Source organism: Raphanus sativus, chromosome 8 (assembly GCF_000801105.2).
Source record: "Raphanus sativus cultivar WK10039 chromosome 8, ASM80110v3, whole genome shotgun sequence".
In the NCBI taxonomy this organism is placed as follows: Eukaryota; Viridiplantae; Streptophyta; class Magnoliopsida; order Brassicales; family Brassicaceae; genus Raphanus; species Raphanus sativus.
This window is the reverse complement of record NC_079518.1, coordinates 21,451,517-21,586,777: the sequence shown is the minus strand read 5'-3', so window position 1 is coordinate 21,586,777 and position 135,261 is coordinate 21,451,517. Positions and strand designations below refer to the sequence as shown.

Genomic DNA, 135,261 nt, shown 5'->3' with positions numbered 1-135,261 from the left:
AAATATATCGAGCATGATATCAAGCGGATCGAGACGAAAATACCAGAGAGGCATGAAGAAAACTCAATCCTTGTACTCCACACTCCTTGAGTGAAAAATCCATCCACTTCATTATGAAAAGAGCCGTTGAACGACTGACTTCAAACGATCTCGAACTACTTCAAGGGCTAGTATATCCCTTTCCCTAGAAGAAGCAAATATATATTATCTATACCGAATCATGGAAAATCACAAACAAAATCCAAATCATCACTAAAAGGTCCCAACCACGAAATCATGCATGTTAAACCAAGTCAATGCAGAAATACTCTAAGACCGCATGTTTTCTAAACATATATTCAAACAAAAGCAAAGCCACAAGAGGCAGTAAACGCGATATAGTCCGCAATGGCGTACTACGAGTTGCACACAAACAAAGTCAATGATTCGCAGCCTGAATACCTCGACCTATCATCGGATACACAAAGTACACATGATCGAACATCCAACACCGTTGTTGGGCCCGAATATGGCTCGTTAGCTGACGTTAGAACCAAAACAAGTATTGAGTCGCGACAAAGTCCAATACATATCGTCGACCTGAGCTAAGGTTTACTACGGAGCCGGAGGCTGGAAGCTAAAGGCAATCTTCGACGATAAAGAGGAAGCTCATATCACAACAGAAGGAGCACATGACCCGGTCAAAGGGGAAGCTGTTGCGGATTCCTCAATAAACGGAGAGGATCTCGGAAATCAGTTGAAGACAATCAAAGGAAGTCCAAGACTATTTAAAGAGAAGGTCGAGGACTAAGGAAGGGATTCGACCCTTATTCATTTTCACGATTATTCATATCATCTCTAGAGCAGTTTATTATATTTGTAATCATCAAGAGAAACATCTTTTGTAACCATTCTTTTATCACATTATCAATACAAATCATCATTCATTCTACAAGTTCTTACGGGATTCAGCTCACGATTATATTTTCCTAATCCTTTCCTAAACTATAACCTGACCTAAAATCAGGAGGTGAGTTTAGTCTCTCACAATTGGCGCCGACTGTGGGGAAGAAACAATCGAATCCCTTACCCTAACTTGAGGATGAATCCTACCGATCAGACAACAAATCCGTCTGACCTTAACCTCCCGATTCAGAGCGATGGCTCACCGAACGATGGAGGCTCTACCCTTGTAACCTCAGAACCTCGACGTGGCGACCACCGATCTGGACAACAGCTTTCGATTAACGCTCGAACGAGCCAGACTGTAACCGGAGCTACTAACCCGAGATCGACAAGTGGAACCGTCCCCGGGCTTCCAATCACCGAGAATCCTCAGCAGCAAGCCGTTCCGAATCAAACGGAGGCTCAGCTTTCTGAGATTCGTCAGATGATGATGCAACTAGTAAACAAAGCTCAGGAAAGTGAGCGTACGATGCATCAGCTAGCTGTTCGACAGCAACGATTCGAAGAGATAACAAGATCTCTAGACACAACAACCTAACCACCGCAACGTCAAGCTCCGAGGGTCATTTTCCGAGATCGATTGACAGATCCTCATTCCCCCGAGGACGTTTAGACTTTTCCCCTGATAACACTGCTCCGGAAGGACGGGGATCTGCCTTCCAGACACCTCATACTGGGGCAGCTCCCGTGTTTAACCCACCTATTACCAGTGCTATGGGAAGTAACGTAGCGACAACCAGCTCCACACCCAGCCAGATTGCTGACCGGAGCACTCGCTTACCTCCTCCGCCGCCTGATTTTGGGGCCGGAGCAGGAGTATCCTTCCCATCCGGGGGCAGAACATCAGCCTCGGTTTATCAAACCAGAAGCTCAACCCCCGAACGGGGACGGGAATCGAAGGGTAGCCTCCGATAACCCAAGAGCTGGTGAGCGACTTAGCCCACCAACTGCATGGGAAGACGAGCCAACAAGATTCCGTCAGGAACCTGCCCGCCGGGTACCTAATAACGACCTAAATGTCCTTCCCTCAGAAGGACCTGAAGCTATCCGTAGATATATGGAACAAACTCACGCAGCTCTCCAAAAATTGGGAGCTCAAGTCCATAAAGCTACGAGCTCAGCTCCCGAAATCGATAGCTTGATCGAAGAAACCCGTGGAACTCCATTCACTGACAGAATTTCCAGCTCCTACATAAGAGATACCCGAAAAATCAGAATTCCCGAGTATGATGGGACCTCTGACCCAAAGGCCTATTTGAGAGCTTTCCGATTGGCTATCGTGAAAGCCCATTTTACACAGGAAGAATGTGAAGCAGGTTACTGCAGGACATTCGCCGAAAACTTGGTCGGAACAGCCCTTGAGTGGTTCTCTGGTCTCAAACCAGCATCGATAGATAGTTTCGATCAGTTAACTAGTGCCTTCATGAAGCAGTACTCGACTCATATCCTGAAGCAAGCCTCTGAGGCCGACCTTTGGAAGGTCAGACAAGGAATGGGGGACTCACTACGAGTCTACATCGAGAAATTCCGGGCAATAAGAACTATGCTCTCGAATCCGAACGATCTAGTCGCCATCGAGGCTCTTAGGAGAGGTCTATTCTATATCACAACAGAAGCTAAGGTCTTAAAATCCTTCGAACGAAGCCAAGCTTGATAAGCCTAAACCTAAGGTCTCAAAATCCTTAGAAACTACCAAGGTCTTAAAATCCTTTAAACAAAGTCAGGTCTCCATTGACCTCAACCTAAGGTCTTAAAATCCTTAGAAACCATCAAGGTCTTAAAATCCTTCGAACAAAGACAGGTCACCTCGGACCTAAACCTAGAATCTCGAAATCTTCAACAAAATACAAAGGTCTTAAAACCCTTATCAAATTTCGAAAGGTCTTAAAACCCTTATCAAATTCCGAAAGGTCTTAAAATCCTAAGTAAGTTCCAATGGGTCTTAAAATCCCGTAAACAAATTCAGGTTCCCAAAAACCCCCACCTAAGGTACCCGAGTTAAACTCAGGTTCCTAAAAACCTTGAGCTAATCTCGATACTTCAAGAACCCCTCTTAAGCGGCCAAAAATGATCCAAGTCTCCAAGACTTATCACGAAATCAGAAATCTAATTCGGAGGACTCATTAAACCTCTTAATTAGTAACAGAAGCATTCCCTATCAAAATTCTTAACCAAATTTGACTAAGTCAAATCGAAAGACTTGGAACAAAACTGAAAACCAAGTCTTGATAGATAAAAGGTTTAAAGGCCTCCTCAGGCCAACAAAGGTTCAAAAAAGACCTTAACGAAAACAAAGGTTTAAAAGCCTCCTCAGGCCATAAGTTTTAAAAACAAAAGAGACAGAAGCCCATTGGGCAGAAGTTTTGGAACATAAAGAGCATCGGCTCTTAACCTTCCTTGGATCCAGGATCAGCTTCATCATCCTTATCCTTCTCGATAGGATCACCCTCCTTGGCAGAAGCCTCCACTTCAGCATCCTGGTCGACACCTCCCGGGGTCGTCTCAACTGGGACTAGATCAGGAGATACCGAACCCAAGTTAGAACCATATTCTCCAGAAAACGCCGGATTAAACATATTGATCTCAAAAGTACCTGAGCTCTCGGAGAATTGTGGAATGGGGAGCTTGCTGACTGAGAAATCAGAAACTTGAGCCTTCTCATACGCAGCAGCAGCCTCCGGGATCAAAACCATCAAACGGTGATACTCCTCTTCAGCATTCTCAATCTCCTTAGACAATAAATCCTTCAGAAGTTCGGTGTTCGCCTGAAGCTCCTGAACATAGATCAGGGCGTCGGTCTCATCCTTCTTCTTGACAAACTTCTCCTTCACAGAGGTCAGGATCTTGTTGTAGGCATCAGCTACCTCCTTCTTACCTTTCCTAACAGCTAGCTTAACTTCAGCTTCTTTGTTCCTTTGACTAAGGTGAGATGAGGCGATCATCTCTTGAACCTGATGCTTAGCTACCCTGCAAGCAGCCTCTAACTCGTTGATCTTCCTGTTCTTCACCCGAATATCGATAGCCTGACTTTCGAGCTTCCCCTGCTGAGTGTCAGCCTTCAAACCGAGCCTCCCGACCTCAGCTTCAAGCTCAGAAACTCGAGCACGAGCTAGGTCGAGCTCCATCTTGGTAGTCTTGAATAACTCAGTAGCCTGAGCTAAATCCCCAGCACTGGGAGCACCATTCACGGTCTCCTCGAACCTCAGCTGAGCTCTGTTGATGGCTCCAGCTAACTGAAAAAGAAAAAAAAAACTAAAATTCAGAAAATGTCAACTTAGAGGCAAACCAAGAAAAAACAAGACTACGTACCTGACCCATGTGGTGAGCTATCTCAACGTATTCTTCCTTGTTGGTCAGACCATTGATTGAAGGCATAGAGCATCCAACCATCTTCATATGCCTCATGATGGTTGCCAAACCCCAAGGGTCATCCAAGATCGATTCCGGTTTAGAATGGGTAAAGTTCCAGCCGACGGTCCCTCCCCGCGAAGACGAGGAGGAAGACCTGGCGGGCCTATCTCCCAAATCAGTCCGAGACCTCTTGTTTCTCGGAGGTTCGACCTCAGAGGGATCTCTAGCAGCTTGAGGGTTAACATCAACTGGCGGGATCTCAGGACGAGGAACAACATCTTGAGCTCTGGTTTCAACTGGGTTAACATCCCTAACAGGAACAGAGGATCCATCGTCAAGGACCTCCTTCAGCGAGCTAAGGAAGGCTCCTCCTTGGGTCTTGTCGCTGCCTCACGAAGCACTGGCAGCTGCAGCAGGTTTGCTCCTGGAACGGAAAGAAGGCCTCATCTTGGGAGCTTGAGTCTTTTCGGTTTCGGAAGTACTAGCTCCAGTCGAAAGATCTACCACGAAAGGACCTTCAGAAACTAAACAAAGGAAAGCTTTTTAGTTATCTCCAAAAGCAAATCTAGAAATGAAAAATAGATAAGCGAAATCCGAAAAATACCTTCTAAATCTTCAGCTGGAATTGGGTCAGGAACCTGGCGTTGTATTGCTCCGGGAACCTAGCAGATCCGATGCGAGAGATGGTAAAAGATGCCCAAGTATTGGGACTTTGATATAGCTTCCGAAAAAGAGCTCTAGACAGCTTATCAGTAAGCTTAGGAGGATCCTCGATATCTGCACAAGAAACCAAGAGTTCAGCAAACAACAATAATCTGATATAAGCAAAGCACGTTCCTAAAAATCCTAACCAGATATATCGGACCAAATAACCGAGAGAGCACGACCCACAGGAACTGTTGTGGGGTCAATCTTGACGTAGAAATATTTTTTCCTCCAATCATCATCACTACCGGAGGACTTAAAAAGACCGAGCCTAGGACGACAAGGAAGGTAGTAGGTACCGCTGCCACCATCCTTACTAGAGCTCTCCTTGATCGTATAAAGACTCATCAATTCACTAAGTCCAACAGCGACCCCTTCTTCCTTAGCCCTGGTGATGAAACCATTTATCACCCGGATAACAGAGGGACAGAGCTGAGAGAGGGCCAACTGGTAATGGTCAAGAAGATCTAACAAAAGGTCTGGAAGCGGAAACCGGAGGTGGCATTTAGAGATATATTTCTCATGAATGCAAAACCAACCCTCCGGGGCGGTTTCAGGGGTTTCGTCGGAGGAACAAACCCTGGCCAACTCCTTTTGACCGTAAGCTTGAACCATGAGGTTAACGACCTCTTGGATCTTCAATGAAGAAGGCGAGTGAGGTCCCACAGAGGCGCTTCCGCCAGAAGCATCCTTCTTCTTCACCCGCTTGGAGACCCTTCCCGCAATTGAGTCTTTGGCTTCTTTCTTGTCTCTTTTCATTTTCTCACCGATCTCCTGTTTAACCTTCATTAAACGTTTGCCGGAGGCAGAAATCCCGGTCTCGCCGGAACCTTCTTTCGGAGGATCCATTAAAGAGAGAGGTAAGGAGAATCGAAAGGATTGAAAGGGGAAAAGGTGGAACAAGCTAACTAGATCTCTTAGGAACTAAGAACTCTAGGAAATTCGCAGAGGATCAATGGTGAATCGAAGGATGAAAGTAAAAAAAAAAAGCAAACGTAGTAAAATAAAGGAGTGGAGGAGAAGTTACCTTGAAAACCGAGTGGAGGCGTGGAGAATATGGACAGCGGCAGTTAATGCTAGCTACTTTATATCCTGTCAAGTCTCGAGAATCTGAGCAAATATTTCAAAACCTCTTTCATCCGAGCCGTTGATTTCATCAAAACCGTCAATTCAAGCGAATAATATCTTCGTTGAATATAGCTAGTAATCATTATCTCAACAGAAAAGATTGAGGTTCAGCGGCTAGGTTAAGCTCCCGAGTAAGAAGTCTTATCTCGAAAGCTGGGGGCAACTGTTGGGCCCGAATATGGCCCGTTAGCTGACGTTGGAACCAAAACAAGTATTGAGTCGAGACAAAGCCCAATACATATTGGCGACCTGAGCTAAGGTTTACTACGGAGCCGGAGGCTGGAAGCTAAAGGCAATCTTCGAAGAGGTCTCGATGAAGAGGAAGCTCATATCACAACTGAAGGAGCACAGGACCCGGTCAAAGGGGAAGCTGTTGTGGATTCCTCAATAAACGGAGAGGATCTCGGAGATCAATTGAAGACAATCAGAGGAAGTCCAAGACTATTTAAAGAGAAGGTCGAGGACTAAGGAAGGGATTCGACCCTTATTCATTTTCACGATTATTCATATCATCTCTAGAGCAATTTATTATCTTTGTAATCATCAAGAGAAACATCTTTTGTAACCATTCTTTTATCACATTATCAATATAAATCATCATTCATTCTACAAGTTCTTACGGGATTCAGCCCACGATTATCTTTCCCTAATCCTTTCCTAAACTATAACCTGACCTAAAATCAGGAGGTGAGTTTAATCCTCACAACCGCTTCGTCTCCACTAGATCGCAGTCACCAAGACTGGAACACGCCCATGTCGGTAAATAATTCTTTTCAATTTATTCACACTTATCAGTGTCTGAATCAGATAATATAGATTCTTGCATTACTATTACGACTTCTTAAGTTACCAAATTCATATTGATTAGTCATTTTATATCACAACTTCGTACAACTGCAAAATATTTGTACACTCTTCTTGCACTACTAGTCGCTCAAAGTACTATCGAGATTTACTTTTCAAGCGGCGAAAACGCTCATTGAACTATATTTCAACATTAAACTCTTAGCAATTTTTACCGCACGGTCTCAAATGACCCAAGTTCACATCGATAAACCACGTCCTTAGGTCACAACTGGCCCGCATGTTAGATTCCTGATCAGCTTCTAATCGCGCAAAACATCTCGAGGACAAGCAATATAAATTTCTTCCATAACCGAACCAAAGTTAAGTTTCGACTATCGACATATAGCCAGAACATTTTGGCTTGATGATTCGTTGGGATTATATATAGATATTTCCAACACCTTTACACGAACACAAAATATTTATTCGACGAGAAACGAAAAACCAAATTCGCGACAAAATCTCATAAGTAAAATAAATTTAAGATATTCATCAATCCTACCAAGAAAGATCAAAGTAACTCTCCACAAACCAGCAACTCGGTTGACAAGCTCGACCCATATTTACGAAACCCCAAGCTCGATCCAACTCTCATCCTTGGCGCGACATTTACAACAGGCAACCTCGAACTCTCATTTCGACCCACAAACATAAACGCAATCAATCACTTAATGATCAAATAGACCTCGTCTGATTTTATGCAGTGCATCCAACGACTCAGACCAAACTCACGTTCCGATCACGAAGGAGCAATGATCGAAAGTTCAAAGCAACCTCTCTTGCACGACCTCGCTATGTAATGGCAAACGACTTCGCGAAATCTCTAGAAGAAATCGACTTGGAATTATTATTGTTCCGGATGCTTTACCGTTCTTCAACCTTGTTAACTCGCTTAAAGAACTGGGGGACAAATGTTGGACCATAAATCCGTCACCAAGATTTAGCACTAAATCCCTCCCGCCAAAAGAATAAGAAAACCGGTTAACGACTATTTCGGGTTAATCTTAAACGGTCCTGGAAGAACTCGTAGTGCGACGTCGATCCGGAGAGCCCGTTGGGCCTAGATTTGTACCAAATCACTCCCACTATCGATTGATTACGTCAAAAGAGTTTGTTTATATTTCCTAATATCTAGGCTTCATGAGATCACAATAATGGGTCAAAATGAGACTTGTGGAGCACGTGTAACAAACAACCAATCGTCCTCCAATCCTATAAAAAGCCAAGGAGATGATCTTGGTAATTATCTTCTCCTTCTCCGATCTTGCACTGGATAAAAACAAGAGCACTACGCTCCAGACAAAAAGACCCACACATCCACTCTTCCCCCATTCTCATAAAGGAGGAGCTCGTACTCATGAGCTCGAGACCGCGAATAAATAGATCGATGTTCCATTAATCAAATACATACTGGTATCTCGAGGCGTTGAGAGTAATCCTTCCTTTGATACAGCCATCAACATCGACTCAGAGATATGTCCTCTTTATGATCATTACATTAAGTTATAGACACTTTTATGTTTGATCAAGAGCTATGACTGTTCACATGAAACCAGATCTTACAAGATCATGATCAGTCAATCCGAGATCCCTAACTCATCATTCCTCACCCATAAACAATGTCCGTCAGCGAGACCGAAGGACCCGACGTCTTGCTCGAGACCGATGAACCCGACGTCTCTCTCAAGACCGATGAAATCGACATCTCTTTCGAGATAATTATAACCGAACTACGTTTAGACTTGATCCCTTGACGGGTACGTAGGCAGCTCGATCCCGAGTTCAGTCACGATCTTCTTTCTCCCGATATCTCTATGATATTCGACCTTTCGAATATAGTCCATTTTTGTCAACTCATACCTGACTACATCGTTGTGTTCTGAGGATATTGTTGCCCACATCCTTTTTCTTTTCCAGTTTACATCTCAAACACTATCAAATACTTAGTGTAGATTTTAGGATCTACAAGCACCACGACACCCCCAATCTAACGGTCAAGCCGAATCCACTAATAAGACAGTGGTGAACATGCTCAAGAAGCGCCTAGAAAACACCCATGGGCGATGGGCAGAAGAGGGACACGGAGTACTCTGGGCCTATTGGACAACTCCGAAGACGGCTACCCAGGAGACTCCCTTCTCCTTTGTCTATGGTGCTGATGCGGTGATACCCACAGAGGTGCACGTAAGGACCACGGTCTCTGAATTCCTTTCCCAGGAGGAGAATAATGAGTTAATATCCCTGAGTCTAGACCTACTCGATGAAAAGAGGGAGGCGGCCCGCCTTAGAAATGCGTCCTGCCAGTTGAAAGTAACTAAGAGCTAGAACAAAAAGGTCAGATCCAGAACCTTCCAGAAAGGGGATTGGGTCCTAAGGCGAGTCTGTGACCACACAAGGGACAAATCAGCCGGAAAACTCGCTCCTGGATGGGAAGGTCCCTATAAGGTAATAGAGGTGCAAGGGTAGGAGCCTATAAGCTGGAAGACAGCAACGGTAAGATCCAACCCAACTGCTGGAATGTCTTGCACCTCAAATTCTATCACTTCTAAAAGTAAGGTCCCCGGATCAAGCTTTATATACTACTACTATTATTATGATATATTTAAGTACACTGGTTTCCTACTCCTATGTATGCGATAACGTCTCCGGACTAAGCTTATAAAATAGATTATTAGTTACGGTTAAAGGGGTTATAGGAACTCCAATGTACTTAAAAGGACATACTAGCTAGGTCAGGTCCTAAGGGATCTTAGATCTCAGCAAACCCTATATATACTAGTGAGACTACTCACATGGGTGTACGACATATAAGGAATGGGTCTGATCAACCCTATTACATTGTCTGCACCTCGGGCCCTGCGTAAAGGCTATAAGTCCAAAAGTTACGTGGAGACCACCATACTAGTGCTACCCAAACCATGTGTTAGAGACGCTACGAGCTAAATACACGCAGAGGGCATGACGTACACTGCAAAGTACTGTAATCAGATGCTGACGGCTGATATGCAGGGAGAAAATGTGCGAAAATACCGGTTAGCACAAAAACTTAATACTTATCCAGACGTGGAAAGTAGTGTGTCTGGTGTGAAGTCGCTCTGCGGGGCAGGCCCACGCCAGACCACAGTAAGTCTGAGCGTGACCTTTCTGCAGAAAGGTAGAGTGTAGCATTGAGATTCACGAGAGTGGCCTATACCTCCGGGTGGCAGAGTGTGGTTTCTCAATAACAGATCGATAGTGGTTTCCCCATGGGGAGCAGAATACGATCACAAATCTCCCATAACGCATACGGCCTCAGTGTCTATGACGAGCCTCCGGGTTCAGCACCGCCTCCGGGTCTATAAAAGAGCCTCAGGGTTCAATACAGCCTCCGGGCCTGTAAGGAATCTCCGGATTCAAGATCACCCAAGGGTTGATCAAGGACCTTCGGGTCTAACTGATCTTCGGATCCAATAAGAACCTCAGGGTTCAAGGATCTTTGAATCCAAATACCAACCTTCGAGTTTGCCAAGAACCTCAGGGTTCAAAAGCATCAACCTCCGGGTTCGAGGTATCCATAGGGTTTAGTCACGGTCCTCGGATCTAAGGATTAAACCCCCACACTCAGAAACCTCAGGGTTCAATGAGCAAACCTTCGGCTTCAATAAAACGGCCTTCGGGCCTAGGTAAGGAACCTCAGGGTTCAAGACCTTAAGAACTTTCGGGTTCTAGGGCTCAAGAATCTCAGGGTTCAAACCAAGCTAGAACTCTAGAGTTCCAAGCAAGAATCTTTCATTCCAAATCTAAAACTCAGGTTTTTAATAATGGATTACAAGGTCTAACGCTTTTCTAATCATTTCAGGGTTCAGTCAATTCACTAACAGGATCCAGGTCCTAGATATTGATATCCGTCCAAGGGGTCAACCTTTACAAGGGTCCAGCCCTCACGAGGGGTCAATTCCTACAAGGGTCCATCCCTCTCAAGGTTTCAGCCCTTTCAAGGATCCACCCTTTCCAACAAATCTGCAAGTCTATCTAGACATTCTTGCATCCTGAAAATACGAAGCTTGTTCGACAAGGGCTGTACCCCCGAGCTGTTGGTGCCACGAGAGGATCCCAATCCCAGACCCTAAAACTCCGCCTAAGAAATTATGCACAAAACCCCTACGAACCGTTCTGATCGGAAGATAGCGCTGGAGAGTTACGAAGGCGTGAATCCAAGAAGTGAATACAACAGAAAAAGGCGAAAATGATAAGTATTATTATTATGCTATCAGAAGTCCTTATTCGGTTACAAGATCATCAAAAGCCCGGGGGAAAAGATTATAATATAGAATAAAGCATAAACAGAAAAAACACTTCAGGGCTTCGGGTGATGCGGTGCCAGAGGAAAAGCATCAAGTCCACCTCTCTCATTCGCCGAACCTTGGACAGGTCCTCCAACAGGTCCCCAGCGGTTGATATTCCTCTCCAACCACTCCTTCACAAGCTCCCAACGAGCTTGCTCACGGGCCCGCTGTACGGTCAAAGCTTGATGAGTTATCACCTCCCGAAGCTGGTTACGAAGGAAGAGGATCTCCTCGTGCAGAGAAACATGTCGGCGTGGACCAAACAATCTGTTATTTCCTGCGTTCCTTAGGGTCGAGGAAGTCGCAACTGAGAAGACAAAAGAAGGCGATGCGTAAGACCGTCTTCTCTGAAGATTGGCCCTATAATATTCATTATACACCGATGATATTGAAGGTCCAGGAATCCCACCTAAAAATCAGCAGAGCAAAGGGTCAGAACCAATCCAGTGACTGCTTAAGAGAAAGAAGAACTGTCTTACCCCAAATACGACTATGGCGTAAAGACATTCGGCTCATCAAAAATAGAATCCAACGGTATCGCCTGGGAATGCCCCTTGCCAGCTTCACCATAACCTCGCCAGCAGGGAGTACCGGCCGAAAGATCTCTACAAAAACATTACATAAGGTGGGATAGCAACGCAAAGGTTATCTTAAAAATAAAAAAGAGGTATACCAACGGATCGCCAAAAGAGAGGGTATCGCGAAGCACCATTAATCTTCATGAACACATATCTCTTGTTCCAGAAGTCGTTTGAAGGGAAACTTCCCCGGACTCCCCTAGGAGGTTCGTCTACCAAAGGCTCACCATCGCGAGACTAGATCTGATAAAAATCTTTCTTGTTCGATAAGGGAAAAAAAGAGTAGGAGTACAAAATTTCAGGTAGTCCGAAGGGAATACTGTGAAATTCACCCAACACTTGAATCGCCATCAGGGTACGCCACGTTGCTGGCGTGAACTGCGAAGGAGAGACCCCAAAGTAAGACGCTACTTCCGCAACCATGGAAGGGATGTCCCCCCTGAAGCCTGCTTCTAGGTACGCCACGAAGATGGCTATCTCGTCGGAACCTCCACGAGTACGCTCGAATTCACTCGCACATCGTAGTTCCACCGAGTCAGGAAGAGAATACTTCCTGCGGATCCCTATCAGATCTTCCTGCCTGATGTCCGATGTCGGACCATCCTCGCCCTCATCACCAAAAGAACAAAAGCGACGCTGCCGCAAGGGAGACATGGGAGCGTCTTCACTACCCACTCTCAAAGTCGCTCCTGGAGTCAGAATAGGCGAGGCGAAGGGATCGCCAAACAGGTACCGAGGCCTAGCATGACCACCGACATGGGAAGCTGGAATCGCTCCGAAGTGGGTCTGGTCGTTCGACATTCTTCTTAAGCAAGGGTGATGGTTCTGACTCGGATCTATGTCATTGAAAAGTACCAGGACATTCGTATATATACCTGGAAGGATTTTCCATTTAACCACCAAATGAGAAAGAAAAATCGGCAAAAATGTTCATCAAGAGAAAAAGGAAGGGAAAAATCGGAAAATCTCCTATATTCCTTTTCCGGAAAATTTCCAAAAACCGTGTCAAGGAGATCTCGCCGTCAAAGGCTATCGGCATAGCGGCTAGGGTTTCTCTTTGTTTCCTTTTTCACGATAGGGCATCCATTCTACAGCACGGATCGAACCCCGCTAAATTACTTCAATCCTCATCAAGGGTCCCGGCCTGACTCACTACAAGAGGAAGAGGTATCCAAGAGACGCTCCGTTCAAGGAGAAAACTACCAAAGCTCAAGAAGCACATGTTATCCCTTGATTTCCACGAGCAAATCAAGGAATAAGGGGCAAACTATTGGGGAAAAATATCCAGGCATAAGTTTTCTCCAGCTTCCGGATAAGACCTCGACTTCCGGACCTCTGCTCAAGAAGAAACCAGGGACCGACCCCTGCCTTAGGTCCGACCCCCTAGATCGGACCGACCCGTTAGAGCAATATAGAAGTTTTCCACCTAAGGGGAAACTTCCATTTTTCCGATTATGGAAGAGTTCTATTACTTGAAACCGACATCTACAACTATAAAAGGGGAGCCCAACCCTAGAATAAGGGATCCACTAGCACAAGTGGCAAAGCATTCCTTACCATTTGAATCAAACCCGGGTTCAACACCCAAACGAGATTCAAATAACCAATAAAGGTTTAAACACTTAAGATCGACTATTCGAGACTTAGAGATTAGAGTTTAGGCGGCTAGAACTAGGGTTCATACACCACCAAAACGTTGTAGTCCCGATCAATAACTCAATAACATCTCTTTGCTCTCGATATACAACTCTGTTATACAATCTCTTCTAGTGTTCCGTAGTACTAAAACGATCCTACACAAAAATACCCTAACAATACTGTCCAACAAATGAATTACAGGAAACTCTCTTGGCGAACGCAAAGCAGAATTTATAGACTCAGCAGGGTTGTTTGTCCTAATGTCATACCTGAATCCAATAAATTGACATCTAGCCCATTTTTTCACATCCGCTTCCATTAGATAGGTTCCTATTGTTGGACTGATATTGCAGACATGAGCTAACATTCTCTTAAAAACAGCAACTCTATAAGCCTTCGAAGCCTTATAAACCAACCCAGCTAATCCCTTTCCTCTGAAATATGTTACCACATTATTCAACAAATGATGAATATGACAGAACCGTGTTTTATAAACTACGGATTACTGAATATTGTAAAGAAAAAAATGATAAAACTATACCAAAGAGTAAGAAAAGGATGATACAACTGCAGAGGCGAGATATTATCTCTTTCCTTAACTCAAAATATGTTCCGTAGTGCGACGGTTCGATAGCGTAATGAGTCCCAGGATACAATTGCAAACAATTTCTGAATTTGCGTCACTCTATCAGAAGCCTAACGAAACTAATTTTGTGTTGTACTCTCAGACATAAAGAAAAAAATAAATTATAACATAACTATTTCAAGTGGGAGAAACAAAAAAATTCTTTTTTCATATAGTTGTTCGTATGTCTTCTGTATATAGGAGAAGTGCTTCTTCTATGCTTTGTTCCAAAAGCAATAACTTGAAGAAAAAAACGTACACATTAACTCAAATAATTAATTACCAATAGATCATTATGAGAGTCAATGGTAACGTCTTTTACAATCAATGGCAAAGATATTTTTGAATCATAAAATTAATTTGAATTTGACCCAAAATATTATTAGGGTATTAGACTATTTGTCTATTTATCAAATTACAAATTCAATTTTAATTATGAACCCAAAACTCTAAATTAGGTTTGGTTCAACTCGGTTTGATGCACACACATTTCAACCGGTATATCTTTCCAGCAATATACTATAGTATATTCATACTTCTCCATATATAAATAAGAGGATTCTCACCTCATATTTTATGTGGAACATTTACTAGTTTTTAAACATAGTCAATTAGTCAAGTTTACAAACTTTCCAAGTCAATGACATAGGACCACATTTCTTATTCAAATGAACTTTGTTTTTAACATATTAATATACTACTTCACAGTGTTTGTCAAACAATCAGTTATCCGACGAACGTCTTCGCCCGGAAAACTTACCGAAAATGGTCTAAAAGAATCTCGTCAAAAAACGAGTTCCAACAATCCCCCACATGAATAGAAATGACTCTAGACACTAGACGACTCGACGACTTGACTTCCTAGACAAGACTCGACAAGACTCAACAAGACTCAACTAAGGACTTTTGAGAGTACAAACGAGAAATTCACTGCATGATGAGTTGGTAGCAATTTTTCAGCCTTGAACAAGTCATTGTTAATAGCTATCGGATTTACTCGGCCAGGAGGTGGCCATGATGTCTTGAACCTCCCGGGCTTTGGTGTAAACCTAGACAATAGCCAAAACACAGTTTCATTCTCTCACAAAACCAATTTTTCTATTGTGTTCATTTTGGCCGTGAACATTCCTGGTAATCATGAGTGAATTTTAGAGAATATAGCCATTTTATTCTCCTAGAAATGGTCCCATTTCACACTCACAAGGTGATTTGCCATTAGTTTTGTTTAGAGGAGTATCATGTATTACTCCATTAATATCTCAAAACAATTGGCACAAATCATTAAAAGCAAATTCTTATCCTCTATTCCTTACATGTAGCACTGTTAAATCATCCTAGGAACTGGGTATAGACCGAAGTCTTACGGTGCTTTGGGCATATTTAGTTTGACTTAGTTGTCTCCTTGAACCTATTTCTTGGGATCTCCAATCTGATAGGTAGAGTTACCGCCAAACTTCATCTTAGTTCATAGGCTAAACCCATTCCTTTTGATGATATTACAATTTGATCTCATGCCACACCTTTAATAACAGGATCCTCGGTTGTCATCACATTGAACATAATCTATTGAGATTAGTCGAGATCAATTGTCTAATGATTTTTGTCATCTTTTTTTTTTCCTCAAGATACAATTAACCATTATACACAAAACTGAGTGTATGACACTAGTTTTTTTTTAAATCATAGTTTGATAACTATCACTAAGTTCATTTGGCCTCTTGCCAATGACTTTATTTGGTAAGCAAAGCTTCCCCCATATTTCTTGAGATAGCTCAAAAACATGCATATTTACATTTAACATCTCTTAAGAGTTTAGAAAGTTAATCTACAACTTCTTTAGATTTAAATGAATAATAAAAACAATTTCGAAAATTATTACAATTTTCTTTAAAATGTATTTCATTTTCAGAAAATCACATTTTAGATACAACTATTTTATAGTTTTCTCAAGTTGATTTATAAATCTAACTTGTATATATTTTGAATTATTTTTCCAAAACATACTTTTTCTTTTAACAAATATACATATCATTACATGATATTATTTGTACCATCAAGATTACCATTCTCTATGGTCATTTTCAGCCATATTGACTATAGAAACTACAATACACATGTCAGTTTTAGTCATATTGGTCTGAAAATTTTCACTGGTTTTGCATGGTCAACCTTTTAGAAGGTGCATTTAAGTATTGACGAAATACAAATGTTTTGATCAATATCAACAGACAGTTTATTTCTTATGACAAATGATTTATATGTGGGAGACCTCTCCCAACTTTTATTTAGGACGCCGACTCATGAAATCTATTTCCATCCATACAAATTCATCTCAAAAGATCAAAATATTGTTTATCAATATGTTTTCACCATATCTTTTAAATTTGACTCCTTGTTGTTTTCTCACGGTCATCCATGTACTTAATAATTAAATTAAGTTACACAAAAAATCTGTCACAATGAAACAAAAATCGTTAGGCATTCTTAGTAATTAAAGCAAATATTTATCTTAACCAAGTCAAAGCAGTAACACACTTTGAACAAATAAATTATTTGATCATCTTAACGCATGTGTTTGACCACAATTAAGAAATGCTCTCATGACCAAAATCAATGCCAAAAAAAATAGTTTCACTTTACACAAAACGGAGACTCAAACCGGTAAACATGGTTAAAGCCTTAACACATTCTATAAAATATATAGAACCAACTTCCCTTTTCGGTTCAAGTAGAGATTATAACAAATGTTGATCACCTCTTCCTGAAAATCTTCAAAAAAATATTGATTAAAGATAAACCAATAGTACTAAGCAATTCACATGCAAAGTTCACTCAATTTGCAGAACAAATATTTTAAAAAATAATCTTACAGATCCTGCAAAAAAGACGTAAGTGTAAAGATTAATAAACTTCACAAAACACAGAGAATTATAGATACCAAACCGTTTTGAACACCTTTTCTGAAATCAATCAACCTGTTCTTACACAAAAAAAAAACTTTTTATAATAATCAGTCCGGTTAGTACAAAGCAAAAACGGATATTTTGAGTTAAGACTGATAGAACCGTATTTTATAAACTACGGATTACTGAATATTGTAAAGAAAAAAATATAAAAGTATACCAAAGAGTAAGAAAAGGATGATATAACTGCAGATGCGAGATATTATCTGTTTACTTAACTCAAAATACGTCTCATAGTGTGACGGTTCGATAACGTAATGAGTCTCAGGATACAACTGCAAACAATCTTCTGAATTTGCGTCACTCTATCAGAAGCCTGACGAAACTAATTTTGTGTTATACTCTCAGACACAAATAAAAAATAAATTATAACATAAATATTTCAAGTGGGAGAAAAAACTTTTTCTTTTTTTCATATAGTTGTTCGTATGTCTTCCGTATATAGGAGAAGTGCTTCTTATATGTTTTGTTCCAAAAGCAATAACTTAAAAAAAAACGTACACATTAACTCAAATAATTAATTACCAATAGATCATAATGAGAGTCAATGGTAACGTCTTTTACAATCAATGGCAAAGATATTTTTGAATCATAAAATTAATTTGAATTTGACCCAAAACATTATTAGGGTATTACACTATTTGTCTATTTATCAAATTACAAATTCAATTTTAATTATCAACCCAAAACTCTAAATTAGGTTTGGTTCAACTCGGTTTGATACACACACATTTCAACCGGTATATCTTTCCAGCAATATACTATAGTATATTCATACTTCTCCATATATAAATAAAAAGATTCTCACCTCATATTTTATGTAGGACATTTACTAGTTTTTAAACATAGTCAAATAGTCAAGTTTACAAACTTTTCAAGTCAATGACTTAAGACCACATTTCTTATTCAAACGAACTTTGTTTTTGACATATTAATACACTACTTCACAGTGTTTGTCAAACAATCAGTTATCCGACGAACGTCTTCGCCCGGAAAACTTACCGAAAATGGTCTAAAACCATCTCGTCAAAAAATAAGTTCCAACATAATACAATACCATGTGTCGCTAGCAGATACACGTTCTCAACTGCCTTCGCTATAGACCCTTGTCTATCTGAAATAAAAGTCAAGCCATTATCATCAGCAACAACCACTTTTAATTGTCTCATAAACCATTTTCAAGACTGATGATTCTAAGAGTCTACTATCCCAAATGCAATAGGATACAATTTGAATTTCCATCTAAAGTTGTTGCAACCAGTAGCACCCCTTTAAATTTACTCTTCAAGAATGTTCCATCTATAACAATGACACGTCTCATAACTTTGGTGAAGCCTCTAATCGATTGACCAAACGCTATAAATAGATATTTAAATATACCATTAACGTCAGTCTCGTAAGAGGAATGTGTACCTGGATTGGCCTCTTGCAGCATGTGCAAATATTTTGGTATTTTTCCATAACTTTCGTCTGGAATACCTCTGACAGCATTGATTGCATATTCACGGGAATCCCATGCTAAAGAATCAGAGATCTCACATCCATAATCATTACGTATAATCTGAACAATATCTTTTGCTTTAGGCCCTTCTTTGACACCTTCGTACTTATGCATGATGAGACTGCCTATTGTTTTCGCTGAAGCTGTCTTGCCGCCACTGGATTTGTTTGAAAGTGTGCATGAATGTTCACCGACATACTTATTAATAATATAATATGTAGAGCCCTTCAAACACTCTGCTCGGGCACCCCAATAGCACACCTTATCAGCACATCTAATACACCAAACTGATTTATTGGATTTGGTAACTGTGTAGTGAAAGTTATGCTTCATTGCACATAACTCAAACATTGCCTTTAACACTGTTTTGTTGAGGAAAAGATCTCCCTTCTTAACCAATTCGAGCAAAGAACTCTTTGCTAAAGTTTCTCTGTTTTCTTTTTCAGAGATGATATTGTCAGCATCATAATCATCTCCATCAACCTCCTCTTGCTTCATCTTTCCTTTCTTCTTCTTGTTATGCTTGTCAGCATCATAATCATCTCCATCAACCTGACCTTGCTTCATCTTCCCTTTCTTCTTCTCATTATGCTTGGCTTCCTTAACATTACTTGAAGGACTCCCATTGTCAAAAGATTTTCTCCTCTCTTCACCAGCATGTGAATCAGTTTCCATCTTATTAAGATCAGTATCGATCTTATTTGAAATTCCTTGCTTGGCTTTATAGGTAACACACAATTGAGTTGACAGATGCTTCTTACAAAACTCTAGAAAGTTTTGAACTTGGCGTGAGTTTGCAATGATCACTGGTGGACATTCTGATGAATTGATCAATCCAATACGTAGATAACTCAATTCCAAATCTGCATCCGTTACCTTTAAACCAAAATCCTCAATTACAATTTTCTGAAACTCTTCAATAGAGGAGCTTAATTGGAAACCATGTAACCTTCCTCCTCTCTTTGCATCAACAGAAAAACTCCAACCTGAAGGTACAACCAATTCTCAAACACCACATGAACCATAGATATGAATCATGGTAGAATGAATGTGAAATTTTTGTGAAAATTTGGTGATCAATGGAATATAGAAGATGACATGAGATGTTTCTAAATCGTTTTTAATTGGGAAATCACGTTTTTTTATTAAAATAATTTTCTTTTTTTTTAAGATTTTCTTTCTTTTTTTAAGATTTTGTTATTTAAAAAAAATATTTTTCTATTTTTTAAAATCGATTTTAAGTTAATAAATAAGGAAACAAAATATTCCCAAATATTCTCTTCTTATATTATCCTTATTCGTAGAACATGTATTCTAAAATAGGTAGAATAGAGTAAATATGTTAGAAATCGATTTCTACTAGTTTTAGATTTATAGTAATATGTAGATTCTGATTTCTACAGGTTTTAGATTTTTAGTAATGTGTAGATTTTGATTTCTACAGATTTTACAATTATAGGTTAAGCGTAGAATGTGTTTTCTAAATATTTTTAGATTATTATTATTTAAGTAGAACACGTATTCTAAACATAGTAGATTCAATGAAAAAGTAGATTACATTTTCTACCTTTTTTAGAATAAAATATGAATTTATGATTTAAACATTTTTGAACTTAAAATATATATCTATAAGTTGATATACGTATTTCATCAGTATTTACTAGTTTCGAATTTTTTTGTTTGTTAAACTATTTATTTGATTTATTTTAGAAAATACTAAAAGGTATTAGAGAAAAAAATGGTACAAAAGAGAAATTAGACAAATGGGACAAAGTTGTTTTTTGGCCAAAAAAAACAATTTCCCCATTAACTACTATCGAATCATGTATACAATCAGGCCGAATTCAGATTCAACATATGTGTCTATATTCTTCATTAATCTGCTTAAATCTAGGCCCAAAACTTCATTGTTACCAAAAACAGATGAGTAAAACTTAAGCTGCAATCCTTAATTCTGTGTTAAAAACTTGGGGAAATTTCATAACTACACTTTGTGTGGTACCACAATTCAACAATACCACCAATAGAGGGACATTTTCACAAATACACTTTTTATTAATGTGTAAAAGACAAAACTAACCTTATCTTATCTCCAATTCATCTCTCTCTCCACCGGATCCATCGTGTCTCTCTCCGTTGATCGACTCTCCGGCGGCGAAATCCAATCATGTTCTTGTACGGCGGCGGTTTCGATCTATGCTCCTCTCTTGGAATGGCGTCTGTGACGAATTGCTCTATGAATTGTATTGTCTCCTCGTAACGCTATGCTTACTCCGTACTGGTCTCTGTTTAATTTCGTATTGGAGAGAGAGAGAGGGGGAGAGATCACGCAGAGAAAGAAGAAGAAGAAGAGGAGATGGATGCGAAGATTAAAAATGGAGTCTTGAGGATGATTGTCTCGACAACAAGTGTACTCGCTTTCTCCCTCCTAACATAGGTTCTAATCCTTCCTCTCACTCAAAAAGATCACACCTTTTTGGCATTAGGATCCATTAAATGCTTAGTTTGTTTATATATAAATCTGGGAGATACAATATGGATGAAGGACCATCCATTTGTGGTGAAAGGTCGTAAGCGTTTAGACGATAGTACACAACGAAAAGGTGATGGAAGTGTTTGCGTTTCATTCAACTTGCCAGGTGTTTGTGGTGTTGATATACTGGTGATGCCTAATCAGAATGAAGTCAAGTTCTACGCTGAGAACAAGGAGGTGTATGAGCATGATGAGAGCTGCCGTATCTTCAAGGGAGCTGTCAACTGTGCTTACGTTTTTGCTCATGGAGTCCCACTATTGAGCCATGACATCGCTTGGGATGCTGAGTTTGGTGTTCTCACGGTCCTCATCACCTTTGCCAAAATCGTCATCACCCTTGCCAAAAAATATGCTATTTGGTCTGATCCGTCTTTCAATATATCTATGTCTTTCAATATATCTATGTATCTTTGATGGATTATTTGTGCTTGCAAAGAGAAAATTTATAATGGCTGATAACAATACTCGTGTGTGTTTATAAAGGTTTATAAAACCAATCATATGGATACTTAAAACAGTTTTGTATATCAACCATTTATAAGATCTTATAATACTTTTTACGAACCATTTATGAATTTTTATAAAGTCAACTATACAGTTTATAAAATACTTAAAATATTTATAAAACTATTTATAAAACTATTCATCACACTATCCTTGGAGATCTTCTAGGCTTATCTCTCATCGTAGATGACATGGAAAACCTGAGTAGGTTCTCTGAAGAAATCTTGAGATGCATATCTTCTATGTATATCACACTCTCCGGCAGAGCAAGAACCAATTCTTGTCTTCAGGCTTCACCTTCATCCAAAACCAGATTTGATAGCTGGAACCCATGCCTTGGGGATAGCAAAGAAGCAAACGCCCCACGTGGTGTTGTAATAGAGTCTCTGAAACTTCACCTGGATGATAGTTGTTTCGATAATTTATAAGTATTTATAATTTTTATAACTAATTTATAAATCTTTATAAACTAAGTTATAAACTTTTATAAATTGGTTAATGAATCCGGATAAATGACTTATAAGGTTTTATAAATCATTTAGTTGTTTCTTTTAAATTTAAATTACCCAAGAGATCATATGTGCAGTTCTAAGCTACTTTTACTTGAAATCAAACTCGTTTACAGTTAGTTTCACAATACATATGTCAAGTTCTCTGTCTGATGTATAAGAGTTGTATAGGTTTATAAGAGGTACTATAAGTGTTGTATAGGTTTATAAATCAACTAAAATAATCTATAACCATTTAGAAAGTCTTATAAAATAATTTATAATGGTTTGTATAATAATTTATAAGGGTATGTAAATAATGTATACGGATTTATAAAAATAATTTATAAAGTTTATACACCATTATAAAAGATTATAAAATGATTTATAAGGGTATTTAAAATTTCTGAATCGGTGGAGCCTTGCTTGCTGTCCACATGTACCTCAGAATCTGCCACGTATCATCATCTCTTTAAAAAGCCTTATAAAGGCTTTCTAAATATATTATTAAAGTATAGTTCATTTATAAGAGTTTATAAAATCAGCCTATAAGGCTTTATAAGGATTATAAATAATTTATAAATGTTTATAAACCATTTATGAAGATTTAGAATCATTTATAAACCTTTATCAATAGTTTATATATATATATATATATATATATAATATTATATATATATATTATTAATATTTATAAAGGCTTATAAAACCATTTATAAAACATTTATAAATTTTATAAGGGTATGTAAAATATCTGAAGCGGTGGAACCTTGCTTGCTGTCCACATGTGCCTCAAAATCTGCCACGTATCATTATCTCTTTACAAAAACTTATAAGGGTTTGTAAAATTATTTGTAAAAGTATATAAATCATTAATAAAGGCATATAAAAACAAGTTATAAAATCCATAAACCATTTATAAATGTTTATAAAAAATTTATGAAAGTTTATAACTAATTTATAAGGGGTATGTATACTATTAATAAGAGTTTATAAAAACTTTATGAAAGCTTATATTCAATTTATAATGGGTATTTTGGGTATTTAAGAATTTTATAGGTTTATAAATCAACTAAAAGAGTCTATAACCATTTAGAAAGCCTTATAAAACAATTTATAATAGTTTGTATAATAATTTATTAATAATTTATAAAAATAATTTATAAAGTTTATACACCCTTATAAAGGATTATTAAAAAATTTATAAGGGTATGTAAAATTTCTGAAGCGGTGGAGCCTTGCTTGCTGTCCTCATGTGCCTCAGAATCTGCCACGTATCATCATCTCTTTACAAAGCATGCACGTGTTCTTTAGATTTATAAGAATATTTAAAGTTATTTATAAGGATTTATAAATTCATTTATAAAGATTTGTAGAATATCAAAAGGTAATTATTTTATAAGTTTTATAACGTTTTATAGAGGCTTATAAATCATTTTTAAGAAATAATTGTCTGCTCTCCATAGTACTCGAGCTAATTCTGAACTTAAACCTTCATGTTTTGGAAACTTTTCAGGAGCATAAGCTCTTCAACGTCAGTAGCATAAACACTTAGCATCTCTTCATCATCACCAAAAAAGTTATCCCATCCAAAACTATTATTGATGTTGTCACAAACAACCACCTGAAGCTTTTCCTTCTCTGTAAAAACCTTGTCTCTGAAATTATGCCTTTCTTTATTGGGTTTATATTTAATCGCTATGTTTTTTGTAATTTACTCAGGACCTTGTGTTGTTGTTCTCTCATTCCTCTTAAAATCATTTGCTCAAACGGTTGGTGTGCAACAAAGCCAGCAACTTCAAGTGACTTTTGAATCAACTCTTCCACATCTAAAATGAATGTAGGCTCTACTTTTGGAGAAATCCAAACACAAGTTCCTGAGAAATACTTGATTCAGTGAATAGAATCTGTGAGCTACCACTTCTAAGCAACACAAAATCCACTTCGTCAATGCCTTGGCTCCAAAATAAAATTTGGTACCTCTTTTAGAACTACCCTAATCAACTCTTTGTAAGATATATCTTTAGGAATAACACTAATTGAACCTTCTCTTTCTTTATCAACAGTGAAATCCCAATGAATTATATCCCAATATATATATTCAAACATCAAAACTTATAGAAATAGTATGTTTTCTATAATATGAAATTTATAAGGATTTATAAATATCACAGAGTAAAATTTCAATTTCAATATCAACACTTTCGTCAACATCACATAAACAGATCATGTTTGAAAATTTTCAACCTGAAATTAATTAAACAAATCATTTTCTGAAAAATAAAAGTAGAAGAGAGAAATCACGTTCTTCGATGCTTCATTCTCAAATTATCTTGACACCTTCGCTAATCTTCTTCCTCTGTTCGCCGGATCGCGTCTACATCTCGCCAAGTTCGCCAGAGATAGCAAGTTCAGTGGTGATTTCGTTTGGAGCAACTCCCAATTTGATCGCGGGACAAAGATTTGGAGAAAAAAGAAATATAAGTTAGTATGAGTAAAAATATATTCAACACAAAAATACTCAAAGCTTGAAGGATCAACAAGATACATCAAAAGACGATAATACATAACACTAAGTTCCTCATTGATAATATTTATAAGGTTTTATAAATTTGAGATTTTTAAAACCTCATGAGAAAAGCTTCGTCTTCCTTCCCAGAAACTGATCGATTATTAGAAATCAAGCTAAAATTATCCTCTCACCTTTGTTACGCGTTCGTGGTAAGAGATCGTCTTGTTCTGTCCGTTTGAGATTGAAGTCTTCGTCAAATCTCACCGGACGTCGGCGTCATCAAATCTCGCCGTAAAACTCGTCAGCGTCATCGAATCTCGCTGGAGAACTCGTCGGAATCGTTGAATCTCGCCGGATTTGATCACCGAAGATAATTTGATAGATTGTTATTGGTGAATCTGAAATTTGAAGAAATCGTGGGAGAAAGATACTATGTTTATGTTTGATCAATTAGGGGTATAATAGTATTTTATCTATTAAATTTTTAAGGGTAAATTTGGTTAGTGTAAACATGAAAAGTGGTACCTTGAAAATGGTATTAGTGGCAATTTCCCTAAAAACTTCATCAGTTATACGCGAAAGAAAAAGAATATTATCTATGTCAACAATCAACATCAACTAAGTCAAAGTGTATTGTTAACGTAAGATATCAAATATCTTAGGAATATTCCAGAAAAAAATCCATCGAATATAGTTCCTAACAAATCATTCCCTAAATTTTCCTCCCGCTCAAAGACAGAGTATACCTTTAAAACCCAGTTGCTCTTTTTTTTTCCAAGTCAAATCCCCCTAAAAGCTCTCTTTGAGTTTAACCTTTTTGTTTCCCGTGTTGCCTCGTTGAAGGCTAAAGATTGGAATGAGTACTGCGAGTGGAAGCTGAGTTGATGAAAACAGGAGTCTCTCTAGGGGACTGGGACGTGGCGCCACGTAAGCTGGCACTATTTCCCATATCTTTTGTCTTGTGGAGAAGAAACGTTCCTGATAAAATGGTCACAAAGCCACATAGCTGTGTCGCAATCTGCAGTCCGCTCTGAGAAGCCCAGTCCTGAACCATAATATATACAAATGATGATCTTATTAGCGTATGATAAGCTCTCAAAGCTACATTTTTTTACCTTGAACATGATCATGCTAGCTAAGATGGTGAATGTTGTAAACATAACGTAGTACACTGGAGATATGACGGCCGTGTTGAAATTATCCAGAGCCTGCATAGATGAATACAAATTTGTAATTTGACAAGAAAATTGATATCAAACAAGGTCTTTGTAGTTATTATTACTTTGTTCAAGTAGTTGATCTGCAAAAGGCAACATATGGTCACTACTATAATGAAGATCCATGCGTGGAAGTACTTGAACTGATTCATCCCTGAAAAAGTCAGCTTAATGGCGATTGCCACAGCTTTAACACTCATAACCTAGCAAGAGAGACAGATACATTTACTTACAAGGGATGATAGATATAACTAAAAAGATGGCTCAAGAAAAAAGATGAAAACGTACAGTAAGGGAACCCATTAAAGAGCAAATCCCAACATATACTATCATATGCGTCTTCCCATAACGAGGCTCGTAGTAGAAGATTAATACAAGCACCACAACCAACACCACAGCAGAGTAAGCAAGGAAACCTGGTTAAGACATTTTTAAAAATATTAAGAGAATATGTTGTTTGAAACAATATGGGACGACTTTTATAATATCTACCTGGTTCAGTGGCAAGGTGCCATACTTGCTTGACAGATTCAATGTCTTGCTCATGAGGAGCATGTAAAACAATCGTTGTAGACCCAACAACACAGAGGACGCAGCCAAGTATACCGAGCATATGTAACTTCTCTTGCAAAATAAAATGTGCAAGCACTGCGCTGCATAACATGGTTTCTGTTTTCAGGAAACTTTGTGTTGTTTTAAGAAAGAGAGGGAGATTAGGCATAGTGGATAGATAGAGATCTACCTGAAAATAATACTTAGAGCTCCCAAAGGTGTCACTAGAATAGCTGGTGCAAATGCATAAGCTGCAAAGTTTGCTATCTCACCAACAATCACTGCAACAAAGTACCCAAAACAAAAACATTCAAACAGTCAAAAAGTGATTAGCATCTATAACAGCCAAAGTCACAGACATGTGTAAACATATTATATTAACCATTAAAGAGGGGTAAACTTACTTGTTATCATGCCAGCCCACCACCAAGGCTCATATAAGTATCCATAACCTCCTTCACCTGATCAAAGCAGAGAAACAATAAGAGTAAATTTTTTGAAGAGGCTCAGACTAAAAGTAACATCTCAGTGAGTCAAAACCTGCTCGGGGTCCGCTTACACCAGCCTTCTTGAGACCTTTTTTCTTGATGATGAAGCTAGAACCGATGAATATACTGGAAGACACAGCTAAAATGACTCCATGTATATTATCAGGTGACATCTCCTCCATCTTGTATTAGTTTTGCTTATATTAAAAACCAAAGATGATTAATTGTGACAAAAGTTGTGGCTGAAGATAGCTTTATTGGGTCTAAAACAAAAACACAAACAAAGAAAGAATCAGAGTGAATCCAAAGTACCAGTAACCTATTATTTATTATTATAAAACAAAAACAAAAGGCTCATATATTCCGAATGATTGATTAGTGGTTAATGTAGCAATTGTCCTCACCAATCGTGCGATTCTGAAAAGAAAAAAATCTTAGTTTTTTCTTTTTTTGTGGTAGAAAAATGGAAGACCAGACAAATTGTAACAAGTAGGATACAGACAAAAACAGGTAGATAAAGGAAAGAGACAAATCATTAACAAAAAAGAAAAAGAAAAATCAAGGGTGATTTGAGACCGAGAAAGCTCTCCTTTTATACGTTACCTGTGCCCACTAACATTACTCGTCGGAATAATAAGTGATTGTAAATTTATGAACACAAAGGCAAGGGATATAGTCATTTCATCAAATTTTTCGAAAACCACAGGCGATTTCAAGCCATCCCATCAACAATATTGTGGGACATTTTTTCTTACAAAAAGACGACGCGATAGTATATTCGAATCGAATCTAACCTTTTTGATCTCTTCGTTTTTGCTACAATATTCGAAGCGCAAGAATACGAAGTTGTTGTAATTTTCTTTTTTTTTTTCAGAGAACGAGACTGAAACGAGAGAGATACTAATGTAACCAAAATTTGGCATACTTTGACATACGCGTGGGCATATTATCCTAAACCAGGAAACCGATTTGGAACCAAACTGAAAAAAAAAAAACCAGAAATCGATTGGTTGACATTTTGATTTGATTAGGTGTTCGGTTTGGGTTTGATTCAGTTTGTTTATTTGGGTCTAAGACACGTTTAACCAAAATCTAGGCCAGGGCAAATAATCCATACCCGATAACCCGTACGGAACCCGCACCGATAAAACCGGGTCGGATCGGGTTCGGATCTTGTCTAAAAACCGATTGGGGCTGATTATTTGGTATAATGGGGTATGGACCGGTTCGGGTTAAATACCAGGATCCATTCGGGTTTTCAGTATATCCGATGTAATAACCCTAAGACTAACTTTACCATTTCCCCTCTTTCGATTCACGATTAGATTTGTAGAATATCCAGAAAATCTCAACTTTCTCTCTAGATAGATCTAAATCACAACATCCAGAATCATTTCCTAACTCTTATCCTCCCCGAATCTACTTTTTTGCAAGTTCTAAACCCTAGAATATCTTCACTTATATAAGCGTTTGAGATGGAGAGAGTAACCCATCAAAAAGTCTTAATTTCCTTCCTCAAAGACGTCAATAGCACATTCAGAGGTAGTCTTCTTCTTCTTTGTACTTGATTAGTTAGTATTAAGTTGTGTTTTTTCGGGTTCATTTAGCGACCAAAAAAAAAAATTTCTTTGCATTTCAAGACTTTCTTGTATATGCGTTCGTGTCTTGTTTCTTAAGTTCGTGTCTTGTTTCTTAAACTATCCTACTTGTGTTTATGTATTAGTCAATAAAAGAATTTCTTATGTTTGTTCTTTTCGATGATTGTGAACTTTGGTATTGTCAATAACTGATTTGTTTCTTTACGTGTTGTATATTAAATCATTTGTTGCCAACTTGTTTTAGATTAAAGGTTGTCTTATGTTTGTTCTGTTCTGATAATTGTCAACTTGTTTTTGTATGCTTGTTTTGTTTCAGAAGCTTGGTAGTTTACCGTTCGTTACTTTGAAAATGTTTGGCAATTATATTTTTGGTTTTATTAGAATTTAGAATAATAATACAAGTCGCTTGTATTGGCGTATTGTGTCAGTGCTTCATGTCCTGAGTATTGATTTTTCTTTATTGCTTGCAGATGGATTCATCGTCCTCTAAAAACCCACAAAACAATGGTGCTGACAAAGAACATGAAGTTGAAGTTGAACATGTAGACTGTGAAACCATTGATAGCCGTGGGAAGAGGAAGGAAGCTGACACACCGTGTGGAGAGAGTTCTCGGGCAAATAAGATGCCAAAAGTTATTGTGCCGAGGTCAGGTGTGTGGAAACACTACACCAGAACAAAGGAGAGCCGTGACAAGTGCATTTGTCACTACTGCCAAAAGCTTTTCTCATGCCAGACAAAGTCAGGAACTTCCAATCTCCAGAAGCACCTGCAAATCTGCAGAGAGTACCAAGCTCACGTGATCAGCCAAGGGAAGAATCAAGCTAGGATCGATAATGAAGGCAGTGTGAAATCATCAAAGGTGTCTGAGACGGTTTTCAGAGAAGCCTCAAATGAGTTATTGGTGTTAGCTGAGTTGCCTCTTTCTTTCATAGAAAGTACAGGCTGGAAATACTTCTGCAACAAGGTATAGCGTTGTATATTTGCATTGTTAATGTTTTTGTATATTTCTGAAACTAATGATATTTGTTTTGCATTTCCATAAAGGTTAACCTTTACAAGCCCCACTCAAGAAGAACTGCTACTAGAGATATTGTGGAGATGTTTGTGAAGAAGAAGGAGGCGTTGAAGAGGTGGTTGTACACTAACCAGCAAAGAATTTCACTCACCACTGACATTTGGATTTCTCAGGTGACAGGTAAGGGTTTTTTATTTCTGGAAACTGAAAAACGAAAACATTTGTTTGTTATTCTAACTAGATGTTGTTGTTTTGATGGCAGGTGCAAGTTACATGGTTGTAACTGCACATTTTGTTGACCCAACATGGCAGTTGAAGAAAATCATTCTTGGATTCAAATTTGTCATGGATCATAAAGGTCAGACAATTTCTACTGTTCTTCTCGAATGCTTAGCTGACTGGGGAATTCAGAAATTGTTTTCTATTACGGTAGACAATGCTACTGCTAATACCTCAGCTATTAGGAGATTCCATAGGCAGTTCAGTGAAGTGTCGCCTGATGCTCTGGTTTTAGATGGTAATTATCTGCATATGAGGTGCTGTGCCCACATTATCAATTTGATAGCTAAGGAGGGTTTAGGTGATTTAGGAGAAAATGTTTTGGCCATCCGGAATGCAGTTCAGTACGTCCGTTCTTCCCCCCATAGGTTGAACGCATTTGAGCAGAAGGTTACTAGCGGGAAGATGACACGAGGTAGCCTGCCTCTAGATGTTAAGACTAGGTGGAATTCAACATTTCTCATGCTGTCTAGAGCTTTACAGTTTATAGTTGCTTTTGATAAGATGGAAGCAGAGGATAGGTTGTATAATGACTACTTTTTAGAAGTAGAAAATGGGGTTAAGAGGCAAGGACCGCCTGATGTTATTGATTGGAATGCTGTGGACAAGCTTAAGAGGTTTCTAATCATATTCTACAACAGCACCTTGGTTGTCTCTGCTTCCTCAAAAGTCAACTCCTACAAATGCTATGGTGAGATAGTGACAATTGAGAGGAATCTCACAGCACTGGCTAACAACTTGGACCCAGATTTGAAGCTGAAAGCTGAGGATATGTTGCACAAGTTTCTGAAGTATTGGGATGGCATGAAGAATGTGAATAGGATGTTGATCATTGCATCAATAATCGATCCAAGGAAGAAGATGGGTTTCGCCAACTTATGCTTTGAGAAATTGTATGGGAAGGATAGTATCGAGTCCAAAGAGATGAGTGCGTCTGTTCTTGATCTCCTTACAAGCATGTTCCAGGAGTACTCTGGTCGTTTCAGAGTTGCAAGTACTCAATCCTCTCAGACAAAGCAAGCACCATCTGCGAGTGTTCAGGAGGCTCAAGAGCAAATGGAGAGATTGAAGTTGGTCGTTGAAGATTTTGGTTATGAGAGAATGGATTCTGTGTACAAGGAACTTGTGGCTGAAACAGAAAATGAGGCAAGAGATGAGCTGGAAATGTACTTGAAGGAACCTGTTGAGAACCAGAAGCTTATGATGGGATTTGAGTTTGATATTCTCGGTTGGTGGAAGGTGCACAGAATCAAATTCCCAGTCTTGGCAGAGATGGCAAGGGATCTACTTGCGATGCAGGTTTCTTCTGTGGCTTCTGAAAGTGCTTTTAGCACAAGTGGGAGAATTTTAGAACCATATAGAAGCTGTCTCACTCATTACATGATAGAAGTGCTGATGTGTAGTGAGCAATGGATGAAAGCTGATATCAAGTTTGCTGAAAAAGTCCAAACTAATGAACAGATTCTAGCTGAAGTTGAAATGCTAGACAAGCTTGAGAAAGGTATGTTTTCTATTTATCTTAGTTGTTTTGACATTTGGTTCGTTTGTTTATGCACTTATGTATTGTATTTTGTGTCTTCTCAGAGTTTGAGAGCGTAAGAATTGAAGAATGAAGACTGCTGCTGAAGTTTGAAGTCTTTTATTTTTATTTTGGTTTTGGTGTTCGCTTTGAGCTTTAGTTCGTATTTTTATTTTCGTTTTGGTGTTCTCTTTGAGCTTTAGTTCGTTTTCAGTTGAAGTGTGTTCTGCTTGGTTTGTTATGAACAAGTTCATTTTATTTTGAAGTTTAATAAAGGCTCTCACGTTTGGAGTATTTGCTTTTCACTATTGCACAATATTTTTATACTTGTTATTTCTTTGTTCACGTTTTGTATGACATAACCATAGAGTTAGTTTTCTCTGTTTACTTTTGTTTTTCATTTGAAACGTTCCTTCGTCGAACACGAAGTCACAAAACAGTTAGTTCGGGTAAAATAAAGGAATATGGATAACCGATATCCGGTTTAGATCCGAACCCGAAAATTAAATGGGTTCAACCGGGTTTATGATTTGTTACTAAATCCGAACCGAATCCGAGAGGATCCGAACCGAGACCGGTCCGAACTTTTATAATATCCGATTGGGGCTGTTTTTTAAGAATTCGAAAACCCGAAACCCGATTAGTATCTACTCGAACCCGAATGGTCACCCGGTTGCCCACACCTACCAAAATCAATCTAAACCAGTTTTGTTTAGTTTGTGTTCAGTCTGGTTATATCGTGCTCTAAGAGGTCAGATGGTTTTACGGCTTTTTATCATCAATTTTGGAATGTTGTAGCTGTCTACGTGTGTGGTGTGGTTCAATGGCTTTTTGAGCTTAGTGTTATGGAACCATAGATTAACCATATGAATATTTGCTTGTTTCCTAAGTATCGAGACCCCTCTGATATGGGTATTTTCTTCGTATAGGTCTCTCTAAGATTGTTTACAAATTGATCTCTAAAATTATGTTCTTGAGATTCAAGGTTGCTTGAGAGACATTATTTCTGAAACCTAAGCAGTTTCGTACCGAGAAGACAGATTCATGATAACATCCTCGTGCCCCATGAATTCATATCAGCATTGAAAATAAAGAAGGATTGTGCATAGCAATAGCAATATATGGAAGTGAAAACATGTATTAGTAAAACTTATAATAGAACGGATTGGTCCTTTTTGGAAGCTACTATGATTCAGTTGGGTTTTGATTCAAAATGGGTTCTATGGACAATGGAGTGTGTAAAGTCAGTATCATACTCAGTGTTGGTTAATGGTCACCCATATGGAAATATCAAACCTTCTTGTGATTTATGACAAGGAGATGCAAAATCCTTGTATCTGTGTGCGGAAGTGCTCAGTCAAACGTTTGATAAAGCTCAGGACTAAAGTAAATTTCAAGGAATAAGGTTGGCCAGTAAGGTGTCCCAATTTGTTGATGACTCAATTTTCTTCTGTCGGAGTGACTATAGATGATGCAAAATGTATGTCTTTGATTATAGAACAAGACGAGAAGTTATCTGAAAACAAGGTCAACTATGATAAATCGTCAGTTATTTTTGGAATGAAAATCAATCATCATATAAGAACTCAAATTGATCTGATCCTAAAGATTACTAAGGATGATGGAGGAGGTAAATATTTAGATCTTCCGGAACAATTTGGAAGAAGTAAGGTATCCGAGTTTCAGAGCATTGTAGTAGATAAAGTGCAAGATCAAACTATACCTTAGTACACTTAGTTCTTGTTACCAACAAGTAAGAAAATTTTAGTTTATCCTTCAAGCTAAGCCTATATACTCAATGACCTGCTTTTTCTTCCTAAAACCATATTTGATGATACTAATTATATTCTTTCGGATTTATGGTGGAAGTAAAACAATGGTCAGAGAAATAAATCATGAGTTTCATGTAAAACGTTGAGTTTACCAGAAACAAATAAGGAGGAATAGGTTTTTATGACTTGCACGCTTTCAATACTGCCCTTGTTAGCTAAGCAAGTTTGGAAGACTGAGCAGAATCCAAATTTCTTTCTGACCAGATTCTACAAAAGTAAATACTATAACTCATCGAAATTTTTACAGTTGACGTGTTCAACGAATTCATCATATGTATGGAAATTGAGAACACGGGGAAGGATTTTCTTAACAAAGGTATGACAAAACAGATTGCTAACGACCAAAATACAAGAATTTGGGATGATGTACGGCTTCCTGTTCTTTGATATTGGAAGTTTTCAAGGCTCCCAAGTCAAATGATAGTATAGAAAGGTTGTCGAACCACAGAGAACTAGTGATCTATAGCACCAAGAATACACAAACTCTCTTAATCTAAGCAAACGAGAAGATGGATGATGGTAACAAGCTAAGAACCTACTAATATGAACAAGGTGATCTCAAATCTAATCTAGAAACTAGTGCAAGAACTCAATCAAATGCTAAGGTGGACTCATGGGACTAGGGACTTGATTTTGGGTGACTAAGATCCAAGCTAGAGTGGCAAACTATCAAATCAACAATTTCCTTATGCCTAGACACAACACTAAACAAGCTCTTTCTCAAGATGAATGCTCATTTGCTTTAGTAACTCAAGCATCAAATCTCTTCGGTTGAATATTACTAAAGCAATCATTATGGACAAGTCTACTAGCAATCTTAACACCTTTAACAACAAATCTCTTTGGCAAAGTGCATTAAAAGCATTGAAGAGTTGGTTCAGACATTTCGTCATACACCTTTCGGGCAGGAAATGTCTAAGGATCTATTTTAGTATGATCAAGACTAAAATAGCATTAAGAACCCTCAACAAGCAAAGAAATAAGTAGATCTAACTCTAAACACTCTAGATCTTCACTAATCACCCTTAATCACCCTAATCCATGAATCCAAAATGTGTCTACTCCCTAATCTCCATGATAAACCTCAAATCCATATGAGATTCAAGGCTAATCATGTTAATGATTAAGAGAAACAAGATATAAGATGAAGAAATTCCTTAGATAATCAAAAGGTTCAAGCTTTTACAAAGTGAGGCAAAGTCTAGAGAGAAAATGAGATACATTAGGGTTTTTGGGTCTAAATCTATTTATAGAGGTGTACAAATCGAGCTGGTTTAATTGAAGTAAACCGGGTCAAACCGGACTAAACCGGTCAACCATTTGGTTTCGTGTATATTCTTCTCCCAGCGGTTTCTTCTTCCCGCTCCACCAAGCCGCTGTATGTTCCGTTCGATCCCCAGCGGTGACATCTTCCCGCTGCATCATGTCGATATCAGACAGGAGGTGGAGATGCAGAGCGAGCGGCCAAGCAACATTGCTACGTCAAGCCGCTGAGATTGCTCGAGCTCGGACTCTGTCTTCTTCGTCTCAGGCTTCTCCATAGCCACACACTACCTCGTCATCAATCGAAGCTTCTCCTCGGACTCAATACTCAATAGAACCACCGTCTCATCTCTCTTCCGAGCCGAGACCACCGGACCAAGCTTGCAGGGCGTGTTCGTCATCTCCGGATCCTCGCCGTAAATTCTTTGTTCGTCGACACGGGATGACTACGAGCCACGGTTGATCTCATGCTCATCTCCTTAGCCGTGGCCGTGCTCAATTCTGTCTGTGTGGTACTCGCAAAGGCTCGCCGTCGTATCCGCCGGAATCGTCGGGATTGAAGTGAAGAAGAACGGCAATGGTGGATTCTCTCGTTTTTGCATCTCTGGTCCTCATACTTTTGGGCTTTTCACGCTTCGACCCCAAAACTCTTGAAATTGCAGATTTAACCACTGATTTTCGCCCAAACTCTTAATTGTGCACTCCAGCCCCTGTTAAATGCAATTATGTATGCAATGCAATATAAATACCTAAATGCAACCTATAATGAACATAATAATCTAAAATATGAATCTAAAAACCTATAAAAACATGAGATATCAACTCCCCCACACTAGACCTTTACTTGTCCACAAGTAAACATTTAAAATCAATCAAAGAGAAGAGATTGAAATTGAGAGCTTATAACCAAAAGAAACACTTTCTAGCCTTGAACTTGACATCCTAAGGAAAATATAGCAAATAGCATGAGCAAGAACTTTTATTACACTCTAGCTTCTCAAGACCTATCCATCCTCCTATACCTCTACACAAGTTGTAATGCTCATCCATCAACAAGCTCTTTAGACCAACTCTCACATTCATTTATACAATAAGGTGAATTCTCACAAATGGGCACATGATCTCAATCATTTGGCTTGGTGAGTGAAAATTGTCTAATGTAAAACAAGAGGGCTTCAAATGCATCTTTCATGGTGACTTACTCTCAAGAAAAAAAAGCAAGAACATTATGCAAAATTTATCTAAGAAAAGGAGCAATTCATGTATACAATGATTTGTTCTCATCATTCTACTCTTTTCCTAAATGATTTCAAGTTCTACCCTTCTTCTTTTCATCATCCCAAAACCCAAAGATACACCCACTTTCATCACTCACCCAATGAACAATCTTTTTTTTCTTATCTTAACCAACTAGGGATTTTTTTTTTTTTTTTTTACTAAGCTCTTCTTTTCTTTTCTTTCCCCCACTCTTTTCATGTTTCTTTTCTTTTTACTCTTAAGGAGATTTTCTATTTATAGACTCTAGAGCTTTTCTCTCTTTTTTTTTTTTTTAGATCCCTAGTGGTTTTCTTTTCTTTTCTCACTCTTTTGGTTCATTTCTTTCACTTTTCTCACTCACATCCCAATCCCAAGATTAAAAACAAGCTTACAAACCCAACAACCATCCTAAGTGCTAGCTCAAATGAGGTCCTAGTGCTAGCGAAAGATAAGAACAAACCAAAGTCGCTCCTAATACTCTCAAGATTTTGCACATGACAAGCTATCAAAAAGAAGGCCTCACTCAAGCAAATCAATGTTGGTCTCAAAGAATGGCTAAGGGTTTAGAGGTAGGAGAGTTCCATTTGGGTTAACAAAGGATAATGAATGGAATAAGATAACCCAAATGTGTATGAGATCCATGATCAAGTATGCAAGTGCCCATATGCAAGAGAGATTAAGTTCATTACATTCAAGTTCAGTTTGGAGTTGGCTTTCAAGAACAATATCAATATCAAGCAAGCAACATGTTTCAAGAAGAGTGTTCAAGGCTCGAAGCGTGCAAGGCTTTCAAGAGATGCTTAAGCTACTTGATATGTTTAGCTAGGGTGTCAAATTGAGTTCTAGACATGTGCTCTTTACAAGGTTTCTCCCAATGCATGAATGCAATCTAACTAAATGCTTCTTAATTAATTTTTTTTTAATGCAAATAAGTATGCAATGCATGAGACTCATGACAGGTAAACAAAACAAAAAACAATGTGAGATAGTAGACTCTCCCCCAAACTTACTTCACACAGTCCCTTGTGTGAGAGTAAGCTCAAAGAAGAGATCTAAGAGAAATAAAGAAACATGAGAATTAAATATGTACAGGGTTGGAGTGGCACATACTTGGAGTTTATTGGCTGAATTGGGTGGTAGAGGACCCTTGGCCTCTTGTTTGTTGCACCAGTAAACATAGGCTGAAGTGGAAATGAAGACTTCTCTTATCTAGAGATAGACCCAACCTGAAAATCTCAACCATACTTATTAAACAACTTAAAAGAAAGAAAGATAAAGAAATATATACAATGGATAAACATGGGACTTCCTCCCAAGTGAGCTTGTTTTAAGTCTCTAGCTTGACTTTGTGTGCATGCTAATCATAAGTATCAAAAGGCTGAGCCAATGCACCTTTGGTCCTTCTCCTACAAGAACAAGAAACCAAGTGCGCAAAGGAGCACACTACTGTCCATAGAAAATAGACAGATTTTTCATCAAAGAGCTTCACTATAGATGAATCATGAAATATGAGATGCTCTTTGATGTTTAAATAGTCATGAGAATCAAATGCATTTGGTGGAAAGATAAAGTCAACTACTGGTTCAAACGAGGTCTTAACAAAGTAGTCAACTCTATCTCCATCAACTGAATAAAACACAATGTTCACATTCTCATGATTATTTTTGACAAGGGGGTTTTCTATCTCAAGCAAGAGCTTATCCACATCAAGTTCATCCCCTATATCAGCAAGAGAAAGAAGAGGTCTAGGTTCATTAAGAATCAAAAACTCAGATTCGAGATCAAATGAAGCACATAGATAGCTCTTGTCAAAACAAACTTCAATATGATCTCTAGCAAGCTTTTCTATTCTCAACTCATCTAGCTTCCTAGTTTCACATATCATATCAAGACATTCATTGATGAGCACAAGAGAATCATGATCATGGGCAATGTTTTCACCACAAGGCAAGCATATTTTCTCAAATTGAAGTTCTAAAATGGAAATTTCTATACCTTCCAGCTGGAGTGGTGGAGCCCAATCCATTACCTCTTTAAGGTCATAGGCAACATTAAACTCATACTTTGTAACTTCCCTTCCTTCAAGCTCTGCTCGATCCTTAATAAGCTCCAACCGGATCCTTCGTGCTAGGGATGTCTTTGCCGACCCCGGGTACTCCTTCTGAAGCTCATATAACATCACAAGTTGTGCTGGTGTGAGTATACTTGCATCAAAGTCATCTTGAATGTGATATTCAAATGTGTCTTCCTCTTCTTGTGTCTTCTCATGGTAGCTTGAAGCCATCACTGCAAGAACAAAAGCTAGAAGAAAAGGTTAGTAACTATACAAAAGCAAAACAAAGCAAGAAAATAAAGCTTAGTCTCAAGAAAGATTGAAATCCTAATGATAAATCTACTAGTTCCCCGGCAACGGCGCCAATTTGATATTGGAAGTTTTCAAGGCTCCCAAGTCAAATGATAGTATAGAAAGGTTGTCGAACCACAGAGAACTAGTGATCTATAGCACCAAGAATACACAAACTCTCTTAATTTAAGCAAACGAGAAGATGGATGATGGTAACAAGCTAAGAACCTACTAATATGAACAAGGTGATCTCAAATCTAATCTAGAAACTAGTGCAAGAACTCAATCAAATGCTAAGGTGGACTCATGGGACTAGGGACTTGATTTTGGGTGACTAAGATCCAAGCTAGAGTGGCAAACTATCAAATCAACAATTTCCTTATGCCTAGACACAACACTAAACAAGCTCTTTCTCAAGATGAATGCTCATTTGCTTTAGTAACTCAAGCATCAAATCTCTTCGGTTGAATATTACTAAAGCAATCATTATGGACAAGTCTACTAGCAATCTTAACACCTTTAACAACAAATCTCTTTGGCAAAGTGCATTAAAAGCATTGAAGAGTTGGTTCAGACATTTCGTCATACACCTTTCGGGCAGGAAATGTCTAAGGATCTATTTTAGTATGATCAAGACTAAAATAGCATTAAGAACCCTCAACAAGCAAAGAAATAAGTAGATCTAACTCTAAACACTCTAGATCTTCACTAATCACCCTTAATCACCCTAATCCATGAATCCAAAATGTGTCTACTCCCTAATCTCCATGATAAACCTCAAATCCATATGAGATTCAAGGCTAATCATGTTAATGATTAAGAGAAACAAGATATAAGATGAAGAAATTCCTTAGATAATCAAAAGGTTCAAGCTTTTACAAAGTGAGGCAAAGTCTAGAGAGAAAATGAGATACATTAGGGTTTTTGGGTCTAAATCTATTTATAGAGGTGTACAAATCGAGCTGGTTTAATTGAAGTAAACCGGGTCAAACCGGACTAAACCGGTCAACCATTTGGTTTCGTGTATATTCTTCTCCCAGCGGTTTCTTCTTCCCGCTCCACCAAGCCGCTGTATGTTCCGTTCGATCCCCAGCGGTGACATCTTCCCGCTGCATCATGTCGATATCAGACAGGAGGTGGAGATGCAGAGCGAGCGGCCAAGCAACATTGCTACGTCAAGCCGCTGAGATTGCTCGAGCTCGGACTCTGTCTTCTTCGTCTCAGGCTTCTCCATAGCCACACACTACCTCGTCATCAATCGAAGCTTCTCCTCGGACTCAATACTCAATAGAACCACCGTCTCATCTCTCTTCCGAGCCGAGACCACCGGACCAAGCTTGCAGGGCGTGTTCGTCATCTCCGGATCCTCGCCGTAAATTCTTTGTTCGTCGACACGGGATGACTACGAGCCACGGTTGATCTCATGCTCATCTCCTTAGCCGTGGCCGTGCTCAATTCTGTCTGTGTGGTACTCGCAAAGGCTCGCCGTCGTATCCGCCGGAATCGTCGGGATTGAAGTGAAGAAGAACGGCAATGGTGGATTCTCTCGTTTTTGCATCTCTGGTCCTCATACTTTTGGGCTTTTCACGCTTCGACCCCAAAACTCTTGAAATTGAAGATTTAACCACTGATTTTCGCCCAAATTCTTAATTGTGCACTCCAGCCCCTGTTAAATGCAATTATGTATGCAATGCAATATAAATACCTAAATGCAACCTATAGTGAACATAATAATCTAAAATATGAATCTAAAAACCTATAAAAACATGAGATATCATTCTTCCACCTTGTATGATCAATTCTCCAAATTTAAATCCTAATTTGCTAGTATCAAATTTAATCAATCAGTTTTTTTTTGCGACTTGGAATGATGAAAATCTAAGAAATTATTTGATACATGAGGAAGCATAACTAGTGTGGAAGATCAGATTAATTGGATTGGCTCAACAAGATAAGTTTGTTTGGCCATACACTTCAAACTTGGAGTTTTCAGTAAAATTAAGGTATTGGGTTGCTACTCATGATCTCTATGACGGGGATGTTATTAAATGTCACGATGGTTCTGTTATATTACAAAAACATATATAGAAGTTGGAAAATTACCTAAAGTCAACCATTTTATTTGGAAGATAATATATGGTGCACTACCTATCTATGTCTAAATCTAATATGTTAAAAGTATTGTATAGAGTAAGGATCTATAAATCATGCTATATTCCTATGTCTCTATGCTTTTGCTTATGTAATGGTATCCCAACTAATTCAATGCATTGGAGGATAATATCACAGCATTATTTAAGCTTATGGACACTTTACAGGAAAGTGAATATATGCGGATGCTGTTCTTTCGGACAATTTTGCGTATGTGGAATAAATTATTTCTATTTTTTTTTTAAGATGCAAGAAAATCTATGAAGGCAAATGATGAACAGAACATTTTTGTAACAACAAGGGTACCCACATGTAGAGGTCATAAGCAGTCTCATTGGACGCATCCTCCAATTGGTTGGTTAAAATGTAACTTTGATTGTTCTTTTAGAAGTATGGATGTTGATGCGAGAGTTGTCTGGATTGTTCGAGATGATAAGGGGAAATATATATGAGACAGGTTTGGCTAGGATACCCGCAGTTAAACAGTCCCTTTAAAGTGAAGCCATTGGATTTTTTATGCCCTACAAAGGTCTGGATCAGAGGATGGCTACAAGTGTAGTTTAAAGGGGATAATGCAAAACGTACTCGTATAATTGATCAAGTGGTCTTGCAACATAAAGAGTTAGAAAATATTCTTCGTGATCTTCGCTATTGGATGTCTATTCAATCTATCCAAGTAAAATACTCTTAGGATAATGTCAATCGTGAACAAAATTCAGATGTAGATGTGATTTCAAATCATGCTATTGATGGGTTTCAAATTGTACGCTGGTTGACCTCTTTTATTATTCATATACAACTTGATCTAATTAAAGTATGTTGTCAAAAACACGCACACACAAAAAAATATATTCAAAATAGATACCATTAAAGAGATCAAAAACATTTGTCACCCTACAATGTAAATAAATATTAAAATAAATATTTAAAATAAAAAATATTTATTTTGAAAGAAAATATTCAAAACTTTTTCAATTTTTTTGAGATTAAAAAAAACTTTTTCTTATTTTTCAGAATATCTTTTTCCAAAATTTTTTTCCCATAAAATATTTATAAAATTATTATTTAATTTTATAACCTCTTAAATTCTAAAACTTATTTCCTAAAGCCTGAACTCACTTCCCCTAAAATTTAATCCTAAATCTAGCTTAGTTAACCATATGGGTAAAAATGTCATTTAACTTTTTAATGAAAACTTATCTTGGTCATTTTAATCTTGGAAACCTTTTTTGATAAACACTTTTTAGGAATATCTTAGTGTATTTCTCAAAATTGAAATACCCAGTTTTTAGATTTTTCGGGTTTAACTAAGGTTTTTAGTTTTTTGTCGGTTTCTTAGTTTTAAACCAAGCCAAATCAGAACTACATGTAACTCGTTTCTGATTCGGATTTCATTAAAATTTAGAATAACGATCTGAACCCGATAGGATCTGAATTGATCTGAAATGATCCAAAAATACAAGTTCTTAAATGGGTCTAAACCACCCCAACCCAAAATCCGATCCGACCCAAACCTTAAATCCGAATGCTCAGTGATACTTGGAAACAAAAAAATCATAATATTACAACTCAAAAAATTTATAAGTCTATGTTTTAGTGAAAAGATTACCATTTAATATACTTATAACTTTTCTTTTTATAATTTAACATACTGTAAACATGTGGTGCACTTCTATGTTGTAAATTTTCTATACTACCTTCCTATTTGACACTAACGAGATTAAACCCTTTACCCATCTGCAAACACTTCACATTAGAATCCTAATTAGTCGATTATCTAATGAACCTCATAGGCGATGAGTGTTTACACCAGATGTGACACCCAGTCAAAGGCTAACGCTTTAATTCCAGCGATTCAACACTGGAAGCCTACATGATCCTATTTCTCCGACAACTAATTGTTTGCGTCGGTCCGCTGGAAATATACTTTGTTGTTTCATTCTCAGCACTATGGGAGAAAGAATGAAATGCCTCTTTTCTTTTCTTTTTGAAATTTTATCCCTCTTTCGCTATTTCAAACCTTAAATCTCACATTTTACATTGCTCCTACTTTCTGCTTGTCTACTTACCAGCGAGTCTTCTCGGCCATATTTACAACTACCTGAATGGCTCATTGCAACAGACAGGTTTCCAAGGAAATGATTGAACATCTACTCCTGAACCGACATCCTCTGCTTCCTTAGGCATGTTCTACGCGACACTAAAGCTTGAGGTTATTAGACAATCATGTTTTGGTGGTCTCTTCAATCTACCCGCTTGACAATGCCCGCTTCATGCAAGTAAATACATAGCCTTTTGACTCGGAAACTTGTATGTAGCCAGCATTTAACATTGTGGCCAGTCTTCCGTGGTCATCATTTACGCTTCTCGCTTGCAAATTTTCATTCAGTCAATGGCCTCCTCTGTGGTCCTCTCCTTGAAGAATATGTTCCTCCCTCCTTAAATATAAGAAACTCTGCAATGGATCAATATTGGAACCAATTTATCAGTGATGACTTTCTTACAACAGTCAATGATCTTGGATATATGCTAAAAATGACCCAAACATATTGTATTATAGAAGGTGCGACTTGCGCTCATCATGATCGTAGATGGCGTTCTCATCGCTTACAAACAGATGCAATGACCAACTTTGAAATATGTACAAATGTTTGTGGATGTTTAATCTTCCCTTCAGCCTCCATGGGGTCAAGAATCCTTTTAAAGACTATCTACTGTCCGAAACCTCTTATGGATGAGAATGATCCCATAGAAAATCTTATCCAACAGCTTTAGTAGACTACATACAAATTGCAGGAATTCCCGCTCGCACTCCATCTGGTCATCTTCCAAGCAATTCCCCTACTCTTTACAAAGATTCCAGCATCACATAATTCCCTTTTAGTACTGGACCTGCATGATAGTCATTTCCCAACACACACATCCAACAATCTCAATGATTTCCTACTGCTGAAATTGATCCTAAAGTAAATTACTTTTTTTCTTAAAATCATACCTTCCAAGCACTCAAACACATACTTAATATACTTCCAATTTTAAAAAACTGTTAATTAATATTAAAATTATGGACTAGAATTAGATTATATTATTTTGGTTAAGTTTAAATTTTATGGTTTGTAGTTTGTAAATAGAATTGTGGTTAAGTAAAAATTTAGGATAAGTATTTGAAAATAACTTTATAATATTTATAAGGAATAAATTTTAGTCTAATTTTTTTTGTCATCACTTATACAGACTCATATTGACTCTGTAAACCACACTGTTAGCTATCCATCCAAATTTTAGTCTAGTAATTAGATTATTTGCTAAAGTTTATGGGTTAGTGTCTAGCATTTGGAAGGTTTGGGATATGAGATTTTCTTATAATTTGTAAATGAAGTTGTTTTAAAAAATTTAAGATTTAGTGTTTGAGATAGAAGATTACAATTTGCTTTTTACAGAGGAAGGTTTAGTTTTTAGTGTATGAGATTAGGAAATATGGTATAGAGTTTGAGATTAAAGGTTTGATAATAAATTTGAAAATTACAAATTTCTGAATATTTATGTTGTGGTATGTTGTAAAGTTTTTCCATATAGAATATTTTATTTTTCATTTAGAATATATCTTTTGAAGGTTTATGTTTAGGGTTTAAATATGATAAGGGTTTAGGATTACAAATAATCATGAAAAATTCGTAGAAAATTTGTAGCTGAATTGTGTCCGTTTATAGCCATGTTCTAAAATGCGGGCGCCTAGCCATGTATCGTCCGTCGTGATTCAGTTGTTGACCAAGGTGAATATGGTCAATTCGGTTACATTATACGGTTGACCGATTTTGTCCCGAATTAAACATGGAAAATGATTATGCGCCCGCATTATTAAAAATGTTACATTTTTTAACGTTGATTCATTATGATATGAGAAAGATTACATAGACGATTCGACAACCGACAATACTATCTGTTTTATGAGATCTACATCTAACTACATCACCTGAGATGTCCTATGAAGATACATGTCTGACCAGATTAACTTGCACCATGTTGTAGATCTCTTGTAAATATTTCTTCCGTAATCTATATAATTGTTTAATAAACCGCTCTCTCCGGAACTTAAAAACTGGATTTTTCTGCAAGAAATTGCATAACGGATTCGAACCCCAGATCTGAGTGTAGAAGCCTTTAAACTTTAACGACTCGGATACGGTGCTTCCAAAAAAATTACATTATACGGGATATTTTTAGTCCAAATGCATTTTGACCCATTTAGCAAAAAATACTCTTTGTTAACAGTGTTTCTTCCGACAACATAACTAGGAATTGTCGTAAGTGAAACATAACATCATGTTTCTTCTATTTTTTTCTTATGAATTTTTTTTTGAATTTTTGTTTCTTATAAACTTTATTTTAATTGTTTGGTCTTTCTTTATTTCAGTTTTTTATTTCAAGTTCTAACTTCTAGCACTCTAACCAACTAGAACATCAATATATATATTGCTGATCATTGAAGAATAATAGGATTAGAAGATACAATCTTTAATATTTTTGTTTTTTTTTCTCACGGTCAAAACAATAATTTTGTGATTTTTGTGAGTGAACTTTTTGTTTTGATTATATAAATAGGATAAATGGTTTAGTTTGGTATTTGATGAACCTTTGCATATTTAAAACTAAAAATTAGGCATTGTGTATATCCCGAGTTATCCCGAATTTTTGATAATTTGGTAGATCCGAGGTTACCACGGATAGCCCGTAGCGCGATTCTGAACCGGGGTTTATGGTCATGTTTCCGTTAGTGACTATTTTGTGGTTTGTTAGTCACGAATTTGACTCGATTAGTCAGCGTTTTTATTTTGTAATCATTCACGGTTATTTTGTGACTATTTCGAAAGAATCACGAATTTTTCGTGATCATTTCATATGATTATAGAGGAAAGTTCCACTCAGTGTTTTGAAAACCGGATCGGACCGGCCGGTCGAACCGGTCCGACCGTGACTCGCTGAAGAAGCCGAGTCCTGTTCGGTTTAAAACCCGGATTTGATAAAAACCGGTAAAACCGGTGACCCGGTTTAATTCTAAAATCCGGTTCTTAAAAATTAACATATAATTAAGTGTTTTAAATTATTACTAGCTAAAATTTAATATTTTATAATTAGTGTTCAACTATCACTATTTAATTGATTTTTTATTTTTCTAAGAAAAAATGTGAAAAATATATTTTTAACTCTCATATACTATTTTTATTTTACCATATTCTTAAAATTTGAAATGTTAGTTGTAAAAATAAATAAATATAATTGTTTTAGCTGTAAATCATTTGTTTTTTTAAAAAAAAAAATTAGGTTACATAGTAATCAGATTTATGTTTGTTGTTTATTTTGAGTTAATAAAAAAATACAGAAAGTATTATATGTAGAATTAAAGTTTATATAGTATAAATATATAATTATATACATTTTTATATAAATAAAAAACCTAGTTCGACCGGTTTAACCGGTCTAACCAGTCAACTAGTAGCTTCACCGAGTCGTTGTCCAGTCCGGTTTTCAAAACATTGGTTCCACTAGTCTGTTCATTGTTTTTTCTTGGGACAAATCTGTTCATTGTTTATGTAAGTCCACCATCACCTTCTTAGGCCCATTCAAGCATTTCAATTAGCATCATTCAAATCTAAGTTTATTTTTCTAATAATCCCCATAATATTTTGAAAGTTTAAATAGTAATTTAACTCTCTTTCTTGGTTAACGTGGACCGTCCACACCGACCATTCATTGGTCGGCGAAACACAATGTATTTGGACATGTACCATATGTTTTTTAAACCTTTCAAGAAAAAACACAAAACGTTGTTCCGATCAATGTTTATGGTTTAACGGGAAATTAGTGCTAAGTATCATTAAATTAAGTTATAATTAAAAATAAACATAAAACAAGTAGTATAGGGAGTGGTGATGAGCTCAAATCACTATAAATAGTGTGGCTTAGCTGTGTAACTCATCAATCCTCACAACTTGCAAAGCAAAGTATTTCTCGCAATCAGAAGTGTGTGTTTACGTAGTTTTTGGTGTTAGTTACTTGTTTTAAGAGATGTCGGATCATCCTCGTTCAAGTGAGAAACAAGAAGCTGACGATGCAGCTTCCAAGGGTTGTGGAATGTTTGACTTTCTCAAGAAGAAACCTGAAGATGAGCATGTCTATGTGACTGACGCGACCAAGGAAAAGAAGGAAGAGGAGAAACCTTCTCTCGCGGAAAGGCTTCACTCTGGCAGCTCTGTAAGCTTTATGCATATGTATACACATTTGTATTTAGAACTCTTTGAGAAATGTTAATAACACTTGTTGTTTGATGATGTGATATGTATCTAGTCGAGTGATGAAGAAGTAGATGAAAATGGGGAAAAGAAGAAGAAGAGGAATGGATTGAAGGAGAAGGTGTTTGGTCACAAGGATGAAGATGTTGCTGATCATCAATATACAGCTGAGGAGAATAAGGGCGTCACGGAGAAGATCATGTTGAAAGTTCATGTAGGTAAAGGGACTCATGAGCAAGCCAACAAGCATGAGCATGAAGAGGCGGAGAAGAAAGGGTTTATGGAGAAGATGAAGGAGAAGCTTCCTGCAGCTGGAGGTCATCATGACCAAGCCAACAAGCCTGAACATCAGGAGGATGGGAAAGAGAAAGGGTTTATGGAAAAGATCAAGGAGAAGCTTCCTGCATCTGGAGGTCATCATGACCAAGCCAACAAGCATGAGAATCATGAGGATGGGAAGGAGAAAGGGTTTATGGAAAAGATCAAGGAGAAGCTTCCTGGAGGTCACAATGGAAAGCCCGAAGTTGAGCCTCATCATGAAAATGGTAAAGAGAAAGGGTTTATGGAGAAGATCAAGGAGAAGCTCCCTGGTCATATCAAGCATGATGAAAGTGATGAGAAGAAAAAGGATCCTTAGTCGTTAGAAAACCCTTTTCACTTTCTTGAATCAGCTTTTCGTTTTCAGCACTTTGCTTCATCATCTACTTCTATTGTGATCACCTCGTTATGTCAATGAAATGTCAACTTTCCCTTTGAAAACTCATGAATGCATGCCATTTTGTTGTATTCTCTTTAAAAGCTTTGTTTCAACTTCGCTTTGAGATACTTTTGACGACATAAGATGAAAAATCTATATTCCTATCTACCCTTAATCAGTTTAAGGTTGGACCCAAGAAAGGTTACGCGCACTTCATCTCTATACGTTGCATGATTGACTTTGGAGCACGAGATAAGTCAGAGGCAGAACAAAGTGTGAGAGAAGTGAGAACACAATCACGGAGACTGTGTATGATCAGGTCGAAAGAGAAATGAGAAAGACGTCTCTCTCACAGGAAGAAGAAGAAAACAGTCTGTGACTTTTGTGTTTCTAGTTGTCACTTACTCACGCGTACATGCAATTGGTATATATATTGAAAACTGAAAACGAAGCTTATAAAAGAATAACTTAACGATGAAAGTGAAAGGAGGACACAAACTTGAATAACCAAAACCTTAACAATGATGGATGAGCTGTTTATGAGGTTGACCTTTGAATATTTATGTTAATATAAATAAAAAGAGTGTAATCTAAGTAAATTCAACATTTTAAAGCTTATTCTATATATCACAACTCGAAATGTTACAATTCACTCCTTTTAACGAACGCAATATCCTCGTTGAGTCCCACAACAGATTTCAAAATGTCTTTCGGGTCAGAACCGAGATGGCTAACCAGTTCTGATACCATTTGTAATGCCCCGATCCGCCAACGGCTAATGGGCCATCCATACCCGCTCTCTCGGTCCGTGGTCCCATCCCATCTAATGTCGGTTCGTTAATTTTTTCAAAGGCTCGAAATTATTGTTTACTGACCCTGCAATCACCACCCGACATTCCTCGTACTTTGGTCTCACTTGCCACCCGTGCTTTGGCCTCATTCGCATGGTATCGTGACGGAAAAAATAAGTCAACTTTGATGAGATAAATAGCCAAATCAATTCTCTTAAGGTTTTTCTAAATATCACAACTCTCAGTGTTACACTTCTGCTTTGCTATCTTCTACTAAATTTCTCACATTCGGAAACGTTTCTTAGTCTTCTCTAGGTCTGATCAAAGAAGTAGTAATGGATGGAACCATTTAATTTTCATATCTCCTGATTGATTAAGTTTGGTTGGTTTAGTCTCTTCTATTATGAGGTCTCTAGGGAACTCGATAGATGCTTCCTCAAACTCAGTAGAATCTCCAAGTCCTTCTTTAGATCAATTCTCTATTGCAGCTCTTGAAGCGGTTTTTATTTGCCATATACGTATGTGAAAGTGCTTCACGAAGCTGTGATTTTGCTTCATATAATCCTACAATCGATTGGGGATATGCTCCTACACAAGACATGTTTCGTTTGCATCTCTTTTTATTTATTGTATACATTATATAATATGTTTTTTTCTGACATCGAACGACTATTACTCAAACTTGTATATATTATACAATATGTTTGTATGAAGACATGTGTGTTATACATGTTTGAACATGAACAAAAAACAATATATAAAATTTAGAGCAATGTATCAACCGATGATTAGGATTTAGGAGACACAAATATATAAGAAATTGGAAAAAAAATCGACAATACAAATCTAATCAAAATAATATGATTCAATCAAATATTTACTCTTTTGTATTTTACTTTTAAAAATACTTACAATCCAATCAAATCTAATTTCAAGTCAAATACTCAAACAAAATTTTAATAATTAAATAATACATGATTCTAATTTTAAAATTATAAAACCACTAACTACAGATTTGAATTTAATTTTTAAAATGATAGAATTAATAACATTAGATTTGATTTGATTTGGATTTTAAAATCCATTATGCACAAACTACATCTCTATTCTCTATCGTCAGTCTACAAAGTATACAATACTTCCTTTGGAACTAGGTTTGGCCCGCCCTACGGGCGGGATAATAAATTTAACATAGTTCGTATGATCGGGTAGCTCAAACATGAGTAAAGAATCAATGTGAGATAAATTCATGAAGGCATATGCCACAATAAACTTGTAAATTATGTAATAAAATTCATTACTATTATTTTATTTTATTTTTCCTAATAAATTAATTATTTGGGTATTTAATTTTAATTTTCTTTTTGCTTTTGAATTTTACCAAAACCTACAAAAATAATAAAAAGTAAATAATCATAAATATGTAGATTTTATATATACTCCAATTTTATCTTTTTATTCATATTTTATATATAAATAAAAAGGAAATATTTTTTTGTTAACAAAAAAAAGGAAATACAATTTTAAAATATATAGATTTTATACACGAAACACAGTTACATAAAAAAGTTTTAAGGTATTTGTCTTTAAAAGGAACACATATATTTTAAAATCTAAAATTCAAAATAAGAACAACTTCAACCAAAAAAAAATCAGTTCATAACTAATTAATTAATAGGTGGGGTTCATTCGGATGAATAAATACAACTTAATAAGTAAATCAGTCATGATTCTTATACTCAAAATCAGAATCCTAATTAAGTCAACGCTATATTATTGTATTTAGATCAGTATTCTATTTATTTTTATGTATATAAATTATAAATGACTCAAAGACTAAATAATAAGTGAAAACAATATGTTAACAAATTATTACGATTTAGTTTGGTCAAAAAAGTTTATACAAATACATAAGCTGTAAAAATATCGGTTATGTTCCTGCAACTCCGAACATGTAACATTTTCATGTTTCTATTTGAAAGCAACATATATAAAATCATACATAATTTTACTAAAATATATTATGGATCCAAGACAATAAAATAAATGCAACCAGCACAAACTTTGTCCTATTTAGATCCACTTAATAATAGTGTAGTTGGGATGAATAAATACATCTAATATATTCAAAAATAATTAATTGATCAAAATGTTTATAAGCAAATAAATTATCTGTTAAAAAGTCTTATATTTACTTTTCATACATAAAAATTACAAAACAGTTTAAAACTATCCCCAACTATTGAACTTAAAATATTAAATAACTATTGTAAAGTATATATTTTGCAAATATTTATTCCCATGAGTAAATCACCTAGTATAATGTTTTATTTTCAGCATGCCAAGGGAAGGAGAGAAATATCTGGAACAAACCATGTTCATATGCTGGTCATACAAATCTATGTCTCAAACAGAATAAAACGGGTTGAGAAACCTTGAGAAATCTATTTCTTCACCGTCTTCCTTTTCCATATTTCATGGCTTCATTCCTCTGATATGTTTTTCAGGAAAATCCACAAACCTTGGGTCCCATTTCGAAGCTTAAAATCTCTGTTTTTATGACAATAAATACCATCCACACCTTCTTCTTCGAAAGTTCTTTTGAAACATGTTGAGATGAAACCAGAGTTTGTTATTGTATCTCTGACCCAGAGACAAAGATGCTGCTTCGAGCTCTGCGTTTGTCTCACTCTCTAGGCTTTGTATTTTAGAAGAGCAAAGCTAGAGACTTTAGCATGATTTAAGATTAGCTAATAGTAAGACGAAACCTGAGAATAGAAAGGATGCTTATCATCATCCTCTTTTGAAGATCTGCAAGAGAATATAAGCATGTAACACGAAAGTCCAATTTATAGATTCTGAGATACTTGATTAAGAAAATTAAACAGCATAGCATTCGATCAGACACGAAGAAGGAGAAGAGAGACTCACGAAAAGAAAGAAACCCATGGACATGTGGAACATGGAAGCAGAGGAGAGAGCAGTCATGGTGAACTACACGTAGAGAAGTAGCTCAGCAACAAAGAGACAAACATATGCCGAGGAAGGGTCTTCCTTGTAAAAGCTCATGTCCACACCTCTAATGTATTTAATCATCTCTGATCGCTGAAATAGTTTAAGTGATGAAGCTAATTTCTTTTAAACATAAGCCTCTGTTTTTTTTAAAAGCATAACGTCAACGAAGCTTCGGAAAAATAGGAGGGTCTTAATGTAGAGAGCTTAATTAAATATTCCTTGCGTGTCTTCTTGAGTGCACTTCCTCTGCAGAGCTCTCGGCACAAGTTGGTTGGACAGGTGCTGCCTTTGCAGCCAAACCTACGTATGTGGATGTCATTGTTTGTGTTTAAATAAAAAAAAATTATTAGCTTCTCTTGACATCAAGAGGATTTCATGCACCAGATAAATAGGAATCCAGAGTGAAGAAATGCTTGCTCCATGACATAAACCAGCAAAAGAAGCAAAAGACCGGAAATCCACAATTGCTTTGGATTTGCGTTATCCGTACTTTGCTGTCTTAATGCCAACGATTTTTTTGGCAACCACAAGTAGTCTCTGAAAAATTCATGCCACTTTGAAGCCCTAAAAAGAATCAAATAACAAACATATAAAAGAAGAACACACAACATCTTACAGTGGAAAATGAAAAAAAAAGATGATGATGAACCATGCTTTACTCCAATGCTTTAAATGACTAATCCAAGCTTCAGTATAGATAATAGATTGTGGATAGTTTTAAACTAATTGTTACTCATACCTGTTGGAGGAGACCAGGTATAGCAATCTGGGGATCGATGTATACATGAGGAACTCTACAATCATCTAGACAGCCATGATGGTATTTAAACGCTGTAACTTCTCGTGAGATCTGATCTTTTTATTATAAATCTTAGGATCATTAGTTTCCATTTCTTGCGACTTGATTAGCCACCGAGAACTCGAGTCTTGGCTTAGGTCTATTAAACCTTCATCACATATAAATGGATCCTTAGAGCAATGACTATTTACCAAAAACATCATGACAAAATAGTAAAGAAGGAACAGTATAAATTCAGACTCTATCATTGAGGGGCCATGAAGAGCTACCTTTTCATAGAACAGGAGCATGTTGAATCCCATGAGCTTTCCTCTTTTCTTGACAGTGTGTGCTCCCCAGAAAGACAGAAGAAGCGCCACCACTGTTTGGGACAACGACCATAATTTAAATCAGAAATAAGGATATGGAATTTGATTAATCTCCTGAAGCAGTGAGATTTGGTGAACTATTTATCCCTATTTATAGTCTCAAGAATTAGGATTTGGGATGGAAAATTGAGAAAGGGGGTCATTATAGTCGATTTACTTGCAGAGTTGAACGGATGGAGTTAATGGAGAGACGTTATGAAGTGGATTCAATGAGGAACCAAGGCGTTTCACATAGGTTATGTAGTCGGTCGAAGAAGAAAAGATACGAAGAAGACGACGGCTCTAGAAGACAGAGACGATGTTAGTGGGTCTAATGTTTAGTCTGGGCCGAGATTGGATTTTTCCTTAGATTAAATGAAGTGACACGTGTCAGTCTCTGGAGCAGCGAGTTTATGCGCTGGCAGCTGAGCTGGACACCCCATGAGAGATTAAAAGGCTATTTTATATAAATAGATCCGCCTGCACAAGTTAGTGCTATTTTTTTTTTCATTCTTTTTACCATTCTAGGAACTATTTTCTATGTTGTTAAAAAGGAGCTATTTTCTAAGTACAGTAGAACCACAAAAAGAAAAAGAAAAATTATATTTTGTAAATTCTTTCTAGAAATTTCAGTCCAAAACGACTGCTTTATATTAACTAACATAAAAGGAAAAAAATACTCTTCAAGTCCACGGGCTTTTCTTAAAATACTGTTTCATCAACCTCTCCCTTCCTCTTACTATTTCTTCTAACGCGAGTTCTGAACAACACCAAAACTAACTTTACAAATCTGAGATCGAACACAATGAAATGTTACAAAGGATCGGCCATTCTCGCAACTGATCACTACCCATTCCTCTACAAACGACCAATCTTCTCTCTTCCCGCTTCGTTGCCATCGACCACTATCTCCTACCCGACCCGAACCCGATTCTCATCCACCCGTATCCAAGCCAGACTCACCCACGACGATCCGGTTAAACAAACCGAGGATTTAAGTTTCTATGATCTCCTCGGCGTCACCGAATCCGTTACTCTCCCGGAAATCAAACAAGCCTACAAACAGCTTGCTCGTAAGTATCATCCCGATGTTTCGCCACCCGATCAGGTCGAGGAATACACTGATCGGTTTATTAGGGTTCAAGAAGCTTACGAGACTCTCTCTGATCCTCGGCGGAGAGTTCTCTACGACCGTGATTTGTCTTTGGGATTCTCATTTTCGTTCTCAGGTCGACGCAGGAATCGATACGATGAGGTATATTCATACACACATTCTTTCTCGTCTGCTCTATCCAGAATCTAACCGGGTTCCGGTTATTAATTTTGCTTATTTTCGTGGTAAACCGGAATAATTTTTATTATTTTTTAAATCGGCACCAGTGTTTAATTGTATGGTTTGGAAATTTAAGAGTACACTCATAATTTATTTGTCACGCTCTCATTTATCCTAGCGATGTTGATATTGCTGATTAGGATCTCTTTGTTCATATACGGACAAATACTGTTCAATATTATCCGCGAAATTTTTTTTTTTTCAGTACCTAAGATTTACCGAAAGATTCGAGGACATTGCGTCTATCCTTGTCGCCAGAATTGACCATTTGCTCTGTATGGTCCAAATAATTGACCCATTTTTTATTTATTACATGAAAAATTGTTGCTTTTATTGAAGTTAGGATTAGTTAATTCAACTGGAAAGGTATTATTAGAGATTACATAATCGAATGATGTTTAGCATTGTATAATGTGATTTTGGATCTTCAGAAATTACAGGTCTTGGCTAACTTGGAAAAAAAAGAGAGTTGAGATTAGTTTGAAAGCAGTGTTGACATTTCCACTCTGAGTCTGTTCAACTTGCTTTTCTTATTTGGCTTTACTTGATTCTTACTGATCTTTATAATTCAATTATTCGTTTACAATCATGTTCCTATATGTTGAACTTGTACCAAACCATCTGCAGTCAATCCCTAATTGATTTGAGTTTTTGGTGATTATCTGTGAACGCAGGAAGTTGTGGAAGAGAAGAGTGAGTGGAAGAAAAAATGGCAAACTCAGCTCTCAGGGCTAAAGAAAAGAAGCCATCAGAAAGAAAACAACACAATGTCTTGGGCTGCTAGAATGCGCCGTCAACATCACACGTCTGAAGATTCTTCTTCATAACTATAAACACCAAATCTATTCGCCTCGTTAATGTATAGGTTTCTAAATTGTTGATATAATATAGAAAGCATAGCATAATTATCCACGAATTTGTATATATGTATATAGTCTTTGGTGTGCCTTTGCCAATCGGCAAGCAGCATATCAAAAACCCTGATTACTAAATAAGTGTCTTTTGTTTGTCCTTTTGAATTGTTAGCTTTGCAATGGAGTTACCTGAATTTGGGTTCTGGTTGCAGCAGTTTGCAACTTTGCATTGGTGAGTGTTCGTATGATGACAAACAAAACAATTTGTTTGAAATAGGGAACCACTTCTACGTTGGAGTTCTGAGGACAGTAAAAAAGATATGGGAAAATTGTTTTTAAGGCCAAAAAAATAATTATCTCCTATTAGGCGAATCTTATATATTTTATGTTTTATTAGACTAAATATTTTTTAAATGACAAAACTGTTCTTAATTTCAATTAAAAAATCGAAATTACAATTAAGAAAAAATTTGTTAAAAATTAAAATATAACTACTAAAATAATTAAAAATAGAAAAAAACATAAAATTTGAAGTTTGAAGTTTTTTTTTCAAAGGGAACAATTGATCCCGTAAGCAACCGATCGATCTGAACTAGTCAATCCTGATATATATATATATATATATATATATATATATCCAGAACAACGAAAATACACGGAGCATATTCTGAACGACGAAGCCCAAATCAGTCAATCTCAAAAGCTCGATCCAAGCTAGATCGATCAATCGTTTCTTTAGGATCGATCGATTATGTGTACATGTAAGTCCTCCTAAATCGATTTTCTGGTTTTTCAGTTAAATCCGGTTTGATTTCCACTTGATTTGAACCGAACAAGCACGAGCTGAACTCTTAAAACTCGATTTCTAATCGATTAAACCCATTTTTCTGAGCTCTTTGAAGAACAAGGAGAGAAAATCATATTCCCAAATTCATAAACCCTAACTCACTCAATATCAGAAAATATAAGAAAATTTGAAAATAGGAATTAATACTGTGAGAATGCTAATACTTTGATGCTAGTTGTTGAGTTCCATTGGCTATGACATTGGTTTTTGATAGTGTACCAAAAGACATTATTTTAGTGAGTGATATCAGTTATTGATAGCTATTGTATTTTATTGTGTTTAATTTTCAGGTATGGAATTGGAGTTGCCTAGTCGTCAATACGGTGAGGGCTTGGAACCTCAGGTTAAGAAGATTAATAACAGCTGTCCACTGGGACTTCTCGAGTTGCTGAGAGAAAAAATGAAGCCAGAATTTGAGGAAGTGATGAAAGATTCTTTTTTCTCAAATATTATGGATATCGAGAAAAATAATCTGAAGTTTTCGGCGAGGCTAGTACACTTTTTCTTGTGTAAGGAATTGATTACAAGCAAGAAACATGAGAAGTGGTTCACCTTTGCTAGGAGGTTTCTGCGTTTTGGATTGCAAGATTATCATGCTGTCATCGGTCTCAAAGTGAAACATGAGAAGAAAAGTAAGTTAGTGAAATGGAAAGATGATGATGGTTTTTCGAGCAAGCAGATAAAGACATATGGAAAAATCAATTTGCAGATCATTAAAAAGAAGTATTTGGAAGAAATCAATACTTGGACTTGGATTGATAGGGTGAGGCTGGTCTATCTTTGCATTGTTATGGGTGTGGTGATGAGGAGGAATGAGAAGGTAAATTTCCCACATCTGTACATGAAGTTGGTATGGATTTGGAGAAGTTTCGGAACTACCCATAGGGTTTGTACTCGTTTGATTTCCTGTTGAAGCAGATTGATAAAACAAAAGATAAATTGGAGCATAAGGAGGGATACCTGATGGAAAGATTCTTGATTGGTTTCCAGATTTGGAATAATGAAAGATATTCCTGCTTTAGGAGAGATTTGTGGTACAAAAGTCAGCGACAATTTCTCAGGTCCTTTTTGCGGTAATTGAAGTGGATGTGCCAAATGTTCTTATGAAGATATCATTCGCGTTGAGACTTTATTTCCAGAGAATGTATGCATATATCTCTATTTATATAAAGTTGAGTTACCTCCTTCCTGGTGATGCCACCTCAGCGTCCAGGTCAGAAAGTCAGAGCCTGAGCGTCCGCTACGTGTCCAGTCACTAAATCGCAGCGTTTCATTAAGTCTAAAATAGATTTGTGCTACGTTTTGTGCGTGGGCCTAAGGTTTAGCTTAATGAACACATCCATATCTCTATCTTCTCCGCCAGGCGTGACATGAAGAATCTCTTCACTGTGTTTCGATCGTGTCGTTTGATTTACCTTCTAATAATCTGAATTACTCTCACTACAGATTCATCGCCTTATACCCCTCTTAAAATCTATCAACTAATGATCAACCCTTCAACCCTTCAATATGAGTTGCTTATCTTCAATGCTGGTGAAGACGTCTACGACCAGCTTTTGCTCTCTAGGATCATCTCTCAGGTACCTTTCTTTTTCCATCCCTCTTCTTTTGGTTAAAATTGATTAATTTGATGTTGCCAAGTGATCAACTTTAGTGAGCACCAGATTGAATATGATGATGTTTGAATCTTTGACTTTTGTGACAAAAAAACAAGTCTGTGTAATAATTGTTCTGTGATGTGTGCTCTCACCATAGTTTTGTTCTCCAGAACGCTGTGGTTGGATCATTAACAAAAAAGTAGCTTAACAGGATTTTTTCTTGTTAGCGACAACTTATGTTTTTATTTTAACAACTTGGTTGTTTGGGATGTAATAGTGAGCTTATCTTTTCAAACCACCATTCTCATAAGGTAAGGTTTGTGTTTTTCTCAATTAACTGTTTGATGGCCATAAGAACATTCTCTGTATTGGCATATGTCAGGGCTGATGCTAAATTTTTGTGTATATAAACTCAGTTGGAATCACCAAATCCATTCCAAAAAGTGGTTGACACTACCAAAGAAGAAGAAGAATCATCTCTACCATTTAAAGGAAAAGCCAAGGGTGAGAGACAACTGGAAGAGACTATAGAGGAAATAGCAAAAGACATCAAGGAGATGAAGAGGCAGAACAAAGTAACCCACATACTCCTCTCTGCTATGATCCTCCAGACGTTGACTTGGCAGCTCTCTGAGTACTCTATGATTTACATGATGAAAGAGAGATTAACCCACCCTATCAGGTCCTGATTTGTTTTTTTTTCTTTGTTACAACGAAGTAAATTTATTTACAGACAAATAGCTAATTCCAAAGTTCTTCTTTCTGATTTGAAGTTAAGCGCGGTTGGGAACTTATGGGGTTGATATGCTCTTACTGGATGCAAAGGTAAGTCTGTTCTTAAACTTTCAGTTTCCAGTTTCATGTAGAGTTTATACTTTCCGATTTCATATAAGAAATACCTAACTGAAAGCGAGACAGACCAGGTCTGAATCTTTCTTCATCCCCTCTTTCATGGTTCTGTTTCTTGAAACTATAATATCTTTGTTACTCAGCTGGGAAGCTGTGTGCTCTTATGTAGATGGCATCAGTGGTTTAGGGTCTCTAAGATCTTTTAAAGGAATCCTTTTGAATAAAGCCTAGACCTTTGCTTATATTGTCGAATCACTTGATGGATGGTTCCTAAAGGTATTGTTTTTCTTGTTGTTGTTGTTGTTGTTATTGCAGTTGTTTTGACGATGACAAAGAAGAAAAGAAAAGAGGGAGCAGAAGGAGATTATTATTAATGGTATCAGAGAGACTGTCGAAAAATATATCTCTGTCCATGTTTCTCCTTTGAAAACATGAAAATATCAAATTCAAGGAGCTTAGACAACAGCTTAGACACAACCGAAGGTCAATTTCTTTGTTTTGTTCTGTAATTATGAATAGCTGGGTGTTATTGATCAAGAACTTGCTCAGAAAAATGTGTACCAAAATCAAGGTGTTTCTTTTCCTGATTCGTGCTGAACTGAATCCTGACCAAATGTAAACTTTTTTTCTTTCTCAGATAATCAATAAGTGGCAAGAACTAATGATTACTGTATTGATTTTTACAGGAGGATAAGTTGAACAATCTGGGGAATTAACAGTCAAAGTGCCAGGGATTTTCAAAGACCATACAGTTATGCACTCAAGAAGGCACGCAAGGCTTAGCTGCTCAAGTTAGGCAAATTCATAGACCCTCTTGCTCTCTATCAAGCTTGGTTTTTTTTTTTTCAAAAGCAAGCTTTGGTTCAGTTTTCCATGTTCACCTTATCCAATCAGCCAAATAAAATTTTAACTTATATCATCCTGTATTTGTAGAAAGATGTTTTAAAATTATGGTTATGATCCGATTAAAAATAAAATCTGGTTAAACGAATAAGATATACACTATATTACGATATGAGATAGAATTGGTTTAATGTGAGATAGATTAAATGGTTAAGATTGGTTCAATGTAAGTTGTTTAATTGAGTCTGTAAACCGGATGTAAACCGATAACGGTCACTATATAATGTGACTTGTAACAGAAAAGGAAAGATAAGAAAAAACTTTTTTTCTATTTCGAGTTCGTCTTCTTTGCAGAGCTCGAGCTCATCTGATATGGTATCAGAGCGGCGAGACTCGAAATCTCGTCCGATCCGTTTTGTTTCTTCTTTCTTTTGACCTCTCATCGATCGGTGATTCTCTCGATCAGTGTTTCTTAGCTCCGTTTTCACAAATTTAGCTTCAAGTGATCGTCAATGGTGATCGGAAGAAAGGTTGGACGTCGTGTTGGTAGACCTACAGCTTCAGCACGCAGATCTGCCGTTCGCGAAACTCCTTCACCAGATCCACCTTCCCTACGGCTTTCTCTTTCGACTCGATCCTCAGCATCCATTCTCCATTTCATCTAACCAACGGTGACAATCCGGGAGTTGCGCTTATCTCTGAGGTACTTGATGGATCTAACTACGATAATTGGAAGATCGCTATGACTATTGCCTTAGATGCAAAGAACAAAATAGCGTTCATTGATGGATCGTTAGTTAGGCCACTTGAATCTGCTCAAAACTTCTGTATTTGGTCTCGTTGCAACTCGATGGTGAAGTCCTGGATTCTGAATTCGGTTTCTAAGCAGATCTATAAAAGTATTTTGAGATTTAATGATGCGTTTGAAATCTGGAAAGATCTGGAAACTCGTTTCCATATCACAAATATTCCAAGATCGTATCAGTTATCTCAACAAATATGGTCTTTGCAGCAGGGTTCAATGGATCTCGCTACTTATTATACGACTTTGAAAACTCTCTGGGATGAACTTGATGGTGCTGCGTGTACTAAAACATGTCGCTCTTATGATTGTTGCAATTCTATGTGTAAACAGGCTGATCAAGCGAAGGTTATCAAATTCCTTGCTGGCCTTAATGAGTCATATGCTATTATCCGCAGTCAAATCATCATGAAGAAGAATATTTCTGAGCTTTCTGAGATCTACAACCTTCTGGATCAGAATTATAACCAGAGATCACTTACCTCTGTTCAGAATGCCTCCACATTCAACATAGCGGTCTTTGTTCCTGATCAACCTTCTCAAGTAAATGCTGCAAACTATCATCAGAAGCAGAACAAACCAATTTGTACTCATTGTGGTTACACTGGCCACACTACAGAGACTTGTTACAAGATTCATGGTTATCCCATTGATTTCAAGCACAAGTACAAGTCCAAGAATGACAAGAACACTTCTTCCGTGAAGCAACCGAGTTCTTCTAAACCGGTTACTGCTCAACTTACAATGACTCCTACTGAGATTGGTGGTCAAAGCATTCCTCACGTTATCAACAGTTTGACTAAAGATCAGAATGAAGGAGTTATTGCTTACTTTAATTCTCAGCTCCAATCTTCTTCGTCTAGCCAATTCAACACTGGTTCTACATCTGGTGCTACCATCACTGCTTTGCCGGGTATGGCCTGTTCTTCTTCTACACTACGATTCATTGGTGTTTTAAAAGCTACATATAGTGTTTTGGTATCTGATTCTTGGATTGTAGACAGTGGTGCTACTCACCATGTTGCTTGTGATAAAAGCAAATTTGAAACTCTCACTGTTTCTCTTAATGCTTATGTTAAAGATATTACGCTGAATGAATTGTTTATTAGATGTATACAAGGTATATATACAAGTAGGGTAAATAGTATTGTTATGTATTTACATAGAAGTCTTTATTGACTTAGATATTTCCTTAACACGCCCCCTCAAGATGGTGGAACCTTGGTGACACCAATCTTGTCTCGTAAAGTCTGAAAAGAAGTCCTCGGAAGCGGTTTAGTTAGGCCATCAGCTAGCTGATCGTGTGTCGATACATGAACAACTCGAAGAGCATGATTCTGAATTTGACCGCGAACAAAGTGATAGTCAAGTGCGATGTGTTTCATACGTGAATGGAACACCGGGTTTGCACATAGATATGTAGCACCAATGTTATCACAGTAAATAGTAGGTGATCTCGGAAGGGCAACACCCAGATCCGTAAGGAGAGAACACACCCAACGAAGCTCCGCTGCAGTGTTAGCCACTGCACGGTACTCAGCTTCCGTAGATGACCGTGCAACGCCTTGTTGTTTCTTTGATGACCAGGAGAGTGGGTGAGTGCCGAGATAGACGAGGTAACCGTTCGTGGAGACGTAGTCGTCAGTGTCTCCAGTCCAGTCAGCGTCAGAGTAGGCATGAAGAAGAGGAGACTTTTGCTTCTTGAGATATATACCATGACTTAGTGTCCCCGAGAGATAACGCAATACTCGTTTGACAGCATTCCAGTGATCAAGGGTCGGCTTATGCATAAATTGAGAGAGGCGGTTGACCGCATAGGAGACATCAGGCCTGGTTAGAGCAAGATATTGTAGACTACCAACGACACGACGATACTCAGTAGGGTCCGAGAGAGGAGTGCCGGAGTTCAGTGTCAGTTTAGGAGAGGCAGCGAGCGGGGTCGCAACGGGTTTTGCATTAAGCATGTTCGTTCGCTGCAACAAGTCAGTGACATACTTCCTCTGCATCATATGAAGACCATCAGGTGTGCGGATGGTTTCAATACCAAGAAAATACCCAAGATGACCGAGATCTTTAATAGAGAACTTTGCAGATAGAGCATCAATAACTTGTTGAACCAAAGCAACATCTATTCCGGTGACGAGGATGTCATCTACGTACACTAACAAGTAAACAAAGTTCCCAGCATGGCGAAGAATGAAGAGAGAAGTATCAGACAAGGAGTTGATGAAACCGGTAGAGAGGAGAAACTGCTTGAGCTCAGAGTACCAGGCTCGAGGTGCCTGTTTAAGTCCGTAAATGGCTTTGCGCATGCAATAGACATGAGAAGGACGATCTGGATCGTGGAAGCCAGGAGGTTGTGCCATGAACACTTCTTCAGTGAGATGACCTTGGAGGAAAGCCGTGTTCACATCAATCTGTCTCACAGGCCAATCTTTGTTCACAGCAAGGCCAAGAACCAAGCGAATCGTTGTAGACTTAATCACCGGACTGAAGGTATCATTATAGTCTACACCAGGCTGTTGATGAAACCCCTTTGCCACAATTCTTGCTTTATATCGATCAATACTACCATCGGGATTGTACTTGATCGTGAAAACCCAACGACAGCCCACAATGTTCATTTGTTGAGTTGCGGCTTCAAGATCCCAAGTGTGATTTTCATTGGTAGAGTTGAACTCTGCAGCCATCGCTTTTCGCCATCTCTCATGCTTAATAGCTTGTTGCCAAGTCGTTGGAATCCAATGTGGATCAGATTGAAGCTCAACAGTGAGATTATACTTCGAGGTCGGCTTGATAATGTTATTCCTGGACCTGGTTGTCATCGAGTGTCTTACCGGAGGCACCGCTGGTGGAAGCGGAGCTGGAGCAGGATCAGGCGAAGCTGGAGCAGGAGCAGTAGGTGCTTGTGCTGTAGAAGGAGGAGCTGGTGGTTGCGCTGTAGAGGCAGTAGGAGCCGGAGACAATGGCGCAACCTCAGTCAGAGAAGACAACGGTTCTGTTTCTGGAACAGAGGTTTCCGGAGACTCATGCAGAGCAGGTGAAGAAGCACACACTGGAGTCTGGTTGATCGCAGTCGAAGGAGACGACTGTATGAGTGATGGCACGGGAATAATGGTATAGGGAGTTTCGGGAGTAACAGTTGTGGGTTCAGGGATAACACTAGGCTTAGGTTTGGTTAGGGAGGGATATGGGAACACGGTTTCATTAAAGCGAACATGTCTAGAGACATAGACACGTCCAGAGATGGGTTCTAGACAAAGATAACCACTCTGAGTCAGAGAGTAGCCAATAAACACACATGGGAGAGACCGGTTTTCGAGTTTATTTGGTGCGTATGGGCGCAGCCATGGGTAACAGAGGCAGCCAAAGGTTCGAAGCTTAAGGTAGTTTGGTTTCGTGTGGAAGAGTTTTTGAAAGGGTGATTGGTTTTGAAGGATGGGTGTGGGCATTCGGTTTATTAGGAAAACAGAGGTTGCAAAGGCTTGCGGCCAGTAGGTAAGGGGTAGGTTTGCTACGGAGAGTAGGGAGAGGCCAGTTTCGACAATATGTCGATGTTTGCGTTCTGAGAGACCATTAAGCTCGGGTGTGTGAGGTGGGGTAGTGAGATGGCTAATACCATGTGTTGCAAGATAGGATCTTAAGGCAATGAACTCGCCCCCATTATCTGAATAGAGAGTTTTGATCTTGGTGTTGAATCGGTTTTCGACAAGGGTTTTAAAGGTTGGAAAAATGTCTTTGACTTGAGACTTTTTGGTTAAGGGATATAGCCAAGTGTAGCGAGTAAAGTGATCTACAAGGACAAGGTAGTATTTGAAGTTTTGAGAGGAGAGAATGGGGGATTGCCATACATCGGTATAGACATATTGGAGAGGTTGGTTTGAGTGAATTGTATTCTCATGAAAGGGAAGTTTATGGGTTTTATTAAGTAAACAATCATTGCAAGGAGAAGAAGTCTGAGACTTTGGAAAGCAAGGTAAAGAAAATTGAGCAACAACTGTTTTAAGAATAGAAATAGAAGGGTGGCCAAGTCGTCTATGCCATTGAGACATGGTAGCTTTAGTATCCGGGTAAGAGGCTAAGCTTGCGGTTGGGTTTAGGGACGGCCATGGCCACTCATACAAGTCATTCCTCGTGCGGCCTTGAAGCAACCGGACCCCCGTGTTGAGATCCTTCACCTGAAAATGAGCAGGAAAGAATTCAACAGAAACACGATTAGCATTGCATAGCCGATACACTGATATCAAACTCTTATTAATATTTGGAACACAGAGAATATCAGTGAGTGCTAAAGGCTTAGATGGTGTAGGAAAAGACGTAGAACCAGTATGAGTAATCGGAAGACCTGATCCATCGGCTATTGCAACATCATCTCCACCATTGTATGGGTGGTGCAGCGCAAGATTACTGAGATCGGAGGTCATGTGGTGTGTGGCGCCACTGTCGAGTATCCACTGATTTGGAGCATAGTTGTGCGCCTGAGCAACATTGGCACGAGGTTGCCATGGAGTTTGCTGCGGTAATGGCTGTGTAAGAGCAGTACCTTGAGCAGCAAGTTGCGAGCACCTCCTCGCACTATGACCAAAAATGCCACATATTTGGCACTTCCCTTGGTAGCCCCCACGTCCTGCACTCGGAGTAGCCTGGGGATGGAGCTGCTGCTGCTGCCAGGTTTGGTTACCACGGTAACCCCCACGTCCACGTCCACAGTTGTTGTGTGGAGCAGAGGGAGAACGATGATTGATGTAGTTCGCCGTGACAGGAACAGAGGTGACGACTTCCTTTGTCAGTTGTAGCTTGGTCTCGTGATTGATAAGCTTCTCGTGAAGCTCGGTTAGAGACGAAGGAGTATCACGCGCAGCAACCTGATCAACGATAAGCTTATAGTCATCAGGTAGGCCGTCAAGGAGTTGCTCGATTTGATCCTCATGATCAATTGTCTTCCCAAGCAAGGCAAGTTGATCGAATTGGGTCGTTAGACCTTGGTAGTACTCATCAATGGACTTGGTGCCCTTGGTCCAGTGCTTGAGTTGTTGGCGAAGTTGATTGATATGACCCCTGCTAGGTTTCGCATACGTCGAGGTCAGAACTTGCCAAATTTCAGCAGATGTGGTGGTTGTCGAGAGCAGAGGTTGCAGCGGTGTGGTTATGGCCCCGAGGAGACCGCTATAGATGAGGCAATCTTGCCTTTTCCAGAGACTGTAGAGAGGGTTGGGCGCGACGGCATCAGCCGTAGTGATCGTTGCAGGTGGGATTTCAAGCGAGCCATCAATGTAACCCGCAAGATCATATCCTTCCAGGAGAGCGTGGATCTAACGAGACCACATGAGAAAGTTCGAAGCTGTAAGCTTTGTTACATTCGCCATATTGAGATTCAAGAGGGTTGGAGTGTTCGAGACCGTGATGGTCTCAGCCATGGATGCTGGTGAACTTGTGGAACCAGACATCGTGAGTTTGAGGGAGAGAAGACAAAGAAAATTTTGAAAAAGTTTAGATGGCGGCTTAGGTATAGATCAATGCTCTGGTACCATAAAGATATTACGCTGAATGAATTGTTTATTAGATGAATACAAGGTATATATACAAGTAGGGTAAATAGTATTGTTATGTATTTACATAGAAGTCCTTATTGACTTAGGTATTTCCTTAACATATGTCACATTACCAACTGGTTTGGGTGTACGCATTGAAGGAGTGGGTCGAGTACGCCTGAGTAACTCTTTAGTCTTAAACAATGTGTTATACATACCTGACTTCCGACTGAATTTGATAAGTGTCAGTCAGGTTACTAAAGACTTGGGTTATCGGATTCTCTTTGATGATACTTCTTCTATGATACAGGATTATATCAAGGGGCTGATGATTGGTCAGGGTGAGCAAGTCGCTAATCTATATGTGCTGGAGACAACACGATTAACAGAGACGTCTGATGTGGAGAGCTCAACTATCTGTACTAATGTTGTTGTTGATTCTCATTTATGGCACAATAGACTAGGACATCCTTCTGTAGAGAAAACAAATATACTCAGTGATGTACTTGGTTTCAAATTCAAGAATAAAACACCATTTCACTGTGATATTTGCCCTCTTGCTAAACAGAAGCGTTTAAGCTGCACCTCTCATAACAAAGTCTGTGATAAAGCTCTTGATCTTATACACATGGATATCTGGGGTCCTTTCTCAGTTTGTACTACTGAAGGCTATCGTTATTTTCTCACTTTAGTGGATGATCACACACGAGTGACTTGGGTGTATCTTCTCCGCAGCAAAGATGAGGTTCTCACTGTGTTTTCAGACTTTCTTAACATGGTTGAGCTTCAGTACAAGACGAAGGTTAAGGCGGTTCGTTCTGATAATGCTCTGAAATTAAAATTCACTGCTCTGTTTAAGAAGAAAGGCATAATAGCTTACCATTCTTGTCCAGAAACACCAGAGCAGAATTCTGTTGTTGAGAGGAAGCATCAACATATTCTAAACGTTGCAAGAGCTCTGATGTTTCAGTCTCATCTGACTCTTGACTATTGGGAAGATGCAGTTCTTACTGCAGTCTTTCTTATTAACAGAACACCGGCTCCTCTGCTTCAGAACAGATCACCTTATGAAGTTTTAACTTCTAAAGCTCAAGATTACAGTGGTTTAAAAGTGTTTGGGTGTTTGGCTTATATGTCTACTTCATCAAAGAACAGACATAAGTTTCAACCTCGAGCTAAACCATGTGTATTCCTCGGTTATCCTTCGGGTTACAAGGGTTACAAATTGCTTGATTTGGATTCTAATAAAATTCACATCTCTCGGAATGTAGTCTTTCACGAGACTATATTTCCTTTTACTCATGACCAAGGTATTTCTTTGGATGGTTTCTTCTCTATGGACTCAATGCCTCACTCAGTAGCTAGTGAAGTTCCTATCACCACAAGTGAATCCCCTGCAGCAGTTCGTACTGATCGTGTAGTTGATCGTCCTACTCCTGCAGTTGTGGGTGAAACTTTTGCTGATAAGAACACGCATCCAAATAGAGGAGCATCTAAACGAGTTTCTAAACCTCCGGGTTATCTCAGTGATTACCTTTGTCACATGACTGAGACAGATATTCCATATCCTCTGGCTTCTTACATTTCTTATGAAAAACTGTCTGAAGGATATGAGTCTTATATTTGTGCTCTTGCTCAACATGTGGAACCAGCTAGTTTCACTCAAGCAAAGAAGTTCGACGAGTGGATAAAAGCAATGAATGAAGAATTGCTTGCTCTAGAACGCAATGATACTTGGACTATTTGTTCTCTTCCAGACGGCAAACATAAAATCGGCTGTATATGGGTTTACAAGGTTAAACTCAACGCTGATGGGACTTTAGAAAGATACAAGGCACGCCTTGTGGCTAAGGGATATACACAACAAGAGGGAGTGGATTTCATCTATACTTTCTCCCCTGTTGCTAAAATGACTACAGTCAAGACTCTAGTCTCTATTTCTGCAGCCAAGAATTGGAGTTTGACTCAGTTGGATATCTCGAATGCATTCTTAAATGGTGACCTTGATGAGGAGATTTACATGGCTTTACCTCCTGGTTATACACCAAAAGAGGGGGAAACTCTTCCTGTCAATGCGGTTTGCAAGCTCAAGAAATCTTTATATGGGTTAAAGCAAGCTTCAAGGCAATGGTTTCTTAAGTTCAGTACTACTTTGATCTCTCTCGGTTTCAAGAAGTCACATACTGATCATACGCTTTTCATAAAGAACATTGGTGGCGTTTACATTGCAGTCTTGGTATATGTCGATGACATAATCATTGCTAGCAGTGATGATTCTGCAGTGGAGTCTCTTAAAGCAAGTCTTCAAGAATCTTTTAAACTTCGTGATCTTGGCCCTATGAAATTCTTTCTAGAACTTGAGATTGCTCGTTCTCAAAAGGGTATTGCTATTTGTCAACGCAAGTACATTTTGGAGCTTCTTGAAGATGCGGGTTTGTTAACTTGCAAACCTTCTAGTGTTCCTATGGATCCTAACGTCAAACTCTGTCAAGATTCTAAAGAACCTCTCTTAGACGATCCTAAAGTCTATCGACGCCTTGTGGGACGATTAATGTATCTCACTATTACTCGACCCGACATTACATATGCAGTCAATCGTCTTTGTCAATTTGCTTCTGCTCCAAAAGCGTCTCACTTAAAGGCGGCTTACAGAGTTCTGCATTTTCTCAAAGGTTCGATTGGCCTCGGTCTTTTCTACTCTTCGGAGTCTGACTTGACTCTCAAGGCGTATATTGATGCTGACTGGGGTTCATGTGCTGATACACGAAGATCGACGTCTGGTTTCTGCTTATTTCTTGGCAATTCTCTGATTTTTTGGAAGAGCAAGAAGCAAGATGTCGTCTCTCATTCTTCAGCTGAATCAGAATATCGTGCAATGTCTTTTGCCGTAAAGGAAGTCATTTGGATTGTAAACTTGCTAAGTGAATTGCAGGCTCCACAAACTCGTCCAGTTGCGTTCTATTGCGACTCAACTGCTGCAATTCATATCGCCAACAACCCTGTTTTTCATGAGCGAACTAAGCACGTTGAGCTGGACTGTCATCATGTTCGTGATCGTATCGTCAGTGGACTGATTAAGACACTTCATGTTCGCAGTGAGACTCAGCTCGCGGATGTGTTTACCAAGCCTCTGCAGCCTGGTCTTTTCCATTCTCTCATTGGCAAGATGTCTCTCCGTTCAATCTTCTCGTCATCTTGAGGGGGAATATTACGATATGAGATAGAATTGGTTTAATGTGAGATAGATTAAATGGTTAAGATTGGTTCAATGTAAGTTGTTTAATTGAGTCTGTAAACCGGATGTAAACCGATAACGGTCACTATATAATGTGACTTGTAACAGAAAAAGAAAGATAAGAAAAAAAAATTTCTATTTCGAGTTCGTCTTCTTCGCAGAGCTCGAGCTCATCTGATACACTACAATCTTATAAATTCATCTACGCCTACTCTGATTAGTAAAAATTCTTGGTCCATAACCCACCTTGGTGAACGTGTTGGCTATTATTCTATGCAGCCATCGACTCAGACGTTGTGGGCTAGCTTGGAAGCACCCACATAAGCTGATTAAAGAAGAAAATTGATCAAGTGATATGTTTCTTTAGAGAAAGTTTATTATGAAAGTCGATGTCTTTTCTTCAGTTTTGTACTAATAAATAAGATTAAATGCTGACATTTTAGTTTTTGTCATTAACCAGTAAATGTTAGAGTTCAATATTTTTTTTTGTTAGAGTTCAATATGGTATGGCAAGTCTAGAGAAAATTTGAAAACATTATGGTCAAAATATAGATGCAACACTTTCAAAGGAAATAAGTTATGGAATATATATGTGTAGTATGTTCTCTACTATTTTTACTTTTTATTAACATAAAAGATTTAGAATGATTATGAATGTCAGGAACTTGCGTGGCGAAATTATGTTTACTAATAAATATCTTATTCTCATCACTTGAATTGGTTTTGATCTGCATCAATGAAAATATTTTTTCGCTAAAATTTGTTTTTGAAGAAAACAGCTTTAATTACACAATTAATGTATAAACAGAAATTAATCCCAGCATTTGTAAATATCTATCAAATATGTAAATCTATATAAACACTGAGATAAATTAGAGCTTCTGACCAACATTTCAATGTGAAGCAAATGATTTTACCTTTTCAAATAACAACTGCAACATACTCATACAGGAAACAGTTTCCAGAAACAAATATCAACACAACCTTTTTTATTGATAAAGGAAAAACAGACTTAGACAAAACCTTTTTTATTGGTAAAAGAAAAACAAACTTATACAAAACCTTTTAAAACAAAGTTTACAATACCTATTAAAACCAAATTTGACTTTAATTTTTAATTTTGTTTACTACTAAGATCAAATCTACTAAGACATTTAGCAATTAATTTCTCTCATTAGTATTTAATTTTCAATTCAAACAAATTTTTAGTTTTCAGTCAGCAGATGATAATATAGTGAAAATACATAATCTCTGCAAAATAGTTTGAATTTTTTTTCCCTAACAATTACATAATATAGTTTGCCAATGATTGAAAAGAGAAAGTGCAAAATTGTTGATGATTTCCTAAAATTTGTCTTTTAAACATTATTTACTAAATCAACTAGAAGAACTCAAAGAATTTATGACCCTAAGAGCATACAAAATGTTATGATTCTATTATGCTTTTATTAGAGGAGAAATTAAATTATCTATTTTTCTAATGAAATTCAGTTTAATTTATCATATAAAAATGAAACTTATTGTGTTTATATATAAGAGGAAGTAACAGCTGAATCAACCATTTTTTTACGAGAATCAACCTTATATTAATACTTTTAGAAAGAAACTGATTGGTTTGAGATATATGAATAATTCAAATTATTCACATATGTAAACAACAGTTGTGTGCATTAGTTGTATTACATGAGTTTTAATGTTATTTGTATAGTATAAAATTTATTACACAATCTGAATAATTTATAGGATAGAACATATTAGCGGATTTATGTTCGTCACAAATTAAAATAACTTTTCTTTCATAATAATTCTTCTATATCCTTTTCTTCAACATATCTATATATATATATATATATATATATATTGTAATGTGCACATTTATATAATAATAAATAATGATTACTGTATACTATAAAATTAAACATTTGAAACTAAAATAAATATTAAAAATATAATGTTATTTATCAAAGAATAGTGAAGGATACTGTCATTATAATTCAAAACAAAAACATTTACTATTATAATCTCATAATTATTTTATTATTTGTTTGTTTATATTATTTTTTAATCTATAATAATTTTTACATATTTCATAAATTAATATAAAATAAATTTTACTATTCTTTCCCATCCGTAGGGCGGGCCGACCCTAGTTTTTCTAATAAAAATGATTTCATTGTCTTGTTCACTTTATTAAAGATTTGATTGTTTTATAGGGGATTTTGCATTCATTCATGGAATTCCACCAAAATGGAGTGGTCCTTTTGGCAACTGATTTTGCAAGGAAGGAGGAAGCGAAATATGACTATATAAATTTAAAAACTATATTATATTTTCAATTTAGTAAAAGATACTAAATCGACTTAGGTGGTGAATTTATGATTGTTTTGTCACAACTGTTAATTAGTTATAATAATATAAATGGATTTTTGTCACGATTTTAAGGTTGTTTACCTAATCAATATAATATTAATTTTTCATTTTAATTATTTAGTTATTTAAAGGTTTATGTTTTAACAACAATTAGTTGAAAATAAATTAAGTTATGTTTTATGGTTGTTTAATTTGATAAAAATATAATATAGACTAAAAATTGGGATTATGTACATAGTTTTTTTTAGTTTAAAATTGATTTAAGAAATTGTAGTATTTATTAAACTAGAAAAGACAAAGAATGAGTAGTAAGCTGATATATTGTTTTTAATGACTTAAGGGTATTATTATCGGGGTATTCCGGGGAATTTGTAGGGGTTTAGGTGGTGTGGGTTCCACCAAAAATAAAAGAACATCGCGAGTGAAGAATCGTTTGTTGATGGTGTTTTGCATTGTTCACGGGCTCCACCGACATGAAGCAACCCGCGATTAATACTTTTTAATTTTCTTTTAAGATAAAAAGTAAAAAGAAAATATTAAAAAAATCCTTTCGTGGAATATGTGCGATGATTATGCTCTAAGTGGTATAAACTTGTAAATAAATAGTGATTTTTAGGTTATTTTTCAATTTTATTTATATTTTAGTAAGATAGATTTGTGTACTTTGTAATCTTCAATTAATATAATTATGTTTTTAAGGTTGGGCGTTATTACAAAGGCCACTGTCAACAATATATTTTTTTAATTTTAAAATAAAGTTCTGTTTTATTTGTTTTGTTTTGTTAACGTTAACAATAATTTTTCTTGTATGGCCCATTAACATATCCCGGAATGCAACATGAGTTTGTAAACCCAATATATAAAATCTCTGAGCAAATAAAAAAGGCCGAAAATTTATAACTATACGATAAGTCTGGAGTATAGTTCCTCTACACCCACTACATCCTACACTGAAAAACAAAAGGAAACAAAATTGTACAACCAGGATTGATTCACTAAACAATACACGTGGAAAACTTGGGATGGATTAGCACACACTACCAATATACACCTGTGCGCAGATGATAATTATTTGGCCATAAAAAAAAATCTTCAAAGGAAAATGAGATATTCTTGGCCGCTTATATACACCTCTTAAACCCTATTCCTTGGCATCTGCCTCTCTCTCTCAGTTAGCAGAACCCTAGTTTCGAAGCTTTACTCCCCAGGTACCGATCTTCTCCATTTTCTTGTCGATCTTCTTCTTCGTACTCCTCATAAGGCTTATGATTTGTGTATTTGATAATGTTCCTGTGATGTGACTCCGTACTCTGTTCCGATTCGTCTTTTTTATGGATCGGCAGCATTTATATACTCCTTCTGTTTAAGTTGATTATAGATCTGCAAGTTTTAGGATCTTGCTATTCTCGTTGTGGAATAGCTTTGAAGATTGATTGATTTAGGGTTCTTGTTTCGTTATTGCTGATTTGATTTGTGTTTGTGGTTTAAATTTGTGTAGAAATGGCTTTCTGCAAAAGTCTCGGTGGTCTATTGAGGCAAGGTGCGGTTTCTCAGACCGGTAATGTTCCAGTTCAGTCTATGCTCGGTTCTCTCCGGTTCATGTCTACCAAGCTTTTTGTCGGTGGTAAATATCTTGTCCTTCTTTTTAAAAAGATTGATATATATATATATTATATTTTTTTTTTTTAATTTGAAAATTGGTTTGACTCGTATTGTGATTGGTTCAGGTCTCTCATGGGGTACTGATGATCAGTCATTGAGGGAGGCCTTTTCCAACTTTGGTGAAGTGATCGACTGTAAGTGATAGTTACTGTCTTGAAGATTGTTGTTACATTGGGTAAAATTTTTATATTTTTCTTTGTTGTTGTGCAGCTAAGGTCATCGTTGATAGAGAAACCGGGAGGTCGAGGGGTTTTGGATTTGTCAATTTCTCTGATGAGAGTGCTGCTAATGCTGCCATTTCTGAGATGGACGGAAAGGTTTGTGTCTGAGCGCTCTGTTCATAAAATTTCTTAGTGGTACTTAATTGTTTGTCTGAATGGTTTTATGCTTTTGTATTGTTGTATTTTCAGGAACTGAATGGACGCAACATCCGAGTGAATGTTGCCAACGATAGACCAAGTGCTCCACGGGCTTATGGAGGTGGTGGTGGTGGCTACGGTGGAGGTGGTGGCTACGGTGGAGGTGGTGGTGGCTATGGAGGAGGTGGTGATGGTGGTTACTAAACAGGGGAGCTTCTTGTGAAAAGAAGAATTGATCCTTCTGTTTGTTTTGGACTTCCGGTTGTTGTTTTAAAAATTAAATTGAGTCTGGTGTTTGTACCAAACCTTAATAGGATTTGTTTGAAACTCTTAAGTCATTACTCTTATCTAAGAGACGCCTTTTCACTCCGTTTGTGTTTGCTTCTAATATTGCCCGTGAATATCTTTTGAGGAAAGCTGAATCGAGAATAAGAGAAATTGTCATCTATTTTAGAATTATACCCAGTCTGAGTAAATATTATAGTTCAACCGTTTAATTTTGACATTTACGAAGAGGAAGGTGTGAATTTTGTAAGAGGAAGTGTTTTCTTCATTTTGAATTTGCCTCTGTCAAAAGGATCCGAAGGATGATGTCTTTTCGATATTGGGTTCAAGTTCAATATATTTGAGATGGGAAAATCGCATAAAAAGACCTCAAAGTGACATCCACTTACACTTTAAACCCTGAAACTATTTCACTAGCACTTTACACATTCAAGTTGGCAAATTTGGCATGTTAAACCTCCAATCTGGCTTACTTGTACATTAAGTCAAAATGGTAACCGGTACTGTTCAAAAACGATGACGTGTCGGTTTGTTTTTTTTTCAAAAAAAAAAGTATTTTTTAATAAATAAATATAAAAATGTAAAAATTCATAAAAAATCATAAAAATCTTAAAAAGTCAAAGAAAACCACAAAATTATTATTTTATTCATAAAAATATAAAATAAATAAAATATATAATAATAATAATAATAAAATAATAAAAACGTAATAGAAATCATAAAATACCAAAAATTCAGAAAATTCACAAAAATTAATATAAAATCAGAAATTTAAATGTAAATAAAGAAAAATAATTATTATTATAGATAAAATAAATTTAAATTCAAAGGATAATTTTTTTATAATAGTTAGTGTTTATTATAATATAAATAAAATAAATATTATAATAGTTAGTGTTTATTGGTTTGGGGTTACCTGGATTTTTTATAGCTAGATTAATATAGGGTATGTGAATAGAGGCTAAAAACCTTGAACTAAAATTTTTTCTTTGATTTGATTAACCAGAATCACCTGAAGATAAAATTTACACTAAAACACTAAAACCCCCAACCAACAAACACTAAAGTACAGTATTTCTCAATTTTTTTAAAAAAAATTATCCTTTGAATTTAAATTTATTTTATCTATAATAATAATTATTTTTCTTTATTTACATTTAAATTTCTGATTTTATATTAATTTTTTGAATTTTTTTGAATTTTTGGTATTTTATGATTTCTATTATATTTTTATTTTTTATTATTATTATTATATATTTTATTTATTTTATATTTTTTATGAATAAAATAATAATTTTGTGGTTTTCTTTGACTTTTTAAGATTTTTATGATTTATTTTGATTTTTTTATGAATTTTTACATTTTTATATTTATTTATTATTTTTTTTTTTTTGGAAAAAAAAAAACCGACACGTCATCATTTTTGAACAGTACCGGTTACCATTTTGACTTGATGTACAAGTAAGCCAGATTGGAGGTTTAATATGCCAAATTTGCCAACTTGAGTGTTTAAAGTGCTAGTGAAATAGTCTCAAGGTTTAAAGTGTAAGTGGATACCACTTTGAGGGTTTTTTTATACGATTTTCCCTATTTGAGATTGTTCCTTACAATATTTAACTAGATACAGAACCCGCGCTTAAGCGCGGATATTACTGTCAAATTATTATATTTTATTATTTATTTTTGTGGTATAAAATATATGTACAGTATATTTTTATGGTGTTAATTTATAATGTAAAATGGTTTCATATTATATGTTATAATATGTGTGTATATGGTGTTAGTTTATAATGTATAATAATTCATATTATACATTGTAATACATGTTGTATATGGTGTTAGTTTAAATATAATATTTAATAGATGAGATAATAGTGTTGGATATAATTGATATATTATCTCTCCTTTTTTGTCACAATGATATATTATTTTTCTTAAATTAAAAGATTTGGTAAATTTTATTTAAATTTTAATGTATTATATATATCTAACACATTTATACAATTTACTTATAAGATTTTTTTTTGTTTAAATGAGTAAACATATTTGGCCCAGAAAATATGAAAGTATAAACTTCTTTTTTTATCAAAGAATGAATAAACTTCTAACATTTAAAGTTTGGGCTAATAATTTCTTTTATGGATTAGGTCCAATAATTTAGTAAAGAAAAATCTAATTTAATTAGAGTATTTGCAGTGTATACACAAAGATTATGCCATAATTAACTCTTTGCCTATTTAGGTTTTTTATCTTTTATTTTGAAACTTAGCTGACCATTATACCCCTACTGCTTCTTCGATATTTCTAAGGCATCTCAATCTTTGTGATTACCCAATTTCATACTCAACCTCAACCTCGTTTGTCAGACAAATTACTATATTTTGTTATTATCATTATATCCCGTAACTAAAATGTTCGCTTCCGTTTCTATTCGCTTTGGCGATTTGTAGTGTTGTTTTTTTTAAATCTAAATAGAGTTGTTCTTCTTCTTTATTTGTTTAGTCTCTGTTTTGGGTTGAAATAAATAAATTTCGTTTTAGTCTTATTTGTTCTAAACTGTTTAGTCTCTATTTTAGTTTGATTCATTGTTCATCCAAGGACCTTCGTGTATGTATCGGTTCAAGCTCGCTTCCAAGTTCTTCGCCTCTGCTCATTGTCACCAACCACAGCCACCGTGCTTCCTCCACGATTCTCCATCTTCTTCAATCTCTGTCGTGGCTCTGCTCCTCCGGTTTCTGAGTCTCCGTGCGTCTCCTCTTCCTCACGAAATCAAGCTCGAGCCCAAGTCTTCACCGGAGCTCCAATCGGACCAATCCTCTTCGTCGGAAACAAGTCACGCCGCCGCGTCTCGTCAGCTCCTCCACCGTGACAAGCTCTGTTCATGTTTATCAATGGAGATGTTTCTTCATTTTGCAAGCTTGGTCCCTTAACTATTTATTTCTTTGTTTTTGACCCCGGTACTTTTAGATTTTTAGAAAGGACCTCACGAATTGACCCATTAAAAGTTCAGACCCCCTTGTAATTTCCGATTGGTCCTTGAACTTCTGGATGCTTTCAATTCGGCCCCAAACTTTGTAAATTTCAATAATAACCTTGCGATTTTGCCCTCAAACTTCTCAAGTGTGCATTCCAAACCTAGTATATATATGCAATTATGCATGTAAATGCAATATTTACATCTAAATGCATACTAAAATGATAAAAATGAACTAAAATATAAATCTAAAACTCATCAAACCCTTTTAGCTTCTAACCTATATCAAGCCTACAAAATTTCGAACACTAAATAAACATAAGGACACTCAGCTGTAGTGATGTCCCAGATAACATGGTTCGCTGGCCGTCGGTGTCTGTCTATGTTCTGATTTCCTCTTAAGGGCTTGATATATATTGAACTGTTACAAGTGGATTTGTTTTTTCAGTAATTGATCCTCTGTTACAAGTGAAGTTAACAAACCAAAACGACTTGACCCCTCCCTTTTTAACAATACTAATAAAAGTTTAAACATACTGATATCATCTAAGTTTGATTACTAAAATATTTAGCCTTAACAAAACAAACTATCAGGCTAACACACCAAGTAACCGACCAACTAAGATGCAATCTTATAACAGACACTTCATTATACCAACGGTTACAAGTGAATTTAGCAATCCAAAACGACAAGACACATTGCTAAGCTCATGTTTTAACCATCCCGAGAAAATATAAATAGATATTGCTATTGTTCAAGGTTTGTTAGACTGTTACTAAATTGTTTAGCCTTCACAAAACGTATTGGCTGGCTTACATAACAAAGAACCGACCAATGAAGATGCAACCCTGCAAACAAAAAAATTATTACTAAAAAAAAACAAAAAAAAACTTTCACACAGAGATGTTAACAGCTTTTCACTCCTCATCAACAACTTCAGCACCCTCTGTAATGCTCCCTTCAAAGGATGTCTTTTTTTGCCCTCTCATAACAATTGCTTATCCCCACTCTTTTCGGTTTACTAGTCAAAGCTTGCTTCATCATTTGTGGCCGACTGTTAGCATCAAAGTTTGGATCTCGTACTTTTTTGGTGTTCCTCTCAACTGATTCCAAAAGGTCTGAATCCAATTCTTCACTAGTATTTATCTTTTATTATTGATAACTAATATTATGTTTAGCTGAATTCTGAAGGTTTTCTCGAGATAATAATATTTTTTTTAAAATATTCTCCATACTTTTCTAGAGCACTTATCTCTTGTTTAATTACACAGTTAATTTCCATTTGTTATAATCTACAAAAGGCTTGTTAACTCATATAATTATAACATATTTAAATATAACTTATAGATACATATTGTACTCTTTACATCCAAAACTGGATTACACTACAAACAGAGCATACAAAAAAAATGCTAAAGCAACCTTTAATATATTTAATATGCTAATGAAAAGTTTAATTGGCTACGACATTTTTATTGTCGGCTATTAAAATAATTAGTGTATCTAATAATATTTTTATCCATCAACTCTTAAAATTTGAATGTTAACTTCTCGAATACTACCTCTTTCGTTTTTATTTTAACAGAAAGGAGTCTTAATGTTAAAAGAAGAGAATTATAATCTCAACTACACGGAACTGAGTTTTCCAAGCTTGTTCCTTTCCCGTCACCGTCAAGAACATGCCTACTCTGGAGCGCCCTGCGGGCACATACGTCGGCTTCCGAAAAAGATCCAACTCCAAGCTGTCGCTGCTGCCACTGCTGTCTCAAATTCCGAACCACCACGAGCTACCCCTCACTCATGGAGGGAACCACCATCCCTTTTAACACATCCACCGACAACGAGATCCACTTTCATCGTTGACAAACCTCTTCTCCGATGACTAATATGCGGTTTTTGGCTCTTCCCCCACCGTCCTCGAAACGGAGATTTGATATCGCATGATTTTATAGGTTTTTAATATTTCATTTAGTTCATATTTATCAATTTAGGATGCATTTAGATGTATATATTACATTTGTGTTCAATTGCATTTGACAGGTTCTAGGACGTGCATATGGAAGTTTGGGATGAAAACACAAGGTTATTCTCGCAAAGTACAAAGTTTATGGGCCGATTCGAAAACATCAAGAGATGAGGGGCTATTGTGGAATTACAAGGGGTCTGGCGTGTGAAATCAAAAGTATGGGGTTAATTCGAGAGGTCTCTTCTTGATTAGTAAAAGTATGGGGCCTAAATGAAATAACTCAGAAATTGGAGGACCTAATGTGCAAATAGTCTAAATCCCACCATTGTTGCTCGTGTTTCTTCCGTGACGAGACAGAGACGGCGATCTTGTGACGGTGAAACAGAGAAGGCGGCCACGAGCTGAGACCAAGAGGAGGCCGTGATGAAAGAGCTTCGCCGTGGCTGAAGAATTGCAGTTGAGAGTTGTCAACTTGGAGCCGCGGCGGATGAATAGACAACTTCTTCAAGATTGAAGCTTTAGAGGGTCTTTTGCCCTGATTCTCCTTTCCACGAAATCGTTCATGTCATAATTTTCAGTTCTTTCATTTGTCCATTTTTCATAGCTTAATGATTATAGTTTTTTAGTTTAATGATTATTAATCCCTCATTATAGTTTTTTAGTGTCTAACCTAAACCTACCATCGACCTATTTGTTCTATTTTGTTTAAATTGACGGAAGGATAGTAACGTAATTTAAACTCTGCTAGTTGTAATCTAAACCCCACATAAAATATACCATAGATAGTTTCCTAATTACTCATTTCTATTTGGATTTTAAGCTAATTCACTCTTAATTAAGCCCTAATTTGTAACTGATTTTTGTCCGGAAAGGGAAAAAATGATGTGTAAAAGTCAACAACTTTTACTCTGTCTTTAATTTTGTCTCTGTCAGTGGAAAAACATCGTTTCTCTCTCTCTTCTTCAATTGACCGATACAACTTTTTTTTTTTTTGCTAAATACCGATACAATTTTTCTCCACACAAATTATATACAAAATTAATAGATCTTCTATAATTTTTTATTTATTTTCAAGACATGCATGAGTTTCAGGATTCAATCGGAGGAAACTAAAGGTTAGAATCTGAACCCTAAGCCTAATATTTGATCTGATCTTAAACGTTTAAAGATTGTGTTACTAATATGGTCTTTTCATCTGTTTGTTGATCTAGATATACATAAGACGCTGATTTGAGAGAACCTTCAGAATCAGGCTCTTCCATAGTCTCGATGGAAAAAAAATCCCAGATATAACAACAAAATCAGTTAAGATTGATTGTCACGGATGTTTCTCGCACATGCATGAGCTTATGAGCTGATGGACAAATATATTAAATAATAAGATTTTTTATGTTGCAGTTTATGAGCTGAAGAGAAGCAAAGACGATCACCAATGCTACCATGATGTCCCATTAGAGTTTTTGTATTGTAAATCTAATAGCAGATAACCCTCGGTTTAATTGTAGTTAAATTTCCAATTAAAAGATTGGTTTAGATTTAATATAGGATGTTGGTTTAATTTAAGTTGTCCGGTTGTATTTACTTTGTAACGTCTAACTAGGTTTTGACCCGCACTTTAAAAAAATCAAAGGTGATTTTTATAAAAACATTTTTGTTACTATATTGAAATTCTGATATGGGTTGTCGATATCAAAATCAAAATAAGTTTTTTCTACTATATATCTTAGGGATGGGCACTTCGGTTATCTTCGCGGTTCGGTTCGGGGTCGGGGTCGGATTGGTTTGTTTAGTTCGGTTCTAGTAATTTCAAACATAAGTAAATCATAGTTAGTTTGGTTCGGTTTCTCGGTTCGGTTTGGTTTTAAACCGAACCTTTCGGTGTGGAAAAATCTTCAATCGAATTATTTGAAAAATATTTTGGTTCGGTTTGAATCGGTATTGGTTCGGTTAGTTTCGTTTGATTCGGTTCGATTTGAATTTTTTGCCCACCCCAAATATATCTAAACCGAGTATTTCTTGAAATATCTTATCGTGGTAACCGATGATCCGTACTTTAACAGCAAAGTTATTTTGTTTGTACATTTTATTGAAAATATAAATATTTAGATCCGTGGTTCTGAGCCGAAGTAATTTATGGTTTGAAATTATATTAAATTTACATTTTTCTATTTTATCATATAGAATTTATGCTAAGATTCACATAGATATTATATTTTAATTATTTTTCAGTGAGTTCAAATTTTATATCTTTAATAAAATTTGAATATGTGATATATTCATTTTTTCCAGCTTAAAATTGGATGAGTAATCATTTATTAGAAATGTTATTTTCTGTCTTATTATAATTATAAAATATTCTTTTCAATTTTGATTTAAAATAGAAATGAAACACTTATTTTGGAATTTGTAAAAATAAATATAATAGTATAATATATAGTATCAAATATAATTTCAAAGTTATTTTCATATGATAAAAATGTATATACATCGTTCTTTTGTTTGAATTTAACTAATTAGGTATGTGCAGTAAAGTGTCATCACTAAGTTATGTTATAATCATATTAAACTCCACCTATCTATGTTAATTATGATGATAATATATATTGAAACAAAGAAAATAAAAATGTAAGTTTATGTGGAAAAAATGTCTATGTACTATATCACATAAACAAATAAAAATGTGACTATTTAATTCAAATTCTATGTGAAACTATATTAGGCTGAATATTGTTTGTTTAGATTTTCTAAAGATCTCTTCAAAATAATTTAGGTAATCTAAATATTAAATATTTAGAATATTTCAGTGATATTCCTGTAAATAATTTGAAAAATTAAGGGAATATCTGAAAAATGTCTGCTGTTTTAATTGTATTGATAATTATACTATCTATAAATTTGAAAGAGTCCATCATAGTAACAATATTGAAACAATCCAAATTTAAATAACAATTTTTTAAGTAGATAAAATTTAGGACTCTATTTTAGTAGAGTAGATTAAACTGTATGTTGTCTTTTCGATTAGTGAGAACATCACTACATTTGGGCATTTCGAAGTAGCAATCGCTATGGATTTGTAGAGATACTTTTGTTCACCAGTATGTACCTGCTGGATGGAGAATTAATTTCCTATGGATGAGCCCACGGAGTTATTATACAAGTTGACGCTGGCTCACGGCTTCAACTACGAAGAAGCAAAAGTATGTATTCACGTGAGGAATACTTTTTTTTTATCTATAACATATTTGCTCACTAAAGAATTATGTAATGCTTACGTTTGATAATTATTGTAAATGCAAAATGAGTCTGATATGGAAAATAGTACAAGAACTTGTCTATAAGTACTAAAATAGATTTACGATATGGTTTAGCAAAAAAAAAAAATGATTTACGATATGTGTTTACTAATTTTCTCATCAGACGACGATTCTATTGTTTATGTTTGAGATGGTATGGAGAACCAAAACAGAATAAAAAAACGATGTAATACAATTCTGAATTCTCTATAAAAAGATCTTGCTATCTTAACGAAAGAATCAGACGATACATTCTCATAACGAGGAATACAGACTATCGAAAACTCCGTGAATCTGCTTTTCAATTTCATCAACTCCTTCAATTCAGTGGAGAAGTTAGACCATGATCCATGGTTTTTAATCATCATGACTAAATCTTACAATCGGTGCCAAAGGATTGACAAGTCAAAAGTTGTATCATGCACTCCATTGCTAAATGATAATGCTTCGAGTTCCGAATGTAGTGGTGAGATTCGTTGCCTTTTGTTCTTTACACCCAATAAGTGAATTACTCCTTGTGAATTGGTCAATTTCCACCCATAACCACTAAAGAGTGTGTCATGTGTCCATGATCCATCTATCATGCATTTTTCAGAGATATGTGTTTGTTCTGAAGTTTGTGTCTCCATCAGTTTTTCATTTTCTCATTAGCTTCAAACCAAGCATGGCATTCAGATTCAGCATGGCAGACAGTTTTCAATGGTTTTCTGTCTATCCCTCGGAATAACTTATCGTTCCTTGCTTTCCAGATATACCATATAATCCAAGGGTATGGATCTTTATCCAACTCTAGATCTTCAATATCGTACTTTCTCCAGAAGAAATAGTCAAATTTAGAATAGTGGCTTGTAATGGGAAACATCGTTGATGGAGTTGGGTGCCCATGTCTGAAGAGCTGGAAAGCATTCAAATATCGCATGATTTATAGTTTTATCTTCTGTCCCATATCTAGTATAATGGTTATCGCATCGCATATGGCGATGAATCAAATTACTTTTTACTGATAATTGCCCATATTTTTTAGAGCAACTTACAAATCTAAATTTAACAGGAAATATCATTCTCACATGTTTATGTGATCGAAAACATGATCCAAGAAATTCTTTTTAACCATTTCTGTTTTATTCTTAATGGTGAGAATTGTTTGTGTCCAAATCGGTCATGGCAAAATCAACGGGTAAAATCCTTAGAAAAATTGTGCTTTAAGAAAATATGAGATAGAAATGCAGCATTCTCATAGACCTCACTGTTTTGGATATGATGACTAAGAGGAGAGTACCATTGATCTTGGGTACACCCTTCCTTGCTACTGTGGGTGCTTGCATCGATTTTCCTAACAAGAGGGTGACCCTCCACAATGTCAACAAATATGTCTCCTACTCAATCAAGCCTCCAATGATGCATGTTGAGTACTATGGAACCATTACTTGTGGAGAAATTCCAAATGAGAAGCACAAGGATGAAGTGGTTGCTAGTTTACCAAAAGGTCTTGATGGAGAGTCCTCTCGAGAGATGTGTGATGAGCACTTGGAACTGCTAAAATTGAAGAGGTGAGTAGAGCCATAAAGGTTACTCATGACAAGAAGAAGATGATGAAAGAACCTCACCCTCCACCTCTTGATATGATGCCACACACGCTCACTCTTCACCCAATGAAGCTCATGGATGGAGCTATTGAGTACAAGATCAAATGCAAGGGAAAGTTTACACCATTCTCAAGTGCAAAGGCCATCATCACTCACAAGATTTTCTTTTGGTTATGTGCTCCTAGACATTCACGTGGTGTTTCAGTGCTTTATCTCCTTTGTCTTTGATAAAGGTTTCTTGCCTCTTAACATCTTATCCTGTCTAAACCACCTGCATCTCCAACTTATTCACATGTGTACCCAAAGCTTCAAACTTTGTGTTCAGGTTGGTGTAGACATCATCTATCTTCCCATTGAAATTCACCATTAGCTTCTGCTGACCTTCAAGAACATGATCAAACATTCCTTCTATCTTACTCTCTTGGGTTTTTGATGGTGGATTCTGGTATGAAAAACTTCCATAAGCTCTATTGTTGTAGGTGTTGCTATAGGGTTTCAGGTAGTATGATCTCTGGTTGAAGCTACTGCTCTATCAATTGCCATAGGAATTTATGTATCCATCTGATTTCCAAACCTCTGATTCTGAAAGTTAGTACCATTGATGAAGTTCACATTTTCTTTGTCTTCTCTGTCACTAGCAACGTGTACAACTTCTACATCTTCTACAAAGCTAACATGCTTCTTGAGAAGCTTGTGAACACTATCCAGCTTAGCCTTGGCATCGTCCATCTTTTTCTTTCCAAGGATAATGGGCTATTTCTTCCTCTTAAAATCAGTGTTCTTGGTGTTATTGCTAGATTCCAAGTTCTCAATAAGTCTCACATCCTCTTCTGGATTCCTAGTGTTAAAATTTACTTAGCATGCCTGGAAACATCTGACATGGTAGTGCGATGCCCTAAAGAAAGTGTTGAGCAGCTGCACTTCATTGAATCCATGGTGTGGACAATCTACGTGATAGGACTTAAATCTGATCCAAGAACTTCTGAAGGATTCTTTAGGCTCCTATGTGAATGTAGCAATCTTGCTCCTTAAGTCCGCATCGCATGCCTCATCAAATAAATGACACAGGAATGCATTCTTGATGTCAGTATAGGATGTAAGATATCCTGGTGGTAATTTCTTAAGCCAGCGCGAAGCATCTCCAACAAGTGAGTACTTGAAAATCTTGCAAAGAAGATAGTCCTTAGGGTCTCCATCGGCTTTAATGGAAGAAACCAGATCCTCAAACCACTCTAGATGGTCCATAGGATGTTCGAGTGATAGACCACAGTAGGGAGTTTGTCCCAAAAGTGTAAAGTATTTGGGGTTTAGTTTGAAATTGTTCCTCTGAATAGTTGGAGGACGAATAGCATATCTGTTAGGCGTAGTATTGATCTGGACGGTTCTCGTCAGCCAACGTTCTTGGTCGAGTAGCCTCATCTACAGCTTGAGCAGCGGCTGTAGTGGTATCAACATCAATATCAGAGCTTGGTCGAGTAGCCTCATCTACAGCTTGAGCAGCGGCTATAGTGGTATCAACATCAATATCAGAGATTGCAGTCCTCTGATCATCTATCCTCTGAACTGCTGCATTACGCAGATGATCGTCTTTGTCATGCAGGTTTCCATTCTCGTTCTGAATAAGAACTAGAGTCGCAACCATGTCTCGCAGTTGAGTGTCAATCGGCATTCGGTGAGAAGTGTCGAACGATGTCTGTTGAGAAGTGTTAGTTGATGAATAAATAGTGTCGGTCGATGGTTATTGGTGAGTGTCTGTCGGCGAACTGAGGATGTTGTCGATCGATGTGGTGCGTTTCTCTTTGCGGATTGAGTGTTTCAAACGTGCATGATCTGAGAAGAGTAGTGGTTGTTCCTTTTTGTTTCTGGTACTACTGGGCATGCACCTGAAAAAAAAATTATGAGAACTCAAACAGAAAAATAACGAGACTAAATCGAATTAGATAAGATCTAATGATGATCAAAGCTTTCCGGCAACGACGCCAAATTTGGTATCTCTCAAATTATCTTAATGAGTGATTTTACTCTCTCAAATAAATAGTTCACTTGTAGTACTTATGGATCGAATTCACATTAAGCGACTGCATACAATAAATTCTAATCAGTGGTGATTAAACTAGTAAATTAAAGAAATAATAAGAATATATTTTTCTTTCTATCTCTCTCTTCTTTTAAAAAAAAATATTTAGGTTTAGTTGGTAACTATTTAGTTGAATAGAAAAATGAATAAAAATTCAGTTGAATAAATGAATAATCAAAAATATAGGAATTTATGTTCAATCCATTCCTCATCGAAATTGGAGTACTTCTTTCTTCATAAATGTTTTTCATTCTGATTATTTTGTTTGTTTTTGTCAAAACTAAGTTTTCTTGTATGGCCCATCAACGTATCCCGGAATGCAACAATGGGTTTGTAAGCCCAATATAAAAATCTCGGAGCAAATAAAAATAGGCCGAAATTTTAACACTTTTAAGATAAGTCCGGAGTATAATTCGTCTACACCGACTACATCCTACACTCAGAAACAGAATGGTACAACCAGGATCTACTCACTAATAATACACGTGGAGAACTTTGGATGTATTAGAACACATTATCAATATACACCTGTGCGCAGATGATAATCATTTGGCCATAAAAAATAATCTTGAAAAGAAAATGAGATATTCTTAGGACCTTTGTATATATACACCTCTTAAACCCTATTCCTTGGCATCTGCCTCTCTCTCCCAGTTTACCAAAACCCTAGTTTCCAAGCTTTACTTCCAGGTACCGATCTACTCCATTTTCTTCTTGATCTTCTTCTTCGTACGCCTCTTAAGGCTTTTGATTTGTGTATTTGATAATATTCCCGTGATGTGACTCCGTACTCTGTTCCGATTCGTCTTTTCTTATGGATCGGCAATTTTATATACTCTTTCTTTTATAAGTTGAATATAGATCTGCAACTTTTAGGATCTTGTTATTCTTGTCGTGGATTATATTTTGTGATTGATTTAGGGTTCTTGTTGCTTATTGTTTTGTTACTGTTTATTTGATTTGCGTTTTTGGTTTAAATTTGTGTAGAAATGGCTTTCTGCAAAAGTCTCGGTGGTCTATTGAGGCAAGGTTCGGTTTCTCAGACCGGTAATGTTCCAGTTCAGTCCATGATCGGTTCTCTCCGCTACATGTCTACTAAGCTTTTTGTCGGTGGTAAATATCTTGTCTTTCTTTTTATGAAATTGTAATATATATATTTTTTAATTTGAAAATTGGCTTGACTTGTGTGGTATCGATTGGTTCAGGTCTCTCATGGGGTACTGACGACCAGTCATTGAGGGAGGCTTTTTCCAACTTTGGTGAAGTGATTGACTGTAAGTAATTGTTACAATGTTAAAGATTGTTGTTACGTTGGGTAAAATTTTTATATTTTTCTTTATTGTTGTGCAGCTAAGGTCATCGTTGATAGAGAAACCGGGAGGTCGAGGGGTTTTGGATTTGTCAATTTCTCTGATGAGAGTGCTGCTAATGCTGCCATTTCTGAGATGGACGGAAAGGTTTGTATTTGAATGATCAGTTAGTAGTCTTTCGAAAATGGTAATTATTTGTGTTTTAATGGCTTTGGATTTTTTTGTATTTTCAGGAACTGAATGGACGCAACATCCGAGTGAATGTTGCCAACGATAGACCAAGTGCTCCACGGGCTTATGGAGGAGGCGGTGGCTATGGAGGTGGTGGTGGCTACGGTGGAGGTGGTGGTGGCTATGGAGGAGGTGGTGATGGAGGCGGTTACTAAACATAAGAGCATCTCGTGAAGAAGAGTTTGTGGTTTCCGTTTTTTTTTTTTTTTTAAAAATTGGATCTTTTGGTAGTACAAATCCTGAATGTGATTTGTTAAAACTCTATTCCTTTTCCTCAGTTTATGTTAGCTTCACATATTTGCATGTTTTTTGTTGAGAAACTAAACGTTAGTCCTGCAAGTTTTCAAATAATTAAGTAGGGATTTTTAGAATCCGCCCGACCCTTTTCATAGCGATCTTATAAATAGTTTAAAATGTTTTCTATTTCGCCAAAAGGTTGTAGAAAAGTAGAAAACTCTCCTCACTCTGCAACTGTTCCTGGATAGCTTTTCAGTCTCATTTCTGAAAGTAAATAGTGACCATGCAGAGAAGTCCTCTTAATCAAATTGATGAGATGGAAGTGATTCATCACCCATAATAATGAATTGTCAACTGCATTTGATGTGAGAAGTGAATCAGAACTCGGAAGCTAATCCAATTGAAACGAAGAGTGAATTTTATGCTTAGATTATATGAACACATGCAAGACAGCAGTTTGTTCACTCGGTGTTCATTCGAGAAAGAAGAGCTATTCTCTCACTAGAGCTGTAAACTAGTAATACATTACTTCAGTTCAAACTCTAGTTCTGATTAACAATTGTGTTCACGATTTCTCTTTCTTCTTTCTCATTATATCTATATCTCTTTCATTCCAAGATCTTAACTCAATATGAATAAGATGTAACGTCACTCGAACACAAAAGAAACGTTACATATGATAATCTCAAGATTCAATAACAAATTCTCAAAAGAAAGCAGTGTCGAACTCGAAAAAACATACAACATAAAATCAGAGAGAAATGGAGAAACTACTCCTCATCCTTGTCCTCAGTCTCCTCAACATAACTCTCATAAGCTGGTGCAGTGATTGTGCTCGGGTACATGGTGGAATCAGTGGATGCATGTATTTGCAGCTTGAAAACTCTGGCATGGATGGTCTGAAGAGCATATAGCATAATGCGCTGGAACTGACCATGATTTGTATAGGAATGTCTGAAAAAGCAGGGAACTGTGGTAAATCAACAAGCTCGTCTTCAGCAGTAGAAGCAAGAGCGCTAGAACTAGAAGATGCTCCTCTGCCGGCTCGTCAAGATGGAAGGGGAACAAGCTGGTCTGCAGTAGGTTGGAAAGCGAGACGAAATGGGTTACTTTGAAGAGAAGTAATGTTTTTTTTGTTGTAGCTTAACCAAGTGATATCCCTGCTCATCTCTGAAAAATCAAATTCAATCTTCTATCAACTATTTAGCATATTTCAAATTCTTCTCATCCATTAAAATCCTTTTGGTGGTACTTGAGGGAAAAACCCAATACATTGATCAACAGTTCTATTTATGTTGGTCATCGGGGTCCACAGAATAGTCGGTTGGTTTCGGTCGCCGGACACTATGGTTAATTCAAAAAGATCATTTTGATGACTATGCTGCAACTAGCCACAAATACTCTAAAGTGCTCAAAGATAGGGGTTAAAAGACTTCAAACTATCTCAGTCTTCATTGCAGTGCATGTGAATGACTTTGGCAAAGTAACACACAGTGGGAGGACGAAGGTCTATCTGAGAAGACTTCTTCGAAGTATACTCAAATGTTCCAATTTCCAAACAACTTTCATAAAGCACACTGATCGGGAAAAGACTGGCAGAGAAGTGCATGTGACGAGTGGAGGAGTGAAGCCTTAAATCTCGTAGAGCTCTAGGATGGGAAGGCTGTACTTAAACCCACCGATCAGAAAGGTGAGAGTACCTCGTTTCCCCTCTTCACGTCCAGGTCCTGATAGTAAACCCAATCAGTAGCGATGAACTGTCACACAAGATCATCGTACAAAAGGTAGTACTTTACAGCCATGATCTATATACCCATCTTATCTATCTTAGCAGTCAAGTTTATATCAATGCCCAAAGACCTAACAGTAGGGGAGTCAGCAAATCTGGTGGGCTCAAATCCTTCCATGTTTTATAGAATAACCTGTAAATGCACTCGTCTTTGTAGACTTCCTCCCCTGGGGTTCCCAACCAATCACGTCGAACCTTAAGCTTAGACTTTCTATCTTAGGCTACGGTCGTGTAAAAGGAATCAAAGATTCTGCTTCAGTGGTTGGTTCATCATCAACTTGACGGGCAGAGCCAGATGCTCTAACTTGGTTTGTGTCCTCTCCTATTAAGAACCATCATCTGCAATCAATGACACAATGAAAAACAAGGAAACCAGAAAAGTCGACTGAAATCTGTAATAGCAAAGAGGGTGTCGACCGATACTAGCAGTCTAGCAGGGTGTCGATCGACACCACTTGTTATAAACGTTACCCAAATCGAACGACACCACTCAAGTTATAAATGGGTAAATCATCACCAAAATCATTTGACGACACCAAATCACCCAAATTCCGTTCTAAGCAAACCTAAGTTCAAAATTTCATCAAGTTCTCCTCAACCCTGAGAATTCCAAAAAATCAATAGATTTAGAGGACATGGAATGAGTTAACTAATAAAAAATAAGAGCGAAAATTGAGTGGTTAAGACTTCAAATCAGTGAAATATGTTCGAAATTTAGGGTCAACTTGGTTGAGAAAATCACACTTGATAGGAAAATGAGAGGAAGAAAAGGAAGTGTCATGAGTTTTAAATGTATGTAACTCGACATGCATGGTGTCAACCGACACTAGCAGGATATCGATCGCCACCTGCTGTTCACGACACTTCCTTTTTTTACAGACTAATACAAAAATTTAAAGCTAAAAATAAAAAGTTAGTATAACGTCATTAGCTCGACTGAGACTCAGGAACTAGTTCAGATGAGATTTGAAACTTGCTCCAAAGAAATTACCAATGTCATGCAGCTTCAAGTTCAACACATTTCCCTTGAAACATTTCATCGCCATTTCTCCTTTGTCGATCATCTCAGGAGTCAAAACTGCTATAGCTTTTGCAAATGGCAGTGAGAAGCCTCTATTGCGCAGTTTGTACTCGGTGATGCCATCTGAGCAGCTCAACGTAATAAGTGTCAAATGAAGATCTCCCTTAACCATTTTCCTCTTCACCTTTTTTTTTGCTCTTTCCTCCTGATTTATGTGATTGTATCTCAATGTCTCCATCCATGACTTCTGACATTGTAATCATCACTCAAGTATGCCTGGGAAACTTCTATTGGAAAAGGTTCATCAATTATTCCAATGAAAGAAGCTACATGCATACCCCTGTTTGATGGGACAGGTTTTCAAAGACACTCTCATTGATATTCACCAAAGATAACATGGTAATTCGCATGTCCAACAACGCGCCTATTGTAGCCTGAAAACATCTTTCAAAAAGTATAGGCGTAGTCGATCAACTTCTCATCTCCCCCACATGAAAGTAAACATGGACAATGTAATTCCCAATCTTCCTGTAACACCCCGACCCGCCCACGGCTAATGGACCACCCACGCCCGCTCTCTCGGCTTGTGGGCCTCATCCCATCCGACGGTCGGTCGTTAATTTTCCAAGGCTCGAAATCATTGTTTACTGACCCTACAATCACCACCCGACCTTTCCCCGTGTTTTGGCCTCACTTACACGGTATCGCGAATCACTTCCCGATAGGTCACCCATCCTTCCACTACTCCAGCCCAAGCACGCTTAACTCTGGAGTTCTAAAAGGATGTGTGACGGAAAAGATAAGTCAACTTTGGTGACATAGGTAGCCAAATCATTTCTCTTAAGCCTTTTCACATATCACAACTCGGGATGTTACAATTCACCCTCTCTCAAAGAACGCAACGTCTTCGTTGCGCCCCACGATACGTCTCAAGACGCCTCTCAGGTCAGAACCGAGATGGCTAACCAGCTCTGATACCACTTGTAACGCCCCGACAGCCCACGACTAATGGGCCACCCATGCCCGCTCTCTCGGCCCGTGGGCCCCATCCCATCCAACGGTCAGTTGTTAATTTTCCGAGGCTCGAAATCATTGTTTACTGACCCTGCAATCACCACATGACCTTTCCCCGTGCTTTGGCCTCACTTACACGGTATCGCGAATCACTTCGCGATAGCTCACCCATCCTTTCACTACTCCAGCCCAAGCACGCTTAACTCTGGAGTTCTAAACAGATGTGTGACGGAAAAGGTAAGTCAACTTTGGTGACATAGGTAGCCAAATCAATTCTCTTAAGCCTTTTCACATATCACAACTCGGGATGTTACACTTCCCATCCAGATATTTGACTACACCATGTGAAGGTCTGCTGGAGAGGTATGGAAATTCCAGTTTGGTTTTAAAAGGTTTTGTGGCAAGTTTTGGTTTCTCAACGATGTCCTTAGGCATGACTCTAAGCGCAGCCCCCAGTGTCACACAGAGCATCATAGAATTCAATTCAAGAAATAGCGTAACTACAAACGTGGGAGGATCTGCTAGCTTCGTAAGTTTCTTTACTCCTTTACCCTCATCATACAAAACCTTAACTTCTTCCATGTCTCACTAGGTTCTTGAAGAATGGACTTAAGAAAAATTTGCAATAGCATCTTTAAAGGAGACACTTTCATGGATTATTTTCACTCGCTTGTGAAAATCAGCCAACTCTTTTGCTTTGATAGACCGTTTAAATGCATGGGTATGTATGTGACCTTGGATTTAACTCATTCTCATATCAGTATAGGAATGATCGTACATATTGTAAACAAATCAATCCATGAGTATTGATTGAGACTAGGGGATGTCGATCCACGCAAGAGGAGTGTATTTAGTGTCGACTCATTGGTATCGACTTGACAGTGTGAGATCAAATTCGGTCCATTTTAGTAATTCTCTGCGTATTCACTTTATGGGTGTCGATCGGCACTACTTGGTGTTGATCTCCGGAACAACAGCATCTCAGGTGTTATTCCAGAAGGATTTTTCAGTAACATGTTGATATCACTTGATGTTGGTTACAACCGGTTATCAGGAGAACTACCCAAGTCTATGTATTATATGTTTCAGCTTAGATCATCGAAAGAGAAAGAAAGTCTGTTATATTATTCAACTCAATTGTATCTTACATTTTATATCTGTATTTGTACTATTTACAAATACCGGTTTACACATTAAACCACCGGTTCAATCACTTATCATACTCTAATACCCTCCCCTCAAGATGGAAGACATAAACTGGGTATTCCAATCTTGCTAATCAAACTCTTGAACAAGGCAGGTTGCACAGCTTTAGTCAAGATATCAGCAAGCTGCAAATCAGATCGAACATGAAGTGTCTTCAAGAATCCACTTTGTAACCTTTCACGAACCACTTGACAATCAATCTCCACATGTTTCATCCTTTCGTTATAAACAAGATTAGAAGCAATTTAAAGAGCAGATTGATTGTCGCAGAAGAGAGTTGCAGGAGCAGGGACTGAACACTGCATCTCGAACAACAGCGTAGTTAGCCAGATAAGCTCACAAGTAGCATCAGCCATGGTGCGATATTCAGCCTCTGAACTGCTGTGAGACACGGTCTGCTGCTTCTTAGATCGCCATGAGATCATGGAATCTCCAAGAAAAATACAATAGCCTGTAACAGACTGACGAGAATCCGGGCATGCTGTCCAATCTGCATCGGAATAAGCCTTGAGAGTCAATGCAGAAGAAGCAGAATAAAACAATTTATGAGCTGGATCATTCTTAAGATAGCGAAGCACATAGTACGCTGCTTGGAGATGTACGTCTGTGGGAGCAGACATGTACTGACTGAGTTTGCGAACTGCATACGTAATATCAGAACGGGTATGCGTCAAGTATAAGAGACGCCCCAAAAGACGACGATAGACAGAAGCATCAGGAAGCAAGACACCCGACGTAGCAGACATCTTGAGGTTGGGTTCCATGGGAACAGAGAGAGGCTTACAGCCTAAGAAACCCGCTTCCTCAAGAAGTTCTAACATATATTTACGTTGATTAATTGAAATCCCAGTTGCGTTTCGTGCAATCTCAAAGCTCAAAAAATATTTGGCAGGGCCAAGATCACGAAGCTTGAATGGAGATTTCAGAACGTCTTTGAAGTGAGAAACAGCAGAATCATCATTGTCCACTATCAGGATGTCGTCAACATAGACGAGAATAGCCAAGAAAAAACGATCCACATATTTAATGAAGAGGGAGTGATCTGAATGAGTATGTGTGAAACCGTCGCCAAGAATCACACCCGAAAGCTTTTGATTCCATTGTCTAGAGGCCTGCGTAAGACCGTATAAAGACTTGTGGAGTTTGCAAACAGAATTTGGAGGAAACTTTTGCCAGTTAGCTCTTCATATCCAGGAGAAAGTTTCATGTATATTTCCTCGTCTAGATCACCGTTGAGGAAGGCATTGCTGATGTCTAACTGTGTAATAGACCAGTTCTTGGCAGCAGCAAGACGAATGAGGAGACGCAGAGTACCAATCTTAGCAACTGGAGAGAAAGTATCTAAGTAGTCTAAGCATTCCAACTGAGTGTAACCCATCGAAACTAATCTGGATTTGTGTCGCTCAATGGTGCCATCATGGTTGTATTTGATGGTGTTGATCCATTTACAACCAACCGGATGTTTCCCTGGAGACAGTTCACAGACTGTCCAAGTCCCCGTTTCTTCTAGAGAACCCATTTCATATTGCATGGCAAGTTTGAATTCCTTAGATAGAACAACTTCAGAAAAGGTTTTGGGAAGCTTATGGGTAGTGATGGATAGAATAAACTGTTTGTGGTCAGAATCAAACTTGTCATAACAGAGAAAAGAAGAAATGGGGTATGAAGTAGTATGAGTGGGATGAAGAGACGGGTTTGAAGAATGGTCTAACAGATAACAATGATACTTATCGAGATAAGCTGGTGCTTTTGTCTGGCGTTTTGACCTTGTTTTGTTGTGTGACACACACGATGGTATAATAGGAACAGAAAAGTGGATGGAATAGTGTTATTTGGTGAGGGATTTGTAGCAGAAGAAGGAACCAACGAAGGTGTGGAAGAAGAAGGAATATAATGATCAGCAACATCAGTTGAGTTATCAACAAAGATTGAGGAAGGTAAGTCATGACCCAAGTCAAAAAACGCAGGAAAAGATGAATCAGGAACAGGCAATGGAAGAACATCCTGATCAAAAAAACGATTTTTTTCTGAAGCAAGAGACTGAGGATCATTTGCAAAAGGGAACCCCGTTTAATGAAAAATAACATTGCGAGAAATTATTATTTTATTTGTGTCAGTATCTAGGATTTTATAACCTTTGTAACCGTGGGGATAACTTAGAAAAATTACTGGTGTTGCTCGTGGACTAAATTTGTTGCGATCTTTTTGTAACGTGGAAGAATAACACAGACAACCGAATATACGAAAATGTTCATAAGAAAGAATTTTCTTGGTAAGGATTTCAAAAGGAGATTTGTTTTCTAAGAGAAAAGAGGGTGTTCTATTGATCTGATAGATAGCAGTTTGAACACACTCACCCCCAATAGATCAATGGTACTTTTGATTGAAAAAGAAGAGCCCTAGCCACGTTTAGAATGTTTCCGTTCAACTACAAAGTTTTGTTGGGGAGTATAAGGGCAGGAGAAGAAGTGTTCAATACCATGTTCTTTCAAAAGAGACGTGAAAGCTAACTTGGGTGCATTGTCAGAATGTATGGCTTTGATACTAGTCCTATATTGAGTTTGAATGAATTTTAAAACTCCGGAAAAACCGTAGAAACTGAAATTTTATCTTTAAGAAGATACAACCAAGTGACCCTAGTACAGTCATCTACTAACGTGAAAAAGTATTTATATCCATCATGAGTACCAGTTTGAAAAGGACCCCAAACATCCAAATGAATCAAATCAAAAGGGGATTTCGACATATGAGGATTGATGGAAAAGGCATGCGTTTTTGCTTAGCTAAAGGATAGACATGACATTTGTTTACATGATCTATTTTACAACTAGGTAAATGCAGAAACTTTGAAAGAACTTGAAGCTTTTGAAAAGATGGATGACCCAATCTTTGATGCCAAATGTCAGAAGAAACTTGAAAAACCGAATGATCTTCAATATGATTTGCGGAAGAAGCGTGTTCTGATGGGTGATAAGTATCCAGGACATACAGATTGCAGAAAAGGTTACCCTTCCCAATCGTGGAGTCCTGAATAAGCGCCTGATTATGGAAATGATTTTCGGGAAAATATAACAGGAATCAGATAAGAAAAGGACAGCTATGTACTATGTCTAGTTAAAACACTTATACTAAGAAGATTAAACTTGAATTGAGGTATATAAAGAACGTTTGTGATGGTTATCCTAGATGTGAGAACTATCGTGCCAGAAATGGTAACAGAGATGCGAGAACCATCAGGAAGAGTCACAGATGTATCACTAATGGTTTCAGTGTTTTAAACAATCCTAAGTCAGCACACACATGACAGCTAGCACCAGTATCAATAACCCAAGCAGCATGTATAACAATAAGGCCATTCTCCATTCCCGCATAAATAAAATGAGAGTTTTTCGGGTTACCTGAAGGAGGGATATCTAATGGAGTGTGAGGAATGAGATGAGGCTGAGATTTGGGTTTTGAAGCTGTTCCATCCGCAAAACAAAGTGTGCTGCCAGCAACCTGAGAAAATTAATTTGTTGTTGAGGTTTGTAGAGTTCAAGATACTTAGAAGCTGGTTGACCTGATTAGACATGACTGTTCCCAAGCAAGCACCATGTTGATTGTGCATAGAAATACAACTTGTATCTTGGACCACCAAGTTAGCAACACTCTCTTTACCTGTATCTTGAGACTAGCACAATCAGAATGACTACAACAACATGTATAGGGACTTTCATGATTCTTGAGCTTTTCCCAAAGTTGCTCCAATCTCGTTTAGTAATCACTCACACTTTGTGAACCTTGTGTTTCAGCAAAGATTTGCTGTTTGATCTCTGCATTACGCGGTCCATCACTCTGCTTGAACTGGTCATGAATGACCAACCACATTTGCTGTGCAGTATCGAGGTACATGATGCTCTTCGCAATTGATTTCTCCACTGCATTGACAATCCAAGTACACACAATATTGTTGCATCTTACCAAGAGGCAAATTCTGGATGAGTCTCAGATAATTCCGGTTAAGATCCATCAACAAACACATCTTTATTTCGAGCTCCCAAAGCCATAAGCATATAACGTCTCCAAGTATTGAAGTTGCTTAATCCAGCTAGTTTCTCAGAGACGAGAGAAATACCAGCATGATCAGCACTATGAATGTGTAAGGGATTTGAATTCGGATCTTGAATAGAGGCCGTTGCTGCAGTTCGAGTCGTTTCTAGAATCGCAGTCAGAGACGGTATCGGAGTAGAGTTAACAACATCGGCATAGGAGATCGGCATCGGAGAAGGTGGAATCGAGAATCAAGATTTGACGAAACGAACAAACAAACGATCGATGAGAATTACCGATAGAAGATCACTGAAGAAGAGAACAGTAGATCGAGATCGCAAGAACAACCGAGATGAAGTGATATAGTTTGAAAAACGCCAGAAACATATATTCCACGAAGCCGTGAACGGAGACGGAGATGCTCATGACATCGAGATCTGGAAATCGAAGAAGATCGGAGTTGAAATCGGAGATAGAGATGAATCTCACCGCTTTGATACCATATTAGACATTTCAGCTTAGATCATCGAAAGAGAAAGAAAGTCTGTTGTATTATTCAACTCAACTGTATCTTACATTCTGTATCTGTATTTATACTATTTAAAAATACCGGTTTACACATTAAACCACCGGTTCAATCACTTACCATACTCTAATACTCTGGTTAACTGCACTCTCTCCAGTTTCTGAACGTGGAAGAAAACAGAATCAAAGACACCTTCCCAGTCTGGTTGAGATCGTTGCCTATTCTAGAGATTCTCGTCCTTCGTTCCCACGAGTTCCACGGACCGATATCTTATCTCAGAAGCTCTCTCAGTCTCCCCAAGCTGCGGATCTTTGACATTTCAAAAACTAACTTCACTGGGGTCTTGCCATCAGATTACTTTGCTGGTTGGAGCGCAATGTCATTACCGGTTGTATACTTCGAAGGTGATTCTCAGAATAGGTTTTCAGGAGTTGGAAAACCGTACTATCGTGCGTCTGTGGCTCTGAGAAACAAGGGATCGAATATGAAGCTGGTTGGGAGTGGTTTCACAATCTAACAAACCATCGATATCTCTAGAAACAGATTCGAAGGAGGCATTCTTGAGTCCGTCGGTTTACTGAATGAACTGATTGTGCTCAACATGTCAAACAACGCTTTCACAAGCCGTATTCCACCATCTTTGTCCAGCATAGCCAGTCTTCAGTCATTGGATCTATCTCAAAACCGATTATCCGGTAAAATCCCTCCGGAGCTCGGGAAACTCACTTTTCTGGCGTGGATGAATTTCTCATACAACAGGCTTGAAGGTCCAATACCACAAGGCACTCAGACTCTATATGAAGTCTTCATAACCGTAAACTTCTTTTTCAATCTACTTATGTAGACTCTCATAGACGTCTGCTCTTTGGGTTCATTTTTAAAATTACAAAATTAGCAATTTATTTTCTGTATTTGAAAAAGGAACTGCGGTTTTATACGAGTAGATTTCATATGCAGTTTACGCTTAAGAATGTTGGTTTTGCAATTGACTAGAATTCACCCAGTATTTTTTTTTCAATAGTAAACTTCTATGCAGTCTACATTTTTAAAAACTAGGTGTGTTGCCCGCACATACGGGCACAACTTTGTTACGAATATTTATTAGTTTATATATTTTATGAAATAGGTATGCTTATTATTGTATTAAATTTTTGAAAACACTAATATATTAGAAATATTTTTGATTTTGAAATCTTATACTTTTGTTATTACTCTTTGTACACTTATTTTCACTTATATTTTGCTCGTATTTTCCATTTCTTTCCATTATTTATATTTTCCATTACATATATTTTGCTCATCTATACTATTTAAACATAAACAATAAAAAATTACTTATAACAAGTAATAGTTGGATCAATATATTTATTGTTAGATTGAAATAAAAATAATATATATTTTAATTAAAATAATATGATTAATATAAGTTCGTTTTATTTTAATATATTTTTAGGTTTTAGATAATTATTATTAATATTAATTTTAATAATTTATCTAATCAAAAAATTAAATTTTGTTTTTTATTTTCTGGTTAAGTTTTTATTTTACAATATATTTGTAGATTTGGATAATTATTATCATTATTAATTTTATTTACTTATGTAATCAAAACAAAATTCTTTTTTATTTTGTAGGTAATTTATATATTTATCCATTAAGAATATAAACAATATTAATCACTCTAATTTTTTATTTTAAAATATACTTTAGAATTTTGGATAATTCTTATCATTATTAATTTTAATCAGTTACCTAATCATAAAATTGAAATTTGTTTTTATTTATGGATAATTTATATGTTTATTCATTAAGGGTATAAATGATATTAACCAGTCTAATTTTTAACGTGAGAGATCCGTCGCGAAAAATCACTTTGCAAATAATAATATAGATTTTGCATATGACCAAACTTTTGAATTTAATAGTAGACTTCATCGAAATTCAAAAAATTAAATAGAAAGCACTATAAGTCTACAAGAGGTCAATTTTGCATTTGACCAAAACTTTAAATTTTTAGTAGACTTGGTATGAAAGTATACGTTACAAAATAGGTTAGTGGTTGTCTACTAATCTTAGGAAAAAATGTAGACTATCTATATCTTAGGGTTAACTAATTTAAACCTTAGGATTTAGAGTTAAATGGTGGAATTTTGGGATTAAGGTTTAAAATTTTATAAAACAAAAAATAAATACTAAATTTGAAAATAAAAATTTGAAAAATAGTTTCAAAGTCATTTCGAAACAAAAACATTTCCAAGAAAATAAATTTATAAAAGAATTTCGAATCTAAAACATATAATCTGAAACTATAATTTATTTTATTTTATTTATAAATCTAGGGTATAAAAGTCAAATTTTAAATAAAATATTTTGGTCATTTTCTTCCTTGTTTGCTATTTTGTAATAAAAACATTGAAAATGTCTGTCTTAGAGATTTGTCCAAAATTAAATGTTTGAGTTTTAAAAGCTCCAAAATATTATTTATGGTGGTTGGAGAAATTAATAATGATATTATTGTAAATAAGAAGGTATTTAAGATATTTATGGTTTTTATCATTTTCGAAATAAAAAGAAATTAAATTATATTGGCATTTTTGTAAATATTGGAAAAACTAATGATAATATAGAAAGATTAGGGAAAATGGCTTATTCCCCTACGAACTAGTTGTTCCCGGCTTTTTCACACACGAACTTTTAAGCCATGCCCAAAACCACACGAACAACGGAAATATTGTTTATTCCCTTACGAACTAATTATTTCCATCTTTTTCACACACAAATTTTTAAACTTTGCCAAAAACCATATGAACTACGCTATTTTTTTAATTACATACACACTATCAATTTTAAGCTAATTTCCCTAAAATCGTAATTGTGTTATTCAAACATTAACTTAGTTTATGACAGGTGGATAACCGGTTTAATTTGGATTGATAAAAAAGATAATACATCATTTTGTTCTTTTTCTTTTTGTCAACTGCTCTTCTTCTTCAAAAATCGTTTTACTCTTCATCATCAATTGAGAATAAAATTTATTATTTTGTAGAAGATTAAACGTTTTACATGATGCATAAAGAAAGAAGAGCAGCAACATAGCGGATTGGTAACTAGTAATTACTGCTCTTCTTTCTTTATGCATCATGTAAAATATTTAATTTTCTACAAAATAATAAATTTTATTTTCAATTGATGATGAAGAGTAAAACGATTTTTGAAGAAAAAGAGCAGTTGACAAAAAGAGAAAAAGAATAAAATGATGTATTATCTTTTTTTATCAACCCAAATTAAACCGGCTATACACCTGTAATAAACTAAGTTAATGTTTGAATAACACAATTTACGATTTTAGGGAAATTAGCTTAAAATTGATAGTTTGTGTATGTAATTAAAAAAATAGCGTAGTTCATGTGGTTTTTTGCAAAATTTAAAAATTTGTGTGTGAAAAAGCTGAAATAATTAGTTCATAAGAGAATAAGCAATATTTCCGTTGTTCATGTGGGTTTTGGCATGACTTAAAAGTTCGTGTGTGAAAAAGCCGGGAACAACTAGTTCGTAGGGGAATAAGCCATTTTCCCAGAAAGATTATGACAAAACATTGTTAACAAGAAAATAGTTTCACATTTGACTTCTTTTTGAATCATTTCTCCAAAACTCCCTATATTTAAATGGGCTTATTGCAAAAGTGACTCAAAACTTGAATTCAAAGAGAAAACTAACCTTTTCTTTTGACTCATTTTTTTTTTGAGTTTTTAACCCCACATCTGCATTTATCTACGAAAATGCCATTAACCCTTTTTTTTTCTTTCGAAAATGGCTTCTTTACTGTCTCAACCTCATTTTCTTCAAGTATTTACAATATTGCCACTGCCATGAATAGTGGGAACAACCTTGTACGAACTGTTTGGAGCTTTTAATGCCTTTTAATGCATGTAAATCTCTTTACACTCTCTCTGTTTCAATTGTTATGAACTAAAAACAACATTTCTTTCACTTTCTCTCCATATTCATCCAAAAAACTGAAGCTTTTGATTCAAAATATGGTCGATGGTTGACAGAGCCATATTTCTTTCGTTTTGACTTACGGTTGCTTTCGTTGAGGTTCTGGGTGGTTGGAGAAGACCCTGTGTGCAAACGAAGTCATCTCACCTAGTTTAAGGTACGAATTTGAATTTTTTTCAAAATCTGTTCGCGTAGAAGACTTACAAGTAAGTCATCTGTATGTAGAAGACTTACTGATGAGTCTTCTGGTCAAACGGACGACTTAAACTAAGTCGTCCAGCTTTGTTTGTTGAAAAAAAACACTCCAGACGACTTATATATAAGTCGTCTACGAGAAACAGGCTAGTTTGCATTTGACCGAATCGTGTCAGATCTTTGACTATTTCTGGACGACTTATAATTCAGTCGTCTCTCGGAAAGTTAAAATTTCAATATTTTATTAAACTAGACGACTTACGTGTAAGTCGTCTTAGGTTAGTTTTGTAGTTGAAAAATAAAACTTCATAATTTAACTTTTACCAGACGACATAATATAAAGTCGCCCCGTCAGAAGACTTAATTTAAAGTCATCCGGGGAAAGCAAAGTCGTCCGGAATTTTTCCCAATTAAGTCGTCCAAACCTTGCTTATCCCGGACGACCTTAAATTAAGTCGTCTAGCTGGACGACTTTTAGTTAAGTCGTCTGGAGAAAGTTAAATTTCAAGTTTTATTTTTCAATTACAAAACTAACCTAGGACGACTTACACGTAAGTCGTCTAGTTTGAATAAAATATTGAAATTTTTACTTTCCAGAGACGACTGAATTATAAGTCGTCCAGAAATCGTCAAAGATCTGACACGATTCGGTCAAATGCAAAACTAGCCCATTTTTCGTAGACGACTTATATATAAGTCGTCTGAAATTTTTTTTTTAACAAACAAAGCCGGACGACTTAGAATTAAGTCGTCCCTTTTAATTTTCAATTGCAAAAGTGACCTCTTTAGACGACTTACCTTTAAGTCTTCTGGATGACTTAAATATAAGTCGTCTGCGATAATGTTTATTGAACTTCTTCATTTTCTCTATGTTTACTAATGTGTTTTTTTTGAATATTTGCAGATGATTTTTAAGTTACATGCAGTGTATGGAGAATGGTTGTTGAGAGATTTCCGTTGGGATTTTGTGGTTGATGATCTCAAAGGAGCAAGATTGTTTTTATTGAATGAAGATTCAACACATGCTGAACTTGTTGCAATGGCTCAAGAAGATTATAACCTGGACATGAGATCAGTGACTGTGGAGATTAGCTACTCATTACCAGCAGAAATGATGATGACTCCAGGCAGTCCTCCCATTCATGTTACAAGTGATAGACAAGTTCGAAACTTGCTCGAGATACTCAAAACGCATAGAGTATGTCTTTGTGTATCAAGCCGCAGCAAGGTGGAAACGGTTTCAGAGAAAAGAGAAGAAGCTGGTGAATGGGAAGAAGATGTTGGTGATAATGATGAAGCTGGTGAATGGGAAGAAGATGTTGGTGATAATGATGAGGCTGATGAATGTTTTGAAGATGTTGGTGATAATGAGTCTGTTGAAGATGAAAATCAAGATGGGGAGGAGGAAAATGGGGAGGAGGAAAATGGGGAGGAGGATGCTGATAACACTATTGTTGGTGAAACGGATCAGAATGGTGGGGATTACAGTCTTTATGGAAAGGTTCTAGATGAGGACGAGGAAGATGATGATAATATTTGTTTTGAAGAAATTGAAAAGACATATGCTAAGACAAATGCTATTGAAGGAAGAAAATCGCATTGTACCAGCATCTATGTCAACCAGAGTTTTGTTAGCAAGGATGCACTGCTTTCAGAGCTGCGGTTGACAGCAGTGAGGGGTAGGTTTTCTTTCAGAATATACAAATCAACAAAAACTCTCCTTGTGGCAATATGTCGGGTTAGCGGTTGTGGATGGAAGATCAGAGCGAGTGTGAAACATGGGCCAAACACGTTTTGGGTAACAAAGTATGTGGAAAAACATTTATGCTCAATTGGAGACCGAATCGCTCAGCGGAGACACTGTACTCCAAAGTATGTTGGTAGTCTTTTCATTGATCGTGTTGGGATCATTGATGGGATAACTCCACAGCATATCACTGATGCAATGAAGAACATGTTTGGCATGACGCTTGATTACACCACTTCATACAGAGCACTGTTATATGCACAGAAATTGGTGAGAGGATCAGCAGAAGAAGGGTATTCGCGTCTGCCTTCATATCTCGAGCAAATCTCCATTGCAAATCCTGATTCTATCACGGCTATAGAACTTGATTCTAAGAAAAGATTTAAGTATCTATTTTTCTCTTTTGGAGCTTCTATCAAAGGTTTTAAGTATCAGAGAAGGGTCATTGTGGTGGATGGAACTCACCTAAGTGGAAAGTATGGAGGTGTTATGTTAGTTGCAGCCGCACAAGATGGCAATTTTCAGATATTCCCATTGGCTTTTGGGATCGTGGATGCTGAAGATGAACCTTCTTGGGAATGGTTTTTCACAAAATTGGCTAGTTGTATATCTCATGACAAGCCTCTGGTGATAGTCTCTGACCGGCACGCGGCCATTAAAAGTGCGTGTGAGAAGGTGTTTCCTTGGGCAACCCGAGGAATATGTTATTATCACCTTCAAGATAACATTGTCAAAAAGTTTAAAGGGAAACATCTCATGTACTTGGTGAAAGGGGCTGCTTATGCGCACACGGTTTACGATTTTAACCGGTACATGGCTGAGATACGGAGTGCAAACCCGGAACTTGCAACGTATTTGGAGAAGGCCGACGCCAAGCTATGGTCAAGGGTTTATTGTAAGGGGAACAGGTTCAACATAAAAACAAGCAACATCGCTGAATCTATTAATTCCGCACTGAAGCGAGCAAGAGGATTTCCGATTCCGTTCCTGCTGGAGTTCATAAGGCAGAAGTTAGGAAAATGGTATTGGAAAAGGAGACAAGATGCTTTGAGTCTCCCAACTGTACATAGCCAGGGTGTTGAATACTTACTTGCTGTTCGATCAGAGATAGCGGATACGATGACGGTCGAACCAATTGATGGATGGCGTTTCTTTGTCAAAGGTGGCAAAATGGACTGTGTGGTTGATTTGGAACATGTAAAGTGTGATTGTGGTGTCTATGGAGTGGAGAAAATACCTTGCTCTCATGCTATAGCAGCTGGAACACATGCTGGTGTGCATATCGACACACTTGTATGTCCACTTTACTCAAAGAATCATCTGTATGCAGGATACTCAGAGAATATATATCCTATCGTGTCACAACATATTGAGGAACAAGAATGCTTTCCTCCAAACGTAAAGCGTGGTCCGGGGAGACAGAAGAAATCAAGATGGCAATCTTGGTTGGAGCTATCTAGGATGAGAGGACACAAACCCAGGAAGAAACACAGGGCACGGAGATGCTCAAACTGCAAGGAAACTGGCCATACGAAACCACAATGTACACAACCAGTTGACTAGTTGTCCAGACGACCTAAATTTAAGTCGTCCAGTCTTGATTACCCGTCCAGACAACTAATTTCTAAGTCGTCCAGTGTTTCGTCTACCTTCTACGAAGTCGTCCAGTGTATTAGACTACCTTCTACTATCCCTTCAAGTGTATTTTTTTAGACGACCTTTTACGAAGTCGTCCAGTGTATTTAAGTCGTCCAGTGTTTAGACTACCTTCTACTATCCCTTCAAGTGTATTTTTTTCAGACGACCTTTTACGAAGTCGTCCAGTGTATTTTATTTTCAGACTACCTTCTACTATTTTTAGACTACCTTATTTGTAAGTCGTCCAAACCTTCTAGACGACTTATTTGTAAGTCGTCCAGCTGGAAAACCTTCCAGACGACTTATTTGTAAGTCGTCCAGCTGGAAAACCTTCCAGACGACTTATTTGTAAGTCTCCAGCTGGAAAACCTTTCCAGACGACTTATTTGTAAGTCGTCCAGCTGGAAAACCTTACACAAGTTAGAAAATCTATACAAGTTAGAAAATATATACAAGTTAGAAAATCAAATAAATCATACATGCCCACAAACATACAAATAGATTTGTGTATACAAATAGTTTAAATATACAAATAGATTTGTGTATACAAATAGTTCAAATATACAAATAGATTTGTGTATCTATACAAGTTAAAAAATCTATACAAGTTAGATTTGTGTATCTAATCATACATGCCCACAAACATACCACCATCCTCATTATCTTTCAAATGCTGATCAACAAGCTCCGTCCATATAACCACAGCCATATTATCCCTCATAGTCTTCGCATTGGACCTAGCAAAGTCTTTAGGGCTAAAGGGGACCCCAAGAGCATGACATTCAATGTACTTTGCAGCGTACACGCCACAATCACCATTGTTGGCCGTCGGTACATCTTTCAGCAGTCTCTCATATGTGTATCGCTCCAACCCATGCATCTGGTCTCCGCACTCCACAATCAGATAAGGGACCATCTCGAGAAAAGGCTCCATTATCTCATCCCATCTTTCTGGTATGGTAGTTGAAGGTATGCTGTCCCAGACGACTATGTGCCTCTTAGGGATCGATATTCAAATAGCAACCCAATGTTTGTTGTCCAAGTTCAGTGGCGCATAGATATCATCAATGTCCTCCCCCCACTTCTTGTTTGATTGGCAAAATGAAGGCATTGATCCGTCATACAAACTCGCCGCCCCACTAGGTAGCATTCTTCCTAAACCATTGTGATCAGACGACGATGCTTTGAAGAACAGATACTGTTCTCTCCAAGACTGGGTAAAGTTGTGATCCAGGAAGCACATTCGCTCGCTCCGGAAAGATTGTGGGTTCTCCTTATACCTCTGCCTCAGCACATTCATCCTAGCATCTATATGCTGCATATAAAATAATACAAGTTAGAACCTTCCAGACGACTTATTTGTAAGTCGTCCAGCTGGAAAACCTTCCAGACGACTTATTTGTAAGTCGTCCAGCTGGAAAACCTTCCAGACGACTTATATATTTACAAATCTATATAAAGACAAGTTACCAGACGACTTAAAGATAAGCAGAAGACTTACTACGTCTTCCAGCCATGCTTTGGGTGTCCGGAGTTTATGATACCACCAAGTTGGTGATGTACGTGGTTTGTCCTCTAGCTTAGTTAAATAATCACTGCAAACAAAAAAGCAATCAGTTTTGGTAGACTAAATCAAGCTATTATGGGTAAAGCAATCACTTACGGATCAGTTTTCAACCAATCAGCGAGCTCCTTCAACTTAGGACTGTTTAGTGTGGGAAATGGATTATACTTTCCCACTCTAAGGAGTTTCCTTCTCTCTGCCGTATAAGGAGATATCTGCGTGGGAGCAGGTTTCTTCGTTCGTTCACTCCTTGCACGCACAGCAGCAGTGGGAGCTGTTTTGTCCAATACAACCAGGCTCGGTTGTTGATCGTTGGAAGCGAAGCTCGGTTGTTGATCGTTGGAAGCGAAGCTCGGTTGGTCAGTGGAAGTGAGAGGAACAATCTCTTTGGAGGTGACACCATCTGCTTTATCCTCCGGCAAGATCTTATATACCGAGATCGCCTCATCTGCTGTATCCTCGGCAACAATCTCTGCAATAAAAGTTGCAAGTTAACCCTGGACGACTTAAATAAAAGTTGTCTGGACGACTAGTTGACCCTGGACGACTTAAATAAAAGTTGTCTGGAAATTAGAAGACCCTGGACGACTTAATTCTTGTTGGGAGAGGATTTGATACTAACCTCTTTGGGCAGAGGAGAAGGCTGTTTCTTTTGAGGAGAAGGCTTTGCCTTTTGAGGAGCAGGCTGTTTCGTTTGAGGAGCAGGCTGTTTCGTTTGAGGAGCAGGCTGTTTCATTTGAGGAGCAGGCTGTTTCGTTTGAGGAGTAGGCTTTGCCTTTTGAGGAGTAGGCTTTGCCTTTTAAGGAGCAGGCTGTCTGGTGGAAGTAGGATGATTGGTAGGAGGAGTAGGATGATTGGTTTGAAGTGTAGGCTGATCCTTTGAGAAGTAGTCTGTTTGTTACTAACCCCGGTTTCTGGGGCTTGTGGGGTAGGCTGTTTGTTACTAACCCCGGTTTCTTTGGCTTGAGGGGTAGCCTGATTGGTGACACCAACCTTCTTCTCCACAGCTTCCAATCTATCGGACATCTTCCTAATCTCCCTGATGCACTTCTTAAACCCATCTTTCATCATGTCACCTAAGTCCTTGAACATATTTTCTAACTCCTCTCTGGTCACCCAACTAGCCTCTTCTCTAGCCTCTTTAGGAGCCTCTTCTCTAGCCTCTTTAGGAGCCTCTTTAGGAGCCTCTTTACGAGCTTTCTTCCGAGGTCTCTGATTGTCTTCCTCCTCCTCCTCCACCTCCACCACAACCATCTGTTTGGCTCTTTTCGATGGAATCACAAACTTAGGTTTTGTACCAGTGACTTCCCAGCAGTCCATGGTCCACTTCCACGGTCTCCGATCATACATGACTTTAATGATGTTCTCCACGGGCACGTCCTCAACCTCAGAGTCCCATTTTGGTCACATTTCACTAATGTCCTTCTCAACAAAGTTGATCACGCGGGTCTGCAGTAAATAGAAGAAGAATCGAGTTAGATATTTGAAACAAAATACTAAATAGACGACTTAATTATAAGTCGTCAACTAAGTCGTCCAGCTGGACGACCTTCCAGACGACTTATTATAAGTCGTCTACTAAGTCGTCCAGCTGGACGACCTTCCAGACAACTTATAATAAGTCGTCTACTAAGTCGTCCAGCTGGAAGACCTTCCAGACGACTTATAATAAGTCGTCTACTAAGTCGTCCAGCTGGAAGACCTTCCAGACGACTTATAATAAGTCGTCTACTAAGTCGTCCAGCTGGAAGACTTTCCAGACAACTTAATTAAGTGAAGATGGAAAGGTACCTGACTCAAGATAGCAGCTTTCATGAATCTGCGGCCTCTGCTGCCCTCGTAAGCCAGAATCGGTGGAGACGGACTGTTTTCTCTGGGTAGACCAATACTAGCACCCAATCCCGGAATAGCTGTGTACGCCCAGACCTGAAGAACTTGTATAAACCCATCCACGGTGTAATAGCCAGTAATATCTTTGTTCCACAAAGAGTCCATCAGCACCTTAAACGCGACTCTCCCCCATGGATAATTCTCAAACCGTTCTAAATCCATCACTAGCCTTGCCAGAACAGCTCGTGTAGCGCTTGAGAACTTTCTCCCTTCAATGAATCCAGTGAAGACGGAAAGGTACGCGAGTCGCTTGCGATCTTCCCTGGACCAATCCCCGCATCTCTTCAGTGCTGCTATTATCTGATCAGTAGTTGGCCCAGCTTCCAGATGAACTCCCATCATCCCCCAGAAAGAAACCATCTCTGGGGTAACTTCACATTCTGGTGTCTCAAGGTCCTCGATGTACTCGCAGTTTAGACCAGTGATGTTTTCAAACTCTAACAGTGAAAACCTCGCAGGTTCTGGACCAACGAGACACCACATCTCGTACTTCTTCTTAATGTCCAGCTTTAAACCGAGCAAGTAGTGAACCAGCCTTGAAGCCCAACCAAATCCCTGCTCCTTGAACTTGATGAAAACTCCCAATCTCGACTCCTTGAGCTCTTCAAATTCAGCATCGGTGAGAGCTTCCCTAAGAGCAGTATGCAACTTCGTGTTATCCGTATGATACGAAATGCTATTGTGGGGTTCTGGCTCTTCCCCTAATGTGTATAAACTACGGGGGAGTTCTGGAATATCCATCCTTTTCGTCTGCAAAATAATCAAAGACAACAATAGAAGTCAGAACACAAGCTAAATCAATCACGCCTTAATTGTTACTCCAGACGACTTAGTAGATGACTTAAATATAAGTCGTCTAGAAAGTCGTCCAACTGGACGACTTAGTTGACGACTTATATTTAAGTCGTCTGGAAAGTCTTCCAAATGGACGTACTAAGTCGTCCAGGTTGAAGACTTTCCAGACGACTTACTTACAAGTCTTCCAGTAGAAAAATTTCAAGCGGACCTGATTAGTCGCAGAAGGAGTTGGAGTACTCGTCATTGTGGTTATAGATCTGAAAAAATAAACGTGAAACGGTGAGAATGATTAAATTGAAAGAGACAACGTTTTATGTTCATCTTTTCCACGAGTTTGATGACTTACCGGCGTTAGGTTTACAGAGAAACGGCGCTACGGTTTACAGAGAAGAAGCGGCGGCGCTAGGGTTTAGAAGAAGCGGCGGCGCTAGGGTTTAGAAGAAGCGGCGGCGCTAGGGTTTAGAAGAAGCGGCGGTGCTAGCTAGTGTTTAGAGGAAGTGGCGGTGAGAACGTTGGTGAGCACGGTGGCGAGGGCGACGGTTTGTTCGGAAATAGTGGAAGTGGGGGCCTAGGGTTTAGAGGAATCGGCGGCGCTAGGGTTAGAAGAAGCTGCGGCGACAACGGTGAGAATGAAGTGAGATAGATAGCCGATGTTGAGAACGATGGTTGTTCGGAAATAGTGGGAATTCGAATCGCCTTTGATATCGCCGGTGAGAGAGAACTGTTAGGGTTTCTGAATTTCGCGGAAAATGAAAAAAAAAAAAATCACCTTATATATTGGGTAAATAATCCGGTTAGCTTTAAAAGTACATTGGTAAACTTTAAGGTTTGGTCCGGTTTAGACGACTTATTCTGGCTGATAATGTACATCAGACGACCTAATATTTAGTCGTCTGGGAACAGAAGACTAAATATTAAGTTGTCCAATACCCTAAAATGAACCCCTAAACTAAAATGACTAAATTAACTTACTAACCACGTTATAAAATCAAATTATACTTCAATAGTGTTTACTATACACAGAAATGAACACGCCTAGGTAATTTTAAAAATTTTCAAAAACGGTTTTAATGCTTTCCAAAATCTAACCCTAAGAACACATACAATACTACAACATATGTTGATGAAACATAAACTAAAGAATATCATGACTCACTACTTTCACTCATCTGGGCTGAAAACAATTGAAATTTGTTATATATTAATTTATATCTCTTAAGACATATGTTAATTACATAATTCCAATTTTTCACTTATCAAAATATTTTTTACAAAATTTTTAAATTATGTTTAAGAATAACTGTCCAGACGACTTAACTTAAAGTCGTTTGGACGACTTATTTTCAAGTCGTCTGTTTACAGACGACTTGCGAGGGGTAGAAACGTAAAAAAAATCCGTTTTTTTGTTTGTTCACAAGGAGATAGTTGTAATTTCAATAGTCTTTTACGTTACTTTTGCCTTTGACCCAAGTTGGGGTACTCTTTTGGGTTTGACTCCAAGTTTTGAGTCACAATTGATAATTCTCCCTATTTAAATTTCAAAAAGTGGCTCTCGGTATAAAATACTTATTCTTTTAACCTCCGCCAATTAGTTTGTTGCTAAAACAGAAAACGTTCCACGTTTTTGATGGACACTCCATGATCATGGAAAATCTTGAAAGAGTCACCGTCAATCCCAGTACCTTCACATCTGGAAGTCAGAGGTATCTTCAGGCTTGTTTGCGAGTTTCAGCGATAACCCCACACAGCTGGAAAATTGCACTAAAATAAAAACGTTCAATTTCGTTGACTATGTGGAGCATTCACATGGAAATAAGAAAATATTTGTGAAAGAAATTAGCTTCACAAATATATATATAGAATCCCCAACATCAATCGTTTCACAGCAAAAGAATATAACAAAACAAAAAAGGATGATAATATGGAGCTTGCGTTTAATCTTCTACTTTTGTTACTCAATTTATGTGTTTGCTTTTCCTGTTAGGCACTTATGCCGTCCAGACCAGAGTGATGCTCTTTGGGAGTTCAAAAGAGAGTTCTATGTCCAAAGGCCCGAATTTCCTTCGTGGAAGTCTGATCTTAAGACAGAGAAGTGGATGAATAACACCGATTGCTGCTCTTGGGATGGTATCTCTTGTGATTCTAAGTCAGGCGTGGTGGTTGGTTTAGACCTCGGGGACAGTTTTCTCAATGGCCCATTGAAGACTAATAGTAGTCTGTTTAGACTACAACATCTTCAGAGCCTAAACCTTAACACAAATAATCTTTCAGGTATTCTACCAAACACTATCAGCAATCTCAAATATTTGAAGAGTTTGACGCTTTACCGTTGCAATTTCTTTGGAAAGATTCCTACTTCACTCGGCAATCTTTCTTACCTCACGGATCTTGATCTCATGGGTAATGATTTCACTGGTAACGTACCGGATTCCTTGGCCAACTTAAACCGACTAACACGGGTGCTACTTGGATATAACAAGCTCAGTGGAAACTTTCCTCTCGTGTTACTCAACAATATGAGCGAGCTTAACGAGATCGACCTTTCTCATAACCGTTTCAAAGGTATGCTGCCATCTAACATGAGTAGCCTGTGCAAACTAGAGTACTTTGATCTTAGTGAAAATTCATTTTCGGGATCTACCCCATCATCTCTCTTCATGATCCCTTCATTGACGTACCTTCTTCTAGAAAGAAACGAGTTCACCGGTCCACTTGAAATTGGGAATGTCTCTTCGCTGTCTAAATTTGAAACTTTCTCTCTTGGAGAAAACAGTTTCAACGGGCCAATCCCGAGATCTATATCTAAACTTTCCAGGGTCTCGTATCTTGATCTCTCTTCCTGGAACACAGGGAAGGCCACGGTTGACTTCAGCATCTTCGTGCAACTCAAGTTACTTGAGATACTTGACCTCTCCTACCTGAATACAAAAAGCATGGCGGATTTGAGTCTTTTCTCAAATCTCGTGTCACTTAGAAGCTTGGATCTTTCCGGGAATAAACTAAAGATCGTTTCGACTCTCAATTTTTACTCACCTATAGAAGAGTTGACTTTATCATCTTGCAATTGGTTTTGGTTTCCCAAGTTTCTACAAACCAAAACCAATTTGTCCTACTTGGACATTTCTGCAAATCAAATCGAAGGCCAACTACCAGAGTGGTTATGGAGACTATCAGAGTTGGTACTGCTTGATGTAAGTTCAAATGCATTCCATGGACCGTTTCCTTTGTTACCCAAGTCTATGGTACACTTTTTAGCCTCTGATAATCGGTTTTCGGGTAAAATTCCTAATACAATATGTGAATTGGCTTCTCTTGAGACACTTGTTTTATCCCACAACAACTTCAGTGGTTCTATTCCTCTCTGTTTTGAGAATCTCAGTACTACTTTGTCGGTCTTGCATCTTCAGAGTAATACTCTCTGGCCGTTTTCCAGAGGAATCTATAAATGATCACTTGATATCACTTGATGTTGGTCACAACCGGCTACGGGGAGAACTTCCAAAGTCCTTGATCAATTGCACTCGCCTCGAGTTTCTAAACGTGGAAAACAACAGAATCAGTGACAAATTTCCATTTTGGGTGACTTTGTTTCCCAATCTAGAGGTTCTTATCCTTCGCTCTAACGAGTTCCACGGCCCAATATCTTCTCTTGGGAATCCTTTGAGTTTCCCCAAGCTGCGAATCTTTGACATTTCAGAAAATCTCTTCACCGGAGTCTTGTTTTCAGATTACTTTGCTGGTTGGAGTGCAGTGTCATCAGTAGTAGACATTAAAGGTGGTACGTTGATTAGGTATGGATCTCATGTAGAATACTATCATAAATCGGTGGCTCTGGCGATCAAAGGATTCAAGATGCAGCTGGTTGGGAGTGGTTTCACAATGTACAAAATCATTGATGTCTCTGGAAACAAACTGGAAGGTGATATTCCTCAATCTATCGGTTTGCTCAAGGAACTGATCGTGCTCAACATGTCAAACAACGCTTTCGCATCCCGTATTCCATCATCTTTTGGGAACTTGACCAATCTCCAATCATTGGATCTATCTCGAAACCGATTATCTGGCCAAATCCCACCAGAGCTTGGGGAACTCACGTTTCTAGCACGGATGAACTTCTCTTACAACATGCTTGAAGGGTCAATACCACAAGGCACTCAGATTCAAAGCCAGAATAGTTCTTCTTTTGCTGAGAATCTTGGGCTATGTGGTCCTCCACTCCAAGAAACCTGCAGCGGAGAAGAGGAAGAAACAAAGCAAGCAGAAGACGAAGAAAAAGATCAAGTATTGAGCTGGACTGCAGCTGCAATAGGCTACGTACTTGGTGTATTCTGTGGTCTCACCATCAGTTATATTCTAACTTCATACAAATATATATGAATGGTTCTTGAGGATCTGTCACTCTTCTGATTAAATATATACGCATCAGTTTTTAGGAGATTGGTGTCTCCAAGCAATAATAAATCAAACATTTTTTTATTAATACAAACATGGTTAACTTGCTTTTGTGGTTTTTACTCTGGTTTTTTTAAGTTTTTTTTTATAAGGTTTTTTTGAAAGTTTACTTTGTTTCCTTCTTACTTCAGTTTGGTTGAGAAACGTACTAATACAAATGACGTCTTCATTTTCCATGAAAAAGTACATTTCACATCCACATGTCGACTGGTAACACCTTTGTAAAGATATCTGCAGTATTAGCTGTGTCACAACAGTGATGATCTTTTCACTTACCAACAGGGCCGGCTCAATACTATTAAGGACCCTAGTACAAAAAAATTCTTTTAAACCTTATGTTATAAAAAATTATATTTAAGCCCTATATAATAACTAATTTTAAATATATTTAAGTTACTTTTACACAAATAAACTAACATGCATGTTTTAATTTGAGTTTTTATTAAATTTCTGTGCTCACATTTTATAATACTACATAAGTTTAAATTTAGTATACTATATATGTCACTAAAAAAATTAAAAAAAAAAAAGAAATTAGGGTGGGCCCTGGGGCGGTCGCACTGACCGCCCTGGGGCGACCGCCCTCCATGCTAAGCCAGCACTGCTTACCAAATCACGATCAAAGTTACATTTCACATCCACATGAAGGACAGTTCATAATTCGAAATGAAGGACATAGGAGATGCTAAGAAGATACTAAGGATAGAGATATCTCAAGACAGAGAGAAGGGTACTTTAATGGTAACTCAAGAAGATTACATGATGAAAGTGTTTGGAAACTACAATATGGATAAATCTAAAAGTCTTTCAACACCTTTGGAAGAACAATTTAGATTGACCTCAGCTACAGAAAATGAAATCAAATAACAGTATGAGAATATGAAGGAAGTTCCCTATCATAGTGCCATTGGATCTTTGATGTAATCCATCGTAGGAAGGAGGCCTGATCTTGCGTGGGCAATTGGTTTGGTATGCAGATATATGAGCAATTCTATCAAATATTCATTGGCATGATGTCAAGTGTATTTTGAGATATGTAAAGGGATTAACTAAGATGAGGCTCTCACATCCACATGCTTACCAAATCACATCCACATGCTTACCAAATCACGATCAAAGTTACATTTCACATCCACATGCTTAGTTCTCTTGTGTTGCACTGAATTATTTGACAACACAGCCACACTTGAGAATCCAGAAAACACTTCCACGTACCTGATCTTGGATAAACCCCAACTCATTCATGAAACTTCTAAGCCACACTTCTCCCCAAGCTACTTCACCAACGCAATGTACTATGCCTCAGTTGTAGATAACTCCACTACTTTCTTCATACTAGAACTCCAACTCACTACTTTTCCTCCAATTGTAAATAACACTAGATTTTGACCCGCGCTTTTGAAACGCGGGATATTTTACGATGAAAAATTTCACTAATAATTTAACAAATATTTTGGTAATTTTTAAAGAGTGTGTATTTAAAATATTTTTTCATTTAAATCAGTATTTTTAAATTCAACCCGATTGTGATTATACCGGTTAATCCGGAGATCTGACAATTCAATTTATGTTTTTAAAATATTCATATTAAAAATCACTAAAACCCGAGACTAACCGATTGAACTGATGGATGACCGATATGTAATCTAATTGGATTTAATTGTAATAGTTTCATAATTTGTAATCTTATAATCGAAATTTTAAAGTTCACTATTTTGCAATTTATGAAATTATGACGTTTCTACAAAATTTTAAAGAGAAAATGATAGATATAAAATAACTAAGATTAATTATTGTATTATTTGGAAACATTGATGGTAGTATAAAAATATATTGTTTGAAAACATTGATAGTAGTATATAGAAATAAGTATATTGTTTGGAAACACTGATAGTAGTATAAAGAAATAAGTATATTGTTTGGAAACACTGAAAGGAACATTAGTGATTAAATGTATGTTTAACTATAAAGTATAAAAGTGTATTTAATTTAAAAACTTACAAAAAAATGTTAGGTCCAACAGAATGTTTCTGTTTTAATAAGATAGATTCATGTTATCTGACCTTCTCCTATCCAAGTTTGCTCCAGATTCTGCATCACAATATCCTTTTATAATGAACTGACCATCCTTCATGAATGAGAGCCTCATCTTAGTTAATCCCTTTACATATCTCAAAATACACTTGACATCATGCCAATGAATATTTGATAGAATTGCTCATATATCTGCATACCAAACCAATTGCCCACGCAAGATCAGGCCTCCTTCCTACGATGGATTACATCAAAGATCCAATGGCACTATGATAGGGAACTTCCTTCATATTCTCATACTGTTATTTGATTTCATTTTCTGTAGCTGAGGTCAATCTAAATTGTTCTTCCAAAGGTGTTGAAAGACTTTTAGATTTATCCATATTGTAGTTTCCAAACACTTTCATCATGTAATCTTCTTGAGTTACCATTAAAGTACCCTTCTCTCTGTCTTGAGATATCTCTATCCTTAGTATCTTCTTAGCATCTCCTATGTCCTTCATTTCGAATTATGAACTGTGAATCTTCTTAAGATATTCCACATGCTTCTTCTCTTGCATGCTTTTCCTTTATATATTGTCTGTGAAATCTGTTGCTGAGACACCTACACGAACACACTAGTCCAGACGTTGTAGCGCAAAAGGTCGAAAAACAATCTTGTTGCAATACACCCTCACCTTCCTAACATTACCCACACACACACACACACACATATATATATAACATATAAACTATATATCACTAAAATAAATTAGTGAATAGTTAGAACTAATAATAAATTAATAACCTATCTAAAAGTCTAAAACCTAATAGAAATATGAAAAATAAGAAAAGCTAATATAATATATAAAATTAATATTAATAATATAAAATTCGTTTTTGTTTATATAAAATATTCATCAAGGCTATTATTTTAAATTAATGATTTAGTGACTCAGCTCAAAACAAATAACACATCAATAATAATTTAGCTTAAACTTAATAAAAATATCACAAATAAAAAAAATTAGCTAAAATCATGGAGAACATGACAAATAAGCAAAATCACTTCATAAATAATAGTATAGATATATATATATATAGATAATTGATGATTCATCTTAAAAGACATTCATAATTAAGTTATTAATATCTCAAATAAGGGCTTCACTCTCCGTTCATTATATGTTTCTAGTTCTAAAAAGTAAGTTTTAGAAAAGTTAATATCTCAAATAAGGGCTTCACTCTCAATTTTTCTCACCAAAAATTAAAACCGAATTCACTCTCGCAAAAAGGCAGAACATTTTTTTCACCAAAATTGTAAAATCAATTTCCCACAAAATAGAAAAAATCGATTATTTCACAAAAATCACAAAATTGAGTTTCTTCCACTAAAAAGTAAGTTTCTCGTAAAATCATAAAATCATGTTTTGTCGCTATAACCAAACAATCAAGATTTACGTCAGAATTGTCAAAATCTTGTTTTCCGCTAAAACCACAAAATTAATTTTTCGCCAAATTGAGTTTTCTCTCCGAAACCGAAAAATCAAATTTTCCATATATTAATCGCAAAATTGAGGTTTTTCCCCAAAATTGCAAAATTGTGTATTCCTACAAAACTAGTTTTTCCATCACAGACACCAAACAATTATTTTTCCAAAATTGTACAAGCAAAAAATATTTCTGAAGCACCAAAGAATTATTTTTTCAAAATCGTACAAGAAAAAACAATTATTTTTGTTTTCCGCTCAAATCACTAAATGAGTTTTTTCGCCAATATAAAAAAAAAAGTTTTCCGTCAAAACCACAAAACAAATTTTGATCTGTATTTCAGATTACCCTTTGTAACCAAGAGAAAAATTATACCTTTATTATTTCAAGTTTAAATCAAAGTGCTTAATTAGGCCTAGGTCTGGGCATTCATGGTCTCAATCGGTTTTTGGTTTTTTCTAATCGGGTCTTGTTTTTTGGGTTTATCAAAATCAACCCCATTCGGGTTACATGAAACTTTGGTTTTGGGACCGGTTCAGGTTCTATCGGGTTCGGGTCGGGGTTAGTAAATCTTCAAAGAACCAATACAATCCAATGTACTTTCAGGTTCAGGTCTCAATCGGTTCTTCGGCTTAAAAGTCCCTGATTTGTACATGCTTTTCTTTAACCAAAGCATAAGTAAAATCGATTCAAAAATATGAAAAGATCATCAAACATGATCATTCAAAATCAAATGAAAGGTAAACATAGTTATTGATTGAAATAAAACCAAATAAATGAAAGCATAAACATAAATCCAAGTAATTGAGATCTAAAACAAAATCTAAAAGCTTCAAACTTCAACCGCAAGCTTCAACCGCCACCTTCATTCAGCCTTCATGTAACTGATAATTATTTTGGATGTTCAATTGTATTTTAAAATATTTTGGATACATATTATGAATTAAGATCATGTTTGGTACAAGTTCTTTTTAGGATTTGAATGTTTTGGCTTTTATCGGATATCCACTTAGGTTCGGCTTCGGTTCGGATAAGACCCATAATCTGAAATACCATAAAATAAGATTCATTTGGTATTTATGTTCAAATTTATTTTTGTCAGATCCGATAGAGTTCGGTTCGGTCTTTCGGGTTTGGTTAATTTTCCATCCCTATACCTGAACCGAAGACCATAACCAGAACCAAACCAAAATACCAAAACCATAACCGGACAGAAACTCTCAAAGACTCGAATGATTCCTGTATTTTGATATGTGGAATAACTGAACCTAACCAGAACCAAATCGACTACCGAACGGACACCTAAATATATTAAAATATTAATTATATATACATATAAGATAATTATATATATATATATATTAAAAATTGATTAAAGGTATCCAAAATATTTGAAAAAAAATAAATTATTATAAAGTGTCCGAACTACCATAAAATATGTGAAAATATAAGAATATTTTTCCTGACTTATCTAAAATAAACCAGAATATCCAAGATTTTAAATCCGAATGATCGTAACTATTCTATATTTTACCCAAAATACCCAATATTTAACCTGAATCATTTGAATTATTCAAAATAACCGAACCAAAATCGGAACCGAAACAAAATGAGAATAAAAAATTTACAGGTATTTTCAGTTCTAGTTTTACTATCTGAACGGAACCCGAAACAACCCTAACTGAATCCAAACCGTTACCCGAAATGCCTGAAATATATGAACCGAACCGATACCCAAAATGTCCAGGCTTCGAGATGAGATGCTATGGAGAACAGAGAGCTTCGAGATGCGATGGAGAACATAAAGCTTCGAGATGAGATGCCATGGAGAAGAGAGCTTTGAGATGAAATGAGCTCGGAGATGGGTAGATCGAGAGAGAGAGAGAGAGCTTGAGATGTTCGAGATCCAGAGAGAGAACTGGAGAGGTGTTGGAGATCGAGAGATGAGAAGTTGTGTCTATGGGATCGAGAGAAGAGAGGCTGTGTCTGCGGCAATTAGAGTTAGGTTTTCTTGTAAATATTGAATTAGGTTAATGGAAAAATTGTAATTATGTAAAATAGATGCAAGATTTACGTCGCGACTGCGGGTTTTTACGGTGTCAGACTGCGTTCGGCCGCAGACGCAGACGCATATACTCTACTCGCATCAATAAAACGAACAAGATTTACGGAAAACATTGACGCAACCGCAGCCACAGAAGGCTGCGGCAACCAAACGAATAGCCTAATGTAGGCTAACCTTTCGTCCACCACTTTATTGTTTAATATATAAATCTGGATTGTAGGACTTTGTGGACCATCCACCAATTATTCGTCAAATGAGACTTGTTGAAGAGTCAAGCTTTCCATTTTCTCCCATAAATGTAATAAGATAACTCATAAGCATCACTTTTTCACAGCAAAAAAAAAAAAAACAACCAGAAAAATTATAATGCATTCTTGCATTGAGAAGAGAAGATGATAATATGGAGCTTATTTTCCTGTTCTCCCTTTCTGATTTAATACTTGTTTTTGCTTCTTCTGCTAAGCATTTGTGTCCTCCAGATGGGAGTTCAAGAGTGAATTCTCTGTCCAAGAGTTAGATTCCTCTTGGTTGGAGTCTGATTTGAAGACAGAGAGGTGGAGGAACAACACTGATTGTTGTTCTTGGGATGGTATCTCTTGTGATTCTAAGACAAGTAAGGTGGTAGAGACCTGTGGGGGAGTTCTCTCAACGGCCCTTTGAGATCTAATAGTAGCCTTTTTAGACTACAACACCTACAGAGTCTTAACCTTAGCACCAACAACCTTCGGGCATTCTACCAGATTCCATCGGTAAACTCAAATATTTAGAGGTTTTGAAGCTTCGCTACTGCAACTTCTTTGGAAAAACTAGGTGTGTTACCCGCATATGCGGGCACAATTCTCTTACAAATATTTATTAGTTTATATATTTTATTAAAATTTGTATGTTTATTATTTTATTAAATTTTTGAAACACCAACATATTAAAAATATTTTTGATTTTGAAATCTTATACTTTTATTATCACTTTTTGTAACTTATTTTTACTTATATTTTGCTCATATTTTCCACTTTTCATTATTTATATTTTTCATTACATATATTTTCTCATCTATACTATTTAAACATAAACAATAAAAAAATTTACTTACAAAAAGTAATAGTTGGATCAATATATTTATTATTAGATTGAAATAAAAATAATTTCTAATTTTTTATTTTAAAATATATTTTTAAATTTTGGATAATTCTTATCACTATTACTTTTAATCATTTATCTAATCATAAAATTAAAATTCGTTTTTATTTATGGATAATTTATATGTTTATTCATTAAGGACAATATCGATATTAATTACTCTAACTTTTAACGTGAGAGCTCCGTTGCGAAAGATCACTTCGCAAACAATAGTATAGATTCCTTCTTCACTCGGAAATCTTTCTTACCTCACTGATCTTGATCTTTCAGTTAACCATTTCTTTGGAGAGCTACCAGATTCAATGGGCAGCCTAAACCGACTATCAGAGTTGCAACTTATATATAACAAATAAGGGCTTCACTCTCCGTCCATTATGTGTTTCTAGTTCTAACTATGCGAACCTTGGATCTCTCAATTTTTCTCACCAAAAATTAAAATCGACTTCACTTGCAAAAAAGGCAGAATATTTTTTCACCAAAATTGTAAAATCAATTTCCCGCGAAATAGAAAAAAATCGATTATTTCACAAAAATAAAAAATTGAGTTTCTTCCACTAGAACCGTAAAGGTAAATTTCTCGTAAAATCATAAAATCATATCTTGTCGCTATAACCAAACAACTAAGATTTACGTCAGAACCGTCAAAATCTTATTTTCCGCTAAAACCAAAAAAAATTAAGTTTTTCGCCAAATTGAGTTTTTTCTCCGAAACCGAAAAAATCAAGTTTTCCATTAATCGCAAAATTGAGTTTTCTCCCTAAAATTGCAAAATTGTGTATTCCTACAAAATGAGTTTTTCAATCAAAGACACCAAACAATTACTTTTCCAAAATTGTACAAGCAAAAAAAATTCTAAAGCACCAAAGAATTATTTTTTTTGAAAATCGTACAAGAAAAAAAAAATCTGGAAGATTTTTGTTTTCCGCCCAAATCACTAAATGAGTTTTCTCGCCAAGATAGCAAAAAAAAAAGCTTTCCATCAAAACCACAAAACAAATTTTGATCTGTATTTCAGATTACCCTTTGTAACCAAGAGAAAAATTATAGCTTTATTATTCCAAGTTTAAATCAAAGTGCTTAATAAGGCCTAGGTCTTGGCATTCATGGTCTCAATCGGTTTTTGTTTTTTTCTAATCGGGTCTTGTTTTTTGGATTTATCAAAATCAACCCCAGTCGGGTTATATGAAATTTCGGTTTCGAGGCCGGTACAGGTTCTATCGGGTTCGGGTCGGGGTTAGTAAATCTTCAAAGAACCAATACAATCCAATGTACTTTCAGATTCAGATCTCAATCGGGTTTTTTGGCTTAAAAGTCTCTGATTTGTACCTGCTTTTCTTTAACCAAAACATAAGTAAATCGATTCAAAAATATGAAAAGATCATCAAACATGATCATTCAAAATCAAACGAAAGGTAAACATAACTATTGATTGGAAGAAAACCAAATAAATGAAAGCATAAAAAAAATCCAAGTAATTGAGATCTAAAACAAAATCTGAAAACTTCAAGCTTCAACTGCAAGATTCAACCGCCACCTTCATTCAGCCTTCATGTAACTGATAATTATTTTTGATGTTCAATAATATTTTAAAATATTTTGGATACATATTAGAAATTAAGATCATGTTTGGTACAAGTTCTTTTTAGGATTTGAATGTTTCGGCTTTTATCGGATCCACTTAGGTTCGGCTTCGGTTCGGATAAGATCCATAATCTGAAATACCATAAAACAAGATTCATTTGGTATTTATGTCAGGTTTGGATCGGTTCAGATTTATTTTTGTAGGATCGGATCGGGTTCAGTTCGGTCTTTCGGGTTTGGTTAATTTGACATCCCTATACCTGAACCGAAGACCATAACCGGAACCAAACCGAAATACCAAAAACATAACCGGACAGAAACTCTAAATTCTTGAAGGATTCATGTATTTTTATATATGGAATAACTGAACCTAACCAGAACCAAATCAATTACCGAACGTCACCTAAAGATATTAAAATATTAATTATATATACATATAAGATAACTATATATATATATATAGTTTAAAATTTGATTAAAAGTATCCAAAAATATTTGAAGAAAACTAAATTATCATAAAGTGTCTGAAGTCCGAACTACCAGAAAGTATCTGAAAGTATAAGAATATTTTTCCTGAGTTATCTAAAGTAAACCAGAATATCCAAGATTTTAAATCCGAATGATCGTAACTATTCTATATTTTATTCAAAATACTCAATATTTAATCTGAGTCATTTGAATTATTTAGAATAACCGAACCAAAATCGGAACCAAAACCAAATGAGAATCAAAAATTTCCAGGTATTTTTCAGTTCTAGTTTTACTATCTGAACAGAACTCGAAACAACCTTAACTGAATCCAAACTGTTATCCGAAATGCCTGAAATATTTGAATCGAACTGATACCCAAAATGTCCAGGCCTGAGCTTAACCATAAAGCCCCTGCTTTCTGGATTGTTAACCATCTATACCAGGAAATTATTAGGACAATGTAGTCTAACCTTTCGTCCTCAACTTTATTGTTTAATATATAAATCTGGATTGTAGGACTTTGTGGACCATCCACCAATTATTCGTCAAAGGAGACTTGTTGAAGAGTCAAGCTTTCCATTTTCTCCCATAAATGTAATAAGATAACTCATAAGCATCACTTTTTCACAGGAAAAGAAAAAAACAAACAGAAAAATTATAATGCATTCGTGCATTGAGAGGAAGATGATAATATGGAGCTTATGTTTCCTGTTCTCCCTTTCTGATTTAATACTTGTTTTAGCTTCTTCTGCTAAGCATTTGTGTCCTCCAGACCAAAGAGATGCTCTTTGGGAGTTCAAGAGTGAATTCTCTGTCCAAGAGTTAGATTCCTCTTGGTGGGAGTCTGATTTGAAGACAGAGAGGTGGAGGAACAACACTGATTGCTGTTCTTGGGATGGTATCTCTTGTGATTCTAAGACCGGTAAGGTGGTAGAGTTAGACCTGTGGGGGAGTTCTCTAAACGGCCCTTTGAGATCTAATAGCAGCCTTTTTAGACTACAACACCTTCAGAGTCTTAACCTTAGCACCAACAACCTTCCTGGCATCCTACCAGATTCCATCGGTAACCTCAAATATTTAAGGGTTTTGAAGCTTCGCTACTGCAACTTCTTTGGAAAACTTCCTTCTTCACTCGGAAACCTTTCTTACCTCACTGATCTTGATCTTTCTGTTAATCAATTCTCCGGAGAGCTACCAGATTCAATGGGCAGCCTAAACCGACTATCAGAGTTGCAACTTAGATATAACAATCTTGATGGGAACTTCCCTGCTGTTCTACTCAATCTGAGCGAGCTCACTGACATCAGACTCAGTTACAACAAGTTCAAAGGTATTCTCCCATCTAACATGAGTAGCCTCACTAAACTGGAGTCTTTAGAAATAAATGGAAATTTATTTCATGGATCTTTACCGTCACCTCTGTTTATGATCCCTTCCTTGATTCGACTTAACTTGGAAGGAAACAGCTTCAGTGGTCCCATTGAGATTAAGAATATCTCTTCACCTTCTAAACTCGAAGTTTTATCTCTTGGACAAAACAATTTCGATGCGCCAATCCAAGGATCTATGTCAAAACTTGCCGGGCTCAGAACTCTTGAACTCAACTATATGAATACAAGAATCACGCTTGACTTGAGTTTTCTCTCACATCTCAAGTCGCTTGACTATCTAGACCTCTCAGGGAATGATTTGAAGTTCAGCTCAACTCTCCGTCTTCCCTCCCTAGGTTGGTTGTTTTTATCATCCTGTAATATCGTTGAGTTTCCCAAGTTTCTACAAACCCAAACCAGTATGCTATTAATAGACATTTCTGTCAATAAAATTAAAGACCAAGTACCAGAGTGGTTTTGGGGACTGCAAATACCGCATGTTAACATCTCTCAGAACTACTTAAGCGGTTTTGATGGATCTGCCGATGTTATTCAAAGAACCGGGGACGTAGTTACGCTTGATATAAGCTCGAACGCTTTCCGAGATCCATTTCCTCTGTTACCCAACTCTACAGATTACTTATTTGCCTCTGATAATCTATTCTCGGGAGAGATTCCAAGGGCGATATGTGACTTGGTTTCTCTTGATAGACTTGTTTTGTCCAACAACAACTTTAGCGGCTCAATCCCTCCGTGTTTGAGTACTTATCTTTCGGTCTTGCATCTCCGGAACAACAGCATCTCTGGTGTTATTCCAGGAGGATTTATGAGTTACATGTTGATATCACTTGATGTTGGTTACAACCGGTTATCAGGAGAACTACCCAAGTCTCTGGTTAACTGCACTCGTCTCCAGTTTCTGAACGTGGAAGAAAACAGAATCAGAGACACCTTCCCAGTCTGGTTGAGATCCTTGCCTATTCTAGAGATTCTCGTCCTTCGTTCCAACGAGTTCCACGGACCGATATCTTATCCCGGAAGCTCTCTCCCGAAGCTGCGAATCTTTGACATTTCGAGAAATAACTTCACTGGGATCTTGCCATCAGATTACTTCGCTGGTTGGAGCGCAATGTCGTTACCGGTTGTATACTTCGAAGGTGATTCTCAGTATAGGTTTTCAGGAGTTGGCAAACCGTACTACCGTGCGTCTGTGTCTCTGAGAAACAAGGGATCGAATATGGAGCTGGTTGGGAGTGGTTTCACAATTTACAAAACCATCGATATCTCTGGAAACAGATTCCAAGGAGGCATTCCCGAGTCCATCGGTTTATTGAATGAACTGATTGTGCTCAACATGTCAAACAACGCTTTCACAGGCCGTATTCCACCATCTTTGTCAAACATAACCAGTCTTCAGTCATTGGATCTATCTCGAAACAAATTGTCAGGTGAAATCCCTCCGGAGCTCGGGAAACTCACTTTTCTGGCGTGGATGAATTTCTCATACAACAGGCTTGAAGGTTTAATACCACAAGGCACTCAGATTCAAAGCCAGAGTATTTCTTCATTCGCTGAGAATCCTGGGCTATGCGGTGCTCCTCTCCAAAAAACTTGCGGTGGGGGAGAAAAAGCAAGAAATCAAGAGCAAGAAGAAGATCAAGTATTGAGCTGGACTGCAGCTGCAATAGCCTATCTACCTGGTGTATTCTGTGGATTCATCCTCGGCCATATTCTGACTTCATATAGACATGAATGGTTCATGAGAATCTTTCACTCTTTTGCTTAATCTTTCAAAAATCTTTAATCATTCCGAGTCACCAAACATAAGCCATTTAAGTTGAACATGAGACTTGACCCCAAAAAATGGGAGGTTGAACGTGAGCAAGAGAAACTCGCTGATATTATTAAAGCCAACAAAATACAACAATTTCAATAGGAAAAAACAAGAAAACGTTCAAGAAAATAACCCAAGAAAAACCTTTTTTACTGTTTGTTTCATCTCGTCGCCTTGTAATTTCCAATAAGGCGACCCTACAAAAGCATATCACATATAGAGAAATAGAAGATTACTCTTTTCATAGAGAAGATGAGATCTCTAATCCTGGTACTTCATCTCAGACATGAGAAATCCAGGCATCTCATAAGAGGCCGAGAACTTCTCCACATCAGCCTTGAGCTCCTCGATCTCCTTGTTGTTCACCAATCCCTTGTTGAAGTCCTTCAACAGCTTACCGTGCTCCTTCTGGATGTTCAATGTGAGTGTCACTGATCGGCTCAAGAACTCTCCTATCTTCTCAAAGTCCTTCTCCACCAATCCTCTCGATGTCATCGCAGGTGTACCTACAAAAACAAACATATTAGGATATGTTCTTCGAAATCCAACTAGTGAGATTCATGAACATTTTAATCACTCTCTTACCGATTCTTACACCTCCAGGAGCAAGAGCACTGCTATCTCCAAATACAGCATTCTTGTTCAGAGTAATGTTGCACAGATCGCAAAGCTTCTCAACCTTGTTACCTGACAGAAGCAGAATTAGATAAATTAGGACTGGTTCATAATATTTTCTCAAATATTATCCACATACCGGTCAATCCAAGAGGGCGAAGATCCCAAAGAACAAGGTGGTTTTCAGTTCCACCGGTTACAATGCTGTATCCCTTGCCCATCAGGTAGTTTGCAAGAGCAACAGCATTGGCTTTCACCTGTTTGGCATAGACCTTGAAACCAGGAGTATTAACCTGCTTTAGTGCAACAGCCAGAGCACCAATCTGGTGATTGTGAGGACCACCTTGAAGCGCAGGGAACACGGCAAAGTTGATTTTGTCCTCAAAGTCATAGACAGCACCCTCGGGCTGCCCCTTCTTTGGTGGTTTCGGGCCCTTCCTGTAGAAGATCATACCCGCCCTTGGACCCCTCAAACTCTTGTGCGTTGTTGTTGTCACAACGTCACAGTACTCAAATGGGTTTGCAGCTTCCTGCAAATCAAAATAAAAACTCAATCAGCTAATGTGATTTAAACAATCTTGGCAAGTAACATTAGATTGGTCAAAGCACTTAGGCCCTGGCAAAACGCTAGAGTCAGCGACCAAACGTTGTTCGTTGCGACCGATCGCAGCGACCAAACGTTAGCGACCAGCGATTAAAAATTTTGGACGCTAGAAATTTTAAAGTGGGATCAAAATCATACGATTAGATTTTTTTTTTTTTTTGAAAAAACAGTCGCAATCACTGGTCGCTGACTCTGTTCAGCAAACGAACAGGGCCTTAATCAGCTTATAAGTTCCCATGGCACAGTCACACATGCTTAGAGGTGTTGAGAACTAAAAGCAAAAAAACTAATACATTTTTGCTGAATGAGACACTAGATTTGAATAATGAGATATAACAATCTTTTTTGATAAATACACCCTAAAACAATAGATTTAATATATGAAATGCAGTGTTCCACAAATCATCAAAATCTTTTATAATCCAAAACAAGATCGATGCAATATACCTGAGCAGCAACGAGTCCACTAATGTGAGCCATGTCACAGAGCAAAAGAGCTCCAACCTTATCAGCAACAGCTCTCAATCTAGCGTAATCCCAATCCCTAGGGTAAGCACTACCACCACAGATGAGCAGCTTAGGCCTAAAATCCATAGCCTTCTCCTCGAGCTTATCGTAATCAATGTAACCAGTGGTGAAGTTCACCTTATACGGAAGGCTCTCAAAGTAGATCGAAGTGGCAGAGATCTTCTTCCCTCCGGAGGTATAGTATCCATGCGTGAGATGACCACCGGAAGGGAGATCAAGCCCCATGATACGATCGTGAGGCTGGAGAAGGGCGGTGTAGGCGGCGAAGTTGGCGGGAGAACCGGAGTAGGGCTGGACGTTGACGCCCCAGGAGGAGGGATCGAGGCGGAAGGCTTCGAGGGCGCGGGAGGAGCAGAGGTTCTCGATCTGGTCGATGAACTCGTTGCCTCCGTAGTAGCGGTTCCCCGGCATGCCTTCGGAGTATTTGTTGGTGAGGGCGCTCCCGAGGGCTTCGATGACGGCGAAGGAGGTGAAGTTCTCGGAGGCGATGAGCTCGATCCCGCGGCATTGGCGGCGTTTCTCTTTCTCGATGAGGTCGTGGATCTCGGGATCGACGGTGACGAGAGGGGTGTTTCCCCAGGATGAGACTGGATCCATGGTGTCGACGAGAGATCTGAGATTCGGAGGGAGAGAGAGAGATCTGAGATGGGAGAGTGAGAGAGAAGTGGAAGGAAGGTTGTTGGGTTTAAAAGCGGGGAAGTAATAGTGGTGTTATTACGGATTTGACCCTCTTTGCTAATTTTGGTGTTCATTGGTTGGTTAGGTGTGTGTGGTAGAATAAATAGTGGGTGTGTTTTTAGTGTTTAGTGTTCTTACGCCCGACCAAATTTTATATTTACTTATTAAAGTTGTTTTGGTTAGCTCTGTAGACGACTATTTTCTTTATTTTCAACTTCAGAAAAAATCATAGATATTTATATACTTTTTTAAATAAATTGAATTTTTGGTAAAAATTACAAATACGATAAACTTAGAAATAAATGAGTGACGAGCATGTTTTGACTACGGTTTAATAAAAAACTTGATATAACTGTTTTAAAAATAAAATATTATTAATAATCAACCTAAACCAGATATAGTTTTTAGATTATATGAAATTAAATCGGATAAAAAGAAGACTGGAATTAACCGGATTCGAAAAAAAAAACCCTATATTTAAACTTTTGTGAAGACAGTTCGAAGCCTCTAAGAGCATGTTTATCGCCGTAGCTTAATGAGGTTGCTTAATATATTTACAATTAAAAGAAAATAAAAAATAGAAGAAAGCAGAAGCGACGGCCCCTAATTAAGCACGAAAAGCAACGTTGCTTCTTGGACAGGTGTCATGACTCTCTCTCTCTCTCTCTCTGGTTTATTCGCGAAGAAGGAAGAAGGAAGAAGAAGCCATGGCAGGAGTATGACCGATGACTCAGGATTGGAGCCTGTGGTGACTCGGACTTTCAGCCTCGCCTCTTTCTGCCTCGACGGGTCCAAACTCACCGAGGATCCCAACGGTGGTGATCCCGCCCGTTTCGTCCTCAGAAACCTTCGAATCCGTTTCCGGCACTACCGCAAAGCATAACAATGATTGGTTCTCTGTCTCTCTCTCTGCCGATTACGAAATCGTATGCATCTGTGTCGAATCAAGCATCTGTTTTGAGAATTGATAGATAAAAGCTTTGTTGTTTTGTGATTGTATTTGGATTGAGAAGGAAAAAAAACCGCTGACTTTGTTTCTTTTCGTTCTCTATCTCTCTCTCTCTGTTGATCACGAAAACCGCATCCATCTGAGTCGAATCGAAAGGTAAAATCCTTGTTGTTTTGTGATTGTGTTGGGATTATGATTTGGTTGAAAAAAAAGTGGCTGACTTTATTTATTTCTGTTCTCTATCGATCTCTCTCTGTCGCTCCCGAAAACAGGATGCATCTGTTTCGAATTGAAACAGCTGAGTCAGATCGTAAGGTAAATTATTTGTTGTTTTGTTTGTGTGGTAGGATTTGTAGATGCTTCTCAATCAGTTGGGTTATGTGTATCTTCTCTTCTCAACCTAAGATTAGAGAATCAGATACCAAAAGCTTGATATAGAATTTTAGAATCAGGTACCAAAAGCTTGTCTGCTTTGTTATGAATTACTCTGTGTTTTTTTCCTGTCTACTTTGAACTTTGTTTGTTGTTGTTGGTTGTGTTCTGTCTGTACTTTTGATGATATAAATGTGTTCTTGTTCTCATGTTGTTCTTGTTCTCATGTTGTTCTTGTTGTCGTTATTATTGTCAGGTAAATAATTAGTGAAAGAGTGGAGCTCTCAGGTGGTGATCACTAGCATTACTATAGGAGGCCTTCTATTGCTTATTGGAAGCCATCAGAAAGAAAAGGTACGTTATTGGAACAACATCAAGAATGGCTTTTCTAGTGAACTGACCTTAGTGATGGTTGGTTGTGGCTTTAAGTTTCTTGTTCTGTTTTATGTAGTTTTTGTTATGAAAAAACGTATCACGGTTTTAATGTAGTTTAAATGTTCTTGGTTATTGTCAAATGTTCCTGGTCTTGATCTTCTTCTATTTTCTCATTGTTTCAAATTTTCTTGTTGTTCTTGTTATTCTTGTTTATCTTCAATAAAATTATGTTTATTTTTTAAGCACCCCTTAATTAAGCAACTACCAATAAACCCTTTTAATTAAGTATCTCTCAACAAAGTTGCTTGTCTTAATTTTAATAGTTAAAAATTAATGATGACCCATTTAAACAACACTTAAGGTTGCTACCAATAAACATGCTCTAACGCCGCTTAAGTCAAGGTCACCTTTCACCACTTTCAGATATGGGTTGTATCAAAGACCTTTTCTTTAGCACATTTAGCCAACACCTAAATGTAGGGGAGTGCGATCCAATGAATCTATTTTGATTTTACTGGAACCATGGAGATTGTCCAAACTTGCTATTTTCACTACTTGTGATAGACTCATTATGAATGCCCACATAACCAAGGAAAGACTACACTAGAGATGTTTTCTTCCCTTCGAAGAAACCTAGATCTACCACCGGTCACCATCTTTCTTATCGTCCTCGAACAAAATCCATGATGAAAAAGATAACAGAGTTCAGATCTCACATCCGAAACCACCATCACTTCAAGACAGCCCCTTAGCGAAACCATTGCGCACACGGTCAAGAAGGAGAGTGAGCATCCGAGAGCAACTTGTGACAACATATGAAGAGTAGGCCTAAATAAAACATTTTTGTTTAAAATCATTTTACAAAAATGTTTTATAAAGTCATATTAAGATACATACTTATAAATCAGACCTAAATAAAACATTTTTGTAAAATGATTTTAAACAAAATCGGTCTAAGCACTAAAATTTGGTTTATGCTTACACCTAATCAATAATCTCATATAAAACATCTAATTGTCGTCTATCGATTTTTGAACATTGACTTTTATAGATAAATAACAAATATTTTGCTCTGACGATACAATATCCATTAATCAATCCATAAATTATATGTAAAGTAGTTGTTTCTAGGCTTCTTTTAAATGTAAGACATCCTAAGTTAATTTTTAGTGTTGATTAAAGAAAGTGCTAAGATTATTTGAACTAAAACATATAAAAATATATGTTTTTTGATGATAATAAAGTAAATTTTTTTTGATGATAATAAAGTAAAGTTGAATAAATTTACCACTTAGTAAAAACAATTACCTTAAAGATTCATGAAACAAAACAACAAAATAGTTGGTATCCCATAATCTGAACCTTTTTAGCAAGCAACTAGGCACTACACAAAGTAGTTGTTGTAGTAGGAGTGTAAGAGGGAATATTCTATAGTTATTTCATCGTGTTCTGTTAATAAAATTGTTTATCCAGCAAAAGAAAAAGCATAACATGGGCCATGATAGTGGGGAGGAGAGTTGGTGGTGCTGTATCTTAGTGAGTCGGTGAAGGTTATATTCGTCTTCTGATATTGGAAACTGATTTTGTGGTCCTTAAATAGTCTGCGTAGTGCTAGTAGCAGATGATGTCGACATGTGATGCAAGTTTCTTAATCGCACCGCAGCCACTACCTTAGCATTTCCTTCTACGTGCGTTCTGTTTACTGGTAAGTAGAAAAGTATGTAAAGATTCATAAACTGGTCTCTTTCGACTAATATCTAGGCCTGGGAATTTAAGTCACAGCCCGCGGGTTCCGCCCCGTTTGACCCGTCGCGGGGTAGGTGCGGGTCGAAGAAATTTAAAAGATCGATTCGCAGGTGCGGATGTGGGTTATGAATATTTTTTGCGGGGTGGATGCGGGTTGGTGGATTTTGAATTGCGGGTACCCGCCAACCCGCAATTTATTATTTTTTAAAAAAAAAAATTTAAATGTTTTTTTTTGTTAAAAAGATAAATATTTTTTTAAAATACGGATTTTTCTAAAAATAATAATTAAAAATTTTAAAAATATATAAAAAATAATTATAAATATAAATATATATATAAATTTTAGAAAAAAATAAATTAAATAATTATTTTTAAAATATATATATAACCCGCGGGTCCTGCGGGTTACCCGCAAAATTAGCGGGGCGGGTGCGGGTGCAATTATCTATGTTCGCGGGTCGTGCGGATCCAAAATTTTGAAGAAAAAAAAAATGAAACCCGCGGGTTGCGGATCATGCGGGGCGGGTTTAACCTGCAATCCAGCCCTACTAATATCTGCTCAGTTAAAAAATAGTTGCCAAAATTTAGTTTGTTACGTTCTCTGTAGCTTTTAATAATATTTGTTTTGGCTATTTAGAAGAGGAATGTCAAATTCCATATATATTAAAATAGAAACATTTAAAAAGTTATAACATATAGTTTTTACTAATTAAAAAATATCATGCTGAATTGTTACGTAATTGGAATGTTAATCTTACTTATGTGGCGGCTTGAGAATTTTGTTAATCCAATAAATTGTTAGGAAATGTTATATTATATAGTATGTCTTTTATAAATCATTCATTTATCAAATTAAAATTTATTATTCATTCTTTTTTAAATAAAACATATGAATTATCTAATGTGATTAATATATATTTATGACAACTAATGGTTTTAAATAATAAAGATTTGTTAACAATATGTATATTTTCTATCGTTTTTGTTTAATTATTTGTTATTAAACTAAATTACACAATTACATTAATTATATAATAAAATTTAGATTTTTTGTATATATTATATTTTAAATTTTTCAAAACGAGTATAAATTACTAAAACTGTTAAAAGTCTCACATAAACTTTTGTGATCTAAGTATAAAACCATATGAATAAATAATTTTATTTTAATAGTTGTTTATGTTAATATATATATCATATCGTCTCAATTAAACTATACATCATATTAAGATACATACTTATATTTTGATATTTGCATTAAACATATACTGAAAAATTAATATTTCAATTTTTAAATCTTCATTTTTAAAAATGATTATAATATATTGAAACCACTAAACATCTCACATCTAAAAAAAAATTTCGTTGGTGTTAACATTTGTTACACAAATATGCAAATAATCATAAAATCATATGAGCAGAAACCTCATTTAATAAATATTCATATTAAATGTATACTATATATCTATGTTAATATCATTTAAATTTAATTATACATCATAATTACAGATAAGATTGATTGTTTCGATATATTTACCATTAAATGATTGCGAACAAACAAGATTGATTATTTCATTTATATGCGCACGCCAATTTATTATATAAAAGTAATTAATTTTTAGTTATTTAATATATAATAATTATTTATTATTTCATAATATGCAGAAAAACAAAAATAAGTAATAAATACAAAATATTTATTCAGCACAAGATGCATATCTTAACCTAAGTATGTATCTTTTCAATAATTTTAAGTCTTAAATATTTCTAAATTTTAGGCCAAAACAAAAGAACAAAATAAAAATAAATTCCCAAATTAATATTTATATCGAGTAATAACCAAAATGAAAAAAAATACATAAAAGAAAAAATATTGAAGATAGACAAGATTGACACTCGAACGTAAACATCTTATAACCATAATTAACTTTTAAATTGCTAAATCTTGATATAAACTGAACTGACATAGTTTCATTGTAACCAAATAGTAGATATGAGATTCTTCGTCCTAAACGTTATGTTCTTATATGATAAGACAAAAAATCTAAAATATTTTAAAAAATGAGATCAGCTCATCACTAAACGAATTATGTAATTAACAAAAATATTTTAACAATTGTTTAAGAGGCAAAAATATTAGTTCGATCAAGAATATAATTTTCTTTTATACAATATTTTTAAAATAATTTTCATATCAATTCACCATGCGTAAGGTGCAGGTTTTATCCTAGTAGAATAATAAAATGAGTATAATCACGTTTTGGATATTTTCCATGTGGTAGATAGTTCAAGCTGCACCAACCTCCCATTTAGATTGAGTAATTGGATACTCACCTAACCTAACAAAACAACAAGCAAAGGAAAAGTATGTCGTTTTTTCTAATAGAAAACAACTGTTTTCAGAGCTATAAGAAACGTGTTATTATTATTTCTTATTTTTCAATTTGGCGTCGAGTCTGTCGACATAGTGACATGCATAATAAACTGTGACATTACTTTTGTATATATTCGTTTACTAACAACGTTATATCTTTCCAACAAAATATATTAATATTTGGGAGGAACTATTTCTATGTATTACGACATTTTTTTTTTTTGCCATCTGAAAGATGATATATTATGGAAAAAAACATAATACAAAGGCCCAAAAAAACACCCATACCAACACCCCAAACAGGGTTTACAAAGCCCACTACAGTCACCAACAATTTCTAGGCCCAAAAGAAAAAACCGAGACGCAATTCCACCACTTACCGCACAAACGCATCCTCCACGTGTTGGGACCGCAGAGCAAAGAGACGTGTGGCAGAAAGAGAAGCTTCGTCATCTCGAAAGGTGGAGATCGTTGCCGGGGCCGTGAACCGGACACTTCGCCGGAATCGCGATTCACCAACTTCTTTCCCAGTTGAAAGTCGACGCTGTAAAATCCGAAACAGAACCTCCAGAAACCTCCGGGACAAGTCACCACGACCACCAAAATCCACCCCCAACGACAATATTAGAGATATAGGATTCGGAGTCAAACATCATCGGCCCGAGCCTAAGCTAGCTTCGATTGAAGAAATCGAAGTCTACTCCTATCCCGGCCGCCACCACAGTAAGGGAACCCCTCTACACACAGCTCGAACACTTTCCCGAGAAGCTTAAGCCGGCGACCACCACCGAAGAAGATACAGTACGGCCCCAGAATCAAACGCCGGCCATCCATCAAGTGAGAGATGCGATTCCGGAGACGAAAAAAGAACCGCCGAGGAGAGAACGATAACCGCCTCTTCCTCCCAGAGCCGAAGAGAAACAAAAGAGAAAGGGACCCGAGTGACCCTCCCCCACCGATAATCACATGCATAAAAGAAAAAATAACAGAGAGCCGGACCGACGGTGGCTAAGGGAGCCAACCCGTCGACCGGAAGCACAAAGAAGCCGGTGGTTTTCTAGTGATGGAACAGAGCTTTTTCTTTTCTCTCTCTAAGCGGTCTTACTTCTCTTACGAATTATAACAGTTCAACTAGATTTTGACCCGCGCTTTTAAAGCGCGGGTTTATATTTGGTAAAAATTTTATATAATCACATTTATATAATCCGTCTTGTATATGCATTTATATAACCCGTCTCATATATGTGTTTTATATCCGGGTTTATATTCGGTTAAAACTATATTGTACATGTATTTTTAGGTTTTTAATTTTGAATTAGATATTTTAATATAAATCAATATAACAGTTTTATAGTTTTGATCGGTGTTTTGAAACCCGACTCGGACCTGCGGTTGAACGAATTACCGGTTTGTAACCCGGTATTTTTAATATTGTGATTTTTTCTAATGATAAGACAAATTCGGTGATCATAAGTTGAAAATTTGTTTAAAATATATTTATATTTTTCAAAATCGTTCTAAATGATAATGATTGTTGTCAAAATTAATAATTTTAGAATTAGAAAACCGGTGGTTAATAACAGTATCAAACATGGAAATAATCGATACAGTATCAAACAAAGAAATAATCGCAGGCCGAAATTAAATTAGGAAACCGGTGATTAATGACAAATCAAAAAATAATTAAGAAGAAATTAGCGTAGAATGTCCAGAATACCCTTAATAAATACAAAGCAAAGGTTCTTTGGTAAGGGTAAAAAGAGTAAAAATCCAAAACATGCTTGTACTTTAATAGTATAGATTTGTTAATAATGCATTCCAGACTTTTATTATGTCAAGATTTCCATATATTCTTGTGTATATACATTTATTACATATTTTCTATTCTGGAGCTCTTTTCTTCCACGGTTTAGGTTTAGCAACCGACAAACTCGTTGTATATATACTTTGACATCGTCATCTTAGTAAGACAAGTTGATATTCAGCAATTCATATTTTGTGATGGTATTAGAGCATATGATCCAATTCTTTTTCATTGCTTGATATATCTATCTTCTTCCAAGCTGCCTCTACGTTTCACTTATGAAACAGAGCCGCTACTTACAAACCTAATACTTTCTGTGCAAGATGTCTCTCATAGTAACAGCTGCAGAACCAAAGAGGCGAACAATCTCGCCTTATGACCTAACATCTGGTGATAATCCCGGTGCCGTCATCTCGCTCAACGGTACGAACTATGACGAATGGGCAATCAACTTGCGGATGGCCTTAAGTTCACGCAAGAAATTCGGATTCATTGATGGAAGCATAGCAAAACCTGCAGCGGACTCGCCAAATCTCGAAGATTGGATTGCCAATAATCACATCTTGGTAGGGTGGATAAAACAGACTATCGAACCTAAGCTACGATCGTATATATCTACTCGAAAAGTCGCGAAAGAGCTGTGGGATATAATCAAGAAGAGGTTTTCGGTGAAGAGTGGAGCAAGACTTCAACAGCTCTGCAATTCTCTGGCCACTTGCAAACAGAACGGGACTTCAGTGGATGACTACTTTGGGCGTCTGACGAAGATCTGGGATGGAATAAAAGAGTGTATGAACTCTAAACAATGTAGTTGTGGGAAATGTTGAGTGCGACCTCAACACAGCTCATGAAAACGAATGGGAGATACTAAGAGTACATGATTTCTTATCGGGTCTTGATGAGTCGGTACATGGTGTGATCAGATCACAAATCTGCGCCATAACCCCGCTTCCATATTTTGTTTACTCATTTTGTGAGGATTCGTATTGTCAAGTTTGGAGGAAACTTAAGTAGTATAATAGTTTCTCTCATCTTATTAACTTAGC

At 36.9% G+C, this 135,261-nt stretch overlaps 10 protein-coding genes, 1 long non-coding RNA gene and 1 pseudogene across 18 annotated transcripts; 7 read left to right on the top strand and 5 right to left on the bottom strand.

Annotated features, from left to right (window-relative positions):
- Positions 1-3,332: 3,332 nt before the first annotated feature.
- On the bottom strand, positions 3,333-5,850 carry LOC108833764 (uncharacterized protein At3g60930, chloroplastic-like). The gene is made up of 4 exons (XM_056992966.1): positions 5,148-5,850; positions 4,935-5,073; positions 4,255-4,681; positions 3,333-4,178 (listed from the first exon to the last, which is right to left on the bottom strand). The coding sequence occupies exons 1-4, from the start codon at positions 5,848-5,850 to the stop codon at positions 3,333-3,335; spliced, it is 2,115 nt and encodes a 704-aa protein (XP_056848946.1).
- Positions 5,851-24,339: 18,489 nt separating this feature from the next.
- LOC108833578 (probable magnesium transporter NIPA2) lies at positions 24,340-27,793 on the bottom strand. 3 transcript variants are annotated; one of them, XR_008937535.1, is made up of 9 exons: positions 26,952-27,620; positions 26,816-26,872; positions 26,602-26,692; positions 26,352-26,512; positions 26,148-26,275; positions 25,925-26,062; positions 25,758-25,850; positions 25,389-25,687; positions 24,340-25,040 (listed from the first exon to the last, which is right to left on the bottom strand). XR_008937535.1 is itself a non-coding variant. In XM_056992143.1 (9 exons), exons 2-9 carry the CDS (start codon positions 27,079-27,081, stop codon positions 25,487-25,489), a joined length of 999 nt encoding a protein of 332 aa, XP_056848123.1. In that variant the 5' UTR covers positions 27,082-27,162; positions 27,694-27,793; the 3' UTR covers positions 25,212-25,486. The 3 variants fall into 3 exon arrangements, 2 of the variants coding, with proteins under 2 accessions (XP_056848123.1, XP_056848124.1); XM_056992143.1 differs by lacking the exon at positions 24,340-25,040 and adding an exon at positions 27,694-27,793 and having other exon boundaries at positions 25,212-25,687; positions 26,952-27,162; XM_056992144.1 differs by lacking the exon at positions 24,340-25,040 and adding an exon at positions 27,694-27,709 and having other exon boundaries at positions 25,212-25,687; positions 26,952-27,096.
- An 18,303-nt stretch (positions 27,794-46,096) lies between these two features.
- LOC108829237 (dehydrin COR47) lies at positions 46,097-47,207 on the top strand. Its single transcript, XM_018602903.2, has 2 exons — positions 46,097-46,410; positions 46,504-47,207. The coding sequence occupies exons 1-2, from the start codon at positions 46,225-46,227 to the stop codon at positions 47,083-47,085; spliced, it is 768 nt and encodes a 255-aa protein (XP_018458405.1). The 5' UTR covers positions 46,097-46,224; the 3' UTR covers positions 47,086-47,207.
- A 2,897-nt stretch (positions 47,208-50,104) lies between these two features.
- On the bottom strand, positions 50,105-52,427 carry LOC108829238 (uncharacterized). 4 transcript variants are annotated; one of them, XR_001945932.2, is made up of 4 exons: positions 52,020-52,427; positions 51,691-51,898; positions 50,868-51,515; positions 50,105-50,747 (listed from the first exon to the last, which is right to left on the bottom strand). It is a non-coding gene; the product is annotated as an uncharacterized LOC108829238 (long non-coding RNA). The 4 variants fall into 4 exon arrangements; XR_008937320.1 differs by having other exon boundaries at positions 50,105-50,704; XR_001945931.2 differs by having other exon boundaries at positions 50,216-51,515; positions 52,020-52,111; positions 52,276-52,427.
- Positions 52,428-52,772: 345 nt separating this feature from the next.
- On the top strand, positions 52,773-54,443 carry LOC108829236 (chaperone protein dnaJ 20, chloroplastic-like). Its single transcript, XM_018602900.2, has 2 exons — positions 52,773-53,352; positions 54,105-54,443. The coding sequence occupies exons 1-2, from the start codon at positions 52,903-52,905 to the stop codon at positions 54,255-54,257; spliced, it is 603 nt and encodes a 200-aa protein (XP_018458402.1). The 5' UTR covers positions 52,773-52,902; the 3' UTR covers positions 54,258-54,443.
- Positions 54,444-55,783: 1,340 nt separating this feature from the next.
- LOC130498587 (uncharacterized) lies at positions 55,784-58,375 on the top strand. Of its 2 annotated transcripts, XR_008937473.1 has the most exons (5): positions 55,784-56,711; positions 57,146-57,411; positions 57,503-57,554; positions 57,894-58,061; positions 58,265-58,375. XR_008937473.1 is itself a non-coding variant. In XM_056992057.1 (3 exons), exons 1-3 carry the CDS (start codon positions 56,616-56,618, stop codon positions 57,504-57,506), a joined length of 366 nt encoding a protein of 121 aa, XP_056848037.1. In that variant the 5' UTR covers positions 55,784-56,615; the 3' UTR covers positions 57,507-57,884. The 2 variants fall into 2 exon arrangements, 1 of the variants encoding a protein (XP_056848037.1); XM_056992057.1 differs by lacking the exons at positions 57,894-58,061; positions 58,265-58,375 and having other exon boundaries at positions 57,503-57,884.
- A 13,074-nt stretch (positions 58,376-71,449) lies between these two features.
- Positions 71,450-72,749, top strand: LOC108819393 (glycine-rich RNA-binding protein 2, mitochondrial). The gene is made up of 5 exons (XM_018592415.2): positions 71,450-71,567; positions 71,858-71,983; positions 72,087-72,155; positions 72,232-72,338; positions 72,432-72,749. The coding sequence occupies exons 2-5, from the start codon at positions 71,860-71,862 to the stop codon at positions 72,582-72,584; spliced, it is 453 nt and encodes a 150-aa protein (XP_018447917.2). The 5' UTR covers positions 71,450-71,567; positions 71,858-71,859; the 3' UTR covers positions 72,585-72,749.
- A 12,373-nt stretch (positions 72,750-85,122) lies between these two features.
- On the top strand, positions 85,123-86,474 carry LOC130499128 (glycine-rich RNA-binding protein 2, mitochondrial-like). Its single transcript, XM_056993032.1, has 5 exons — positions 85,123-85,252; positions 85,550-85,675; positions 85,768-85,836; positions 85,913-86,019; positions 86,106-86,474. Exons 2-5 carry the CDS (start codon positions 85,552-85,554, stop codon positions 86,256-86,258), a joined length of 453 nt encoding a protein of 150 aa, XP_056849012.1. The 5' UTR covers positions 85,123-85,252; positions 85,550-85,551; the 3' UTR covers positions 86,259-86,474.
- A 5,141-nt stretch (positions 86,475-91,615) lies between these two features.
- LOC108820378 (uncharacterized mitochondrial protein AtMg00810-like) lies at positions 91,616-92,889 on the bottom strand. Its single transcript, XM_018593327.1, has 2 exons — positions 92,505-92,889; positions 91,616-92,412 (listed from the first exon to the last, which is right to left on the bottom strand). Exons 1-2 carry the CDS (start codon positions 92,887-92,889, stop codon positions 91,616-91,618), a joined length of 1,182 nt encoding a protein of 393 aa, XP_018448829.1.
- Positions 92,890-109,669: 16,780 nt separating this feature from the next.
- Positions 109,670-112,146, top strand: LOC108820877 (receptor-like protein 48; annotated as a pseudogene).
- Positions 112,147-121,070: 8,924 nt separating this feature from the next.
- LOC108822647 (receptor-like protein 47) lies at positions 121,071-124,133 on the top strand. Of its 2 annotated transcripts, XM_056992153.1 has the most exons (2): positions 121,071-122,692; positions 122,795-124,133. In XM_056992153.1, exons 1-2 carry the CDS (start codon positions 121,627-121,629, stop codon positions 124,120-124,122), a joined length of 2,394 nt encoding a protein of 797 aa, XP_056848133.1. In that variant the 5' UTR covers positions 121,071-121,626; the 3' UTR covers positions 124,123-124,133. The 2 variants fall into 2 exon arrangements, with proteins under 2 accessions (XP_056848133.1, XP_056848132.1); XM_056992152.1 differs by having other exon boundaries at positions 121,076-124,133.
- An 81-nt stretch (positions 124,134-124,214) lies between these two features.
- On the bottom strand, positions 124,215-126,588 carry LOC108822648 (serine hydroxymethyltransferase 4). Its single transcript, XM_018595782.2, has 4 exons — positions 125,837-126,588; positions 124,925-125,315; positions 124,756-124,857; positions 124,215-124,676 (listed from the first exon to the last, which is right to left on the bottom strand). The coding sequence occupies exons 1-4, from the start codon at positions 126,512-126,514 to the stop codon at positions 124,432-124,434; spliced, it is 1,416 nt and encodes a 471-aa protein (XP_018451284.1). The 5' UTR covers positions 126,515-126,588; the 3' UTR covers positions 124,215-124,431.
- Positions 126,589-135,261: the final 8,673 nt, after the last annotated feature.

Bases quoted from the DNA above. Each gene is read 5' to 3' on its own strand.
- LOC108822648 (XM_018595782.2), bottom strand. From the start codon at position 126,514: ATGGATCCAGTCTCATCCTGGGGAAACACCCCTCTCGTCACCGTCGAT. The intron at 125,316-125,836 runs GTATATTGCATC...TTTGATTTGCAG, and splicing joins GTGGACTCGTTGCTGCTCAG to GAAGCTGCAAACCCATTTGA. The intron at 124,677-124,755 runs GTAAGAGAGTGA...TTGTTTTTGTAG, and splicing joins TCCTGGAGGTGTAAGAATCG to GTACACCTGCGATGACATCG.
- LOC108819393 (XM_018592415.2), top strand. From the start codon at position 71,860: ATGGCTTTCTGCAAAAGTCTCGGTGGTCTATTGAGGCAAGGTGCGGTT. The intron at 71,984-72,086 runs GTAAATATCTTG...TGATTGGTTCAG, and splicing joins TACCAAGCTTTTTGTCGGTG to GTCTCTCATGGGGTACTGAT. The intron at 72,156-72,231 runs GTAAGTGATAGT...GTTGTTGTGCAG, and splicing joins CTTTGGTGAAGTGATCGACT to CTAAGGTCATCGTTGATAGA.
- LOC108829236 (XM_018602900.2), top strand. From the start codon at position 52,903: ATGAAATGTTACAAAGGATCGGCCATTCTCGCAACTGATCACTACCCA. The intron at 53,353-54,104 runs GTATATTCATAC...CTGTGAACGCAG, and splicing joins GCAGGAATCGATACGATGAG to GAAGTTGTGGAAGAGAAGAG.
- LOC108833578 (XM_056992143.1), bottom strand. From the start codon at position 27,081: ATGGAGGAGATGTCACCTGATAATATACATGGAGTCATTTTAGCTGTG. The intron at 26,276-26,351 runs GTAGATATTATA...TGTCTTAACCAG, and splicing joins GCACCTTGCCACTGAACCAG to GTTTCCTTGCTTACTCTGCT. The intron at 26,063-26,147 runs GTACGTTTTCAT...CTCTCTTGCTAG, and splicing joins CTTTAATGGGTTCCCTTACT to GTTATGAGTGTTAAAGCTGT.
- LOC130499128 (XM_056993032.1), top strand. From the start codon at position 85,552: ATGGCTTTCTGCAAAAGTCTCGGTGGTCTATTGAGGCAAGGTTCGGTT. The intron at 85,676-85,767 runs GTAAATATCTTG...CGATTGGTTCAG, and splicing joins TACTAAGCTTTTTGTCGGTG to GTCTCTCATGGGGTACTGAC. The intron at 86,020-86,105 runs GTTTGTATTTGA...TTGTATTTTCAG, and splicing joins TTTCTGAGATGGACGGAAAG to GAACTGAATGGACGCAACAT.
- LOC108833764 (XM_056992966.1), bottom strand. From the start codon at position 5,850: ATGGATCCTCCGAAAGAAGGTTCCGGCGAGACCGGGATTTCTGCCTCC. The intron at 4,682-4,934 runs GTTCCTGACCCA...TTCGTGAGGCAG, and splicing joins CCGGAGCAATACAACGCCAG to CGACAAGACCCAAGGAGGAG. The intron at 4,179-4,254 runs GTACGTAGTCTT...TTTCTTTTTCAG, and splicing joins TAGCTCACCACATGGGTCAG to TTAGCTGGAGCCATCAACAG.
- LOC108829237 (XM_018602903.2), top strand. From the start codon at position 46,225: ATGTCGGATCATCCTCGTTCAAGTGAGAAACAAGAAGCTGACGATGCA. The intron at 46,411-46,503 runs GTAAGCTTTATG...ATATGTATCTAG, and splicing joins GGCTTCACTCTGGCAGCTCT to TCGAGTGATGAAGAAGTAGA.
- LOC130498587 (XM_056992057.1), top strand. From the start codon at position 56,616: ATGATCAACCCTTCAACCCTTCAATATGAGTTGCTTATCTTCAATGCT. The intron at 56,712-57,145 runs GTACCTTTCTTT...ATATAAACTCAG, and splicing joins TCTCTAGGATCATCTCTCAG to TTGGAATCACCAAATCCATT.
- LOC108820378 (XM_018593327.1), bottom strand. From the start codon at position 92,889: ATGGGTTCTCTAGAAGAAACGGGGACTTGGACAGTCTGTGAACTGTCT. The intron at 92,413-92,504 runs GTCTTTATACGG...ATACTCATTCAG, and splicing joins TCTGTTTGCAAACTCCACAA to ATCACTCCCTCTTCATTAAA.
- LOC108822647 (XM_056992152.1), top strand. From the start codon at position 121,627: ATGCATTCGTGCATTGAGAGGAAGATGATAATATGGAGCTTATGTTTC.